This window comes from Zosterops lateralis, assembly GCF_965231275.1.
Source record: "Zosterops lateralis genome assembly, chromosome: 6".
Lineage (NCBI taxonomy): Eukaryota > Metazoa > Chordata > Aves > Passeriformes > Zosteropidae > Zosterops > Zosterops lateralis.
The window spans coordinates 45,145,252-45,256,958 of record NC_139761.1 but is presented as its reverse complement, the minus strand read 5'-3'; the positions used below and the strand labels follow the sequence as shown (position 1 = coordinate 45,256,958).

Genomic DNA, 111,707 nt, shown 5'->3' with positions numbered 1-111,707 from the left:
ACTGAGGGCTGGATGGTTCAGCCATGAACCTACTGAGCTTGACACCAAAACTGAAAGAGCATTAGAAGGTACTGAGTTTATAAGATTTTCTGCTGCTTAGGACACACATATATTTGACAGTGTCACACTGCTGGTTTTTTTTTTAAGGAAAAGAAAATCTGATGGTCCTTAAATTCACTGTTTTCCTCCAAAGGGAGGATCATCCCATGTTTTCAACCTTTAAAGCAAGAGTAGCTTTCACTGGAAAAGGGAGTGGGCTGGCTTTCAGTCACTGGTGCATCAGAATCCCAGCCCAGGGCTGCATCAAAGTTAGCCCACTGTGCTTATCAGTTGGTATTGTTAAAATGAAGAAAACAGCATTCACTGCAATTAAATGTGCGTTCATTTCCTGAACTCCACAGAAATAAACTGTGTGTTCTTAAAGCACCATTTTTCTATACATCTGTGTCTTGGAAATCCACGAGGAGAGTTTGACCCTTGTTCCAGTTTCCAGCTACCTTGAAAGAACTTGGTGACTGGGAAATGTAGAAACCAGCTAGGCAATATGACCATGCCTTTATTCTTCCTGTCTCCCAGTAGGTCTGTAGGTTGAACCCATCCAGAAGTTTGTTTTGAGGGGCTGCAGCTAAGATCCTTCTGCTTGGTTTGCTCATTGAACACCAGTACAGTTCTCATCTTTTCCAGACAGGAGACAGTAGAACAGGAAAATGTCTAAGGGGCTGGAGGGATGCTCAGAGATGAGTGTACTACAGAGCACTTTTAACTCTTTTCTTACAGCAAAGTATTGCATCTCCTGGGAAGGGATGAAGACTGTGAATACATGGTTGCCATCCACTGTTTCTCAACTAGGTGGCACCAAACGAAATAGTCCAGTATCACCTGCAAAACAGCAAAAGTGGGTACTTTTCCCCCCCCACTATACACAGTTCTAATGCTGACTCTTTGCTGTGGGATGTTTGAGGCCAAAATATAAATGTTGTGTTCAGAAAGTGATTGATTAAATTGGTGGGGAAACAAATCCTCTAAAAAGCAAGCAAGTACAGAAAATTGAATCCATTCCCACGTGGAAGGAGCAAGAGATTTGGGGATGCCTTTCTCAGGCAAGAGTTGGATCAGACAGCAGCAACTGAGCATGTGGAGAAACAAAGCAGGCAGAGGAAGCCGATCAGACTCTCTACTTGCTTTCCTTAGAAAAGCAAGATGGCTGCAAATTTTGTTTCTGCTGAAGCCCTGTGGGTAAGAGGAGACCACACCTGCAAGGGTTGGAGGAGGTAACTGTTGCTTGAACCTCTCCTCAGAGCCATGTGGCTGAGCTTCACTCCTGGACTGAGAATTCCAGTGGTGACCCAAAGCAAACCAGGCAGCACTGCAAGGGGGAGACAGGATTTCTACTCTGCACATGTCAAGCTTGAAAACATCTGCTCTGCCCTGTTTTCACTGCGTCTCAGGCTGAGTACACAAAGTGCCATGTGCTGGGTCACCTGGTGGAGCCACATCAGGGGCAGACCCTGTGTGGTCATCAGCTGCTGGGTCGCAGGAGGCCAGGGAAGATAGATTGGGCACAACCCAGAACAGCTTGGTCAGCTGGAAGGTGTTCCTGCCCATGGTGGGTGAGTTGGATCTTTGAAGTCCCTTCCAACCCAAACCACTGTGTGATTCAATAAAGTTGGGCAGGTTTGATTAAACTAACAGGACATGAAAGCTTATGGGATTGTCTGCAGACATTTAGTGAGTGACTTGGGAAAAGAGCAAGATAATATTCATCATCTCTTAGCTGCCAAGCTGTCCTAGGTTTCCATGCTTCTACAACCCTGCCAGCCCTCTGCTTGAAGCAGCAAGGGTAAAGCTTGGAATTTCTAAAAGACTCCTCAAATAGCTTAAGAAATTATTTGAGTTTTCCATCTTAATGCACGAAACATTTTTCCTGATCAAAAGAAGTACCAGAGTGTGGCAGGCCCACTTGTGGGACAGTTCCAAGGCAGCAGCAAGAACTTAAAGCTTTGGGTATGAACAGGATCACACAGTGATCTGAGTAACTCTAGATGTGTCCTAGCCACACTGTCTCTGCCAGGTTCTGCCACAGGCCAGATCTGGTCTTCTGGTGGTGTCCAGCATCACCAGGTTTAGAAACAGCAAATCTGCATGTCCAGAGGAGAGTGGGACTTTTGCAGAGGGTGGCTGCAGCCCTATGGAGTCACCCATCTCTCCCTATCATGTAAAGAAGAGACCTGGCTGATGAGCCTGTCTGGTTAGGCTTCTAATTCTGCTTTGTTGGGCTGATGAGAGAAGATTTAGATTACATTGAGAAGTAGGACAGGAAAGCTGGATGAGGGAGGTAGTAACAGGATAGCCAGGAGAGGACATGAGCTTAGGTATGAATTTTCACCTTCCTGCTTCTTCAGCCACGTCTTCAGAAGATTTTACTTTCTCTGGAAGCAGCAATGGTTCAGGACAAATATTTTAATTTTTTTTCCCTCCAGATTGGATAAGAATTGAAATCCTTGTGGTTCTTAGCATCTCCCCAAGGCCAGAGCTGAGAACAAACATTGTTTGTCATATTGATCATAGCTGCTCCCTCTCAACATTGCAAGTTTCTGTCTCCTGGTGTCTGCACAACCTTCATGTGTTGCAGGAGCATCAGATTGAGTGACAGTCCTGGTGAGGCTTTTATCCTGGTGCATTGGAAAAAGCAAGAAAATACAGTGTCTCTCCCTCAAAAATCCCCACAACAGATGATTTGGTGAGGCTTTCATCCTGATGCATTGAAAGGAGCAAGAACACATGGTGTCTCCCCCTCAAAAGTCCCTTACAAGAGATTATTTCTTTGCAGTCTGGGCAGAGTAAAGAAAATCCTGCTGCTCAAACAGGCTATTTTGTGACAACTGCTGTGCACGAATGATGGCTGGAAGGCAGAGGCAATCACAAATGGATCCATCAGCTTTTTGGGGTCCTAAAATAACATGGCCCTGGAGGGGCTGGCTGCAGCTCTTGGTGAGGTGGCAAGCCTGAGAATTGTGACTCTGAGGTCCAGCTGTCTCACCCATGCCAGGTGTCCTCAGCATCCACTTCACCCTCCATCCTGGCAGCACAGAGTCATCTCACCTTCCTGCTCCCCAAGAAACAGCCATGGAGGCTACTGCCAGTGCAGATTCCTCACAGCAGATTGTCAGCTGCTGAAAGGAGAGATGAACAAATGAGCTGTGCAGGGCAAGGAATACTGTAAAATTCTGGAGCAAACTGCATTCTTTGGCACCCATCTGCACTCTTGGGCCATACATACAGGGGAAAAGAGTGATCAGTGCCCCATAAATCTGATGCCACCTCAGCATGGGAACAGATGCATATGGTGGGATGCTGTTGGTCATTCTCCCCAAGTTCTCAGCAGGGGGGACGCCCTGCTGAAAGGCTCCCAGGGCAATGGGTGGCTGCAGCTGCAGGCTCCCTGCCAACAGCTATGCCCAGAGTGGGATCTGGAGGCCGATCTCACAGCCAAGACAGCGCCATTCATCGGCACTCAATAAACAAAAGTGCTTTGCTGTTCTGTCCGGGAGATAAGCAGGGAGGGCATGAGAGGGCTTTCCCTTGTGCTGTCTGTGCTGAACGTGGGAGCCTGTGTTGGCTGCCAAAGGAGCTGAGGCACTGCTGCTGTGGCACATGCTGCAGACAGGCAGAGAACGGGGCTGCTGGGTGTCAGCAAGCCCCGAGGCTGGAGCCTCACGGGTACAGGGCACTCTGAGATGTTGGTGCTTACTGGAAGCTGCCAGCCCTGCAGAACGTGTTGCAGGAGCTGGGCCACTGTTTAAGCCAGGGTCAACCCAGCTGCTCTAAAAGTCACTTTAAAAGAGGGAGAAAATTCTAGCAGCGTTTATTATTATTTTTTTTTTTACACGCTTGTGTTCTTTGAGCCTCAGGGACTTTATTCCCACTAATTGTTCAGCATTTGAATCAAATAGCTGCTAAGAAGATGTCTGCAGCCTCTTTTCAAGGAATAATAGCCAGAGAGGACAGACAGACCAGGTATACTGGGTTCACCAGTGTGGTGTTGCAGCTTGAGCTTTTGGGGACAACAGAGCTGTGTTTGGGGTTAAGTTGTCCCCTTCTCACACTCTCCAGCTGCATCCACATCCTCTCTCGCTTCTGTAATGTCAAGTATCTGTGCAGAAAATGAAACCAGACCTGCTGGGTCAGTGGTTTCTGGGTGCTTCCTGTCATCCGAGCTGATGGCCAGCTGTGAATCTGTTCATTTTACTCATTCTGTTTAATTATGCCCTGGATGGCTCCCCTAACACCTCTGTGCTTTTACCTTTGGCAACACATCCTGTGGTCTCAATGGAGAACAAGATCAGGCTTGGCTGGGATTGATTTTTCCAGAAAATGATGTTGACTGGTGCTAATTACATTACTGCCTCTTCAATATTTATCAGTTAAATTGTCTCTGAAAATCAGTGCTCTGAAAATCACGCCCAGAATGGCCACCAGCCCATGGGAGCAGTGACCAAACTTGCCCAATTTTACTTTTTTAAGCGTTGGTTTAATAACCACACTCATCAGGCACTTGGGGATTTCACTGGCAGTCCACAATTTATTGAAACAGAAAACAATACAAATGAGGAAGGAAACTGAAAAGCGAAACCTCGTGAAAGCCTCTTTCTTTGCAGCAGACTGAACTCGACCCATGTCCTTGTAGGGCTGATCCAGCCCACGGCCCCTCTGAGAGACAGGCTGAAATCAGTGCAGGATTTTGAGACTCACACAGGACAAGCTTTGTGACGAACCAAGCACAGACCTGGTATCAAGCTCCCCTGCACACCATGATCACAACAATGTTGCCTTGTACAGGAGATCCTGAGCTGTGCTCTTCACCTTGAATCAGACACAGATAGTGCTGCTTTTGAAGCTCCATTTTGTACCAAACAGTTTTAAATCTCTTTTGTGTCTGTCAGGAGAAAAAAATTTATGTCTGAAAGCAGAAGAAACCTTGACAACCTGGCACTCACTGAATGCGAACTTTCTTCCTCTGCTTCCTTTTTTTATCCCCTCTCTTAAAGGCAGCCGGAAGAAACGGGTCCTTTGTGCCATGCAGGTTACAAAGAGCAGTTGTTCTTATGCAGCAGAACCAAAAATAAAAATGTGTGATTGCAGTCCTCCCGAGATGCAGCACAAAGATGGACAGTGTTAACCTCTTCTTTGCCGGGGGATGGTAATGTCCTGCCAGCACATCTATGCTGTGATAAACAGTAACATCTATACCGCAAGCCACCCTGAGTTCAGTTTAGCTTTTGACTGAGAGGGTACAGCACAGTGAAACCCGCCTTTACAAAACAGGGTGGAGTGGGAATATGCCACAACCAAGGAAAGGGGTGGGAAGCAGTTTTGCAGCTGGGGAGTGAGAAAACCACAACTCCCCCACACTGTTTCACAGTTCTTCAAACTGGGAATTCCTGCAGCAGTGCCCACCACAGCAGCCTGCCTGCAACCTAGGCCTTGCTGCCTGTTTTTCCAAGGACTGTGGGGGTTGGATAGACTATTCTGGCATCTCCCTGCCCACTGCACTTGCATTTTTCTCTTGTGCTGGATGCTTATCCAATATACATCATAGCACACGGGTCTCCTTCCTTGGTCTCCTCCATCACCCTTCTGGAGGGAGATTTCCACCTCCTGTGCTGTATCTTCTCATGCTTTCCTCAGCCCAGTGCATGAGAAAAGCTGATCCCCTTTTCACCTATTTCCAACTCATTAGCATTGGCTTCTGATGCTTCACTGGCCTCTGGTTTACATCTTCTCACCTTGGGTTCCAGATCCCTGACTGTGATAACAAGCTCCTCTTCTTTTCAGGTGTGTGAACAACTGTGATGTTTCTGGGCTGTTCATCACGACTCCATATAATTGTCACTTCTCCTGTGTAAACAATGTCCTCATTAGCCCTACACACTCCTGGGAGCATCCTTGTAGGCACTCTTTTCTAGTCACCTCTGATTCATTGCACAGGATAACTGTGCACTGATGCTCTGCCAGCTTCCATGGGCCCTTGGTACAGAGCTGGTAATCCCACAGTCATCTAGGGCCTGGTGTATGTGAGCAATGAGGGAAGCTCTTAGAGGTGTATTCCCCTGGAGATCTTCCCCTCTCTCCCTGGTGGTATCACACCTGTGGATGTCACAGAATCACAGAATGGTTTGGGTTGGAAGAGACTTTAAAGATCATCTCATTCTAACCTCCTCTAGTGGACACCTTTCACTAGACCAGGTTACTCAGAGTCCCATCCAGCCTGGCCTTTAATACTGCTGGGGATGGGGCATCCACAGCTTCTCTGGGTAACCTTTTCCAGTGCCTCACCACCCTCACTCCAAGGAACTTGGTCATCTCAAGAGGCACAGAGATCTGTTTGGCTGCTGCTGTCCTCCTCGCCTTCATGCTTAATTTCCAAGGCCTGATGAAAAGGTCCCTGTGGATGTTTTGTCCCAGCAAGGACTTAGGTCCCATAACACTCCTGAGAACCCCAGGTCCACAGTGGAGTCTGTTAACCCCAAAAATCACTGTCTGCCAGTGGTGTGGTGGCTTTCCTGAGGGGCAGCAGGCAGCACAGCATGGTGGCACAATGGACACAGAGGCCTGGCTGGTACTCTGAAGGGAATGACAGAATCACAGAATGAGCTGAGTCGGAATGGACCCACAAGGATCACCAAATCCAACTGCTGTCCCTGCACAGGACATCCCCTGGTGTCACACCCTGTGCCAGAGAGCAGTGTCCAAACGCTCCTTGTGCTCTGTCAGCCTTGGTGCTGTGACCCCTTCCCTGGGGACCCTGTTCCGGTGCCCAACCACCCTCTGGGCAAAGAGCCTTTTCCTAATGCCCAACCCAAACCTGCCCTGACACACTGCAGGCCGTTCCCCCGGGTGCAGATGACACACTTATCATTTCTCCCCGCTGTCGCTGGCCCGTGTCCCGCCGTGCGCCGCCCCTCAGGATGGCTGTGGGGGCCGGGGGTGCTGGGGCACGGCGGGCAGGCCCGGCACCCCGCTCCCGGCCACCCGGGGGTGCTGGGGCACGGCGGGCAGGCCCGGCACCCCGCTCCCGGCCACCCGGGGAGGCGGCGGCGGTCCCTGGGTTGCCATGGGGACGCCCCGGCGGGGAGGGACCGGCGGTGGTTCCTGCCCGAGCGCGGCCGGAGGGGGCAGAGCTGAGCCGGGCCGGGCCGCGCCGCGCCAGCCGCTCCGCACCCCGCGCCGCACCGTCCCCGGCCCCGGCGGGAGCCGCCGCCGCCCGGTAAGTGCGGGCACGGCCCTTCCCGAGCCCTCCCGAGGGGTCCCGGCACCCCTCCTGCCGCCGGGATGCGGCTCTTTTACCCCGGCCTGGCTCCCGCTCCCCCGGCCCCGGCGGCGCTGCCCCGGCCCCCCATCGCAGGGTGTGCCGGCCGCCCTTCCCGCGCCCCGGGCCCTGCAGGGCCCTCTCCCCGCCCCGGGGGCTGCGGGCTCCCCGTGTGCCCTCCCTCGCCCCTCTCCCCGGAGCCGCGGGATCGCCTTTCCCGCCGCCGCTTCCCCTCCTCATCCTGAGGGATTTCCCGGCCGCTCCCCTCCTCCCCGGGCTGGTCCCTCTGCCCGTGTGGGGCCCGGGCTGATCCCCCCTGCCCTGGTGCGGGGCTTGCCCTTGCCCTGGTGCGGGGCTTGCCCTGGTGCGGGGCTTGCCCTTGCCCTGGCGCGGGGGCTGCGCCTTCCCCTGCCCTGCCCGCGCCGGGAAACCGCGGGTGACACGTGTGCGCCTCCGCCGAGCCCTCCGGTGCCCCGGAGCCGCAGCTTTTTGTATCGAAAGCGATTGCCGAGTTTCTCCGGGCTTCTGATTTCTGGGGCGATTCGTAGGAGGTTCCCTGAGCGCCCCGGTGGCAGCGCAGGTCCCGCATCTAAGCCCCTCTGAGCTCCTTCCAGACTCTCCTAAGCCAGATCCTGCCTCTCTGAGGTAGGTCAAGGTTATTGTGCTCTTCACGCAGTGGATGGGGAAAGTGGGAATGTGGACAGACTGTGGGATTTCCTCAAGGTCACCCTGGGAATTGGACCCCAAGCATCCTCTCTCTTTCTGCACCCTCTGCAGCTGCTGGGTGAGGGTGAAGTTGTAGAAATCGGATTTTCCGGTGACCCAGCCTCTTTCCTGCAAGGCTTCTTAGCTTTTAGTTTATACACCTTGCCAGGTGTCAGCTGGATCCCAGCTGTATTTATTTGGCCTAATGTCTTTTAACTATTAGATATTTACAGTTAAATAGTGAGTGTTTTTACTGTAGTATGTTAATCTCTGAGAGTCTTGCTACTGGTAAGATCTGACTTGGTGGTGCTGCTGCTGCTGCTGTTGGGATGGTATCTGCAGTGATTTTGATCACTGCAAGTAACTGTGGCTTTGCTTCTCAAGAACTCACTTCTTGGCAGTGCCAAGTGAAAGGCAGCTGAACTAGAGTGGCACTGATAACCATGTATCGTGTGGGACTGGGGTGCTGGTTATTTTTTATCCTCCGCTTCTGTCTTGCTTTGCAGGCTGTTATAAACAAAGGAGTAGGCAAGGTTTAATAGGAGGAGTTCCTCTAACCTCTTCCTCTGAAAATAAACACCAGGATTTAATGAGGCTCTACCCCTCTGATTGTCTTGCCTGTAGGATTTTTGACTGCGTGCTACTACTTGTAGTTGTTCATACAGGTGCAGTTTTTCTCCTGGTGCTGGTGCTGTGCCCTTGGGCTGGTCTGTTCACCGAGTGCCTGTCGTAGTAAGGAGCGTTATGTTTTGAGGGTGCTGGCGACCTGTGGCACAGATGGATGGCTGAGATGGAAAAGGGATCAAATGTACGTTGTAAACCGGAGCCCTGCTCTGCTCTGAAGGAAAGTCTGCAGTCCTGTTTGATGCCCAGCAATCTTGTTAATGTCTTACTAGGATGCCAGAGCTGTTGAGCATCTCCCTGCTGCTGTTTTAGGAAGGGGTAATGTGCTGTATTAAGTTACTAGAAGGTAGAAATCACTGACAGCCTGTCAAGGCCATTTGCTCCCCTTTTCCTGACAAGATTTAAATTAGTGGGGCAGATGGGGGAAATACCTAACTGGCTGGCCAAGGTGACAGCAGCATGTCCATGTGGAAGCAGTCCCCTGCTCGCTTGTGCGTCATGTTTTGTCTTATAGGTCTCTGGAAGGGCAAAGGTGTGATGGGAAGAAGGGACAGAGGCACAGTGCCTGGTGGTTGGTGTGCCTTGAAACCTGGGAGCACAGGACTTGGAGCTGTGTTCTGATAAGGGAAATTTGGGGAAAGTCTTGCTTAGAAGCTCTAAGCATTTCATGTGACTATACAGCTGTTCTTGCGTAACTGTTGTCATTCTGAGAATTGTGAAATAGTAGGAGGGAGACATTTCCCAGAGCAGAGTAGTTGTGTTTCCAGGTGAGTAAATGTTGTGCTGTGTTTAGAGTAAAATCTGTGTTTAGAGCCAACATCTCTGACCAGGGGCCCAGTTCTGCAGATTCCCGTGAGAACAGCTTTTCCTTGAAGGTTAAAGGCCAATCTAGGGAACATCATTGTTGCAGAGTGTGTGATGACCATGCAATGCTGTGAAAATAGTTAAATGTCTTTGGCACTTCTTGAGGAATACACCCAGTGTTGATAGCTGGGTGTGCAGCTGCAGCGTGAACTGCAGGTTGTGCCCTGCATGGGGGAAGTGTCAGGAGCCCCAGGAAAGGGGCTGTGACCTGGTGCTGACCCTTTGGACAGCAAAGAGCACAGGGATACAGCAGGAGCTGATGACTCAGCAGGAAGACCCCAGACTGTCTGGGTGCACAAACTGTAAGAGTATAAAAGCCCAGGAATGCTTTTGTTAGGGAACCCTCCCCGGAGGCACCAGGTCAAGCTGGTTTTGTGTCATTGCACTACGATTAAATTGAAGGATCCAGACATCTGAGACTGCTGTGGGAAACGCAGGGCTGAGCCAGTAAGGAAACCCTGTCTGACTGTGTGAGTGTGGGATGTACAGGGAGCCAAAAGGGCCACCCATGGGATCACTGGAGCCATCTGCTGTGAAGGGACTTTGGTCCCAGCAGTGAAAGTCTTGGGAGAGTGTGACTGACAGTGGCTCCTGTGTGGTCAGACAGGAGAGTTTCTTTAACACACTCTGGGTTTTATCTGAATAATCTGCAGTCAGGAGGCTGTAACATGGGTGACTGATGAGTTGTTCCTTCTTCCTCAGCAAGGAGTGCCTACCTGGGTGTAGAGTAAGGATGCATGGTCTCCATCCCTGGTCCTCCAAAGGGTCAGCCCTTGGGTTTGCTGCTGGGCTGGCAGTTACTTGCTCTACAGATGCTGGCAAGCCTCTGGACTCTCAACCCACTGTGGAAATAAAATGCCCCTGGAGGGTAATTTCCAGATTCACAGTAGCTACGGGAAGGTGGGATGTCCTTGTGAAGTCTGAGAGATGAAAGGCTTGTGCAGTGGGAATAAAAGTTTAGCAGCACTGACCATAACTGCAGAAGTCCCCTGGTGCTGGCTAGCAGCAGGTCTTCCTTGTTCCACATGATGCTTGTTTTTGTCACTTGATCCCTGGTCTCATTTGCAGGCTGGGAACTGCAAATATTTTACACTGCCAACTTTCCAGTGCCAGCAAGATGTCTTACACAGGGTGTATCTCTTAATGGGCTGGGTTTATCTGCCTAAAATCACATTGTTCTGTCAGAATGACATAAAAGAGCTTTGAACTAAGCCCTAAGGGGAAAGGAAAAGGGTTTGAAAAATGCAAAATATTTTTGTTCCGTTGTTAGGAGAGCCTGAGCTGGGGAGATGATGTTGAACCAAACCAGGTTTGGAATGGGTGGGACAAATGATCCTGAATGCTGCAGTTCATGTGTGTTAAGATAGGACACTAATGCCCTGTGAAGGAGTTTCTACAGTTTCCCCTTTTCTGGGCTGTTTCAGAACAGAGAGGTATTTCTTCCTAAGCCTGCCTTCTGCCTGGCCTTACTTTTTCATAATGGTTCCCATGTTGTTTTGTTCTGTTGGGTTTTTTTCTTTGTTTTTCTTCAGAATGACATTTCTACACAGCTGATGGCCCAGCAGTGGTGTCCCAGAGCTGAGCACCTTCACACTTTAATGGAGTAAGTTGATACAGCTCTGGCAGACAGTGAAGCAAATTTAGTTTGCACCAGCTGAGTTTGAGCATCATGTTGGAACCCTCAAGCAACAGGAAGAGTCTGGTCCCACAGCCTGTTTAGCCTGTCACTTACAAGTTTGTTAATGTCCTGTTAGGCTTCCAGCTGGACATGTCTTTCTCCCAGCTGCCTCTGCTCTCCTGTTAAAATCTGCAATACTGTTTAGGACACATGTCTGTCCTGCTCCTTCTACAGCAACAGTGCAGGATGGGGAAGAATCTGCCTATTCACAGCATTCTGCCTTTGCTACTGCAGGTACATAAGGACTGGTAATTATTCCTTTTTACATCCATGATGCATTCTCCTAAATCTTTAACTGTGTTTTCAGGAAATGCAAAAGCCTGCTTTAATGCCCATGTTTGCATATTCAGGCTCTCTTAGAAGTGCCCAAATATCTGCACTACTGCAGGTTGGGAGAGATGGAATTGTCAATTACTTATCATGGCAAATGAGCTAGAGATGCTGCCTGTTGTAGGCAGTGCGTTGTTTTTATTTGTTACTCTTGAACATGTTGAACACCATGCCTGTGTTCCATGGTGCATTCCTCATAAATGGCTGCATGGACTCCCGCCTTGCTGGAGACAGTTGTCTTGTCTGTCTACAGTGAGACAGCAGGGATGTGTCTGCAAGTGCCCATTCTCTGCCAGAGGGGTGTCTGAGGTCTGACAGGGCAGTGTGTTTCAGCTTCTCTGGTATTATGATGTAATGAAGCCATCCTCCTTCAGCAAGGCTGAGTGCTCTGGCTGTACCTGCTTGGTTTGAGGGCTGTCACTTGGCCATATCCAGCTAACAGTGGCAGCTTGCTAAAGCTAACACTGTGTTGCTCCAGCTAATCCTAACAGCAGATAAATATTTTTTCCTGTCCTCTTCTGTTTGCCTTCCAGCACAGAGATAGCAGGAAGGAGGAGGTGGATTGAGCTGTCCAATGCCGAACTTGGATGTTGCTTTAACCTTGCAGTGTTGATTGCCTGGTACTTTGAGTTATTGTGAAGATAAAGTAACAGGAGGTACAAAAGCTTTAGAAAACAAGGCAAAATCCCAGACAAACCTAATGAAAAGACTGTGGGTGGTTTGGATTTCTGTCTGGTAGTTTTCTCTTACACATCTGCAAATATAAAAACTTAGAACATTTTCTGCCTTAGGTGGGCTGTCTACATGGAGATTATGTGCTCAGGGAAGGGAGAGACACTCAGGCAGCAATGCTTGTTCTGTAGCAGAAGGAATATGATGGGTTACGTTTATTTAATTTATGGGGTCTCTATTGATCATAATTTAGTACAGCCTGTGGTGAGCTGCTCACAGGAATGCAGTCTTATTCTATTTTTTTAAACCTTTTTGTAACTGGTACTTGTTCTCATTTTGATAGTCCTGTTGTGGGTGGGTGACTGTGTCTTGTCAAACCTTCCTGTGCCCTGCTCCTTCCTTTGGCACTGATGCTGGTGTATGGCATATCAGGAGAGCTGTCTGGATTTTTTTTTTCTTTTCTGTGTCTGAGGCATTTATCCAGAAGCCAGCAGGAGAGAGGCTGGTTTTGACCCAGCTAAGTTTCCCCAAATAGCATGAATTTGAGAAGCTGGAGATGACTAAGTTGCATCAAAGACTGTGCCTGCCCCACCTGAGTTTTGACTCTATCTTTGGAGCTCATACTCTCAACTGGAAAGCTGTCCCAGCTATGAGGGCTTTGTGGACAAGGTGGGGAGAGGGAAGAAGGAAATATTCCCCTCTTATAAATAACAGCAATGCTTCTGGACTGGGTGAGTAACTGGCTTGGAGGAGGTGTTTGGGAAGAGGGTTATGTGCTTTTCTTTTTTATTAGAGCACAAAGATAGGGGACTTTCAGCAAATGATTTTAGTAGGAAAGAGATGCTGCGCAGGTGAGCAATTGGTTTGGATCAAGCCAGAAAGAAGTCAAGTAGCCATGTTCCTTCATTTCTGAATTCAACCACAGCTTTCAGTGAAGTCTTTTTGCTTTGACAAGGGGCTGTGCTGAGTGTGAGAGCTCTGAGCTGGATGAATGCTGGCTCTGGTATGGATAAGTGCCTGCAATGAAGGTGTTGCATGTGGTGTTCTTAGTCTGGGCCAGACCATCTTCATTTCTGCTGCTGCTGCTCCACCTCTGTCCTTGTCACTGTGGTGTCTGACACCTTACTGCCCTTAATGCGTGTGCTGCCTGCACACTTTGACAGAAAAAGGGGAGTTCCCTGTTGCCTGGTGGGTCTGATGAGATGGAAACACCTTCTTCAAGGCCATGTGTGGACTGGGAGCATTTTTGGTGCCTTGTTCAGTGCTGTTCTCTTTACTCTGTGATAAGGATTTATAAAAAAGAAGAAATTGTGTTTTAGGGACAGGCTGTGTGAGGGACTTAATGTGAATTTGGGTCCTACTTTCTCCTATGCTACAGATTTAGAGCATGACCTGGGGTAAGCAATAAGATGTCTGTCTCTGATCCTGTCCCTTACAATCCAGTGGGAACAGCAGCACTCCAGAGTTTGCCACTTTTACATGATGGCCATGGCAACTGTTGCAGAAAGTATGATCTGATCTCGTAAATGGTCTCTTCTGCTAGGTGTTTCATATTTTTTCAGTTTGTGTTGGGTTTCTCAAGGATAGCAGTCCCAGCTTCCTTTTCCATGCCCTGGGCAAGCTGAGCTCTTCTCTGTAAGGCAACAGGAGCACTTGTTTATGAAGGCTAGTTTGTAAATGTTGTAGTTTTTTAAAGAACATAAAACTCATTGTGTTCGCCCAACCCTTTTCTCCTGAGCTATCCCACTTGCTTTATTAGCAGCTAAATGTGTGCATGATCTGAGCAGCTGTTGTCTTTCTGATGCTCTTTTAATTTTTTTTGCAGAAACTTACAATGTAGATTCTCTGGTGCCTCACACTGGTTCTTCAAAACTAATGAAGAGCTTGAAGGAAATAGCTTGGTTACTGAAGTGATAAGCACTGCAGAAATGCCAGACACTATATAAACAACTAAACTCAGCCCCCGGCCCTTCCCAAAAGAGGGATGATTTGCAGAAATACTTCAACAGATGGTCTGAATTTGGCTTTGGAAAGGGGGGAAGAAATGCCAGGTCGCTGCTGAGCGGTGTGTGGGCGTGTGCCCGTGTGCGCCGTGCAGCGTGTTCCCTGCCAGCATGCTCCAGGGAGGCTGAGCACGCTGCTCCCACAGCCTCCTGTGCTCAGGAGGCATCTGCACACCGCTGACTCAGTCTCTGTGGCTCTGCCAGGGAAGCCCCTGTGCGGAGCAAGCTCCCATTTTCCCTGTGGTGAGGTTCAGCTGTGCCCCGCTCATCGGGCTGGTCTGATGGAGGTGAGCCGTGGGCAGTTTGCAGAGCCAGCTCACAGAGTCAGTCTGTGGGAGAGAGGCTGCAGAGCTGCTGTGCACCTTGTGAGATCCTGCTTGGCACACAGCTGAGATTGTAGGAAGGCTGTAGGGTCATCTGACACCGGGTTGTCCCTAGTGTTGGTGCAGTGTCCTGGACCTGTGTGGACAAACTGAGGTGGTGTGGAGCTGGAAACAAATGGATCAGCTGTGGTAAAGGGCATGTGCTGTTTGGACACACCTGTGCATACGTGTGAGCTGGCAAACTTGCTGCAGCTTGGAAGTGCATGGGAGAGGGTTTACATGTCATGGTTGGGAACCCTGATGAACTCTGGCAGAGCTGGCTGCTGTGGCCAGCCTCCCCTCTTTCTCTGCAAGACCAGATTACTGCTCTTGCAGGGGAAGGAGAATGTGTTTTCCCCAGAGTGCTGCATCCCCTCTTGAGTGGGCTCTGCCCTGGGGCAGGCAGGTTCCCATGTCAGTTGTCACAGCTGACTCCAGTTGGTTATGGATTGGATCCCAGAAGTCCTTGTCCATGGACCTCTGGAGCAGAACAGTGTATCTAGTTCCTGTATTGCCAAACTGTTGCTAGTTTTCCAAGGCAAGGTGCCTGTTTCACTGCTCGCTGCCATGACAATTCCTTGTGTCTCCTGCTGCCTGCTGTCCCTGCCATGCACTCTTTGTGAGACAGAGTTGGTAATTAGAGCAGAGTTGGGAGGTGCTCTTCAGGAATGTTTCTCGTTTGGAAACTTTTTGAAAATAGATCTGATTCTTAAGCAATGAAAGATGAATTGCTTCTCTGAGGATGTGTCAGGTAAATTCTTGTGGATACATTTGCCAGGTAGCAGCATTGGACTGCACGTATGGAGTAGCCAGGTGAGACATCTGATGTTCAGAGAATATCTCTCCAAGTTTGATATACTTAATTTTTTCCTCTTTTTCCTTTCTTGTGTTACTCATCTCCCTGCATTCTGTTTAGGTGAGCAGGACTGGATGTGTTTTCATTTGCCTGTAGCCTCCAAAACACATTGTCTTCCAGTTGGGAACACCTTGCCTGCCTTGCAGCCTGCTGATTCACAGCACTCTGGGTGAGCAGGGAGCTGGTGAATGGATTATGCCACAGACTCCTGAGCCATCAGTCAGTGGTTTTATTCCCCTTGACAATTCCTCTGCTTGTCACAGACTGTGTATGAGTTTCCCTGGAGGAGCTCCTAACCTCTTCAAGAAGCAGCATGACCCATGTGGGACTGCTGATGTGCATTTAGCAAGGAATCATTTTGCTGTGATCGGAACAGTTTTGGTGTAAGCAAGACAGTTGAGGTGGGAGCTGAGAAGGGCTGTTGGCAATGCAGGAGTAGAGCAGTTGTGTTCATGTACCCCCAGAGCGAAGGGACTGGCAGCAGCAGTGTCCTGTGGCTGAGAGGTGAGGAATATTGACTAGTGTGACATTTAAGTGGCATTTCTTCCAGTGCACTGGGAGCATTAGTGAAATTTGCCTTTCATGCTGAGTAGTAATGAGATAAGCTTTGTTGCTCAGAGAGGTCTCTACCTGCTGTTGCAAAGTGTTTGGAAGGCTGGGAAATGTCTTTTTGTAATCCTGTCAATTCTCCATGTCTGCTCTCTTGTACGAAAGGCACCTGAAATACAGCCTTGACTCTAGTAGGCAGCTGAGCTTGCAGCCTGTACACCAGTGCTTGCTTACATGGTGGCTTCTGCTTTGTGCTTCTCTGCCACCTTGCTTTAGGTGGAGCCTAGCTTGTGACTCCAAAGGATAATGAAGGAAACATTCCATCCTTTCATGCCCTGAGGTCTTGTTTCATTACCCTGCAATATTTTAGCGTTGGTTCCTGTGCCGGTGGCTGACGCTCTTGGTGCACTGTGGCTTTGCTACAGGGACAGGATGCGCGGTTTGTGGGATGCTTTGCAGTTCCAGCCTGGCTCAGCAGTCCCTCTTTGGGACTCCTGAGTGACAGCTATCAGCTGACATACAGACCCACAGGGCTCTGGGTTACTAGGCCTTTTAAATTATTTTGTTAAGGGCCCAGAAGCCCTTATCTCCCAGGCTTCCCTAGAGGGATTCTTGTTCTATTTTATTGTTTTATATTGGTTTACTTTATCGGTGCACTCAGCAGGCTGCTGCAGGCCGCTGCCAAGAGGAACAACTCTGCTTCCACTCTTGTCTCTCTCCGCTTATGTCAACACAAACATTGGTGTGTTCACAGCTACACGTGACCTGGGAATAGGCCTGGTCCAAAATGAGTTCTTTGAGTTGCTAGGGAAAGGAAGAGCAGTAGTCTCAAGTTATGCTGGATGAGTGGTTGAGTAGTCACAGTCCCTGCTGGGAAAGTAAATCATGTGGCATTTTCCAGGGGCTGAAAGTTCCTGGTGCTGTTCCCTTAATGAAAATCTTTGCACCTTCTCTGCCAACACACTGTCAAGACTGCATTAAGCCTGTACCAGTGCCTCTTTGTGCAGAAAAAATTGTGTTGTGCTACCCTTCCACAGCACTGGCTCTCACCTGGTGCCTGGTTTTAGATTTTCTCTTTTGTGCGGAGAGACAGTATTGTACCTATATAACACTTAAAATTCACATAGCATAGCAGCCAGAGAAAGGTGGTGGCTTTTTGCATCTAGTAGGGGTAGCCCTTTGTACTGCCAGATGCATGCAGTAGGAAGAAGTGGGAAGAGAGAGGGAAAAAACCCAAAAACAACACCTTTGCTTTGCTCCAGCACAGTCCCCTAGTGCTTACAGGAAAAGCACATCCTTCAGAAAGTACTTGGTGAGCGTGTGTCCTTGGAGGTGCCAAGAAATATGACCAATTTCCTCTCCTCTTCGTTTCCTTCCCTTGCACGCCCGGAAGTGGTGACAGTTCCCAGCAGACACCTCAGTGTGAGCACAGCTGATGCTGAGCCTTCCTCTCCAGGGGCGACAGGTTAGGGATCTGCTTACGCTTGGGCTGGAGAGATGGGAGGCTCCTCTCTGAGCATATCTGAACCTTGCTGAAATTTCCTGCTGTCCTATTGCTTCTCCCTGCTGCAGCCTGTTCTGTTCCTGAAGACTCTGTTACCATTGTGGACATGGGAGGTGCAACTGTCCCTTCTGCCTGCCTCCATTGCCAGATAGGTTGGAGAGTGTGTTGGGATTGCCTCACTTGGTTAAGGTTCCACTGCAGACTCTGCATGCTGCCTGTCTGTCGTGGCTGACTTTGGGGATGGGGAGGAGATGGGACTGTATAAGGAGCATCACGTAGCTGGATGATGGGCAACTTGCAGCCCTTGGTGCTGCCCCAGGGCTTGAGGCTGCTGGTGCCATGTGTTACTGTGGGAAGGGGGCTGCCAGCGGGGTCCCAGGCTCACAGTGCCAAAGCACAGGGTGTCATCCCAAGGCTTGTGATGTGCTCTGAGCCACAGCGAAAGGAAGAGACAAACTGGCTGGCCCTTCGAAGAGAGGATCCTGTGTCTATCATTGCACCAAGGGCTGGGTGAATGAGCATGGATTTTGCACATGAACCAGGCAGCAGCTGGGCTGAGTGAGCCGTAGGGTGCCAGCCACAGCGCTCCTGTGCTTCTCCAAAAGCTGTGTCAAGGCAAGTACTCCGCTCTCTCACAGCTATTATGAAAGAGCCTGGGTTTCCTGCACCCTTCTCTCCCTTTGCCCTCAGGGCATGCTGGGCTTGTTTGAATTAATGTAATTAGCACATGCCTTATTAGCTCACTAAGGCACAAAGAACTCATGTATATTTGTAGCCAGGTTAAGCAGCCCCTATTAATTTAATAACCGTGTCCTCCTCAGTGCATGGCAACAGTTAATCACTGGTGGTGACTCAGCCAGTATGGAGGAAATTTGGGTGAGGTGTGTGTGTGTGCGGTTCTCTTTTATTGTGTTGCATTTTTATTAATGAGCAGAGCTGTGAAGGGAATTAGCGGCAGGCGCAGTAGATGGAGGGAACTTTCCGTGATGGTTTACTAAACAACCAGCCCTGCATATTTCCTATGCTCTACTGTCGGTAGAAGAGGATCTGTAGAATGAATCAGCGAAATGTGACACAGACTGGGAGGCGGAAATTTACAGAAATAAACTTTAGCAACCCACGCTTGAACTCTGCTCCAGTCAGGTCATATGCTAGGTACCGATAGTAATTTTGCTTCATTGTCTACCCTATTTTCCCTTGGTGATTTTAGAGGCAGAGGAAGTGGTTAGTGTATTAAGATGCTGCTTGTATTTGAGGTTGCAAAAGAGCAAGGTTCTTGTAAAAGGACAAAAATAGTTGCAAGTAATTTTATTTGCTGCAGCACTCTGGTCCTTGATTCCTTTTACTGTTCTGGGTCATTCTATGCACAGCACTTAGCTAGGTCTCATGAAATGCTGTCAGGATGTTTGCCACCAGGTGTTTGGGGTGGGGTTGTTTTGGTTTTGTTGTTTGGTTTGGGGTTTTTTTGCTTCCTTTTTTCACAGAAGCTGCAGGTTATGGTTTGTGCTCCACTACTCTGAAATGATGCAGTCTGTGAGTCTGGAATGGTGACGTGTATCTCTGTTCCAGTAGTTCTGCATGTGGGATAGTAAATTACTGCACTGATTCTAAAACTAGTGAGTTAAACATTTTGGGGGCTTTTTTCAGCCAATATCACTATGCATGCACAGGGGACTTCCTGCATTTCTTCTCTTCTTCAATAATCACAGGTTGTGCTCTCTGTGGTGAGCATGAGCTGGGAGGAGGAGCAGGAAGAGTGCTGCTGGAAAGCTGTTGATGTGCTTGCAATGTTTTGGTCAGGTTTTCTACAAGTAACAGTGTGAGATGCAGGTGTCCTGCCTGCTCCTACTCCCTCTATTTATTTTACCTGTTTACTGTTTCTGCCTAGTAATCTTGGGCTTGCAAGGCCTGGGCTGTACTTGGCCATCATGAGCCTATGCAGGAGCATCATTGAGAAGATGAAGTTGTTACAATCAAAGGGACAACGAATCCCCCATGAAACAGGACTAAAGTGTGTATGTACTTGTAATAATGTGCCCTCTTGCTGCATCTGGCAGAGGACCAAGTCCCCAGGCTCCAGCAGAGATGGTGAGTTCTTCTAGTTTGCGTCTCTGCTGAGAACCTGGACCTCCTGGTAGGCACAGAAGGAAAACAAGTCTGAGATCTCCATGGGGGGACCAGGGATGCACACAACTTTTTCTGCAGCAGATTGAAACAGATAAATTTTATTTCTACTTTCTTAGAGCCTGTTCTCAGTAGAGCTCAATGTTTTAATGAAGGCTCTGGGAGGGGTGTGTGGGGTGAGGAGATGCAATGGGTAAGGATCTGCAGAGGTGCCGATGCAGTTCCTAACAGGTGTATTGCAGGAGGAAGAAAAAAAACCAAAGAAAGTCTGAGGGAAGATAAATACCTGCTGGGGTACTTCAGATGCTGCCCAGAGATGGTGATTTCACTCCCCTCCTCTTTTTTCCTTTGTTTCAGGAGCAGGAAGGGACATGCTTGGCTCATGCTGGTTCAAAGCTGTGGAATGCTTGGTACACACCAAGACAGGAGGCTTTTTCCAGGACAGCTTTTTTAGCCAGTGTTGTGGCTTTGTCTGGGATAGAGTTAATCTTCCTCCTAGTAGCTGTTACAGTGCTGTGTTTTGAATTTAATGTGAGAACAATGTTGATAACATGCTGATATCTTAGTTTCTGCTAAGTACTGCTCACTCTAAAGCAAAGACTTTTCAGTTTCCCACGCTCTGCCAGCGAGGAGGGGCACAAGAAGCTGTGAGGGAGCGTGGCAGCAGGAAAGCTGTGACATAGGCACCGTCATGAAAACATGGTGAGGTGACTGTTGTGACTGGAGTGCTGCAATGGATGACTACATGCTCTTCAGAAGGGACAGTCAAGGAAGGAGAGGCAGTGACTGTCTATTAGGGAGTGTTTTGGCTGTTCAGTAGCTCAAGGTTGAGTGCCTGTGGGTGAGAACTGGGGGAAGGTAACAAAGCAGACACCCTGGGGGGAAGATGTTACCAACCACCCAATGAGGATGAAGAGACAAATGAATTATTCTATAAGCAACTGCTTTATGATTGCCAGCCCTTGTTCTTGTGGGAGAGTTGCTGAATGTCTGCTGGAAGCTCGACACAGCAGAGAGAAGGCAGCCTAGGAGATTCCTGGACTGTGTGGGAGATAACTTCTGACACAGCTGGTCAGAGAGCCTAGCAGGGGTGCTGCCCCCCAGACCTGCTGTTTACAAACAGAGAAGGGCTGATGGGAGATGTGGTGGTTGGAGGCAGTCTGGGGCACAGTGACCACGAAATTACAGTTTTCAATTCTTGATGAAGTAAGGAAGGAGGTCAGCAAAGTGGGTCCAGGAAGGCTGAACATACGTTAAGAAGGAAATTTTAAAGATGCGGGATGTCCCTGTGTGCCAAAAGATGAGCCAGCGGGAAAGAAGACTGGCCTAAGTAGAACAGGGAGCTTTTGCAGGAACAAAGGGAGGCAAAAAAAGGGTTTGTGACATTTGAAAGAAGGGGCAGGTAACTCAGGAAGTGTATAAGGACATTGTTACCTTGTGTGGAGAGAAAATTAGAAAGGTGAAAGCTCAGCTAGAGTTTCAATCTGGCCAGTGCTGTGAAAGGTAATAAAAAGTGTTTTCATAAATATGCTAACAACAACAACAAAAAAAAGGCCGAAAAGAATCCCCATCCTTTACAGGATGCAAAGGAAACAGCAATAAAGGCTGAGGAAAAGACAGGGGTGCTTAATGCCTTCTTTGTCTCAGTCTTTACTGGTAAAGCTGACTATCCTTAGGGCAACTGGCCCCCTGGGCTGGTAGACAGGGACAGAGAGAGCAGACAAGATCCCCAGCAATCCGGGAGAGCAGACAAGATCCCCAGCAATCCAGGAGGAAGTAGTCAGTGGCAAGGGCATTGATGGAGCTGGCAGAGCAGCTCACCAAGCCATTCTCCAAGCTAGCCCCAGGGCAGGGCTGCCAGGAGTCCACTGTGGGCACAGCAGTGACCTGAGCTGTCCCCCTCTGCAGCCTCTGGTTTGGCCACAGTGAACCAGCACCATCCCAGAATACACACTTTAAAGGCATCCAACAGGAACAGCTCTGTGGTTGGTTGAGTGTTGCTCTGGTGAGGTACTGCTGCAATTTGGCCTGAAAAGATGCCTGTTCCTCCCAGCAGGGTCACTGGCACCCCTTTCTTTCAGCAGAGAAAACCAAGAGCCCTGGATTCATTGCTAGTGGGGAATGAATGATCCCTTTCAGGCCCCAAGGCCTCAGCTCAGTACTCTACCTCATTCCTACTGAGTGAGATAGAATCTGACCCTTAACTTTACCTTGGCCTTCTTGGTTGGTTGTTTTTAATCACCGTTTTGTACATGGTGATTATTTTTAACTGGGAGGGAGGAACTCTTTTCTATTCAGCCTCTTGGCAGAGCACCCAAGAAAAGGATTTGCACCATTTAGTTTCTCCATGGTGTGTCTTTCCAGATCAAAGGGTTGGTCTGTCTGTCACTGTCAGTTGGTTCTGCCTTTTTGTTGACCACCACAGATTATTGAAAAGGAGTACTGTATCTAAGTTCTTATTTGTTCTCCTTGCTCTCTCTCCCATCTGCCAGACTCCCAAAAGCTCAGCAAAGTTGTCTTCTCTCTCCAGCTAATGCCGCATATCACTGAAGCTGTAATTTCATAAAACCTGGTACAGAGAACACATCCAGAGGAAGGTGGATTTGAAAGTATTTAGAATTACATCAGTTCAACATGTGACTACATGATTTCTCAGGTGGCACCTGGAAAGGAGCATTACTGGCAATAAACACCCACATAGGTTTGTCCAGTAACGTCCAAGATGCACTTGCTTGTACCCCAGCATGATCATGTGCAGGCCATTTTACTGTCTGTCAGTTAGCTTGTGCTTCTACTGCTGGCTCTGCAGCTACAGAATAACCTAGCCCATTATAATCTTAATTTAAGTAACCCTTTTCTGTAGAAGTTGCTACACACACACACACACACACACACACACACACACACACACACACATATATATAGTTCCTTGTATTTGCATATAGATTACCTCGTCTGTAGCTTACTTTCTTTTGAATTGGTGGAGGGACTTGCAGGTTTCTACAGACCAAAGATTGGAATCCACCACTATTTTCAAGCAAGTGCTGGGCCTGAATTTTTGCTATGGCCGTGTCCTAGCCTCATATGACCACATCACTGAAGATTTTATGATGAGATGCATGGGAAGGGTTTTCAGCCCTCTGGCACCTACTCCAAGACAGTTCACTTTGAGCATGAGTAGTTGTCCTAAATTTAGAGGCTTGTTACTTGTGTTGTAAGTGTTCAAAGGAGTGACAGGGCAGCAGGGCAGCATGCTTGATGTGGCATTTGTGCAGAGCAGAAGAGCCAGGTCTTTTGAGACTTGACCCAATTGCCTTTTTGAGAACTTTGAGAGGAGGCGGATTGACATGGGAAGAGCGCCAGCAGCTCCCATGGGTTTCCTTTGCTCCTCTCAGTCTTGCCAGGGGTGCTGTGAGCACTTTTAGACCTGTTGTCTCTCTCCTGTAAGGGAAGATACTGCCTTAAGAGTGTTTTAACATGTCCTTCAGTGGAGCAGGACTCTGTATTCTCAATAAGATGACTGCAAGCTCATTTGTCCTGCTGAAACCTTCCCTCTGGTTCCTTCAGCTTAGCATCTTCAATGTCTTTGATATCAAGACTTCCCATGTGAGCCCTGGGTGAGTCACTTCTCCTAAGGGCTGTCCTTACTCATCCCATCTTGCAGCTCATCTGCAAAACCTCCAGGACAGGGACTCTCCTTGGCTGAAGGTCAGAGCAGCCCCTAGAATGACAGATCTGAGGTAGGTGTTGGGAACTTTTGGTGTGCTGCAGTACTGATACCCCTGCCCAGCTTCAAGATGAGTGTTAGTTTTCTGTCTCTTGATCCAGGGCAGCTACCCAAGACATGCGAAGTCAGAGTATATCTGGTGTTTGTTCCAGGCCAGCACAGGCCTGTTCCCCAAGCCTTTTGGTCTTGGCAGATGGCTTGGCATTTCAATGTTAAAGGGATCATGCTGATGCAAGAAGGGGCCTCCATGGGACTCCTTTTGTTAAGCAATAGGGCAGATGGCTTCTGCTCTAATCTAAGTAAATTGCTGGGTTTTTGGCCTGGAGAAGCTCTCCAGGTCAGGAAGGCATTTCTTTTGCTGCTCACAGTGCCTTTTGGAGGCCTTGCTCCAAGCCTTAGCTCTCACAAAGGTAACAGCAGGTGCTTGTTGTCTTCTTCTCTTTATTTACTGCAAAAGGTTTCTCAGCAAAACAGGCGAAGTTACATAATGCTGTACTGGGAGTGGGGGGCCAGCCTATGCTTCCAACAGGCTGGACAGCCCAAAGGGTAGGGAGTAGGAAAACTGGGTGTGTTCCTCCAGCTCTTACTGCCTGGAGGCAGGAAGTTCCCCACCTGCTTCCCTGCTGTTTTGTCCCCTTGCTTTCCAGGATACCTGCTGCTCCACTCACTTTGATCCTTGCTTTGGAGTCAGCAGCTATGCTGGCTTCTCCTAGTGTGGCTGAGACCAGGCAGACAGAGGGGCAGTTGCCAGGAGCAGTCCAGGCTCTGCCTGATGTCTTTGGTAACTCCTTTGCTTTGCAAGGAGGTGACCCTGGTGACTGAGGGCAGCAGGCAAATCTTGACTACAGTGAATCTCCTGTAGTCTCAAGTAAATCCTGGTGGAGAGGATAGTTGCAACAGTGTGCATGTATTATTAGAATATAGGGTATTGCTGTAGTCCCAAGGGCTTGCAGGATTGTCTCCTGTGACACTTCCAACATGGGCCTGCTGTAAATCCTCTTCTGTTGCAATATTATGGGTGACTGCAGTGGTTTGGATGTGGTGAGTAAGTATGTCTGCTAAGATGTTGGACTGTTTTTGCTTGAGGGTTATGTTTTCCTAAGCTGGAATGTTGTCATAGACACAGGGTGTTCCTCAGGCTGCCAACTGTTGTTCAAAATCCTTCTGTAGGTGAAGGGCAAGTCAGTGATGGAGCTGGAATGTGAGCTCAGGAGTCCTCATTGCTAATCAAGACTTTTGTTCCTCTTTTTCCCCTCTGTGGGCATTCAGGTAAATCTATACTGCCACCAGCATAAAAACAGTTGCAAAACCAAACACCTCTACAACATGCTCTCAGCCAGGGAACTTGCCTGTTCCTTTGTGGCATGCAGATGTCTCAAGGCATTCTCTCATCACAAAGTCTCTCAGCATGAAGTTAAGGCTCCCCAGAGCGCAGGGAGAGTGGAGGCTGGATATGGGGGCAAAGTTTGCCTGCAGTTTTGCAAAGGTGCCAGCCTGACTGTTCTCACGGTGATAGGAGGGGGTGGAGCTGTGGGCACCCATCCCGACCAGCCTGAGCTCAGCTGTGGAGGATGGGAAGGGACTGCTGGAGCTGAGAGTCCTTGCAGGGGCTGTTGGGGAGGAGTGCCTTGCCAGCTGAGTGGGCGCTGTGGCACTGAGCTTGTCCCCAGGGGGTGTGAGCAGCCAATGGTGCAGGCGGCTGGCATGGCACCTCCCCGCTGGTACTTTGGCCTTTTATCACCTGGGGGAAGGGGGGAGACTGCCTTCAGCTTGGTGCTTTCACAGCCCAGTGTGGTACGGGTACAGCTGGCTGCTGACCACGAGCCAGGTGAGTCTGCATGTGAACCCCGGGGCTTCTGTCTGGTGGCAGAATTGTGTGAAGGGGCTCTGCTGTCCCCTGTGCAGCTGGAGAGGTGACACTCTGTGATGGTGGGGAGCATTCACCAGCATGTTTGAGAGCTGCTTTGTTTTCTCAAGGACTGATGCCTTGTCAGGTCCTGCAAGGAAATTCATGGCAGTCCCTGCCTTCAAGGGCCTAAAGGCAAGCAGGCAGCAGATTAAACTGCCACATATTTTCTCCAACCCCTCTCTGTCCCAAAACGTTGTGAGCAGGCAAGAGCCAAGTTGACAGCTTCTCCCCAGGTGACATTACCTGGTGCCAGCTCCCTTGTGCACTTTGTGCCTGTCATGAGTCTAGAAAGCAGCTTCTCTCAGGAAATATTTGCAGTTTTATTTTGCACTCCTTAAACCTTATTGTGATGACAGCTTTACTCCAGTCATTAACAAAATTTGGCAGTGTCTGCACCTTCAGATGCATTTATGCAGTGAAGGAAAGTGTGCTGATCCCAGAGGGTTTCTCCTCTCCCAGCAGGTACTCATTGCTGATTGCTTCCCCCTGCCATCCCTGACTGTGGATGGTTGTGTGGCTGTGTCCTCTTACACAGTGGATGCTGGCACAGCTTTGCTTCCGATGCTCACCTTCTGAGTGCTACTTCTTGACATCAGCTTCTCTCACTGGGGCTTTGAGTTTGCTCTCAGGACAAACAGAAATATATGGAAGGGAGTCCTGACTTCCCCTTCTGCTGTTTATTCTTAAGTCAACAACTTAAGGTTGTAGTTTGGAAGTTGGCTTCCAGTGGCAGCTTCAGCATGTGCCAGCCTCCAGTTCTGTCTCATTCCTGTCTGACTGCCCAGCACAAATATTTGTGCTGGCATGAATTCAGGGATGAGAGCACGTTTGGGTGTAGGGAAAAGACAGATTTGCTTTCTTCGGCCACAGCACCAGCTGACATTTGCTAAAGGTTTTCTGTCAAACCGTCAGCCTGTGTGTGCTCGGGTAAATCAGCATGTGCAGCAGTCTGAGCCTGAGAGGATGTGCTCATAGGATCTAGAAAATGGTAGTGCTGGCAGAGGGCAGAAGTGAAGAGCTGGCCTCTGGGAGGGTGGGGAGGTACTGCAGGACTGGGGGAGCTGGTGGACTGGGAGCCTACAGCTGGCTTGGAGGATGCCAGCTGTGGCTGTGGCAGCCTGGCAGGGGAAGAGCAGGAGAAGAAGGATGCTATACTTGTCTCAGACTGGGGCTGGAGCAGTGGCATCTGGGGGTAGAGGTGGCAACCCACATCTATAGGGTAGTGTGGTGGCACTAAATACAGTGAGGAAGGTCAGAGAGGTATGGGTAAGTTTAACCTGTTTCTTGTCCTGTGATGTCCTGGCTTGTGGCGATGTTGGGTGCCTGTATCTCCAATCCAGGCTTGCTGGTGTGATGCATTAATGAGACGTGATGAGGTCTGTGTGCTCCCCTCTGTGCCTTGTGCTGGGCTGTGATTCTCTAGTAAGCACTTTTCCTTACGGTGATAAGGCAAAAACCAAAGGTTGAAAGTTCAGCCCCATGCCCCTTGGGATCAGGAAAGCAGATAAAAAGACTGGCCTTCCTGGAGAAAGCCTCACTGTCTGATTTGTGTGGGAGATGTGTGGCAAGGCAGGGGAGAAAAAGAGCACCACTTCGCCAGTGGCTTAGGCTGTGAGGACCAGATACATCCAGAGCTGTCCAGGATTGCATTCTGGTACTTCTAGTGGGGCTGTTCTGTTCCTGTCTGGAGCTGACTTTTGGGAGGTGAGAAAAGGGAAAGGCTTGATTGCAGAGGCTCCTGGGCTATTTACATGTCAGTGTGAGCTTCGGGCCATTTGCACCACTTCATTTTGGTGTGCGTGTGGCTCTCAACCTAATTTGCCTGATCATTTTAATAAATGTAAAAGGGATGTCCTGGTGTGCAAGTAATGGGGCATTAATCCATGCCTAGCTGTGTTAACAGCACTCTAAGAAGGAAATACTCCCATGTTGTTCTCACTCTCTTACTTATGAGATGTTCAATTTAGGATCCCCTTCCATGAAGGCTGCTCAGCTTCTCTGGCTTTCAGGTGGCTCTCTGGTGAGTCTTGTTTCACCTACTAGCAGTTTACTCCCAGTTCCTCAGCTCCTCATCCATGCAGGTTCCCAGTTCCAGCAGTGCCATTGTCCTGAAGTTTAACAATACAAAGACTTTCTGAGGCACCTTTTTGGTGCTGCTGGCTTGTCTGCTGCCTCAATGCAGGTCCTGATGGGAGATTTCCTAGGAAGATGCAAACCCTGCTCACTGACACTTCTCCCACAGGAAGCCTTGGAGCAGCACCCTACTTGGCTGCAGATGCTTGCCTGCTTTTATGTGCAGTGTTTGGCTCCTGAGAGCACTGTGTTCCTGGGAAGATATACTTAGGTCTTTATTTAATCTCTTTTCTTTCTAGGTTAAATGTATAGTGTTGTTCTGGATTTGTTTTTTAAATATCCTATAAAATTCCCATCATTCTCTTCCCAGCCTGTTTTCCCTATCTTAGACTGCAGAATAGTAGCAGTTATTTTCCTGCCCTGGAGGCAGCTGGGGTCTGGCTCAGCTCAGGAACTCCCTGACCAAGTCACTGGAGGCTTCATCATTCACCCTCTTTTGAGGGACTCAGGGAGCAGAGTGGTCAGATAGAGCTTGGGGTGACTTAGGGTTTGTTTTGCAAATGGTCATCCATTGGAGCTCTGTTTGAACAAACAGAGCTCAAATAAACTTTCCACTTCATTGCATTAAAATCCCTTAATTCATTAAAATCCCCTGGCCACAGACATTCAGCTTCTGCTGTGCCAGGTGCTGTTTAAACAGTTATCAAGTGCTGGTGTCTGCTGTAAAATGATCACATTGTTTGCTTCCCGTCGCTCGTCCGCTAGTTGAGTGGCTTTTGTTAGGGGAGATGATACTAGTCCTGGTATTTGCTGGCTGTACAGCCAGCACCAAGGAAACCTGTAACTTTGCCCAGTTTTAAACCCAGGAAGGTTGTTTTTACCCTGTCTTGCTGTGCAGCTGCAGCAGGAGCATCTGTTCCCTGGTGGGAAGCAGCAGCAGTTTTCCAGCCGGATCAGACAGCTGCAGAGGACTCTGTAGTTACTGGGCAGGTGGGGAGCTGAAGCCAAAAGTCAAAAGAGGCCAGAGAGAACTGAACTCAGCTGTCCCAAGTCCCTCTTGGTGCAGAGGGACTCTGTTGCCCTGCTTGTGTCAGCAGGTAAGAAACAGCCCTGTGATGTATTTGTGTGTCCCTCTTGGTCTCTCACTCTTCTGGCTACTTGGCTGTGGTGAATATTGGCAGCCTTGCTGTCTTTTCTTGCTCTTGCCCTTTGTGGTGGATGCCTGTCCTCCTAAATGTCCTTCTACATGGAAGGGTGCAGCAGAGGCAACAAGGGGGCATTTTTCCAGAGCTTGGAGCAGGCAAGACCACTTAATGCATGTATTTTGTCAGGACTGTCTCAATAAACACAAGTTTATTCAGTGTGTAGACATTATCAAGTGAGTTTTCATGATTCACAGCTTGTTTATGACAGGGTTACAGACTTTCAGCTACTGGTCTTCCTATATTTTTATATTTTTGTCTTATTCTGGTTAATTTGATAGAAAATTAGAATAACCTAAACCAAGCTGCTCTTGTGGACATGCACATGAAAGCACATGTAATGAAGGGTGTAAGTGATTTTCACTTGGAAAGTGCAGACTTGTCTGATCTGGAGCTTTTTAAGGTCTGCAGCCACAGATCAGCTGGAATCAGGTAAACTGTGTGAAGAGGGGTCACAGAAGGTGTAACAGCATAGTGCAGTGGGTGAGGTTTGTGTGCAGTGTTTTGAGGAGGAGTGCCTTTCCTTAGGGAGCTCCATGTGCTGGTGGTCTCTCACAGTTCCAGTTGGACGTGGGGCTGCAGAAAAGGCAGTTTCAATCTCATGTTGTCCAAGAGTGGGGCTGTACAATTGGTTTTATGCTGTCCTATCCTTGGCACTTGATATAATGGGAGGGGGACCTGAACTCCTTCCCATATCTGTTTGCACCATCACTACTAAGTCTTCTCACTTTCAGGGACCTTTTGTTCTCAGGAATGCACTGAGAGCCAGAGGTATTTCCAGAGCAGAAGTGTTGGTCCATAAGCCACTCTGTTGGATGTGAGATTCTATGTGGCTTAGGAGATCTGCAGAAAAGGAGCAAATTTCATTCCAGAGTCAAAGGGCAAAGGTACCTCCTTTGCTTCTGGCTCAGCATCCAGGTGGCAGGTGAAAGGGAAGAGGAAGGAAGTTGGCTGAATACTGCTGAGACCCCTGCAGAGAGCATAGGGCATCTGATTCCCAGGCTGGAGGTGAGGAGATGAAGCCATCTCCAGAAAGCTGAAAGTTGTGGCCACTTCTGAAATTTTCTCTGGTGTCCAGATTTCTTTGTGTGGTGACTTCTAACAGCTCTCATTAAACAGTAACAATTAAGAGTCTTAGAGAGAACTGGTTCCTACAGTCTGGCACTGAGCTGAAAGGAGCAGTCCAAAGAGCAAAGTGGCATCAGTAGCTTGGGGGGGAGAGGCATTGCTTAAAAGACAACAGACACAAGACTGGTTGTCTGTTTAAGCTTGGGAGTACGGGAAGGATAGTAACTTCTAAAAGAGCAGTTTTTTGAAGGCTGTCCTTTGGACACGGCATGTGTTGAAGGGAAGTGCTAGAAGAGTCTTGTGATGACACTTGACTATCTTGGGCTGGCTGGGTGGACCTGCAGAGGGTTGGGGATGCACATGGCATGGTGTGAAATGCTCTCTGAAGCTTGAGAGAAGTGACAGACACGGCTGTCCTGGCTGCTGGGCAGAGCTTGTGCCCTGCCTTGCATGCTGCTAGAACTTGATGACCCTGGCAGCTTTTCCCTCCATATGTCCCTGTGTATTTATATTTACAGACATACATTTATAAGGCTCCCTCTGGAGCTCAGTCTTCTCTTTGAGATCAGGTGCTCCCTTAAGTCACTTGTGCCTCAGCTGTCCTAACCCTACAGCCTGCCTGCCAAGTAGCCCCTGAGCTTTAAGAGTAAGTGTCTCAACTTTGTGCTCTTGGTGTCTTTCTGTCCTTTCCCAGGAAGAAACTGAAGTGAGAAAGAAGTGACTGAAAAAGAACGATTTGAAGGAACAGATTCATTTCTTAACAAGATCAAGCTTGAATTAAATGGCTGATAAACAGATCAGGTAACTTTTAATTTTTTTTTAATTGTGCTTTAGGTTTTTCTTTTAAAATCTTTCAAACTTATTTCCATTTGAGATCCAGCTGGTTGGAGGAAATCACCTGATCATCTCTTCTGGCCTAAAACAGTTCTGATTATTTCTCTTCTCCTTTCTTACCTGCTTTTTTTGGACCTTCTCTTATTTTCTGTCTCTGCCATGTTGTCACATCTCTGCTTTCTTCACTTCTTTTTTTTTCTCATTGCCTTTTTCTTTCTACCTTCTGCTTTCTATCCTGCGTGAGTCTGTTCCTTTTTGTTTCTTCTTTCAAAGTCACCCTGACCTGCTGACTACAGCTGCTGACATCAAGGGAGCAGAGCCAGGTCCTTGACCAGCCAAGGATGCAGTACTTGTAATGGCAAAGTCCACATAGCCTTGTGCAGCCTTGTGCCCTTATTCTAAAGACAGTCAAGGCTTGAGTGATAGCAGGAACATGAAGTTTAACAATGATTAAGGACACTTATGTGCCCAGGGGAAACTTCAGACCATTGGTTCTGGTAAAGGCTGGATTTGAGTCTTCCCAGGAAATAAACTGGGATGCATTTTGGAAAGACACAGTTTGGCCCTTTGCTTCCTAAGAGCTATGCCAGGTGGGTCTGCACATTCCTCCACGTGGGTTTAACTTTTTGCTGCTTGTGAAGTTGCCCCAGCTAGGTGACTCCTACATGCTGTGGGATTCCTGTGGGGTCTCTCATGTTGCTTTTCTAACATCTGCTTTTCCAGGTTACCAGCTCAGGACAGGTGGGGTGAGTGGGTGAATGAAACGTGGTGACAGAGGGACACGACTTGGCAGTGCATGAATGCTGCAGGCAAGAGGGCTGTCCCTTCTTAGTGTTTGCCACGATTAGGATATCTTCCTTTATGCCTGTCCTCTGCAAATATAAACAGTCCTGAGCTGTGCTGATAAAAATCCAGCATTGTGGAGTATTTGTGTGCCTAGATTTGGCTATCTTCCGCTACCCAATTTGGAGAGCACTTGGAACTCTTCCAACACACCCATGAAGGGCATGCTGAGATTCTCCTCCATGGAGCCTGGAAAGCCTATATTCCTGATAACCTCAGCGAAGCAAAATGAGCAGATATCTATGACTGTTTCAAGCTTGGTATTTTGAAGGAAGAAGAGGTGTGTCCTACAAGATGTGCCCTGGCTCTTCCAGTGTGCTCTTGGCAGGGTGAGCAGGAGCTTGCTGGCTACAGGGACTAGTTAAAAGGGCTGAAGAGGAGCACTAAAAGAGGAGAACTGGGATGCCTTTGTATCCCTTCTTGTATTAAACTGAGCAAATGGCTTCATTTGCATGCCAGCCTGTGTTGTCCCCGTTTCACTAAGCCCTGCACATGCAGGTAGTGAGAGGCAGTAGCTGTGCAGAAGCTAAATAGGACAGAGAGACCAGGCACAGTGGATTCTTATCCCTTGAGACAGCAGAAGCACTGGCTTGTGAAGTGGGATGACTCAGTCACAGGGGAAAAAGCTTTTGATTCAGGTGCAGTGGTCTTTGTCTCATGCTCTTCTGCATGCCTCAGATCCCTCATCTCTCCTGCTTTGGTCATCTCTCCAGTTGATGGGACTACATGTCTGCAGTGGTCACAGGCAGCCAAGCCAAGGAAATTTGTTTCTGCCATCCCTTAGTAGAATAAGAGTGATAGCAAAAGACTAAAATCAATAGCAGTGGTTTGCTGCAGGGTGAGATCAAGGGCACTGCATTTCTACAGCAGTGCATATGGAGCTTAATCTCTGTGTCTTGCTGGATACTGTCCCGTAGTCCATCCATACTAGTTTCCCCCTGCAGTGTTCATGGGGAGATCTGGCTGGTTAGACTCAGGTGTGATGGGAGTATTGAGCAAGGATTTCTCCCCCACAGGCAGAGGGAGAGGCTGTTTGCAGCCTCAAATTTTTGTCTTGCCCAGGCATGTCAGACCATTCCCCTTTACTGCTGGGGTCTGGGTTGAAACTGGGGAATCTCTTGCACTTACAGCTGCAGCAGGCAGGACCTTTATGTCTGTGTCTCAGTCCCACCTGATGTAAACCCTGTGATAATTTCACTGTTGGAACAGGTTGAGGAAGGCAAGTGTTTGCCTGTCTCAGGTATTTCAAGGATACTTAGAGAAGCAATGACAGTGCTGAGGCTGGAAGGGGGCACTGGTTGTGCCTCACAATCTGTGACCTGCTAACAGTGAATTCAGAGCTGGATTTGAGGAGGCTATCTTCAAACACCTTTCTTCTCTGTGGTGGCTCCATCTAGGCACACTTTTATCTGGTCTCTAACCTCCACCTTCAGTGTAACTGTGGGTTAAATAAGGAGAGCACAATGACGTGAAACTTACTGTTTGAAATTTTCCCATGTCCTGACCACAAGTTGAGTGTAGGAGTTTGCAGGCAAATCTGTTCCGTTTTCAGACTGTGGCACAAAGATCCCTGAGGCAACAGTCTGGAGCTGGTGAGGTCTAAAAGCCTGGCTCTGCACTGAGGTTGAGTGTAGTGATGCAATCCCCCCACCACCAGCAAGTGTTTCCAAATAGAGAAAGAGTTTCAGTTTACCTTAAGACATATTAGGGAGTTTACCTGGATTTTTCCATACCCTTCTAACAAGGATTGGCTCAGGGCCAGAGAGAAGCATCCATTGGATCTTGTCACCGTTCTTCAAACCCTGTATCTCTCTATTGACTGCAAGCCAAGTTATCCCTCCTGAAACATTTAGTACTTAAGAAAGAGCATAAAAAAAAGTGAAAGTTTTTTGAGATGTCTTAGCAAGGTGTCTGAAGTTTCTCAGGTGCCTGTGCTCAGCTTATTACTTGTTTTCTGCAATGTTTTGTTTACTTTGTTATTTTTTCATTATTAAATCTTTTGATTTACAAAACATCCTTGAAGAGCAGTCTCGCTAATTATTCTAGTCATTTTTCTGCAAGGCTAGACCCTCAGGGTGTAGAGGCAGCCCACACTTGTGCACTGATTTGTGTCTGCCTTCCTCAAGTGCTGTGCTGATTTAATCTCAGTCAGCACTGTCTAGTTTGGAGCTGTAGGCTGAGCTCAGATCTGTCTGCCTGTCCTTGGCACCTTTTCTTCCAGCTGTGCCATCCCTGAGGCTGTGTGTGTGTGTTGTATTGTGCAGGTGTTGAGGAGGAAGGAGCTTTGGGTGCAGGACAGCAGAGGCTGAAAGGAATGTGTCAAGATGTGTCAGTATGTCAGTCCTGAGGTGTCAAGATCATGCTTAGCACCTGTGGACAAAGTCTCTTATGTTTTTTTCCATCCCTTATTTGTCTGCTTTCCTCAGGGACCCTCCAAGTTGAAACCTTGAATCTCCATATCCTGCCTTTTCCTCAAGCATGGCTGCTTGTTGATCCTCTCTGCAATTGCCCCTTGCTACAGAGTGCTCAGGAATGCTCTTGGGGGGAACATATTTGCAGAGCTTCACCCCCCCATGCCTCAACACTGCTGCTTCCAGAGGGTAACGCAGCTTGTCCCCCCATCCAGAGCAGCAAGTCACCATCATGAAAGGCATTGTGCCGGTTCCCCTGGTAGGAGGATAGGCCTTGATTGCTGGTTCCCCTGGTAAGGAGGATAGGCCTTGCAGGTTCACCCAGCTGCAGTCTAGGACTGCTGTCAGACACCAGTTTAATATCTGACACATCCTGTGTTCAGGGAGCCATATCCTGTGCTTTATTGAAGGGAGCTGACTCAAACAGGCTTTCTTTGTCTCTGTGTGCAGTGGTTTATTGAGCATGTAAGTGCAGGACATTTTTCTTAATTGAATTTGCTGGGAACTCATGTTTAGCTGATGTGGCTTTCACTCAGTGCCACTTGCAAGAACTCTCTGTGGGAACACAAAGGGGAGTGGAAAAAGCCCCGTGCTTGGGAAGCACGTGCAGCGAGCCAGGTTTTGATTTCCCCCAGAGGTATGAGCTCACGTCTCTGTGTCTGCGGCCGTGCGGGCTGCAAGCCCCGTGGTTTTGCTTTGTGTGTGTTCCCCTGGCCCTGGACAGGGGCTCTGGAAGCAGTTTCCCGTGGCTGTGGCCATCTGCTGCATGGCTGCCAGCTGGGTGCTTCTGCTGGGCCCATTCCCACATGATGGTAGCAGCTGACATGTCATGAACCTCTCATTAGCTGTGGATATGATTGTGGTGCAGAAAAGCTTCTGTTGGTAAACCTGCTGGCTCGGATGCCAGTGGGCCTTAGCTGAAGGCTGTCCACGTGGTAGATGCTCCAGCACTCAGTCTTTTCTCCTCTAGGGACCACAGAAATCCCTGGGTCCTGGGCAACAGGATTTTTTCCTGCTCCTAGTAATGTGTGGGTTAGGTATTTGGCTCGACTCCACTCGTCAGTGGATTGTCCTGATGGTGTGTGCTGCTTTCTCTGCCTCCCCATATCACAGTGGGAACCAAGCTTTGCTTTGTAGAAGAGCTTCTTTTGTGCTGGGGGAGACAGCCTTGTCTCACAGCACTGCATTAACTCTGGTCACACAAAAGAGCTCAGCTCTCTCCTCTTTCCCTTCCCTTATATTACCCAGTGCTAAGACATCTGTTTCTCTCTATCTCATCCCCTTACAGTTTACCTGCCAAGCTGATCAATGGAGGGATAGCTGGGCTGATCGGGGTCACCTGTGTGTTTCCTATTGACCTGGCAAAAACTCGCCTGCAGAACCAGCAGAATGGCCAACGGATGTACACCAGCCTGTGAGTACTGCCCACAGGGGCATCATCCCTCGGGGCTTTCCACAGAGAGTCCTTCCACTTTGTTACCTCTTTCAAGTGAGCTCAGCATCTCTAGGAACTGGGCTGTCCTCAGGAAAGCCAGGGGACAGTCTGGAGCCAAGCTGTGCTAGAGCAGATAAAGCAAATAGAGCAGCTATGGAGGCTGCTGAGCTGAGCAGAGGAGTCCTCTGCAGGGGGCACATCTGTTTGCATCCCTTGCTTGGGAGCAGTGTGTTCACTACTGCCAGGGCACAGAACCAAAACACAAGGAATCCCGATCACCTGATCCCAAACACAAGGAGTCTGCTGAGCTAGTCTGCCTGAGGGAATTTCTGCCTCTGTTCTGTTTCCATTGCTCTGATATTGGAGATCCTTCCTTTGCTGTGTCAGTTTTTGAAAGAGGAAGCGGTCGCTCATTCCCAGTCTAGAGCATTGCATGTGGACCTTTTGAAGGATCACAGGTTGACATATGCTGTAGTCATACCAGCAGTCCTGTGTCCAAAAAAAACCCGGGTACTGGAGGCTGTAGGAAAAGGTAGCATGAGTGTACCCAGCCCACCAAATTCACCTGGAGTTTGTGTTGGATGCTTAGGGCTGTGTATCTGCTGTGAGAATGTGTACCACACTCAGCACAAGATGCTTTATCCTGGGAACCAGAGACAGGCCTTAGTTTTCCAAAAGAATTGATAGTGTTGAGGGGAAGAAGGGACTGGGACTTGTGAAGTATATCCTGCCCTCCTATAACTTTGTTTAGAGCTAATGTTACCTGCTCCCTGCTCCTCCACGTCATCTTTTTCTCTTTCCTGCACAGGAGAATTTGAGGCAGAGGGGAAATAGGAAGGAAGTGCTCTGTATGTTGATGGCTTTAGTCTCTGTGCCTCCTTGCTCTAGCTGATGACATGAGCTTAGGCTGTAGGCTCTGGTGCTTCCCTTGACAGTTCTTGTGTACTCTGCTTCCTGCGCTGTCCATGTGTCCTGGCTTGTTGGCAGGATATGGCCCCCCATCTTACTTTGCCTCCCCTTTTGTTGTGTCCTGCTCCTGCTGTAGATTGCTTCACCTCCCTGAGGATCACTTATCCTCCTAACCTGACACGTGACAGCAGCAGGGAGTTTGGGCAGGATGAAGAATTTGCAGGCATCCCTTGGGACTGCATGCTAGAATGTCTCATGCCTGGAAGGGACCTCGATAGGAGAGAGACTTTTAACCTCCAGGAATCAAGTGCAAGTCGGCTCCATAGCCAGGAATTGCTGTAAGGTGAGGGGCTGTTAGGAAATACATAAGATTTCCCAGATATTTGAACTGGCTGCTTCTAAGAAAGAAAAGGGCTGAGCTTTCCTAAGAAAATTTCCCCAGTTACAAGGGCTTATTTTTCTGGAAATGTTGTGTGCCCATCAATACTATATTTCCTGATTACACCAATTACCTGTTGTCTGCTGAACACCCAGGAAAGTGGCAAGTTCCTTTAAGATGTTGGCTGTCTTACTTTAAAATAGCCTGCCTGACTTCTGCTTGGCTCAAGAGATCTTTGGCATCAGGGGAGCCTTTCATTTGAAAAAGACAAAAACACTGGGGGACTTTTGAGCACTGGAGAGAGCTTGGCTTTTGGGTTGTGCTGCCCAAGGTATGTTATGTATCATTTTAGTTGGCTGTTGGCTCCTTTTTTCCAGGGAGAGAAGAAAGCTGGGTGTGGCCTTGGCTGCATCTTGTTCTGCTGCAGCTCGAAGGGCTTTAAGTGACATGCAAGCTCTATCCTGATGTAGCAGAGCTGTATGAATATGGTGGGGAGCAGCTCCTCTCACTCCTCTCCCTGCTGCAGCTTGTTCAAAACAGCATCACTGGCTCAGGGAAAATGTGTTGCCTCCAGCATTGCAGTGAAAGAACTTGATGGGTTGGATAGAGGAAAGGTGCACTGAGATTTCTGGGGCTTGCAGATGTGTTGGAGGGGCTGCTCAGAAGACAGAAATTAGTATGTTGCAAGTTGCAGGGGCTGGGGTGGAGTGTGTGAGAAATGAGATGCCAAAGGATTCAGGGAGTCCCAGCAGAGAGGGGAAATTCATTGCCATGGCTGGCAGCAATGCAGGATGGGCTCTTCACAAACAACCCTAGAACAGTCTTGACCAAGGCAGGGCTATAAAGCCCTAAAGGGAGCTCTATTTCCTTCTCTTCCATCTCAGCCCTATTGCAGAGTTGAGAAGTTTACTCCTTGTGTTGCTAAATCTCTTAAAAACATATTCATGTTTTCATCAGCCACACTTCTCTTGTTACTGCTTAAAAGAGCCTTTTGCTCCTTAAATTATGTACACATACATGCCTGTGCACCTCTCCCTTCCCCTATGGCCACAAGAAGTACCTGTCTCTTCCCAAAGACCCTAAAGCCACCTTCACCCAGCATCCAGGCTTCATGCAGCTCTGGTCCAGAGAGGGAAACTCTGCCAGGGAATCCGTGCAGCCTTCCTGAACCGTGCCTTTGGGTTTGCTAGGTGTGTGTGTCTGTGCCTTCAAAAGCCTTTGAGCCATTCCAGTGCTCTGCATGGTTTTCCCATCTGTAGTAAATGTGTTTGCAACGAGGAAGGTGACACTTTTCCCTTTGGAGCACAGTACCCTGCTGTGCTCTCCTCAGGGTAAGAGCCTGAGTGCTTGCTGCCTGCTGTGGGACTTGATGTGTTAAAAGTGCGTGCTCTAATCTGCGTGGGAGGCCACAGATGACTGAGTGTTCAGGTCATCTCGTGTTTGTGTGCCTTGTGTGTCAGATTTCACTGAGTAAGTCAAACAAGTCAGCATGAGGGGGCGGGGGGGTTAGCCCCCTTATTTCCCTTCCAGAGCTGGATTTAAAAATGCGTACATGAGGATCTGCTTGTTAGAACATTGCATGTGCATTCGCCACAGGGGACCGTGGATAAGCAGCCCTTTCAGTGACACTTTTCCCTTTTGTGTGTCTAGAAAGCAGACAGCGTGTGCAGGGTGAGCTGGGGGTTTCAAAGCCCCTGTGAATTAGGGGTTGAAATTGGACTCAGGCCTCAGCAAGGGCACATTCATAGGCTGACGCAGTTCCCATCTCAGCTGAGGGTTTCGCTGACAGAATGTAAATGGAAACCACTCCAAGAAATTTGCTTTGTTTTTCTCTGCACTCCCCCACCTTTGAAGTCCTGTGGTTCATCTCCCTCTGTTCTGTTTGCAGGTCTGACTGCCTCATTAAAACAATTCGGTCGGAAGGCTACTTTGGCATGTACAGAGGTAAGTACAGCTGACTCAGGCACAGCACAGCTTTTGCGTTGGAAGCATTGGTGCATAAGTGGGAGGAAAAGCTCTGTTCTCTGGCATATAAAGCAATAACCTGGCAGTATCCTAGGAGGTTGAACAGTGCAGCTGTTTCCGAAAATAAACTCCTCCATGCAGGTGTCTATTCAGACACTTACCACTGAGGACTTGAGCCCTTCTCATGACTGTTTTGATGTTAAACCTTACCACTTAGTGAAGTTCATCTTTACTAGCAGTTTAAGTGAAGTTGCTGGACTTTGTTTCAGGACTGTATGTTATATTTCCCAGCTTGGGCAGAAGCAAACCAACTCTTGAAGTTCTGTGGTTAATAATTGAATTTATGTCAAAGCTCTCTACCAGTGTGGTCAGGCCTGCTGTCTCAAGCATGCCCAAGTGCCTTGTTCAAGTATTAAGACAAACTTAAAAAATTAAAAATAACCTGCCCTCCAAAAAAACTCCCTTGGGATGGTAAGAAAATCAGAGGTTGGCTCAGGGTGGAGCTTCACCTGTTTGGTTGTTGTGTGCTGACCTCCTAGAAATCTCTTGGCTCCTTGGCTCAGGCTGTCTGTAATAACAGTGAGTTCCTCAGCTGACATTATACCTTTTCCAGTTTAAACATGAAATCCCAGTACATTTTTAAAGGCTTCAAGGAGAGGAGACCAGCAGGCCAAATCCTGACTTTACTTCTAGCGGAAGAAAATGTGGAATACCTCCTTGGCTTGCAGCCCAGTCCAACTGACTTCATTGACACTGAGCTCTGGTTCATTTTGTGTCCTGATAGTCACTTGCCTGCATATGCAGTTTTTATCTGGGGTGCTCAGATAGCATTCTTGCTGGCACTCAGTCACTGATAAAGCCTGATTAAAGTTATACTACTATGATTAAGCTGAGTCCTTGCTCTTTGTTTTTTTCAAACGGAAGTCCAGAGATGCTGGCACCTTGCTCTTGGCACATGTAGTGTCTCTTGTGCTTCTTCCTTGCTCCTAAGGGAACACAGGCATTGTGGCTGTGAGCAGGCACTGGATGTTCAAGCAGTGTCTCTTGCCCAACTTCCTGGTGGGTGTTTCAGGGGAGTGTTGTGGATGGTGGGGATGGATTGGCTGCTTTGCATCAACTTTCCTGGGAGCAGGCAACAAGACAAATAGCCTCGAGGAACCCTGGCAAGCTCCATCTTTGATGCTAGCAGTGACGTGTTCCCCTTTGATTTTTTACAGAAGCTGGCTGCTTTTCTGTTCCTAGCCAGGAATTTGAGCTTTTGTTAACTTTGGCTGTAAATGTGCAATGGCAGGCTGCTTGGTGGGAGGTAGAAGGAAGAAGAAGCTGTTTAGGGAAACTTACAGGGGAGACCAAGAGTTTTTGTGAGAATCAGGACTTTTGGGAAGACAGCTTAGTCCTTTAAAGCATAGAGTGGTAGAGAGGATGTGGATCTCCAGGCCACTTGTCATCCCCTAGCAGAAGGGTGCAAAGGGTTTTGCATGCCTCTTCCCAACCTTTCCCAAGTCTGGTCAGCTTGGTCCATGTTCCTAACTCTGTTCGGGGTGCTGATAGTTGCTTCAAAATCTGACTGTTAAATAGGGAGCAGGCTTGGAGAGGCCTTTTTAGGATAGCTCCAGCTCCCTGCAGAAAATTACAGATACTTCAGCATGGCCAGGGAGCAAATACGAGTACTCCCAAGAGCAGCAGTCCTGGTCTCTGTGCCTCAGTTCTGTGAGCTGACTTCAGTAGCCCTTCCCTCCCTCTCAGGGAGAGGGTTGTCAGGTAAGATACATCCAAGGTCCATGAAGATTGTGTGAGCACTTTTCTGGAAAGAAGATAAAGAGATGTCTGAAGCTTGCAGGCAGAGAAAGATGGAAATCAGGTGATGGGATTGGTTCCTTCTCCCTCCAGCTGTCCTACTTCCCCACCAGAATTTGCTGCATGACTCACAAGCTCTTATTTGCAGGCTTTAAGCTGAAATTGGGAGGATTATATGTTAATGTGCTAAAGTAGCAGCTGCTGCTCCCCATGGAAGAGTCACAAGCACATCAGTTGTCCCTGCAGATCCTTTGACCTCTCTCAGAGAGCAGAAAGGGTCTGTTTGGGCACAGCCATTCCTGCTGTGTGACTTCAGGCTCCTTCATGTGTGAGTCAAATCTCCTCAGTGCAGACAAGGGAGTGGCTTGTGCTTGTAGGATGCTTTTCTGCAAATGACCTCTTAAGGTGTTTGTGTGGGCAAACAGTCTTTGCTTTGTGAGTAGCCCATAGCAAACTGTGATGTATAAGACAATCCCAACGTTTCTCTCAAGTTCTTCCCCAAAAATTACAGGAATTCTTGGATTCGTTTGTGGCAGGAAGAAGAGCAGTTCCCTCATGTTTTTTCCCATATCATCTATATAGCAGCAGTGCCGCGAAGCTGGATGGTGCTGTCTACCCCTGTCTGTGCTCAAGGAATTGATGGTGTGCAGCCTTAAAACATGATGCCAAGTGAATGAATCCCTAGTGCCTGTGGGCTCCTGGTGCCTATGGGCATCAGTGATAGGGGACCTTGGAGAGATGCTCTCTCAGCTTCCCACTGCAGTCCAGCCAAAGCTATCTAAAGATGCCAGCACTTGTTCTGAGCAATCCCAGTGCTGTTTGCAGAACAGCTGTTTGGCCAAGCTGGCAGGAGCCAAAGGCCCAGATCAGGCTGAGGAAGTGCCCTTTGCTGTTGGTGACGTTTGGAGGGTGGCTGCACTTCAGCTGCAGTAGTGTGGCAGCCTTCCCTGGCCTCTGCTAATAATATCTCCTAGTGCTGCACTGGGGATGACTCAATCCTCCTGTTATGTAGGTTGCTGGTGGTGTATAAGGCCTTCTGTGAGAAATGTGTTTTAATGAAAAACCAAGGCTTGGTGAGAAGAGGGTGCCTTCTACAAGTTTTAACTACAAGTTTAGTTGGCAAACAACTGGTTTTGCCTCTTACTGATTTTGTTCTTTGTAGTGCTTCCTTACTTCTTTTTGAAGAGCTTTGTTTTTTAATGATGGCTATTTATTTTTCTATTCTGTTCGAATGTCTTTGCTTGTAGTACATGTAGAATTGCCTGTAGGCCAAGGTTGGCTTTAGTTAGGGAAGTAGTCATTGGTGTGGGCAGAATCAAGGAGATTTTACAAAAAGGAGAAGATGCCTTGGATGCTGTGGAAAGCATACAGCCAGCAGCTGGAATATCTAATTTCTCCTTCTCCAGTAAATTGAAGCTCTTATGGATTATTCAGGACAGGGATTATCCATTCTCTGCTAAGCAGCTTTACTGAAAATATCAAAGATGTAAGAGAAAACCCAGGTTCATTAACTTTTTTCCTGTATATTGCGTGTTTTTACCCTCTGCTTTATTTGCAATTGAAGAGAAACTTCTATGAAAGCCTCTTGGTCCCTGAAGGTTAGCATGTGGAAGTGTACTTCTTGTGTACCTTCCTTGCTTGATAGTTTGGAGTTTGTTTGCTTTCTTTCGGTGAACCCTTTGCACTGGTGTTAAAAGTAGCAGGTTTATGTTTTTCTCTTCTTGTTTTTCCAAGGAAAGGGTTATTCATGCTGTGTATCAGTGTACAGGTGTTATACTTTATAGCCATTAGGAGTGTCTTTGAAGTTGTCTTCAACTTGGTATTTGAGAAAACATTTCACAGGTAGTCACTTCCACTTAAAAATTAGGCTGTGTGGATTTGTTTTGTAGATCCTGATATGATTGGCATTAAAAGGTGGATGTGGAGCATGAGGGTTATTTCTGTGTGACTTCTCTTCATGTATGAGAGCTGTGGCATGGGGACATGATGTGTAGGAAGAATATCAAACTGAAGCAGCACAGTCACTGGTGCCCTTAAAAGTTTGCAAAGGACCAGAAGTGAGAGAGGCCTGCTCTGCTCCCTGCTAGTAAAGGATGATGGCATTTGTGTTTGCTATCATGGCCAGTGTGGAATGAATGCACTGGCTTGGCTTGCTAGGAGGCAGTGTTACTCTGTATTTTCTGCAAAATCTGAAGGTGGCAGTTGAAAGGGGGGAAGATGTGTTGGGCTGCCCAGCCCCGTGCAGCAAAGGCTGTCTTTTCTTGCTGCAGTTTCCTGAAATGCTGGAGGTGTGTCTTCTGAGCAGGTGTTGTAGAGCCAAGGAGTCCTGTGTCCCACTCCCCGTCATAGTGGTCCCAGAAGTCCCACTGTGACTTTGCTTCCTAAAATGAAGAAAGTCCCCCTAAATCTGTGTCTTTCAGTTTTTGAAGGGAGGAGAGTCCATCCTGAAGAATAAAGGATTGAGCTGACTTTTTCTAGATATGTTGAGCCCTTATAAATCTCCTGTCAACTTGGGTTCAAAAGTCCTGAAAATGAACTCCACCAGGTCTTTGAAGCCTCGTGGGGGTACAGGCTTCTCTTGCTGCTTCTCTTTGGAATATGAATCTTTGGGATGAATTGTTTAAATCTCAAAGACAAGCATAAATGCCTGTATTTGTGTTTATTTTTAAAGAGGTATTCTAGGCCGTTAACAAGTCTCAAGTGTAGCTCCTTTGGAGAGCTTGGAGCCCAGTACATTTCAGTGCAGGTAGGGAAAGCTTGAGGCTATCCACTGGAGGACTTTTTGAGCTGTAGGATTTAAGTGGAGGAGAATGTTCTGGAGTGCTAATCTAATGGTGCAAACTCCATTCTGCTGGAAAGGGACTGGCTCTTCCGTCACCCCATTTCCCCCAGGACAGCTTTGAAAGCTGCTCCCAGCCACTGTGTTGCACTAATGTTGCACTAATACCCATGTTCATGGCCCACAGCAGCCAGCCAGGCTGTGCAGGCCTTTCATTGTGACAGGCACAATACAGGGATTTGCTGTTTGTTGCTCCTGACAAAAGGGCACTCCAGCGGGTGGGGGATGCAGGGAGCCCAGGCTTGTTTACAGCCCAGGTCCCCCAGCAAGCCTTGCCATGGAGCTCAGAGGGGAATTTTTGTGTGCTGCAGCTTGTGGTGGGCAAAAAGCCACTTCAGCCGTGGCTGTTCAGGGAGTGACACCCAGTGGTGACACACAGGGGAAGCCACTTTGCTCTGAGGGCTGGTATAGAGATGGTTCTGTGCAGATGAGCCAGGTGACTTCACCCAGCCTCCAGGTCTTTCAGTGGCTCTGCCTTTTCTGAGCTGCTTGGTAATCAAACTGCTCTGGTGTTTTTTGGGGAGGAAGCGGGGAAGGGATCCAGTGAGAAGGCACGGCAGGGGGTCTTTTGCTTCTCAGTATCACAAAATATTTGCACAGGAGTTGGGACTGATTGTTAAACCATCTTGTACTCCTTTTCTGAAAGTTTGATCTGCATCCTTCTGCATTCATAGGAATGCATCCTTGGATGAGAGATGAGGATGCATGTATACATACATAGTGGGAGGTAGTAGTAAAGCTGAAGAAATTACGAAATATATATGGCAAATGGAGTAGAAACACATCTGGGGATGTTTTCACAAACCCAAGGTGTTGGGAGGCAGAAATACTGTTAGTTTTCAGTGGTGTTTTGTATTTCTAACTCCCTTTCATGCACTGGGAGCTTTCCTTCATCTCTCCTTGGTTTTGTGCCAAAGTTACAACACATTCCTGAAAGATCCAGTTAACAATTCTCTTTATTCTTATTATCCAATGGCCTTTTTCTCTTTTCCTTGCCCAGGTGCTGCTGTGAACCTGACTCTAGTGACACCAGAAAAGGCTATCAAATTGGCAGCCAATGACTTCTTCCGGCATCACCTCTCCAAGGACGGGTGAGTAGGGAATTGACCTTCTGCAGTCAACTTAAAAGACGCCGCCTCTTGGAACACGTCTGGTGAGACATCAGGGAAAGGTGGAATGGGATAGTGCAATGACTGAAATATGAGTTGACCTTGAGCAGCTCAGCTGGTGATTACGTTCAGGCTAAGGATGCAATGTCTAAAATGGGAAGCGTGAAGCACTCCACTGGATGGCTGCTCTTTATTCAAGCTTCTAAAAATAGCCCCAGATTTAAGCCAAGGTTAGCAGATCCAGAATGTGTAGTCTAAGTATTCGAGAGGAACCCAATGTCACTGATCATTGCTCAAACAGCTGCTGGGAGGACTCCTGTCCTCAGCATCCTATTGGATCCTCTTATGCTCCTTCTGGCTTGAAAAGGTATCAAGTCAAGTTCTGTAGACCTCAAACTTAGCACCTCTCTTCTCCTTTTTTTACCTTGGAAACAGTTTTAGAGAGGTGGTAAATCTGAATTGACTAAGGGCACTTACAGCAGCTGACCTTCAAATGAATGCTGAAGGAATAAAATTACCTGCTCAGCTTGCAAGTGAGGTTTGGTTCATGTGAATTAAATGTGACTAAAAGGCATAAGCTGGAGCATTCGAGAGGAGCTGGATCCTGAATATTTAATGCTGCTTTCACCAAGATGTTTTCCAAATTGCATGGGAAATGTTTGTGTCTCCCATCAGAGAGAGGCCTTTTCCCAGAGGCAGACAAGGGCATTGTCTCCAGTCCTCAGTGACAGTAGCTAGAACGACAGCCTGCTTGGGATATGATCCCAACAATTCCCATCAACAGTTGTGGAGTGGGGCCTCAGTGAAAATGCAAAGCTCCAGCACAATTACTGGGCTTAACAACTTCCCAAAACACATCACGTCAGTCTTGGCTGCTGCAAATCAACATCCCAGCAACTTCAGTGGAGATTATGGACTGATACAAATTGAGAGTCCATTTTTTCCTGTACCTTTTTTTTTTTCTTTCTTTCTTTTGTTCTGGAGTCCTTTAAAGTAGCAGCTAACATATGTCAGTGTGACTCATCGGCTCACAGCTCGTCGTGATTTTCTGACTCAAGTCTTCAAATAGTCCCTCTTCTGTGCTCTCCTGAGACAGTGGGAGGTAATGATGTCCTCTACCAAGCAGTGTGTCTCATCCCTGCAGCAGACAGCCGAGCACACCTTGGGGTACTGCAGTAAACAGCAGCCCAGCTCTTTGTCACCACCTACAAAACGGGGGCTTAGTAGCTTGTACAGGCCCAACAGGGTGCTAAGCTGCCACACCTCGTACTGCCACTAAGGGAATGGTTCCATGGAAGAAATCAGCATTGGAACATATTTGGCATTCTGGGAGAGCAATCACTGTGCGATGTTTCACCCATTAAAAGGGGACATGCCTGTCAGTTGATGTTCTGCACCATGAGAGGTGTAAAGGCTTCCTCAGAGGACAAGTGTGCATGTCTGTGTGCCTCAGTGAACAGGTCTTTGAGTAAGTGGGATGCAGCCGTTTCCATGGGCAGCTGAGGTTTTCACTCAGACCTTTTCCAGTTTGACTTTGGGGTCACTGGCTGGTGCACACATGACATAGATGATGTGCTGCACTTAATTCAGAATAAAGGAGCTAGAGAATTTTTCCAAGAGCTAGACACCCTGTTCTCCTAAATCTTACATACTGATGGGTTTGGCACTACAGTAAACCTAGAGCAGGAGCATGATGCCACCTATGTAGTGGGAGGTCTTTGTGTCTCAACACAGAGCACTTTTAGTTCCTTTAGAGAAAAGAGAGGTTGGGCCACAGTTAGGTGGCAAGAGCTAGGCAGCATATGGAGTCAGAGTCACTCATCTCATTTAACCACCTGAGCAGCTTAGATGAGTGAAGTCTGGTCAGCTGTGCTCTTGAAGTAGCCAGTGTGAGCTGGCCAGAGAGGCAGAACCTTGATACTGCTGTGGTAGATGATTTAAGGTGTTTCTACCTAGAAATGTCACCCAAAAATACGATGGGAAGAAAAATACCTTGCAGGTTTGCTGTGGTTGGTATAGGCTATGAATGTGGGATCTGGCAGTTTTCTCCCTTGGGATGCTTCTGTCTCATCCTCCCCAGTTGCCTTAGTAAGATGGGCAGGGTTAGCAGTGCTGGAATTTAAAGGCCTCTCCTACCCAGGACCCAACAAGGTGCAATATCTGCTAGCACATCACAAGGCTGGGCCACCTATTTCACAATTCCAGCCAAAGCCTAGTTATGAACAACAAAATAGCTTAGGGTTAGAAAAGTGAAGCCTGGAGCTGCCTGGCACATGAATGTGGTTTCATTTCTTGATATGTAATTGCATCAGTTGAAGTGTTACACTGGGCAGAGGACAGTGAGGGAGTTAGGATCAGTGTAAGGCTAGATCACCAAGATCTTGGTTCAGCTCCACCAAAGACCTTTTTGCACAAGCCAGTCTGTCTGCTGTGTATATTCAATAGATGATGTACCCTTAGGTCAGTATCCCAAAGGATGCTCTGACTCAAAGCTGCAGAAGTTCTCTAGACCTGTTTACACTGAATGCCTTTGTGCTAAGCATGTAGCACTTGCCTTGCTTGAAATATATTGCATGAGTAGTTATCTTTTTCTGATAAAATGTGCATGTTCTACCAGTATTTGCTGATTAAAATATGTGGTATTAAAATAGGCCTCAATGTGCAAGAGGAGGAGGCATATGTGGACCAGAGAGCTGGCAAATCCAGCATGACGCAAAGTAGCCTTAAGTTAAACAACAGCCTTCAGTGTACATTAATGTATTTATTTTTATCTTTTGAAAAACTTAATGTTGAAATTGCTTTTAAACTGCTAGGATAAAAAAGTGGCATAAAGCCTATTTTTGAAAGGCCAGACTGAAAACAGCACCTGTGGTGTAGGAAGCTCCTGACTCAAATTGCTGGAAGGGTATTTTAGGGATGTTATCACTTCAGGCTTATGCTAGACTCCCTTTTCCCTGACTCTGCTCTTGGATACTGCTGGAGGTAAAGCACTGGGGCAGCAGGTCCTCACAAGGGATCTTAGGCCCTTGCTGGTGCAGCTCTCTCCCTGAGTGTGCAGGTGTATGTTCTGGCAGCTCTCTTCACCCTGAGACTAACTCAGGGAGGCACTCCTGCCCCTACCATGCTTTTTCCCTCCTTTTTGTGCAGGGAGCATGTGTGCTTACAGGCTGGGGGACGTAATTTCTGCTTCTTTGCCAGTTTTTATTTCTTTGCCAGTTTCTATTTTGATGTCAAGGCCATTATGATAGCCTACAGCTACAGCTTTTTGTTTTCTCAAGAAACAAAACTGAGCTGGTCCTCCTAAGCTGTCCTGGTCATTTAGGAATGAGGGAGGCCTGACTGAGTTGTGTGAGTGCTAAAAACATGGTTGCTATGCCACGGAGGAGAGGAGGGAGACCAAGATACTGAAAAACTTGAAGGACACCCCATGGCCATGATTGAAAAAGGCAATAAAGGTCAAGTGACTTCCTGTGATGATTTTGACCTAAGAGCCTCAGTAGTTCCCAGGAGAAAAAGGTGACCCACAGAAGAGTCTCTGGGGAGGTCTCTGTTCCTGTGTCATTCTGTGGGGAAGGGTTTTTGCTAGGCTGAGGAAGGCAGAATATGGAGAGAGAGGAAACTTCCAGTCTTCAGGCTGCTGGAAACAGATGGAATTTTTTTTAACTCTGGCTTTTTAAAGCTGCATGTGTTGAGAGACTCAGTTTCATGGCTGCTGTTAAAACAGGAGTAGCTTCATGGTCCAGAACAGAGGGTCTGAGGAAGTCACCAGGGCTAAGTGAAGCACTTGGGTATGAAGCTGAGAAGGCAATTTGGATTGATAGTACATCAGCATTTAAAGTACATCATTGATTATTGGGGGCTCAGTGTGTGAGGCCTCTTTGATTGACTTAAATATTGCCTGCTTTTTATATCCTCTTTGAATCTGGATGTTAAACACTTCATAAAATCAGTTCTTTTAAAGTGTCCTACTAGGTTTCATGTTTATCTCCAAAGTGTGGAGTGCCAGATAGCTGTTTTGTTGGGCATGTGTTTGTCAGGTTTTGTTCATTTTTCAGGTTCTTGGTTAAATATTCTGCCTTGGCTGCAGTAAAAAGTGTCTCATGCCTTCTTACATAAGCAATTGTTGCTCATAAAAACTTTCCAGTGTCCCTGGATGAGTTCCCTGCTACTCTTCTTCAAGGTCTTATTCCCTTACTTATCCTGTCCTCTTTAATCTTGACCTTTATTTTGTTTGCTGTTCTGAAGCAAATGCTGGCAATCTGCTGTCTTAGCAGCTCAGATTCCTAGGAAGACCAGCATGACTGACTTAATTCTGCCTTTGCTGATGCTGGCCAATTTTCTTTCATTCTGCCTCCTGCTGTCTTGTATCTTTGCACTGGGAAGAGAAATAGCCAACTGGTAATCCTGGGACAAGCAAGGTACTCTTCCTTCAGTCTTACACAGATGTGGAGACTGGAGCTTGTTGTCCATTGCCTTCTCAGCTGATGCATCTCCCCAGGGCTCTTTCCTTCATCTGTTCTTCTTTCAGAACTAAAATACTTGGACCATCTCTTCTGTGGCATGAGTTTAAGTTTCAATTGCATGGCCTGGTTGATCCTTGAGCTGCAGAATACTCTTAGTCAGGCTGTCAAGTGAGTCTCTCAGTTTAGGAAGAAGGAGTGCTGCTGCTAGTCCTGGTGCTGAGCTGCTGTATCAGCCTGCACACACTGTACTTGGTCTTTCTTTGGCACTTGTGTGCTGAGGCAGCCTCTCCTGCAGTTATCCACTGGATACTCAGACTTCTTTAATGTAGGTAACCCTCATCCAACTCACTGAGACTTGGAAGTGGGGAAATCTCTCCCTTCCCCTTGAGAAGGAGACAGGAGCTGATAATGTCACTGTGCCAATTCAGGAACAGCTGTTTGGGGAGAGCTCTTTCATTTAGCACACAGAGGCCAGGCAGTTGCAGTGGGTTGAAGCTGTTGACATCAATATTCAGCCAAAAAGTAAATGCACTTTCAACTGTTAATCTGGAGGGAGATAGAGAGGTGCTGTTTAATCACAGAATGCACCCATGGGAGGAGCATTGTCCTTGTCATCATTCCAGGAACATGTCTTGGGATGAAATGTGGGTTGTGTCTGTGTTCAACATGCTCAGTCGTGTTACCCTGTCCATTGTTCACTTTCACAAATGTTCACATTGGAACAAAACACTTGGAATTTCCTGGCAGGGCAAACATGATGCAGGTAGAAAGTCAGCCTCCTCTTGATTTAGTCCAAACACAAAACACAGAGCCCCTGCACATACCTGGAATAATGACTTCCAGATTTAATCTGGCAGTGTTACTTTGAGATGTATCTGTTCCACATCAGTACTTTTTTTGGCTTGTCTGAGGCATTTTTGAGCTGGCAGTAGAAGTGAGAAGGAGCTTGTAGTGGGAACGGTATTGCTTTTACATTTCCAGCATCATAGTTCCAGCTTTTCTGAAGTGCAGTTGCAGTAGCTTGTTGTTCCCCCTTGGAAAATCAGGGGTTGGATTAAAGGGACTGACTGGCAGTTTATGTGCACATCCCCCTGTGACTGTGGCAGACAGGGTGCTCTTCCTTTGAAGGACAACTCCTGTGTGCTGGTCTTCTAATCCATATCAAAGACCCACTATTTAAATTGTTTGAAAGGAACTGGCTCTGACTGCTTTGAAATTCCTGGGGAGTTTTCTACAACCTCTTGGGCTGACAGACAGAGGCAGAGGTTATTTTATCAGTGAGGAAGGTGATGTCCAACCTGGGGACACTAGCCTCTTGGGGAGGAAATAGAAACAGATTGCTTTCTCTGGTTGTTTCTTTAGCTCAGACATTTCCTCTGGAAATGTTGTCATCCTGATTCCAGAATGGCTGGTTCTGGTCTCTGCTCAAACACAGTAAATTCCTGCATGGCCAAGGTTTTTCAGAAACTTGAACAAATCCTACACTGCTCCCACATGACATCAATATACCAATGCTGTCAGAGATCCTGACTTTGAACTGATTGCTCCCCAAAAGCCTTCCATAAACCTCTAGTTCCTGCTTTTTTACTTTATTTTTCAGCTCTAGATTGAAACTCTAATTTAAATCAAGCATGAATCGCCTCCCCTTCCCATTTGGCATTTTTGATTTGTCACAAATTAATAGTATGTCAGTAAAAAATGTTGAACAACTGATTTCTGCCAGTGCAGAATTTGAGGCTATTATGTATATGTTATATTTAACACTCTCTTGCTGTGATAAAAGATGGTTTCTGCATTTGTAGGACCAGATCTTTGCTGGTGTTGCAGCTTTTGAAGTTGGTTGAGATGTGCCAGTTTTTAAACCACTGAGGGTAAGGCCAGTGGTGCCTTAAATATTTAAACCCCTTTGTTGTCTAGAGATGAACAGTTTTCAAACTCCTTTAATGTGCAGACTTGTGAGGTTTTGCAAAGACAGTTTGACCCCTGTATGGCAACTTTTAAACCTTCTGTCAAAAGATTTGCTTATCTTAAGCTACTTTTATTCTTGGACTCTCCCCAGTTCCTGGGATGTGCAAACCAAAAGCTGAAAGCCCTTGTTCTAGATGCTTTTGATGTACCTGTTCGACATCTCTAAAATACACCCACATGTGTAAATCCTTCCTTGGGTCATACTGGCACAGCTCCATGGAGTTCAGTCAAGTCAAGGCTGACTTTGGTTGATTGGAATAGTGGTCTATGATGAATATGTAGGCCAAATCTTCCTGCTCTTTTGAACTGGTTATCAAAGCAGTCTCCCTGGGTGAAAGCCAGAAGACATGTACTCCAGGGATGCTCCAGGGCTCCTGCTAAAGTGGGAGGTGCTATGCTGTGCCAGAGAGATTCTGGCAGGCAGCTCCTTTGGGTGGTTTGCTTTTTCCCACAGCCAGGCTGAGGGATGTGCAGCCTTGCTGCTGACTGAAACTCAACGAGCCACTCAAGAGACTGGTGCTGTGATTCAGGCCACCCAGAAGGCACAAGTTGGCCACCTTCAGGTGGCAGTGGCACTAGGAACCTCTAGATCTGCACACCCTAGTTCCCCCATACCTCCAGGAAAGCTTGCTGTGCACACTTCAGCACCTGTGTGGGTAACTCCATGGGAGGGATTGTTCTTTGCAGCTCCTCATCTATGGGGAAATTTGAAAGGGGAGACTGAAATATTCCTTCTTTCAGCCTCATAGGAGAGCTCTATATTTAGTCCCTGGTAATCTCTGTTGTGGCTCTGTGCCTCTAATCCCCTACTCTCATATCCTCTCTGGAGAAGATGAGAGGTGGAGGAATCGGCCCAGCTTACGTGATGGGCCAGCAGGATTACAGTGCATCTGCCCTCCCTTTCCTGTAGGGTTGGCATTGTAACTGCTTTGCTGGCCCACTGGCCCACAGCTGTGCTCTGTGTGTGCTTGTGAAACCCCTGGCAGGGCAGTGTGCCTGGGCTGTGCAAGGGAGTGGGGAATATCACTGTGAGACTGCTTCTGCCACAGTGTGGGGGTGTGCCTTGAGCAGGTTAAGATGAGGTATTGCTGTAGAGCAGGGCTGGGGGAGGTAAAAATAGTACTTGCATTTAAAACAGAAAAAAAGAGGAGGCTGTATCTCTCTGGCTGTGTGATTTATACATGCTTCTTTTTTAAAACCTTTTAGAAAAGAGTAGGTCAAATGTACTTTTTAATCAACTCAGTGTTTTCTGGTGCCAAGGCATGACGGTTTTTTTGCAAGGCAAAAGCACATCACTTTCTGAAAACTGAAACTTTATAAGGTTTTGCATCCTGAGTTCTTCTTTTTAGTTTTAGCTGGACTTTTTCATAGCTTTGGAATGGAGGGAACAATGAAATGCTGCATTTTGCTGGGTGAGAACATGTTGCTGAGAGTCGCTGCTCTGTAGTGCAGAAAATGCACAAATCTTCATTGCTGGAGATCCATCCTATCCCTTGTCTCTCAGGGAGGACCAGTTTAGTGCAAAGGCTGTTCAGGTTTGGATAACCTGGTAAGATGAAGCAGCTCCTAACCACAGAGGAACTACCACCCTGATTCATATTCACTGTTTATTTACTTTGCTTTTCTCAGAGAACTCCAAAGCAGCAAGTGGAATACTTTCCCTCCTTGCTCTGTGTCCTGTGGTCTGTGTTTGTTGACAATTTTTAAAGGACTAAACTGGCAGGAGGAAAGCTGCTTATCCCCCATAATGCTCAGGTCCTCTGGTGCTCTCTGAAGTGATACCCTTTCTGAAAGCTGTGCCCTGACCAGGGCCACCATCAGGCTGGAAGAGAGCTGCAGTGCTCTAGCTGTGGGATGGAGGGGGCTGTGTGCTCCAGTCTGGGGCTGTTCTGATGGGGCTTGTGGCTTTTCTGAATGTTCTGTTTCTGGGGACAAAAATGAGCCTGTTCTCCAGGTCCGGTGGTGCTGGCAGAGATGCCAGGCCTGGGCTGTGCTGAACTGTCAGGCCTAGCAGGCTTTGCTGCCCCCTTGGCTGCCTTTCCTGTAACCCCCAGGGTCAGAGATGTGCCCCAAGCCTTGTACCCAGCTATTCCAGGCCACCTCCTCTGATGGACTCTCTCTCTCTTTTCCTTGGGCAGGAAAAAGCTGACGCTGCTGAAGGAGATGCTGGCAGGCTGTGGCGCGGGCACCTGCCAGGTGATTGTCACCACTCCCATGGAGATGCTCAAAATCCAGCTGCAGGATGCAGGACGCATTGGTACGTGCACTTTTCTTTCTTGTGCCCTGAGCCGGGAGAGGGGAAGGAGCTGGGACTGGGCTTTTAAGGCAGAGCTGAGAGGATGAGTAGAGAAAACCCTTTTCCCTCCCCCTGCTCTCCCACGTCAGAGATACCACAGATGTAGCACAAGTTTCTCCTCCTCTTCCCAGCTTACTTCCCCCCACACTTTGCTCAGCTGGCTTTGCAGAGGCCCTTGCAGTTACAAAAGGTGGTGGGTTTTTTGCTCAAAGCAATAGGCTTGGCAGGCAAAACAGCAAATGCTGTTGGTGGATGGAGAGACAGTAGAGATGACTAGGTGGTCAGCTTATGAGTGATTCAAACTTGGTAGATCCTGTGCACCCAAGAAGGGATTAGCATCCTGCAGTGCCTTTCCTGTGCTGCTTCCTCCATCTCCCTGTTTTCTGATGTCTATTTTTTCTCTCTTCTAACCCCCTGTAGCACCTCCCTAACTGCTTCCCAAGGGAATGGGTTATTTCCAAATGACTTATCTCCCCTTGTACTCTTTTTTTCTCTCTGACAAAAACAGCACTTCTCTTGGTTGAAACAGTAAATAAAATTCTCCCAGTGCACTGGATTTGAACGAGGTTTGGGATCAGGCTCTTGGGACTGTGGGTGTGAGCTGGCAGGCAGAGACAGGAGGGAGTGTGAGCCTTTTGGCTGAAACACTGTGGAGTGTTTCTGGTGGGAACAGAAACCAGAGTCTGGCATGGAGCCTCTGGGGGAAAGAGCTGCTTGCTCTTTCCTTAGTGTCTTCCAGAGGTCAGTCTGGGCTATGGCCTCGCTTCCCAGGAGCCCTGCATGACACTGTTAGATACCATGTTTATGGCTCTTCCTGGAAAATGGGCCAATTTGCCCTTTAATCTCTCATTTGATGTGGCATTCCTGAATAATCACGGATTTACTTTTTCTTTTCTCTCTTCACTGGTTTTACTGCAGACCTTATCCTCTTTGTGTGTATTATTTTAAAATGTTGGAAGGATTTAGGCCGTGAGGGTTCAGGAGAGGTTTTCGATGCTGTGAACAGCCTGTTCTCTGTGCGGCAGGAGAGCTGTGATGTGCCAGGGATTACTTACAGATTGAAGTGCTCTCCATCTTCTGGCCAAAGGGCGGAAGTGCATCAGTTGGAAAAGTGAAACCAGGATGTGCTTATAAATGTGACTGAGAAACTCCCCAGGTTAATGATTGCTTTCAGGGGAGGGAGGCAAAGAACAGAACTTGGGAAGCTATCTCGTTTGAACATCTTGTTTGTTACACCAGCAGCTCAGGGACATGCCTGGAAGCAGGGACTGTCCCCTCACAGCAGCTCCTATTCTCTGCACTGCAGAGATGGAGCATGACAGGATGTTCCTGCTTGGGCAAACCAGCTGGTGGGAGAGACAGCCAACAGCATTGTGGTGTGGCAGCACTGTCAGAGACTGGGGCAGGCTGAGGGAGATGGGCAGAGTGGGGGGAAAGCTTGCAGGGCACCTGCCTGGCCTTCGTGTGCATGTTGTGTTGCCCCTGTGCACCTGTGTTGAGATGTGCCTGTGGTCGCTTCCGGGCAGCAAGAGGCTGCTCAGGGCACACTGCAGACCGGCCCTGGGGCAGTGGGAGGCTGCTCAGGGCACACTGCAGACCGGCCCTGGGGCAGTGGGAGGCTGCTCAGGGCACACTGCAGACCCGCCCTGGGGCAGTGGGAGGCTGCTCAGGGCACACTGCAGACCGGCCCTGGGGCAGTGGGAGGCTGCTCAGGGCATGCTGCAGACTAGCACTGGTGCTCTGCTCCCCAGAGGCACAGAGGAAGCTGATGGCGGCGCAGGCCCAGATCTCCTCCTCCTCCCCCGAGCCGGCGGCGGAACGGCGCCCCACGGCCACCCAGATAACCCGGGAGCTGCTGCGGAGCAAAGGCATCGCCGGACTCTACAAGGGCCTGGGAGCCACGCTGCTAAGGTAGGATGGCCTGGGCTTGAGCACAGGGCACTGGCCTTCCCAGTCTTGGACCTCAGGCACCACCCGTCCCAGGGATGAGCCTGTAAAGGAGGTGTTGGCTTCAGCGGGTATGGGCTGGGTTTAGTTCTGTTTCCGTGCACAGGTTTTGTACATTAAAGAAGGGAAGGTCAGAGAAGTGAGGGAGGGTATCTTTTTGTTCCTGGAAGATGTAATTCTGCTGCTTTCTGTGAAAGGTTTTTGTCTGCCCCGTGGTCTGTATTTTCACACTGTACAGAAGTCCTTGTGAGCTGGCAAAATAAAACTGTCAGCCTGAGACCCCAGAGTGTGCAATGGGAGCTGGCCCATAAGAGCGTGTTGGATGCAAGGACCAGTGCCTGCTCTGACACTCTTTGCCTGAGCTTTCACAGTGTGAGTCTCCTCTAGCTTTAACAAAGGTAGAACTAAAGCAGCACTCAGGGGGGATGGTGGACAGGATGGAACCTCTCTTAATTAACAGAAGTGGTTAAAACAATTGACCTCTGAATTTGCTGGTGTCTTTGGTTTGAGTGTTGAAAAAAACGGAGAGCCCATTGATCCTTCAGGGCTGCATGCCTCCCACAGGCCTGTTGTCCTTTGTGCAGTCACTTTAGCCCCACTGAGTTTCAGCTCCTGTCTGCATTGCAATCACAGAGCCAGGATATCTGCTTTGCACTCATGGCTGTGCTGCCAGCATGTGATGCTTGCAGCTCTTCTTTGCTCAGTTTGTTGGTGTTCCATGCTGACTTTGCTCATCCTTCTTCTTTCTTCCTTTTTTTCCCGCCTGACTGCAGGGATGTCCCATTCTCCATTGTTTACTTCCCACTGTTTGCAAACCTGAACAAGCTGGGCCAGAAAGACCCCAATGTCAAGGCTCCGTTCTACGTGTCCTTCCTCTCTGGATGTGTGGCTGGCAGCACGGCTGCAGTGGCTGTCAATCCTTGTGATGGTGAGTCCTGAGTAGCCTGTGATGGTGGCCTGGTGCCAAGTGACAGGAGTCAGAGGCCCAGGCTGAGCCAGGTGAGAGGGAGAGTGACTGTACCATCCTTTTTGCAGCATGAGCACACAGAAAGGGACAGCTCTGCTGCCTCCAGCTCTGATGGTGTGAGTTCAGCTGAGCTACAGCTTTGGCCACAGCTTACACAGAGTTTTGCAGTACTTATTAGGTATGTCAGGAAGAGGATGTCATTCATTTTGGTTATTCTTGGCAGGAAAAGCACATTTCCATGTGGAATGGTAATATGCAGACCACTTACAACTATATGGTCTGAGACAAACAGGGGAAGCCTCAGATCTGTGGCCTTTTCTCCTGATGCACAGCATCTGCTTTAAATAACACCTTGGTTTCTCACCTGTGAAAAACACCAGAAAGTAACTGCTCTCTCCCCAGCACTGCACATGCTCCGAGGTGTAAAGAAATGTAGGAGCAGAATTATGTATTTTAGATACATCTTCCTGCAAGAGATGAGCATCTGAAAATAAGTTCCCACTTTGCAGGGAGATATCTGAATTTGGAAAGTCTAAAGCTCAAGTCAGCTTTTGAAACCTCGATCACAGGGAGGGAGGGAGGGATTGGGTTTTGGCTGGCTTTGTGTTTCTTCTACCCATTTGTAAAGGAATGGGTTTGTTTCCCCTGATAAATATATGAAAATGGTCTGTGTTCTTGGTAATTCTGTTTTGACCATTTCAAAGACATTACTCTCAGGGTGGCTCTTGCCTGCTATGCCCCCAGAGCTCACCTCACCCTCAATGTCTCCCCTCTTTCCCTCCCCAGTGATCAAAACACGGCTGCAGTCTTTGCAGAGAGGAGTGAATGAGGACACCTACTCGGGGATCCTGGACTGCACCAAGTAAGACTCCTCATGACAGAGGGACCTCATCAGGTGTTTGCCAGCTGCTGCTGCCTGCTGCCAGGCAGGCAGTGCAGCTTCTGGATCCAACCAGCAGCTGTGCTTCATGTTCCCTCTGAACCTATGCTTTTATCAATCTATCTGTCTACCTGGAGATACATATAGATATCTGAGCATATATATATATATATATATAGTTTTATAAAAGAGAACTTCTTCATATATTGAGCAAGAAAAACATTGCATTTATATTTAAATATTTCTGTCCAAACCCCAGTAGTCATAACACTGAGATTTTTTTTCTGCAAATGCTGTGGTAGTCTCCCCCAAGGCCCCACTGTTGGAAAATACTACAGTATTGAGTCTGATATCCCTCCTGGGACTGCTCTGCACAATGTCTGCAGGAACAGTGCCAGAGTAGGCTGTCCCCAGCTGCATTATCCTCTGATCCTTTGCTAAACTATGGTCTGGCTTCTTCAAAACACAGAGGGACTTCTACTTTTGTATTTCTGTGGTAGCCAGAATCTGTTGCCATCTGGCTCTGTCCCATGCTGAGGGTGGAGCTTTTGAGCAGGGGCACCTCTTGATGCAAGCATGGGGTTGTCTTAGCTGTACTTGCAGACACAGGCAGCCTCTCCTGGGGTGGGATGGGGCATGTTTCCGTGTGGCCACTTGCAGAGCACTTGGGCAGTGCTGGGTTGTTTGCTGTGGAGGCTGTGCCAGGCAACAGCACTTGCCTGTGTTTAGTCTCTGGAGGGAGGCAGAAAGCCAGGGCGTGGCCAGGGGCTCTCCTGGCTCGGTGGAGGGGTGGGATGGACACTTACCCAGTGTCTGTGCCATTTCTCCCCAGGAAGATCTGGCAGAAGGAAGGACCCACGGCTTTCTTCAAGGGGGCCTACTGCCGAGCCCTGGTCATCGCCCCTCTGTTCGGCATCGCACAAGTCGTCTACTTCGTGGGCATCGCGGAGTTCCTGCTGGACATGCTCCCCAAGCGCCAGGCCTAGCCCTGGCCTGGCTGCCCTGCCCTCCTGCCCTCCGCAGCGCTGGATCCATCCCCGTGTTCACCATCCGTGTCGGTTGATGTCACAGCAACAGCACAAAGGGTTCGCGCAGGGACGCGAAGGGACCCGGTGCCCAGACGTGGGGAGGGAGAGAGTCCCTCCTCTGCTGCCGTCTGGGACCTGCCCCCTCCCGCTCCTTCCATGGACAATACTTAATTATGCATCTCTCTCTCTCTCTCTCTCTCTTTTTAATTTCCCGGTTTTTGGTTTTAAATTCTGTCATTCTTAAGGACACTTAAGCACAGACTGAGCTTGCAGACCCAGAAGTCTCCTCTCAGGCTTGGGGAGGAGGAAAGATGGGAAAGAAATAACTTCAACCCTCATCCACCTCAGTTTCTCTTTCTTCCTGGAGCTGCCAGCTGTCCAAGGAGGAGTGGAGGGGCAGCTGTGTCCCCTCAGCACCTCCTTGGTCTGCTGACCTCAGAGTCAAGAGTGAATGTTGCACAAAGGGGGCTTATCTTGTTGCTGCTGGAAGCAGGGGTGGGGGGGATGCTGGATCTGGCAAGTTCCTTGGCCTGGAAACCTTCAGTCCTCCCTTTTCCCTTTTTAAAAACTAGTTGGACTTAAATGAATTCTGATTGTTCCTATTGATTTTGTAATTATTTTTGTTTTAAAGCAAAGGGATGTCCCTCCTAACTAGGTGTCACAGGCACATCTTGGTGAGGTGCAGAAATAAGGTGTCTGCTCTGTAGGGAACATGTCTGTGGGATCACATGAATGTCCAAAGGTGCTTCCCTGCTTGGTTACAGGCATGGAAGAGAGAGGAACTTGGGATCAAGTTATTTTTGTTTTGGGATGGTTTTTTGGGGCTTTTTTTTTGTTGTTGTTTTGTTTGTTTGGGGGGGGGGGGGTGGGTTTGTTTTTTGGTTTTTTTGTTTTGGTGTTTTGTTTTGTGGGGATTTTCTTTAGTTCTGTTTTGGTTCTTTCTTTTGTTTGGGTTGTGTTTTGGTTTTGTTTTGTTTTGTTTTTAATTCGGGGTTGTGGGGAGGGAAAACCAATCAAGAAGCCACTTACATTCCTTCAGCCTGCCCATCCCTAGGGTGATAAAGCTGTGGCTGCAGGTGTAGACCAGCTGATGTGATTTTCTCCCAGCCTGACTTCAGGTGTGCAGAAGGAGGCACTGGCTCCAGTTCTGGCGCTGCCCAACCTCGTGGAGCTGCAGTAGGAAAGCTGCCCCTGTGGGCTCACCCTGCCAGGTGAGAACACAAGGTCTGGTTGTGTTCTGATGTTTGCCTTGGGTGTGGAAGAGGCAGAAGGTTCTCATTCTCTGAGCAAGGAGCTGTTTGTGTGTCCATCACTTGAGGGAGTGAGTCCTCTGCATCACAAGAACATCCTGTTTGCTCCTGAGGTGGGGATTGGTGGCGGGTGGCAAATCCACACCTACAACCTGCTCTGCCAAAGGGACACTGCCCCAGCTAATATCACGTGTCAGATGAATTCCTTATTCAGTACTCTCTTGGGCTGTGTAATTAATTCTAGTTTAAATGATCTTAAATGTGAGATCTACCAACCCAGTGTGATCTTCTCCGTTATTTATTCCATTTGGTGCAATCCACCCAACTTTGGTGTTGAAATTAAACTGGTTGAATTCACTTTTCATTCCTACTTTTTGCTTTATTCTCCAGGCGCCTGCTTGGTGTTTGTGTTTTAAATGTGTATTTAAATTATTTTTTTAAATATCCTTGTTTTTAATGTTTAACCACCTTTGTTTCACCATTCTTGAGTTAGGTTTTTGTGAAACCTGTATGTTGAGGGCCTTCTTCCTTGATGAATCCTTTTTCTCTTTGAAAAAGTTGTTCTGTGGCTGATTTGTTACTTGTCACTTTGCATATGTGAATAATTTTCTTTTTTTTTTCTTTTTTCTTAATGACTTCTTCGTGTATCTGGGAAGGAATCTGTGCAAAGGCAATGATAGATGTCTGTGCTCTGTGTCGTGCTGTGATGCTGCTCTTGCTCTGGATTTCCCTTGGGTGGATTAAAAGAGAAAGGTTTATTTTATTTTTTTCTTTAAGATGCCCCATTCCTTGCTGCTTTTTGATTTACAGGAAGGGTCCACGAAAGAGACCTTGCTGATAAAACTTGTGGAGTTTCAGCTTGCCCTTCTTCCTGCAAGGGTTGTCCCCTGAAACTGGGTGACTGGTGGCTGCAGGGATGTGCATGGGGTGCAGGTTTGTTTGGTAGGGTTAAGTTTGGAGGAAAATTTCATGTAGTGAAGGGCTGAGGTTCAGGGAAAGCTCTCCTTGTCCTTTGGGATGTTTTTAAAAACTTCTTTGTAAAACAGACTCTTCCTCCTGAAATCTTCAGCTCTTTTCCCACTGTGCAGGAGCTGGTGATCTAAAGGAGGCTGATTTTTAGCTTCCTGGACATGTCCCTGAGCCAGCAGGACCTGGGGAGGTGGCAGGGGGCAGCATCTGTAGCTATGCAGGACAGGTACCCTCCTCTCCAGCCAGACAGGATCCTGCTGGCAAAAAGAAAAAGTTTAAAATGGGAGAATTCCCATCGATTTAATTAATCATCTATTAACTGAAACTGCTCCGCATTGATTGCAGCATTGAGGAACAAAAGTAAATAAACACACCTCTGCGCCCTCCCCTCCCTGCAGGTGCTGCTTGTCCCTGGGGCAGGAGCCAGAAGCCAGCACCACTCCTTGTTCTTCCCACCTGTTCCTCTGGCAGAGGATCCTCCATCCGCTCCTGGGCCCTTTCCAGTCTTGTCCATGTGAGCCTTGTCCCTTGCTCCCACCCTGACCTGGCTCTCCTGGCTCCTCTTTGGGTTTCATGGTGTTCACTGCCCCTAAATACATTTTGCTGGATCTGCCAAATGCCCCTGTCCTGGGTGAGCTTTGGCTTGCGAAATTTCGAAATTTCGTGGAACAGAAGGATGTAATTTTCTAAAAAACCTGGGGGGAAATTCCTGCAAACCAAAAGGAAGAATCCTGGCAACTGAGAGGGGAATTCCTGGAACACAAAAGGAAACCATCCTAGAAAGCTAAATATCATGAATAACAAAGGGGAAATTTTCTGTAAGGCAATATAGGAATTTCCATGTGAGAACTAGGAGCAAGTCCTTGAAAACAAAAGAGGGAGTATTCAGGGAATTTCTAGAAAGCAATGGAGGAATTTCCTACAAGGCTATAGGGGGGATACCCTAGAAATAAAAGGAGGAAAATTCCATGAAAACAAGGAGGAAACTGCCTCAAATACATGGGAAATTCCTGAAAAGCAGAAGTGGCATTTTCGAAGAAATTACATGATATTTCCGATAGGGGGAATTTCCCAGAATACAATGGGAGGAATTGGTGGGTAGCAAAAGGGGAATTACCTGAAGGGGATGAATGGTATTTCTTGGGAAATAATTTCTTGCTTCCTGGTGTCAGGAAAATCCACACATGCCAGACCTTTGTGTCCAAAGAAGAGACAGAGGAGTCCTGCAACTTTATTCAAATAAAGGGAGAGAATCCATCAGGGCACACACCTGCAGAGTTTCCACTCTCAAGGTTCCAAAGCGGGCACCCTCCTTTTATCCAAAACTCCCGGCCATGCATTTCCCTCTTCCTTTCCCCATTGGCCGAGGCAGTAGGAAGGTACCGCCTTCCCAAACTCCCCACCACATATTCCCCCCTCGAACCCACTCTTGCACCCCAAAGCTCAGAAACTCGGGCTGTGCAGACCCGTGTCTGTGCCAGGAGCCTACACACCCACACCTCCACCCACCTGATTGTTTGTAAAGACACGAGTTTTCCTCTCAATCCCTCCTCTTCTTTTTTCTCAATCTGTCTTTACAAACCCTAATTATAAACTCAGCCCCTTTTAACAACCTCGAACATTTGAAACACCCCCTCCTGACTTTTCCACCTCTGATCCCTGCACCAGCTGTGGCAAGTAAATGGAGAGAATAAAGCAGATAAGGACAGTGCCTATGGGTCCAGAGGTCCTTGTCTGTGGCTGCTGACAGCCCAGGTCTCCCATCCTTTCCTTCCAGCTGAGAAGTCCAAGTCTCTGGGGCTGTACAGACCTTGACCAGAGTGTGATGGGTGCACCCATGTCCAGCTGTCCTGGCTGCTGTCTCTGCAGGCCTGGCTGGAGGTTATGGACAGTAAAGTCCAAAAGCAGCATCTCTCTGCTAACTGGGCTTCCTGTTCAACTCGAATGACCTCAAGTAACCCCAGATGACCTTAAGTAACCTCTCTCAGGGGCTCAATGATCTCAAGTAACCCCTATGACTTCAAGTAACCCCTAACAGGCCCTGAATGACCTCAAGTAACCTTAACAGGCAGTTGATGACCTCAAGTAACCCCAAATGACCTCAGGTAACCCCTACCAGGGACTCCAATGAGCTCAGGTAAACCCAAATGCTCTAAAGTATCTCCTACCAGAGACTCAATGACCTCAATTAACCCAAAATTACTTTGATTAACCCCCACCAGGGATTCCAATGACCTCAAGTAACCCCAAATGGCCTCAAGTAACCCCTGTGACCTCAACACCCCTGAGGTTCTGCACCCTCAACTCTCAGGGGGGAGCAGCCTGCAGCACCCCACATCAGCTCATCATAACCAGGCTGGCAGGGGCACCTTCCTTCCCTGCTGCTCCCTCTATTCATCTTCTTCTCCAGGAGTTGGCTCCTCAGCAGCAGGATCTGAGCAAGGCAGAGAACTCACCTGGCTCATGGTAGCCCTTCAGTTGTGCCACACACAGTCAGTACAGAGTCTTAAGCTTTATTTTTCTATTGGCCAGCAACTTAAACTGGGTTAAAAAAAAACAAAAGTGATGAATATTGTTACACAGAGAAAAGGTATAAAAACAACTCAGTGGACACAAGCCAACTTACTGTTCATGTCTCATTCTTCCTGGCCTCTCCCAACCCTGAACAATGTGTTTGAAGGGAATGGGCAAAGGCAGCTACGAAGATCATACAAGTGGTAATTCACATCCACACACACATTCCCCATTAGTGGTTGAATAAAATGCACCTGGCTCATCTTTCCCACTTATCAAAAGAACATTTGAACAGTTGTTCCCCCTTTCCAATAAAATTCAAATCAGTCAGAGGAGTTCCTGTGTCTACTAGAAAACACCTCTTGGTTCAGCAATGGCGCCAGTGTGGTGAGCCCCCCGTACAGTAGCACATCCTGACACCCTTAACAATCCGTTACTAATGTTCTTTTTTACAAATGGCACACTGATTTCTTCCCAATTTCTGTCGTGGTGACCGTCCCCTTCCCTTTGGTCCTGGGGCTCCCTGCACTTTTTTCCATTGGGGATTGTAAAAGCTGTGCCATTATCCTTGCCTCTTTACCTTTTCTTCATCCCTTCATATCTTTTATATACCTGAGATAATGGCTCCATAATGGCCCGGGGAGGGGTGCAGGTGCAATACCTCCCTGTTTTTCCTCTCCTGGACACCGGGAATACAAACGACTTGCAGCTGGCCCTGTATTACACTGAAGATTTGGAAGATAAGGCAGAGAACTTCCCAGTCCTTATTGTTCTTTCCTTATCACATAGCCTCACGTTGCTATTTGTCTTGACCATATTTCACCACACCCCCCTTCAACCTTTCCCAAACCAACACCATATTGCCAGCTCTGGGCGTGGGTTGCCAAGTCCCTTTCTTGGTGCATCTTACTGCCCCCTCTGGGCATCCATGTCCTGAACTACCTCTGAGAGAATATGCATACTATCTCAACATTCTCCCAATGGACCCTCCAGAGGTATTTTGGGATCGTCATCCCTCTAGTAGAGACCTTTCTTCAGCTTTCCTTTGTTGCCCACCCTGGGCATCTTGCCATGTTTTACTTCCCAAAGTTGTACTCACCAGTGAGATTTGCCTTCCTGACTTTCCCTTCCTGCCCCTTCCAGGCATCCATGTCCATGGTCCTTTCTTATGGACACTTCACGGACCCCCCAGTCCAGCTCTCATCTGTCTCCTGACAGTCTCGGATCACCCAATCAATCTGGTGCTGGCCAGCACCAAAGGGAGCTGGTACCAGAACTGGGCGAGGCGCCTCCAGCTCCTCCTGCTGCCTGCCGGACCCAGACAGTGGAAGGATCCCAGACTAGTCCCCAGTTATCAGGAAAATTCCACAAATGCCAGAAGTTTCTGCCCAAAGAGGAGACAGAAGAATCCTGCAACTTTATTTGAGTAAAGGGAGAGTGTCCACCAGGGCACACACCTGTAGGGTTTTCTCTCTCAAGGTTCCAGAGCGGGCACCCTCCTTTTATCCTAAATTCCCGGCCATGTGTTTTCCTCTTCCTTTCCCCATTGGCCGAGGCAGTAGGAAGGCACCGCCTTCCCAAACTCCCCACCACATATTCTCCCCTCAAACCCACTATTTCAGCCCAAAGCTCAGAAACTCGGGCTGTGCAGACCCGTGTCTGTGCCAGGAGCCTGCAACAAACCTGCTGCCCAGAGTCAGTGGGGACACTGGGACCCATTTCAAAGGCGTCAACACCCACACCTCCACCCACCTGATTGCTTGTAAAGACACCAGCTTCCCTCTCACGAGGGAGTCATGGGGAAATTTCCCAGGAAAGCAATGGAGATCCTCTAAGCAGAGGGGAAAATCGTAGACAGGAATGGAGGACTCTAGAAAGCAACAAAGACATTTCCCAGGAAAGAAGAAGGAAATAGCCTGCAAAGTGCCTGGGAAATTTCCTGCAGAGCAACGAGGGATTTTTAAGGAAGGAAGTGGGAAATTCCCTGGGAAACAAAAGGCAGTGTCCTGAAAAAACATGCAGAGTGCCCAGTAGGCAGTAGAGAGTTCCTGCAAAGAAGAAAGTTCCTCATATTGGAAAGCACACTGGGGAAAAGGCTGACCCCAACCACCTCTTCCTGGTCCCTGGGTAAGGAAGTGGAAAAACCTCTCGGGCAGTTTGGGCACTTTTTGCTGCTCCCCGCAGAGCTCGGAGGGCTCAGGGAGGAGCCGGGCGGCCGCTGTGGCTGCCCTTGACCCGCCTCCTGCCGTGGCCATGGGCTGGTTCGCCTCCGCTCCGGTGCCGAGCGCTGCCCGCCGCACTTTGGCCTTTACTGCTCTGTCATTTTTGGCACCACGGCCTAAGCGTGCCAGCCAAGGCAGCCGGGAGAAGAAGGATTAAAATAAACATCTGGACGTGGCCCGGGGGTTTCCAGCCCCGGGAAGCCCCGGCTGGAATCGGTGCCCGCCACCCCCTGCGCTCCACGCTCAGCTTTAGGTCCGGTGTTGTAATTTATCATGACATTATTTATTTTAGAATTTATTTAAATTATTGATATTCCGGGGAGGCGGTGCTGGGGCTGCGCAGCGGCATCCCCGGGGCCGGAGCATCCCCGGCCACTCCCGGGAGCGGCGACACTTTCACTTTCGGAAGGGACACGTGATTTCCAGGAAAACGAGAGAGGAGAATAAAGGATCGGGCAGGGCGCGACCGCCTCCCGCGCCCGAGTCCTCGCCCGGCACGGCACGGCACAGGGCTCTGCGGGGCCGGCACCATGGCAGCGCCTGACAAGGAGGGGTAAGGGCGCCCAGACCCCCGGGTCACCCTCTGCGGGTGGCCCCGGCTCCCCCGGTGACGCTCTGGCCCCCGCAGGGAAGCCCAGAAGCTGCGGTTCGGACAGTGGCTGCTGAACGCCATCAACAGCGGGAGGTACCCGGGGCTGCGCTGGATCGACCCTGCCCGCGGCATCTTCCGCGTCCCCTGGAAGCACAACGCCAGGAAGGACATCACCAGCAGCGACGTGGAGGTCTTCCAGGTGGGTGGGATGAGGGTCACCGGCAGCCAGGTGGAGATCCTCAAGGTGGGCGGGGTGGGGGTCGCCAGCAGCGGCCTCAGGGTCTTCAAGCTGTGTGGGATAGGATGACCAGCAGCAAGCTGAGGTCTTCAATGTGGGATCTGGGAAGGTGGGGGAAGACCAGTCATCCCTGGAAACCTCCATGCTGATGGAGCCAGGGACCCCATCTCACCTCCCTGCACCCCCAGGCCTGGGCAAGGATCAGTGGGAGGTATGAGGAAGGCTCTGAGGACCCGGCCAAGTGGAAGACCAACTTCCGCTGTGCCCTGAGGAGCACCCACATGTTCAAGCTGGAAGAGGACAATTCCAAGCATGGTGATGACCCCCACAAGGTCTTCTCTGTTGTCTCAGGTGAGCCTTGCCCCATGGAGGGGCTGTGTTGGGTGCAGTGGGCAATCTCAGGACCTCCCATTCTTGGTGCTCTCCTTTCAGCCAACTTCCACCACAGCAAGGAGGGAGATTCCAGCATCCCAAACCCTGTGGTGGACCAGCAGGCAGCACAACAGCAGCTGCAGGTAGCTGGGTGGGCACAGCAGGCTAGGGGTTTGCCTGTTGCCACTCCACAAGCATTGCTCCCAAGCCGCAGCCCAGCACCTGGCCAAAATGTGGGCTGGGGAAGGCTGCGTGCCTTGGCAACCACAGCAGTAAGATCTCATTCTCCTTCCCTTTCCAGCTGGAGCTCCACCCCCAAGAAATGGCCTCAGCAATTGCTGTCTCAGGTAAGCACTAGTCCTACATTTTTTTGTGGGGGGGGAGGACACCCACTTGGTTCAGCTGGGGCCAATTTTGTGGCTGTGAGACATCCTACCCTGTGCTTTCCCTTAGGAAGCACCGACTCCACACAGCTCAAAATTCTGGAGGAGCTGCTGCAGCAGTGTGACATCTCTCCCGACCTTGGCTCGCTGGACCCATCCTGGGTGCCCGCAGGTGAGACCAGCTCTGCTCATGGGGTGCAGGGTTGGTGACTTGCCTGTGTGAGTGACGCCAGCACCTTCCCACAGGTGGTTTCCCTGCAGGGGACACTCCCCAGCAGGACTCGCTGCTCCAGCCTCAGCAGGACACACTGCACCAGGCTTATGTGGACGCCAGCCAAAACGGCTGCTTCCCTCCCACGACATTTCCAGAGTGGGTGCCCACGGTGGAGCAGCCTCCCTTGGACACCTACCAACCAACGGGCCTCCTGCCACCTGAGGACACAGGTGGGTGCCGTGGGGCAGGATCTGGGAATGCCATAATGGGGTGGGAAGGGGCCAGGGTGGTGCCATAGCAGCCCCCAACCCGCCGTGTCTGGAATGGTGATGCCGATGCCACTTGTGTCCCGCTGCAGGGGCCATGCCAGCGCCGTGCCACCTGATGGAGGGCACGGTCCCCGTGCAGTACGGAGCAGAGGCTGCGCTGTTCGTGCCTGCCCCCAGCCCTGTGCTACAGCCACGGTTGTTGCTGGATAACACAGGTGAGGGTTGTTCATTAGTGATAGCTATAAATTATTATTATTACAATTATTAACAGCAAATCTGCTTGGGGAGTGCTTTGGGGAGGGGGAACATTTCGGTTTGGAGGATGTGGCTGCTGATCACTTCCTGGTGCAGATGGCATCGTCTCCATCCTGGATGTCACCATCTACTACCGGGGGAGGGAGTTCCACCGGGAGGTGGTTGGCAGCAGCTGCTGCCTGCTGACCTACCAGCCCCCCAGTCTGGAGGCCCCGTGCCCCTGGCACGTGGTGCACTTCCCCAGCCCCGCCAGCGTGGCAGACGGCAAGCAGCGGCACATGACCGAGCAGCTGCTGGATGTCGCGGAGCTGCGGCTGGAGCAACGCGCCTACAAGGTCTTTGCCAGCCGCTGGAAGAAGTGCAGGGTCTTCTGGGCCTTGTCCCAGCAGCTCGAGGGGGTTGAGGAGCCCCCACCCAACCTGATCTGCCGGGACCAGGAAACGCCCATCTTTGACTTCAATGAGTTTTGCACAGGTGGGTAGGGGTGTCACATACTTCCCCGTGTGTTGTTTCCTGCCTGGCCTGGTTTGGGGCTCATGGGAGCCAGCCCCAGGATGTTACAGGCATTGAAACCCTCCCAGCCCCTCTGTTCCCCCAGGCTCACCCCAAAACTGAGCCCTGTTTTGCCTCACAGAGCTGAGGGACTTCCGCAACGGCCAAAGGCGGCGATCCCCTGACTTCACCATCTACCTCTGCTTTGGGCAGGCCTTCTCCAAGGACAAGCCTAAGGAGTCCAAGCTCATCCTGGTCAAGGTGCAGTAGCAAAAACCCACTACTATCCCACTGCTGCCCAGGGAAGGGGAGAGATTCATGGAGGCCAGGGGAGTTGGGATTCTGGGTGGCTGAGGAGGGGGATCCTCAAGTCAAGTTGGGTGGGAGATGGAGGGTCTCGGTGCCTGAAGGGGACCTTTGGCTACTGAGGCAGGTGAGATTCTGGGTGCCCAGGGATGGGGACTCCAAGGTGATGGAGAGGTTATGGAGTTTCCTCAGGGACTGGGCAGGGGGAGCCTCAGGGGCCAGGGGAGGTGAGTGCTTGGGTGCCCAAGAAGGGAGGCAGTCAGTGTGCAGTGGAGATGGGAATTTGGGAGCCCTCGGGATCTGGGGCAGATGGACATTTGGATATCTAAGGAGGGAGTACCTTGGGGAGTGAGAGAGGTGGGGGAATTTAGTGACAGGGAGGAGTACCACTGGAGGCATGTGGGGCTCCATGACCAGGGAGGGAACCCTTGGGGACCAGGCAAAACATGGGGTGAGGGTGGGTCAGAGGACACTCAACATCTGGGTGGGATGGTGTGGAAGGCAGCTGCCCAAGGACAGGGTCTCTCAGAGGTTGGGGGAGACAAAGGGTGTCCCAGACATCTCCTTCTTACACTCCAGGAGGACAGGGCCATGCAGGCTGTTGCAGCCATATCAGGCAGCTGCCCCTAACCCCGATGTTTTGTTGCTGCAGCTGGTGCCCAAATTCTGTGAGTACTACTACGAGCAGGTGCTGCAGGAGGGAGCCTCCTCCCTGGACAGCCACTCCATCAGCCTGCAGCTCTCCAACTCCTTTGACCTCATGGAGCTCATTGAGCAGTACAACATGCAGCTGGGCTGACTCCCACCTGCCCTGCTCCTGTGGCCCTGGCACAGACAGCAGGACCACTGGGGATCCCAGGCTCTGCAAACCAGCACCCCCCAACCGAAGCACAGCTTCACTGACCAATCCTGGGGCTCACACATTGCTTTTCGCCTCTGGCAGCTTCTAGTGTATGTTTTAGTGGAGTGGGTAATTTACAGATTTATTTTCTTAATTTTTCCAAGTTAAAATATATATGTAAAGAAATGTAGTTGTGTCTTGCTGCTGTTGCCTGGGTATCTACCTCTGCTATCAGTCTGAAATCTTCACCACCCTCTTCTACCCCCAAAACCACAGGGGTCCATGCCTAACCTTGTCTCAGCAACATCCCTGCTGGCAGGGGCAGGCTGGTATCAGCTTTATCAGTGCCTTCTTCTCCTTAAATTTGAGTAGATGAAATTACTCCCCAGTGTGAAGGGATGCATTTATCAGTGCATTTATTTCCATGCATTAAGGCTACAAACATGACTTACAAGCAGAATGTGTTGAGGACAGCTTGGCTTAGGCTAAACAAAAGTAATTCTTTGTTGAGCACTGGCCCAGAGTTACTCCCTGGAGATGTTCTGGAAAAATAAGGCAGTAACTACAACATGAAACAGCAGACCTCCAGCTCAGAGGTGCGGAGGGGGCGGTACCTCAGGGAGGAGTGTGGAAACCAGAGGGCTGCCTGAAGATGGGGTGTGCCCTCCCCAGGCTGCAAGCAACTGCACCCCCTCATTTCAGGAGCCTGACCATGACTGTTGGTCCCTGGGCAAGGGGAGGCAGCAGTGTCCTTACCTGCCTGGTCACCTGGATGCTGCTCAAAGGTGGCTCAAAGGTGGTGGTCCCATAGCCCATCATGTAATAGTGAGCAGAGGGCTGTGCTGGGGGCTCCTCCAGTGGCCTGGGTACTGTGGGAATGGGACACCCTTAGCATCTCAGCTCCACAAAACTCTCAGCCCTCTTTCCCCTGAGCACAGCTGTGGCACAAACTCGGGACACTGGGCTCACCTTAAGGTAGGAGCGGCTCTGCACCAGAATGGTGCCCACACATCCTGCAGGTTTTAACTTCTTCCTTTATCCTGAGGAGGAAAAAGTCCAGGAAAGAAGGAGCAGGAGCTGCCCTCAGCACTTCCTATGGAATATGATGCAAAGGCAATGGAAGAGGCTTGCTCTTCCCACCCTGACCTGAGGTTAGTGGAACAGTCGCTGCACTCCCAGGTGCCTGAGCACCTTCAGCTCTTCATGAAACAGGGACATGTGGGCAAGAGTCCAGAGGGAACATTATGTGCCTGAGCCTCAGAGTCTCAGCTTCTTCACCTTTTCCTCCATGTTCCAATTTCCCACACCAGTAAGTGCTAACGCCACATGGCACACAAGCTGCTATGATCAGGAGAAGGCACTGTAGTGCCTGGTGAGTTTTGTGACTGATTTCACATGGCTTTAGAAGCTGCCCAGCCACACCAGCATTGCAGCAGTGACTACCCGGGTCCTGCCCTTCCCTGGAGGGCACAGTGTGTATGGACAGGGCAACTTTGCCATCTGTGTCCAGCCAGGGGAACTCCACGGGACAGCCAGATGTTCGGCAGGGAGTCTTCACACACATGCAGCCCTGGCTATTCCTCAGCAAGCTTCTGGATGATGAACACAACTGCCACAAGGAACTCCCAGGCAAACTGGAACCCTTCCAGGCAAAAGGAAAATCTCTTGCTTTCTTACAGCCCCCAGCCACAGCAGCCCAGGAGATTCTGTTGTGACCCATGTATCACTTCCAGCCCACAAACTCAACTGTTAGACAACTCCATTTCTCCAGTTAACCAAACCTCCACAAGGAATTTAATGGTATGTTGGAAGAGCTCCCCAACTTGGGTGGCCCTTTTGCTTGTCACTTGAAGACCCAGCCTTAGACTGTACTCTGCTGGGGCCTTCTGGGGAAGGACAACCCATTTGCTCCATGACAAGAATGAAAACTTGACTTTCCAATTTCATGTGATACCTCTAGAGGAGTCCTGAACAGAGTTGCATGGAGAAAGGGGAAAACCTTTAAGTGGACTGCTGGTGGACCCAGGCCAGACTAGGACATGTGGCAGAGGCTTCTTGGGACACTTCTCATAGGGCTGGAGGTGGCAGGAGCAGAGCTAAGGAGAGACATGGGGTTGGGAGTCATAAAATATGGATCTTACCTGTCCTTGCTGATGGCTTCCTGCAGCAGAGCTCCAGGTAGGTGTAGGCCCTCTGGTTATTCTCTTTGATCAGCAGAGGTTTGCCATTGCATACAAGCAGGCAGGTCACCTTGGCCACTCAGTGAGTGGAATAGAAGGAGCAAGCTTTCACCAGGAATCTGCAAGGAGATTGCCCATGGCTTTCACCACTTTTCTCCTAGCTTATTCCTGATGCTGTGAGAAGGCATGGCACCAGAGGGACTTGAAAATATGAACAAAGTTACAGTAAGAACAGACACCAAATGAGGACCTTCCCCTATTTAAAACTCAAGCAGCAGGAGCAGCCTCTTAAACTAAGAGATCCTTCCAGAGTTGGCCATCTTGTCCTGGTCTTGTCTGGGATGGAGTTAATTTTCTTCCTAGTAGTTGGTACAGTGCCGTGCTTTGGCTTTAGGATGAGAGTGATGTGGATAACAAACTGATGTTTTAGTTGCTGCTGAGAAGGGCTTACATCAAGTCAAGGATTTTTCAGGTTCTCAGGCTGCCCTACCAGTGAAGGGATTGGGAGTGCTGGCAGTGCTGGGAGGGGACAGCCAGGACAGCTGACCCCAAATGACCAAAGGGTTATCCCATACCCAGTGGCATCACGTTCAGCATATAAACCCAGGGGAGAGCTGGTTGGGGGGACCTTTGCTTGGGAACAGGCTGGGCATGAGTTAGTTAGTGCTGAGCAATTGTTTTTTATTTGTACCACCAGTTCCTCTTGGGTTTTATTTCTCTCTTTGCTAATTTCCTTTTCATTACAATATAATTATTGCTATTACTGTTATTATAATTTATTTCAACTATTAAACTGTCTTTATCTCAACCTATGAGTTTTCTCACTTTTCTGATTCTCTCCCCAATACAGCTAGGGGAGTGAACGAGTGGCTCTGTGGTGTCTGGTTGCTGGTTGGGGTTTAACCACAACACCATCAGATAAAACTCTAGACACAAGTCCAGAAAACCAGGATAAGTTCTAAAAACAGTTCCAACACCCATGGAAACTCGAACATTCTAGGGTGAGACTGTGAGACCTCTGCCTGCCTGGATGGGCACCAATTAGCCAAACTCCTCCCAGATGAAAGGTGAACCAGGAGCGTGGCCTTTGCTCACATCCAGGCAGTGAACATCACAAGGGGTTCACCCAGGGCCCCACACCTGTGTGGCACCCTGGCATCTTGACTGCCAGCCTCAGGCCCCAGCAGATACAGTATCCACAGCCAAGGGCTTGCTGAGACTCATCCTGGCACTGGACTGAGCAAATTCAATCCCACAACGTCACTGATGGCCAGAAACCAGTGCTTACCCCTGGAAGAAGCCCTCAGGTATTTCGGGTGAGAAGCAAGCACAGATGTGGAGGTCCTCGGGGTGATCTCCCCACACCTCAGACACTTCCTCTGTCTGGTTCAGATAGGTTGGGAACAAGTACCAGGACTTGTCTTGGCTCCGTGTTGTCTCCCACAGCTTCCCAGGCACAAACTCCCTGGCCTGCAGGTTGGGTGCTTCAGTGTGTTCACCTCCAGGCAGAGCTCAAAGTGCTCCAGGAGGCTGAAGAGCTTCTCTCTCCCTCTGTGAGGCCTGTGTCCCATGATTTCCTCAAAGACATCCCACATGCCTTCTGAACAGAGCTGGTGCCTCACCAAGGCACGCAGAGCCTGGTGGCACAGTGTTGCCTTTGACCTGAAGGTCCACACCCAGCTGGCTCTGGCTCTGATGGTGGCACGTTTCCTGATCAGTGTCTCCATGGAGATGCTCTGGAGCTGCCGGATGAGGTGGTGCTGCACCAGGAGCTGCATGGGAAGGGAAGGAGAGATGAGGCAGCAGTGAGAGGAGCCCAACAAAGCTATAGAACTTGGGTTCTACAGAGATGGTCCTGATCCCCACACTGACCTTGAACATTGTTATTAAAAATGTAGGCTGGGGAAAGATGGTACTTTCCAAGTGCTTGATTTCCTCATACCACACGACGAGCCCGATGCGGTGGAGGTACTGCAGGATGTCCTGGATGCTGGCCAGGTGCTTGCCCTGAAGAATTTGCTGAGTAGGTACTGGAGGTCCATCATACCTAAAGGGAGATGCAGGACCTCAGCATGCATCTGTCAGACACAGCATTCCCAGGCAGATGCTTCAGAGAACCAACAAACACCAGCAGTATCCCACGTCACCAATACCATCCCTGGGGAAGTAGCTGAGAGAAGAGTGATGCTTGGTGACTGTGACCAAAAATGTTCTGCCTCTCCTCAGCTGTCCAGTTTCCACCCTGAAGCTCTCACAGCCCTGCCTTTCTCAGCAGTGGCAACAGCCTGCCAAGACTTTCTGAAAAATGAGGCTAATTCTGTGTGTGTGTGTGTGTGGGTCATTATTATTTGAGGAAGCAGGTTTGTTTCCAGACAGAAAACCTCAGATTGGCAGTTAAACCTCAGACTGTCATTCAGCAATGCAGAGAGACAGGCAACAAAATCTGGCTTATCTCCACATTTGCTCCTCATTGTCTAATCCTACAGTGGCCAGAGATGTCACTGGGAATTGGTGGTGTTCATACCTGCTTTAGGTATATAAGCAAGGAGCTGGAGCTGCCTGCTAGTCACAGGACAGACTGAAAAAGGGTCTAGGGAAGGGTAGGGGCCATTAAATAAAGATAGCAGGATGTAGATTTGAAAACCTGTTGCATTAAAGCTGTGGAGCTCCTTCCTGCAAGATGCTTTTAATTGCTTATACAAGGAAAAAGGGAGAAAGAAAAACATCACTTGGGAAGCAAGAAACCAATGTGGTCTGCTCAGCATTAACACTGCAAGGTCTTCAGCAGTGACCCCACTGCCACACAAACAGGGCCAGAAGATGCAGCAAGCACTGGAGAGCCCATCCCCAATTCAGGAAAGCACTGAGAGAGGCTGTCCCAGGCATGGTACAGAAGCTCCTCTCAGAAAGGCATGGCAGGGTCACAGAGCACTCACCATGGTCTGCCATCTTGTAGGAACATCCGTGGACAGCAGGGAGAAGGAACTCTGCAGACCTGAGATATTCTAGAAACACGTGGTTTTATTGCAAGGGTCGTGGGTAAAGAGGGCCTGTTTTCAGCCACCAGCCTTGGCTAAAGAGATGCCCCAAAGAGAGAGGGAGAGAGAGAGGGTATGAGGTAAGAGAGGTAAAAGAGCTAAGAGGGGTAAGAGGGGTAAGAGAGGAAAGAGCAAGAGAGAGAGGTAAGAGTGTGAGGATCTTGTTACAATACATTATATCTCCTTTTGTGTTGAATATTCTAATTTACAGTGATCAACCGGTGCAAGATACAAAACCTACAGACTTTGCATGCAGCCTATGAGAACTACTATATTACCATATCATCCTATATTCTAAACTCTAAAGACTACTTTTCTTATCTACTTTTTCCCTGATGCCTTGGCAGGGTGGAGAGGGGCCGCATTCTTGGGTCCTTTTGTTTTATGTCCTTCAACCTATCTCCAGCTAATCACTGTCTTCCTGCCTGCCATGGTCACATCTCAAAGCTGGCCTTCATTTCTATTTCACTCACAGGTTTTACATCCCCAGTATTTCTTACCAGGCAATCATATCTGCAAGCCCTTCCTGTCCCATATTACCCAACACCATCTCTGTGCAATACCTGTGCAATATCCACGATGCCTGTAAACAGGCAGCAGCACTTGGACAACCTCAGGGGAGAGCTCCTCAGTCTTCACATGCTTCAAAATAGTGGCCTTGAGCTTTTTGATGTCACGGTGATCCGTGCAGTTGACACCAACAAAGTTTAAGGTCTGGAAAAGAGGAAACACACACCTGACAAAAACATATCCAGAGGAGTTTTCTAGCCTGTGAGGTAAAGCAAGGACCTACTGCCCATGAGGTCACCCAGGCTAAGACACACCACTGGCTTAGCTTCAGAGGGCATTCCTTCACACCTCTGTTCTGTGGCAGCTCCTGAAAATCACTTGCTGATGGTAAATGATCCCTCACAGTCCTCCTCAAGCATTTGCTACAAGCCACAGGAGGAGATGTCCATCACCCACCAGGGACAAGGCCCTTGGAGGTCACAGCCAGGGGTTGCCATGTCCACCCCAGCCTGGAGAGGGGCTGCAGTAGTGGCCTGATGCATTAGCACCAGGTCACACTGGGCTGCCAGAGACAGCAGGGTGACCTCAGCCAGCCAGAACCCATGATAATCTCAGTCCTATGGTTAATGGGCAGCTCTCCATCTCTTTCAGTGTCTCCCACTGGTCCACATAAAGCCTGGGCTCCTCACTGCCCTCCAGGTTGTTGATGAAGTGAACGAGGTTGCTTTTTCTCTGCCAGCATAGCTGTGATCCTGGCCATGATGTCATGTGTCTTTCTGCTCCCTCCTGCTCCTGGCAGCAGTCCACATGGGTTCCCACAGAAAGCACCACCAAGTTCAGGACTCACATGAACAAGTTGTTGATCCAGAAACCAAAGTGCTCCTTGAAAGTTTTGTTGTTAGTTTGGTACCTGGGACGGAGAAAAAGAAAATCCCCAATTCACATCTCACCGTCTGGCTCTCCAGCCAGCTTCACCAGTACAGGCCTAACCACACACTCTGTGCTGCCCCAGGAGCTCACTGGACAAGAGCCCAGATCTCAGAAGCTGATGTGGGCTGTATTCAAGCTCATCCTTCAGCTCCCCATCCTTAAGCTATGAGGTGTAGCAGAGTCATACCCAGCTGTGGATAAGAGCTTCCCTCTGTAGCACCAAACCCAAGCCTGATGCTCCCTTCATGTTCAGGGAACACCACAGGATACAGGAGGGATCTCAGGGATTTGCTTCTTGCAGAAATCAAGTCCATTTAGATGGGGTTCTGTTGTCATGTAGGGAGTTGATGCTTATTCAACCGTCCCAAATAGAGGCCTTTGGCAAGGCGATGACAGAGCTGGTGGATTAAAAGGTTGATCTGCAAAACAGGGGAGAGCTGGTATGCCAATGGTGAGAAGACCAGTCCTCAAGGTCCAATGGAAATGGTGGAATTTGTGCACTGCAAAGTTTCCTGAGCTCCTTTTTAGTTTCCTCACTGTACCGGTAATACAAATCAACTCAATACTCACATGTGAAGATGGATGACAAGTGCTAGTGGGGTGATGAACACACAGTGAGTCATGTAGTATTCCAGCAGGCCAGCAAAGTCCCAGAAGAGAAATGTGAAGTCCTTAATCCAGAACTCACTGATCTTTGTCCCAGCTGTTTGCTCTTCCTTGGGCACCAGCTTGGATTGCCCTTGCTTCAGGCTTCTGCAGATGGTGGACTACCCCACCAGTGAGGCCCCAGGAACATGGCCTTGACCCTCTTGTCCTCCTGCCCCAAACCATGCTGAAGTTGGTTGAAGTAATTCTGGATCTGCTGAATGCCACCAGCACACATTTCACTGGGTGGCTGGTGAAGGGCATTAATCTGCACACAGAACTCCATTAAGTGTGCCAGCTGCAGGACAGGCTGCACAGGTTGAACAGGTTGTTGGAGATGTTGAGGTACTGGAGGCTGTGTCAACAAGCTGGCAGGTCCCTGGGGAGGGCACAGACATGGTTGTTGTTCAGCCACAGGTGTTTAAGCCTGAGGAGATGGAAGAAAACCCTCTCTGGGATGATCCAGATTTGATTCTGATTTAGCTCAAGCCTCTCCAGAACAGACCAAGCTCTGGATTTCATTGGGAAAGTCCATAAACTTATTCTTGCACAGTATCAGCTTATTGAGGTTGCAAAGCTTAGAAATGTCAGTGATGCTCCTGAGCTTGTTCCTGTCAAGGTCAAGGCTCTCCAGCATGGAACTGCTCAGGACTGTGGGAAGGAACACATGCAGCCTCTGGGTGGAGAGATTCACTTCATGCATTCTGTCCTGCTCCTGAGCTGGACACACAGGACAGAGAAGATGGCTACAAGAGACTTTGACCCTTTGGAATTGCAGACCTTTTTTTTTTTTTTTTTTTTAAATGACTTCGGGATAATTTTGGCCAGCATGGAAAGGCAGACGAGCTGGTTGAACAGTACAACCACAAATACTGTTTGAGGATCAAACAGCGCCTGTGTCCTCTGCAGAGAGAACTGAAGCTGAGGATCTTGGCTGGGACTGAAGATGCAGGAACAGTTCTCATCAGACGTTGACCTGTGCCCAAGTGTCACATCAACAGATTTGCTCTCATGCTTTGAGCCGTGCAAGAGCTCCAGACACAGATGCATCTACCCCAAAACTGGGAGTTTCCTAACCCCAGCAGTGGGCTGCAGGGGCAGAGCTGATGTCAGGACAGCTGCTCCCCAAATAACTCGGCCAGCCCACACGCAGCTCTTGACCACAGCCAGGGGGGTGCACTGAGGCCAGGGCCAGTGAGTTCAGACACTTCCTCTTTCACATCCTCCCCCACCAGATGAAGCTGTGATTCCCTGCAGGGATGCTCCCAGCCCTGGGAGACTGGGGAAAGAACACAGGCACGGTGGGGTTCTCCAAAGGACAGGGCATGCAGGCAGGGCCTCAGTGATGGCTGAGAACCTCCCCAAACAGAGGGTGTTTAGAGAAGATAGATTTGCAGGTGAGGAGAGCATCAGCAGGATGGGAATCACACGATACCAGAGCAAAACATGGTTAAATTTGCTCTCCTCTCCCTTGTTTCACTTCCTCTCGTGATGCCAAGCACGGCATCCCCTTATGCAATGGACTCTGCTCAGGACTGACTCATCATTTCCCAGCATCACCATGGAAATGTGGGACATGCTCCAAATGCCCAGCCTCGCCCTCAGGAACAAGTCAAAGAACTCCCACTACCATTGAGCCAGAGCAGTGAAGAGCCAGGGCAGCTACTCCCAGGCTCTGGGCTGGGCCATGACCCTGCAGCCTGGCAGCAGCTGGATCCTCCAGGCGCTCACCTCCCCCTTTCGTTTCCTCCTCTTGTGTGGCTCCCGCCTCCTCGTCCTCTGCCAGGGAGCCCCATCCTCTCTTTCTCCATTCAACCTCAGAGCAACTCTCAAGAACCTGAGCCCCTCTGGCCAGATGGCAGGGCCAGGGTTATCTCCCAAAAGCAGTATTGGAGGTCACCCATGAGACAAACATGGTGGCAGAGTAGGTCCTGAGTCAAATTCCTGGTGCAGCATCCCTCCCTGCCAGTGCTGAATGAGTTTTGGCATCACCAGTCTTGCACAGGAATGAAAGGCCACTAAAAAGAGGTTATACTGTTACCAAACTACAGCATGTATTGAGTAAGTAAAATTTCTTTCCTTAAACAGGTAGCAGTATCTGATCTGAGAGGGTAAACCAGAAAGGGGAAAAAAAGTAAGCAAGTAGTATACATAGTATACTAGAAAAACTGTTTTCTGGAACATGCCAGCAGAGGCATTTTTAGGTATGTTTCTCATTGCCTTTCCAAGGAGGCAGCTTACAATTTGATAATTAAATTTCAATGGCAGACAGAATGAAAGAACCAGTATTCTTGCTCATGTAAATTCAGCAGAAAGCACATGCAGAAATCATAGTTTTCAGTCTCTGCACTCCTCAGGCAATGGCAAGTGCAGAGGTAACAAATTTAAAAGGCCTTACAGTGCAGGCATCTCTAATACACCCTGCAACAGGCTCTTATCTTTATTGCCAGTTCAAGGGTAACATTAAGCAAGAATTTAAAGCAGTGGAACAGCCTAAGGAATGGAACAGACTGATGCTGTCTTCCTGGTAAACAATGTAGTTGCGTCTATTATTTGGTCAAGCCTTTTTTTTTTCCACACTATCTACCCTTTTTCACTCTGTATACAGACAGGTTGTGGCAGAATTGCTCCTCTGAGCTATTTAGAGGTGTCCAATTTCCAGCCTAAGTGTATGCACTAGATCACATTCTCTCATTCTTGTGCCAATAGTGCCATTAAAATTCCTGAATTTTTAGTTTGTCGAGAAGTCTATCAGCAGTGTCTGTATTTACAACGCCACACCCATATTCCACAAATGTATTCTAGCTCCAAGTTTAGCTGGAAAATGATACCTTCTCTGCCAACGGCTCTCCTGCATTCAGTACTGTGTCTTCTCCAAAAATCTGCAAAGCAACTCCAAAGTTATCAGTTCCTTATCACCCATCTAGGCTGCACTTCCATAGAGGAAGCATACAGAACCAAGGAAGATTAACTCCAGAATGCTCAGGATTCATCCATAAACACTCATCTAGCACAGTGAGTGATGGGAGTGAAGCATTGTATCATTCCATACACTAGTGGTAATATAGGCTTGTTTTGTTTAAATACTGAAAACAAAAAACATCTCTCTAAACCAGTTCCCATGAAGGGAAAGCCAGTGTCTGAGTTGTAACTTACTGGTTTTCTCTTCAATTTCTCTGTGAAACATCTCCTCCTTGGCAGCATTTGATGAGGAATGATTCCAGTCAAATGATATCCAGCACCCTTGAACCTAAGAGCCTGTATTTCAGATGGTCACTTAAAAGACCAGTTGCTCTGCAGCACCTGCAGGCAAGGAGTTTTGCTAAAGCAATCGAGAAGAAGTCAGAACATGTGCTGGACTCCTTTGATTCTTCATAGGAAGACCAGTTCTCCTGCAGAGCAGGAAGGACACTCACTAATCCAACCCAAACCACCTTCCACACAGAGTATTCCTTGTGCAAGAGCCAAGTGTGCAGGTTTACACGGAACAGCCAGGCCACGGGGGAGATGCAAGACAAACAAATGACACCTGCTGTAGGACAAAAACCATTCAAAATAACTTTATAAACTCTGTCACATTTCTGCTTTGTACATCAGTTCAACCTTATCCTTTGGGCTTGTTACGGAAAATTGACAATGCTTGCTTTTTGTTTTGCTTTTTCCTGAAAGGCAGACACAAAATCAGCCATCAGTGCATTATTTACACAAGTGCAACACAATCTCCCACCCCAAAATTAAATTCTTTCACTAACCAAGTACTTCCAACAGAATGTAAATGAACACCACAGCTTGAGCAGTGTTTCTGAAGTCAGTTTGTAAAGGTTAGCTCATTTCTGCAATCCCCAAATGCCAGAGCGAGTAAAGCTTCGCTCACCATCCAACGGGCTAAAAATACAACATTTCAAGTATTAAATCAAATTTCTACAGACAATCCGTATTTCCATAAATAAACACAAGGGAAACAGTATACAGCTCTCAATATACTGTATGAAAAGTGGTGTCCAGTTTCAAACTTTAGCAAGACAAGTGCACAGCCCAAAAATGTGATCAAAGTAACCCTGAAAACTGCAGCAATCCAGGAGTTTCAAACATTAATCTCTTCTGTGTTTCCCCTTGAATTACTCTGCTGGTCTGAGGCATTTGCTTGTTATTTTGTTCTACAGCTGTAGGTAATCCAAAAAAGTCCTAATTTCATTCCCATATGGAAACAATTCAAGAGAAGGTTCCATAGATGAAGTCTACTATCATCTTATTTCTCTGCACTCTGCTTACAATGGGATGCAACTGCAAGTCTGTTATTCCCATAGTATCCACAGCTAGGACAAGCTCAGTCCAAGTCATGCTGGCTGTGGCTTGCTCTCAGTTTTCCACTTCACGTATATCTTCACCATCAGTTTTCTTATGTTTCCTCATATGTTTGTATTTTTCCACATACGCCTTCACCAGGTTAGCCACCTTCATAGGGTTGATCTCTCCACTTTTGCTGTGGCAGATCTGCAGAGGATCAGAAAGGGCACTTGGTCAGTGACAGCAGCTCAGGCAAGTGGCAGAGAGGCCCTAGGCTGTTTGGGAAGCCAATTCCTGCACAGAGCCCCAAGGCTCATAGCAGGGTACATAAAGCAGAGAACAAAGACAAGAGCAGTATTTTCTTTCAAGCATTCCAGAAATGGCCCAGAGATTATCTACAGAGTACTAACTGAATGCAGAGGCATCTCAAAGCAAAACTACTAATTTTTACTACAGGCTTTTCCACCCACCTATCCAGTTTTACACAACATGTAGTAACCAAGGAAGTGTTGATATCCCATTTTTGGGATGCTTTTGAGGAAGCAATGCTCAGATTAAAAGAATTTGGCAGTTTTGAGAACTCCTTTTGAGACAGGGGAGAAAGCACAGACTCTATCTCTCTTCAGAGAAGAGCTCACAGTGATTTTCACAGTAGCAACTGGCACTGCTCAGCTCTCCTGCAAACACTTACAGTTCATATGGGTCACACAGAAGACATGAAATTGCAGCCATTACCTTGGGAATTTTTATTTATGATGGAATTTCTCAGTGATAGCAAGATTGGAGAGCAGGGAGAAAATACAGTTCTCTGAGGTCAGTTAACTGCCTTGACCACAGGAGCATTACTTCCCCTTACGAGGCAACATTTACTTGCTGTTTATGTCTTTCGTAGCCATGATCTACTCAGCACTAAGATTTGAGACAAAAGTCTGTATCAGTGAAATTACAAGGCCCTCTTCCAAGGTTCAGGGACACCACAGATACTCAAGGACTTAAATGTACAAAGAATTTTCTCACTTTATCAGAAACAGCTAGAATTCTGGCTGAAGGCCTTAGTGAGGGGGATTTGACAATTCTCACCCAGGGCAGATACCATGTAACATTTCAGCTCAGGCAACTGAAGCTTGGCTATGCTCTTGTCCACTAAAAACATGACCTGGTAACAGGAACAGACTGACAGCTCTCTTTAATGACACCTATCAGTCTTGCTTAAAGCAACTACTGTTTCACTACAGGGCTGCAGAGTATCAGTCAGGGTCCAAAGACCTGCTAGCCCAGTTACGGCATGTAATTGCTGAAAGGGCAAGTGCAATCGAAAGTACTGCCACGTATGTAACGACCTGCCCAGCTCCTCCTCTCCACTTCCTTTCACTGGGCCCTCACCTTCTGCACTGCTTTCCGAAGGATGCTCTTGTACTCCTCCTTTGTAATCTCCCTCTTCTGGTAGAAAGGTTTGATGGCAAGTTTCACTTCTTCCACAGCCCTTTCTTGCATGTGAAGCTTCTTCATGTACTGCACAGGAAAAAGAACTCCATTACCTTGTGCTGCCTTGGGAATGGTTTCTGAATCTGTTTTTCTTAGAAATGCTCAAACAACGAAAGTTCCCATTTCACAGTTTCAGAAACCCAAGTAATCACCTCAAAGTGATTTCCTTTACTGTCAATTACTGTCTTGAAACAAATTTCAGTTTGCACTGTGAGGAGCCCTTGCTTTACATAACATTTATTCTGTGTCTTAAAGAATGTGTTTTAAGCAAGTGACTGCAACGTGGGCTTCCTGGTTTTTATCTGCTTCTCTTCCAACAGCTCTGAAGTAAACACACGTCCAACAAAAGGCATCAATCAGATTCTAAAAGCAGCAAACCACAACTGCAAATATAAAGCTTCAGACAGCTCTAAAGACAATCTGAAAATTGCAGAGTTGCCTACGAAGTAATGATTACAGCTGCCACCAAAACAAGTTCATAAAAACTGTTGCTCATAAATGGAGGCTCAGTGGGAAATGCATCTTACTGTTTTGTTTTATGGTACAAAGCAAAATAATGGGCTAAGAAGTTTTTGTTCTTGTATTAGCACCCACTGTACCTAGAGCAGATAGTCTGTGCAGCAAACCCAAAACTCATCAGCAAGGGACTTGCACTGAAAGATCTCCAAAGTATTTTACCATCCCTGCATTTTCAGTGCTGATAAGCAACAAGATACAGTCCTACCTCTCTAAAGGACTGTTATGAGAATTGACATTAATGTCAAAGCTAGGAAAAGAGAAAGGGGAAACGAGAAAACCAGATGTTTAGAGAAACTTGGACATGGTGGTTTCTGGAAATTCCCTTCCAAATATTCATGCAAGAAAGTTTCAGAACTTTAACAATGTAGATGTTTTAATCACTCTCTGTCCTATTGTGATTAACCAACAGAAACCAATCAATTTCCTCTAATGGAGTAAATCCCAAATGAATTCAAAAAGAGAATTGCCTGCTGCTCCTGGGTTAGCACAGTCAGTCACCAAAACCAGCAGGGCTGGGAAAATAGAATACAGAAAGTTTAAAAATCCCCCAAATGAAAAAGTTCAAATAAACAGCTCATTAATTTTATGCATTCACTCACTTCCTCGTTTTTTGTTTTATCCATTGAAGGTTTGGGTGTTTTGATCTTTTCCTCTGCACTTCCAACAGAAGCAGCCTGGATTCCTGGCTCAGATGCTGTAGCCAGGCTGCCTGGCTCTGGGGTGAGGCTCTGTCCTGCCACGCAGCCAAGAGCTGGAAGACTGCCCTGCATGATGAACTGAACCGTGGGCTGGCTCACCGGGGCGTAGGGGGGCAGGCTGGAGGGCAGAGCTGGTGCCAGAGGGATGTTCTGACAGTACACCTGTGAAACAGACACCACTCCATAAATGCTGGTGCTGACAAGACACAATATCAGAGAAGGATTTTCTGAGCACCTTTTATCCACCAAACCCAATCCCCTTTAAGTGGTGGACAGCACAGACTGATGGCTCAGACCAAGGCTACCAAGCCAACATTTACAGCCTGATCACAGTCAGGAAGAAGCTCACAGCTTCTAAGGCAGCATCACCATTCTGCAAGCTACTGCTGAATGCAGAAGCTGCATGTACAGAGCAGAATTAAAAGATAATACATTTCTTCAATTGTAGGGAACACCTGAGAGATTAAATGATTGAAGGATTGCTGAGGTGTATGGGCCACATGAAATGTACCACACGCAGAGGAAGGCAAACTGCCATGAGAGGAGGGTGTTGCACAACGAGGGCACAGATGAGATGGGATGCCTTCCACGACACCGGGGTGCTGGAATAGGAACCAACCTGAGAGGAATCTAGATCAGGAAACATAGGCTCAGGAATCATATAATTGGTTGGAGGAGGCTCATTTAACTGCACCTGATTTAATGTTTGGTTCAAGTCCTCTGCTTTCCAGGCCCCTTCTTTTGCTCGCTGAAGTTTGTAAAACGGCATCCCTAGGTGTCCCAAGGAAAAGAAAACATCTTAAGAACAAAACTGTCAAAGATTCAAACCCAATTCTATTTTAAAAATTAAAAGCATCTAACAACAAAACTAGCTATAGAAGGATTTTTTTAGCAGTCATTTGTATTTTAAAGCTTCTCATAAGAGAGCTTCTCATCCCCTTGAGCAACTTCTTTCTACCAGATTTATCTGTTCAGAGTAACCAACAAGAACAACACAGGTAACTCTGTCAACACAAATAGCACAGGTTCCCCAGCCAAACTGCTTCTGGCAGCTTTGGTTTAGCAGCATTCACAGAAGTGAGCTACAGAGACTTGTCACGCTCCTTGGTTTTGAGAAACATTTATAAATTCTGAAGGCAAGGCAACCATTCTAGTTAAGTGCAGAAAGGGTGGGACATGGGGTGCCAGTGCAGAGATGGGGCTGTTGCATGCGCTTCACGAGTGAACAAGCTGCCACTGGCTGAGCTGTGCTGACAGCACGTCCTCTCCAATTCGTTAACACAACTCACCTCATGATTTCAACCAGTGCAAAACGCTCTCAGGATTGCAAACCACAGCATCATCTCAGCTCACATGACAGAGCTCCTACTCTACAACCAGGTTTGGCCAGGCACCAAAACCCTAAGCCTTATACACCCTGTTTCAACTGCTGTTTGTTTTCCAAAAGAGACTTACTTGGAGCTTTTCCAGCAGATAACACGCCACTTTCCTCCTCTTGAAGATTCCAGGTAACTCTTTTCACTGGTGCTTTTGATTTCAAGGCAGGACCCTGAGGTACCACTTCCAGCTCAGGCTTAGTGAAATTACTTGTATTTTCATTTGAGACAAGGCACTCCTCCTTAACCTCCCTCACACAGTCCACGACTTTGCTTTTGGATGAGCTTTGAATCGGTGCAGCCTCAGCTGGAACATGCATGATAACCTCCTTCTTTGGAGGTTGTTCCATCAGAGATGGACATAATGCAGTATTTTCTATTTTAACTGTAATCTCTAGGTTTGTATTGCTACAGCTACTGAGCACTGCTGCATCAGTACTATTCATTAAGTCCGTTTCAGCAAATGAATCCACATCGCCAATTGGGACACAAATGTTTTTGTTCTCTGGTGCAGGGAATGCAGTTTCACTGCTCGCTTCCTGACAGATGGACTCTACCTTTAAAGTTTCTTGGACCTCTCTCATCTGAACTGGGGTTTCAGCCTGTATTTCCTCAAGTTTGACATTTGGTTGGATGGTTATGGAAAGCCCTTCTAGTACTAGCTCCTCTTTCGGCTCTTGTTTCACAGAATGGGGTTGCTCCAGACATCTGGTCACATTTTCAGCTGGAGGCTTTTGATCCTTTTCTGGTGCAGGAGGAGGCAAGGTCTCTTTTGATCTATGTTTCCTTTCTTTGGAACGTGATCGGGATCGCAGTCTTTTCTCCTTTGATTTGCTGCTTTTGTGCTCCCGAGAGCGAGATGCAGACCGAGAGCGAGATCTCCACTTTCTCCTCTCCCGAGATCTGGACCTCGATCTCTTTCTGTCCCTTGACTTCAAACTAGTTTCTTTATCATACCTCTCGTAGCTTTTGTCCCTCCTGTGCTTCCGCCTCTTAGTCCTCTCAGCGCTGTTTGACCGGGAGCGGTCCCTCCGCCTTGATCTTGACCGAGACCGTCTTTTCTTTTTCCTATTTTCATAAAAATCAGAAGTACTGCCAGGACTACCTGAACGTGACCTAGATTTCCTTCTGTCCCTAGACCAAGAAGTTTTTGCCTTTTTTTCCTTGGTTTTATCCTTTGTTTTCTTTTTTTTAGATCGTTCATGACTGCTAGAACGGTCAGTAGAAGACCTCCTGCTCTTGGATTTTAAGGTGTGTGCTTTGCTGTGCTCTTCCCCACCTGAACAAGAGGTAGATCTGGAGCTTCGGTCCCTTGAATGTGCTCGGTCTCTTGACCCTGAACGTGATCTCTTTTGCTCTTTGACAAGTGCTTTTTTCCTTTTCATCTTCTTCTTGCTTCGGGAGCTGGAGTTTGAACGGGATCTGGAACGTGATCGCCTCTCTACTTGTTCTACCTTTTGGACCTGCTGCCCGTCACTCTTTGAGGGACTATCTGGTTCTATTTTCACATTAATACTAGGTCTAATCAATTCTTCAGCATTAAAGAATACATTAGGTCCTTCTGTGCTTTCCTCCTTTAAACACTTTGTATTAGAAATTTCCTTAACAGCAGACGAAGTGCAAGGACTGCTTAGCACATCTGCCTCATCCACATTGTCTCGTTCCTCTGTATCAGAGATCTGTTCTACAATCCTGCTTGCTACTGTTACATCATCACGAGACTCTGTGTTACTAGATGGCAGGTCAGAGTCCGTCCCAGACTCAAATATATTTTCTACCCTATAAGGGGTGAAACGACGGACAGTTTGAAATGTTTGAACTTTTGGATTTTCAATGGAAATAGTCCTGGTGATATTAGTTAGTGGGATCCCTGAGCCAAGCCTTTCAGGACTGCTGTTTGCTGAACTTGAGTCTGATCCTGTTGGCTCAAAGGGATCATAGATTTCACTTTTGACCTGCTTTTTCTTTACAGAGAAAAGAGGCAAAGGACTCTCCTTCTGCTGCACTTCATCATCCACAGGGCGGAAGGTATTACAAAATCCTGGGCTAGCCAGCCTGCTGGAATGTCCTGTGTTCCCAGGAATATTGATTTTAAAACTCTCAAAAGAGCCTGGGCCTTTTCCCCTCGAAGTGCCCAGCAGCGATGAACCACTATAGCTGCCGGGATGGGTGGAGAAAGACACCCCGCTTGGACGTGTCTGCTGCTGCGGTTCCTTGGAATTTGACTTCTGACTTTCCACCCTGCTACCCTTTCCTGGCTGATTAGTGCTCTCTTTGCCAGTCAGCTGGGTTATACAGGAGCTGGGGATATTACAGCTTTGGCTTCCTGCAGGTTCCGGCACCACCTGCTTGCTGCTGGTTTCTTTTTTAATCTTTGGTATCCTGGGAAGCTCAAAGATGTCAATTCTCTGGGAAGGTGGTTTTACTGGTGGCCTCACAGTTACAGCTTTTGAGCCAGAATTCAAGTTACAGCTCAGGGGCTTTGAAGATGAATCAGTGGGTACAAAGTTTTTAGATTTTCCATTAAATCTGGGCATTTCATCCAACTTTGAGCCATGCCTGCTCAAAGTGGCTGTATTCTGAGTCTGGACAGACCTGGGTGTCATTGAATATTCTGATTTTACAGTTGTCTTTTCCAGTGCAGTCTGTGCAGGGCTTGCTGCAGACTCGCTCCTGCTCAGTGAGGGTGGAGGCAAGGGGAACAAGCCTGAGGAGCAGGGTCTGGAGCGAGTACTCAGGCCTGAGGAAAGGGAAGGTCCGGCCATGGAGCTGCTTGCTGTGGTCCCTGAGAGCGCTGTACTCGGGTGGGTGCTGTGCCCTGAACCATCCTCCACTCTCGAGTCACTCGCTGGTTTTCTGTGAAATGGAGCTATGGCACAAAAACAGACAATTCAGCTTTTCAGGACATATCCTGAACTTTTCTGCCAATGTTAACCAAAGTACTGAGCTAATTATTTTAAGTTCCACTGTGGTTTGCAGACATGCCACACAGTAATAAGGAAGTCCAGTAGTTCTTTTGGTCAGATACTCACAGTTTAGTGCCAGACAACCCATCTGAAGCAAATACTAACATTTAGGAAATACACGATTCTGTTCTGTAGGTATCACCTGATTAGTGCTTATTATCCTGTACTTGCTGATTGACAGAAGTGACTAACAGAGGCTGTTAGAGGCACTTATTTTAAGACTAAAGCTCTGAGTTTCAATTTTAATAGATTATTTTAAGGTTATGCCATGTCAAGGGAAGACATAGCTGGAGATGATAGCACATATTTAGAGCTCTGCTTTTGCAAAGAGATTTCTTGCCAAGGTCCTTCACCTTGCTCTTCAAACTGAAGTACAGATCACAGGCATGGCAGCAATGCATGACACATGCCAGAAAAACTGTGTACTAAGATAACTCTGGTCTATCCAGTCCTACATTTTTTATAACAAAGCAAAGCATGAAACCACTGTGCAACTCATTTGAAAGAAGAAAGTTACGTATTAAAACTAAAATCCTCCAGTAACATCTCAGGTCTGCATTTAAACACAGACGAGCGACACTACTTCAGAACATCCCTCTTATAAAACAGATTACTGTTGGCAGCTACCACTATATCCTACATATTCCACTGCTCAGTAAGAGCATCCCTAAGCTTAAAGCTATACAGCCTGTAGGATCAGGGCAGATGTGATGAAACAAAGAGGCAAATAGCACTGTGAGGTGCCAAGTCTTTACCTTCCTTCTTTGCTGTCAGCGAACCATCTCTGTTGATGACCACATCTGAACTGCTCATCATGAGAAGGCTCTGTCCAGACAGGATACTTCCCAACAGATCAGGCACAGGAGCAGCTTCTGCTTCTTGATCAGGACTCAAGGCAGGCACACTGCTTCTGCATGTTTCAGAGGGGTTACATTTCCTTTACTCTTACAGCACTTGTTCTATACACACACATTACATTAAAAAGAAACCAAAGTCAAGGGCATAAACAGAGGTCAGCCAGGGAAGTTCACTTGTAGTTTTGGCTTCACTAGAGTCATTCACTCCCCACCTTTCTCTGACAAACAGAAGGTGAAGTCTTTATTGACTTCTCACAGGAATAACACAAAATAAGAAAGTAATCATTATCTGAGACTTTTGGTTAGCAAATGCTGGTGCTCACTGTGTTGTACATCATAACTTTCCAGTGCATTTAAAATGCATTTTTGTAGGATAAACCACCAATTATCACTTCAGAGATATTTCTATCCTAGCTGCTTCTCTTGCCCCCACTAAATCACAAACACAAATGTATTCCTCAGTCCTACACTTCCATCTAAAAAAAACCTGACAGAGCTTGAACCAGTGTTTAACCACAAGGTGCCACTGGTAGGGGTAGCTAAGAGCATGGCATACAGAAATTACACTGAAAAACAACTGTAATGCTCCCACACATGGGACAGCACAAACACTCCCCTTCATGCTTTGCTCAATTGTATGAAGATAGTTTAAGTTCTCAGTTCTTGAAATAAGGTGTTTCTGGTGTTTGAGGTTTTAGTTTTTCATTCTTTGCTTTTGAGTTGATGGGATTTGAGGGGTTGTTCCCTTTGAATTTGCTAAAAAACAAACTTCCAAAGGGACCCAGCTCTTTGAGGGAGCTACATTTAATTTCTGCATGACAACAAAACAAACCTCATTCACATAATGTACACTAAAACACCTGTAATAACATACAACAGAGAGACAAAATGGGATTCCTAAAGGAATCAGCTGCTAAGGCTAGACCAGGAAACTCAGTGTAGCCCAGGCCAATGGAGCTTTTAGAAGAGCTGAGTATCACCTAAACAGCTCTATCTTCTAACCAATATGTTACTCAAATAACTCTGAAGACAGGGAAAGCTTCCTGAAAGAGTCCTTTCAGGACTGAAATGGGAAAGGTAGACAAATAATCTAAGTCATCATAGAAATAAGACTACCTTAATGCTGAGAAACCAACCTTCATAAGTCAGATGCATTAGAACACAGCTATGCAAAGCTTTCACACCTTTAACCACTTAAGCTGAGCTCCCTTCATGTCTCTTCAGCTCTGTTAGCCTTGCAGTTTTCTGGGACTCTGTTGGTACCTGCCTCAGTGACTTCCCTCACGCCTTTTCTTCTCATCATGCTCCTGATTCCCTGTGTCCTACCCTTCAATCCTGAAAATTCACTGTGGCTGCCAGTGGGGGGCAGCCAGGGCTCCCTAGCCTTGGCAGGCTTGCAACACACAGACAGCAAAGCAACTGTTAAACTGCAGGATCAAACAAAGCTTTTCCTCAATTTTCTGAGCTCAAACAAACAGCAGCAGAACTGGGTAAGATGGGTACAGCCCTCATCTCCTCAGGATGTGCAATTGGATTCCCCAGCCTTCTCGAAGAAGCAAGTGTTTTTTTACAGGTTAATGAGACGGGGATTTAAAACATACTAATGGGGTTACTAAATAGTCACAAAACAAAGTAAGAAGAGTCAGATTAGGGGAAAAAAATACTGATTTTAAATTTCAACAGAAATGTTAAAGGTATGATGAAAGAGTATGTGTTCAACACAAAAAAAGAATTCTTGCACAAATTGTTGTGGTTATTGCACAAATTGTTGTGGTTATTTATCTACACTTGTGCAGGTATGCATGTATGCACACATGTACTTTTTAGAAGACAGAGTAAGAGAAGGGTTAAACAAGGATGATCACTAGGTTGACTCTTTTGTTAGGGTCATTAGACAACTAAGAATAATAAATAACAATGAACTTTTACCCAGGAAGTCCCACAGAAACAGGTCTAGCTACAGGACGGTGAGACCTCAGCGCTGACTGGGAGAGAACTCTCCTTTTGGCACTCACTGGCGAATCTGGATTTGCTGGAACCTCTTCATTACTGTCATAAAACACACACATGAATCCTGAAATTGTCTGAAATGTTTTTCACATCAAAAAGATGATATACTGCTATGACAGATGTGGTTAGAGAGCACTGTATGTTTTATTATGATATACTAAAAAATATTTGTGCAATATACTTATTTTCTGTTCTGCTTAAATAGAGCAACTTGATTCAAATGTATATTAAAATAATCTAAAATGTTAAATGGATCCTTTCGTCTTCTACGAAAGGATTAAAAAGAAATATTCAATGGAAAACTAAATTTCACCAACAATAATTGCAGACGCCCCCTCCCCAAAAAGTCAAAGTTTATGAGTGACATGAACTAAGGCATAGTAAGATTTCTCCTGAATTTGAAGTGTCTGGAAAAGTGAAGGTAAGAAAAGGAGAACATGGAAGATTCCAGAGGTTCATTTAATTTTGTGTTTACTGTATACCAAATAGCTGCCTTCACTTAAAATAAACAACAGCAATGGACCAGACTCCTTCAGATTCTAAGCTTTCAAGAGCCTCATAGATCTTACTGAAAGTTTTCTTTTAAATAATCAGAGGCTGATTATTTCAGAAAAACACTAGAGGAGGCTGATTCCTTACAAGTTTAGCAACTCTGCCCAGAAGGAAAGAAAGAACAGGCCATTATGTGTTATCATAGGCTGTGTACCCAAAGCTGCCCTCAGATGTGAGATTCACACTCTGCATGGAGCTGTATGTACAAACAACCCAACACCTGTTAAATTACCAGGTCCCTGATCACAATCCAGACATCTCTCACCTTTCATAAGGATCTAACTCATATGGATCTCCAAACACAGAGAGAGACGCTGCACCAATATCTGCTCTCATCAGCCCAAGCGAGGGCTCCATTGGTTTGGATATGGAAGGAAGTGAGGCCCCACGCACAGGTTTACTGAGCCCAAGGGTTCTTGCAATACGGGAACGAGTAGTAACCTCCTTCTTCCCCTGCACAGACAAAGAGATCAGGTTATTTGTATGTTAGGGCAGGTAAATTTGTGTTTGAAGCCCCAGATTCTTCATTTAGGCTGTGTAAAGTCATCAGGTTACTACCATCAGCAGCATAAGTGGCATGCATTTATTGCCTATGTTTGTTTTGAAGCATTTATGAAACTTGTAACTATGGCCTATATGTCACTTCAAACAGAGACTGCATGTATCAGATATGTGACCAGATAAATTAAGCTTCTAAAAATCTTTAATAATTCAAAATTGTTGGTTCCTTATTAAATGCTAGAGTTCTAGCTCTAAGATGTAGACTCTAGTTAAAGTAGCTGATAAAAAGAATCAAGTTGGTACAGAGTATTCTGCAGAGTCATTTACAAGAGAACACTACTTACAACTGAAAGGAATTTTGAGAGCTCTTACAGATAAGCTGGGTTTGCAACAACACAGCCACAAACATCCACAACCTATTAAAAAGTATAGGTGCTGGCAATTTTAACTGAGTTTGCATCAGTAGCAAGTAAACAATACAGCTGAATGGCACGGCAAGACGTAAAGCCTGCAGGACATGCTTTACAACCTGATCCCTACAGTCCCTACAGGAATTGTCAGCAAAGCCAGCAAGCCTGTCTGGAAGTTGCAATTCACTTTCACATACAACATCTTTCTGGAGTACTCTAGACACATTCTGAACAGACTCCCACCAGAAAGAAATGTGCCTGCTATGATTGTAAGGTGGCATTTCTTCCAACTGAATCCCATGTTATAGTGCTTTTACAGAGGACTGCAAATGGCAGATACTGACTGGCAGAAACTCACTCACATGTGATCTTACTCTCGTCTTTTTTCCCCTTCTCTTCTTTGTCAGACGCTTGCGCCTCTTCAGCTGTGCCCCTGAACTCTTCTTCCCACCAGCAGATTTTGTCTGGGTTCTTTTTTTGCCTCCTACTTTCTTCCGCCTTCCTGATGGGACAAAAACCAATGATCTTAGTTCTGGCACTAAGTGTTGGCACTATATTTCACACTGTACTCCCCTTTTTGTCCTCCCATGACACACAAAGCAGATCAAAGAGACATACAGAGCGCCACTAATGGCGGAGCACAAAAAGTTACAAGGATTCATTTAAAAACCATTTTCACAGCACTTTTGGGCAGAGGTGGTATAGGGAAAGAAGCAATGCGTGGGGGATACCTCCACAGCTGAGCAGGTGTGGCAGCACACAGCTGATGTACAGTATTTTGTAGGATTCAGGCTCCCCTGGGGTGCCTGATGCCCTTACCAGTTTTCCTCTTCTGCCTGGTAGGAGCACGTGGTGTCAGAGGACGCTGGTAGACAGCTGTGTTCAGGCCTGCTACAACTGCCTCAATTGTTTCATCCAGAAGAGAGGACATGAGGTACCCCGGCACATGCTGTGGGGAGGATCAGAAGTTACATGATACAGGTACCTAAAGCTCAGCAACATTTACTTATAAAAGCATCTGATAAAGAAATAGATTTGAGATTCAAATGAAGAAACCCCTCACATCACCAAGCTGCCAGTTAAGCAATTATGCCACTTTTTTAATCTACTGACTGGCATATTAAGGACCTTGTTCTTCAGTCTTCCTCAGAGTTACATGCACACTCCCAGCTTCTCACCGCTCTTGGAGGACAACAGTTTACACTCCCTCGACCAGTGGAATTATGCTTCAGTCAACTCAGGGTATGAGCCAAAATAAGATGCACTTTTGTTCAGAGACAAAGACAATAAATAACACTGCCTTTCTAGATATAGCTTGTAATCATCCCTGCACATTGAGAAGTGGAGCTAGGAACAGCTTCTTGAATGGGAAGTGCTGGGTTCCCAGGATTACACTACCATGGAATAGTAAAGTACCCAGGCACCATTCCTCTCACCCACAGGTGTTTTAAAAATCCACACGATTTTTAAAACAACAAATAAGAAAAGAAAGAAAAATAACAAGTTACCTTGCAGAGTCTTTCATTTCAAACAACACTCTCCTCTCCTTATTTTTTTTTCAACATATAGCTCTGACTACTCAGTTGTAATTGATTAACAGCAATGCATCAAATAATTAATCAACCTTTTCTATTTTACTAATTCTTCTAAAGTTAAAATTGAAACATCTGGGTTTGGAGACAGTGGGGTTTGACAGTCAAAATCTTCTCCATTATGGAGGACATAATGAATTTAACAACTACTAAAGCATTCTGGGAAGTCCTTAAATCAAAGGAAAATGTGATAAAGCTTAAGGTGAGCTGGATCTTCGTTCATGGCAGCTATCTCAAACTATACTTAATACAGTAAGAGATGGATCCTGTGTATTTGGGATACTCTCCTGCATAGATTCTCTAGTACTGTTAATGTGTTTGAACTCATGTGGCCACATTATTGAGGACACTAACATCTGGTTCTTTCCTCTTCCAACAAGAGACTGATTTTCACAAACACAGAAACCTTGAATTTTTTTCTCTTCAGCTGGGCTGAGGGCAGTCAGTCAACATGTTCTACTGCTATGGGCAAGGAGGTAAGAGGACAAAGGAAAAAAGAAACAACTGTCAAATAAACATGCTAAAAAATGAGAAGTGGTGAATAAACTTTGTATTAATAGCCACTAGGAATAAAAATACAATTTTGCTCACACCAGGGATGATAAAAATGCAGGCTAAGAGAGGAAGTTGCTGCAGCATTTCAAATAGAGCACCTTGGTCATGTTCAGTACTCCATTTACACATGTTGTACATCTCAGATTAAAAGAGCTCCTCAACTACTAACCACTGTGCCATGGACAGTCAACACAGACAGCTGAGCTACTGAAATGGGGACTTATTTGAGTAAGTCCTGCCCAGGGCTGTGCAGAGGCTCCCTCAGAAACCCCGTGGATACCCGGATTTGCTGTGCCGTTGTTATGCGGTTCCTGTTCACCGTGGCGCGGACGCGCTCGCTCTGCCGAGTCCTGGCTATGGCGCGGGTTCGGACGTGAGGGCGGAGCCTACTGGTGGTGGGGACAACATCGGCCATCAGGGCGGCCACCTCTTCCTCACTGACATGATCTGCATCTTGAAAGAGAACAGCCTGAGGTTACTTGTCTTTCTACAGGTGAAATAATTTAAAGAATTTCAGACAAAAAAAAGCCAGCATTCCCTTTCTTAAACCAATCACCTCTGCAGGCAGCCATTACCCTCTGGACAGGAAATGAGCAGAGACACCACTGCTTCAGTCACACAGTATAACGCTGTTCTAGGTAACAGAAATTGCTGCTACCTTCGCAATCTGAGGTCAGGACACTAATAAATTCTTTCCAATGTAACACAGTGCAGTCTGTGGGGTGCTGGGATTGCCTTGGAAAGGTTAAAGGATGCTTACAAGAAGCAACTCCACAGGTTGTAACTGCAGATGAAAATCTTCATAAACAAGATCCTCTCATCAGTCAAGAGTTCAAGTCTAATCTTAAGGTTCAAGAGAGAATGCTTATCAAAACAATTATTTGAAACAGATAAAACCAGGAGGTTAAGCACATCTTCAGAATACCACATGATTCACATTATCTAACTCGGGAGAAAAATATTTACTTTGACTGGCTACTACAAAATCCTTACCTGCAGCACCATTGGCACCCATGGGGGCACAGGCGGGGCAGAACCATTCATCTACAGGGACTTCACTCAGAGGAGGATTAAGGCATTCCATGTGATACCTTGAGAAAAAAAAAAAAAAAAAAAAATCAAACAATATGCTCCTGACCAAAGGAAGACAGCATTTTACCTCTATGCAATGCTACATAAGGCAGACTCATTTTCTTAAGCCTGAGACGATGGTTTACGCATCCACTTCTACCAAACTGCAGAGAAACAATGTTACCTGATAGTTATTCAAGGATCTTCAGTTCTAGATGGTATTTTCATCACTTAAGGCTCAAAAAAACCTCAGAAAACTGAGCATTTCCCCTCATGCTGTGGTGAATCACCTGCCATTTGAACCCAAGCTGCAAGAAATGTGCAGAGCCAAAACTGATAGTGGCAGGAGAAGTACAGAGGTGCTGGAGAGAGGCAATCAGGAAACAACATCGGCTTCCTGAGAACCAACACAATATTAACAGCACTCGTACTTATAAGCAGTTGAAGCAAGCTATTCTACACTTTTCTAGAGTTAATCTCACCCATGGAGAGCTAGTAAAGATGGCAAGTTCTTTTTCCAAGATGTGCTTCTGGAAGTGCTAACTCTAGAAATCAAGTATATATAAAGAACTTACTTCAGGAAAAGAAGACAAAAATCAAATACCTGTATCAAACTAGAAATAACAATATATTTTAAAAAATTATAGTAATGTTGGGAGATCACAAAGTAAAATCTGAAGCAATACCCTAGCTGAGACAGGTTTATGGAAATTCAGAAAGAACTTAAAGATGAGATCTATGAAACACTGTTTTGGCTTAATATTTTAAACTCAGTGTTCTGATGATACTCTTAACAACCTTTAGTGTTCCTGATTTTGTCTTTTTCCCAGAAGATGAATCAGTGTATATGCGTGTATGGACAGTGTATATGGACACAGAACACAAAGGAAAAACTAGAATTACCAGATGTCTAGTTAGCTTGCTAGAAGTAATTTTTGAAAGCTTATTTTACATACTCATTGCTAGCATCTCTCTTTGTTCAATGGGTAACTTTTGACATCTTCAAACTGACAATGCTAGAAGACTGATTAAGCAGCCCAAGGGCTTTAAATTCTAGCAGAAAACTGTAGGGCTAAAGTTGTGTTCAAATATATTCATGACTCTACTTAAACATTTGTTTTATTAATCAAGGAGGGGGTAGAGACAGAAGTAAGCAAGAGTAAGAGAGCTGTGACTGTAAAGAAAATCCTCAACATTTCACAAAATTGTGAATCTTAAGCATTCTCTTGCACAGCAGTAATGCCCAGTCACTTGGGACAAGTCATGCATGCTCTCCTCAAGGAGACATAAAGGATGTAAGGTTCTACCCCTCACACACCCAGATGTTGCATGGATGAGCACAAACACCTTCATCACTTGAAGGCACAGTCATCTGTTTCGTGGCCTGCAGCCTTGATGTGTGCAGGACTCTCCACACATACATTGCTAAATGACCACAAAAAGATCCATCACATCATGGGGATGCAAGTCTGCACTACAACACATGGGTACACGGCTGGCCACATGACGAGCCTGAAGAGAGCAGCAAGGGGCAGCCTGCAAACCAGACAGTGCCTGTGGAGCAAACTCCAGCCATGTGCAACCATGCAGGTGCTGTGTTCATTTCAGCCTCTCACCCTGCATCACAGCCATCGCAGAGCAGCAGGCGATCCTCACGGTCACTCCTGCCACACACCTCACAGAACGTTGGATCATCCTCTCCATCAGTACCCTGAGTTTTCGTGTTCTCAACTGGAACCTAAACAGAACAGGGATTCACAGTTTATGCAGAATGTGGCACTTTTTAAAATCCATCATCACACTAACAGTAGTACCTGCAGCAAAATCTAGAAGTGAACGAACCAAAATGGCTGTTACACACCAGAACCTTCACTTAGTTCATTCAGTACATCTAGGGCATGATGAAATGCCTGACAACATCTATTTAAGTTGTCTACAGACACCAATGACTATACAGAACTGCATTTTAAGAATAGGCAAAACAAAAATTAAAAAACCAAACTAAAAATAAGATCAAAAGTAGTCAACTAAAAAAAAGATGCCAAAAACGAGACTACAAAAGAGAGCAAACATTGCTGACCCCTGTATTACTTCAGTGTTAATTCTCACTTCTGTTAAAATGCAAACAGTAATAAACCATCAGTTTATGAAAAGAAAGCATCAAACCCCTAAATGTCCCCTGGAAACCATCATCTTTCTGATAGCAATTAAGAGCAATGACAACTCTTCGATGTCCTTTTGTGAGCAACTACCAGCACACTCAAGCAGTGCCTTTCAGGGTTCTCCTACTGCCTTGTGTCTCCCCTTACAAACCCAACTGCTACACAGCATTCCTAAGAAGAGATCATGGATAATCTAGATTATTCCTATTCATCCTATAACAGCAGCTGAAGCATGCAGGGCACTTTCCACATGTGGACAGGCTTATCCATGCAGAACAGTTTTCAGTCAAATGTTCATTATACAAAACAGGCAGTTATGAAAAACGTTCTTTTTTCTACCCCCACAAAGACACCACAACACAATATTGCAGGAAATAAGATTAAGGAAGAAAAATTGTCACAGCCCCTTAAAAGGCAATTTCGAAATAGAAAAGAAGTCATTCATTCAGATATCAAGTATTACATAAACACCCTAGAAGGGTAAACTTTTGAATAACAATTTTGTGCCAAATGGCCTGGTTGCTTGCTCCAGTAAAAGGCTTACCTTTTTTAAGATTTTACCACCAAAATGTGCCCGAATGTTAATGTAATTAAAGAGGATTCGATCCACTGGACAGGAATTTGCATTCTAGGAAAAAAAAAATTCCCAATGCAGTTAATAAGTGCATCACTTTATTCAATTTTTAAAAAGAAATCTTAAATTATTAATGTAATAAGCATTAAATTAATGTAGCAGTCATTTTAACAGCTATTGATCTTGACATTTTAAATACTTAAAACTGACTTATCTGGTTTACAAACAACATGTTCTATCAGAGAAACCACGCATTTGTAGAGAAGCATTTATTTTACTGAAGCAATTTAATTATTATTCAATTGCCAAAGCAACATTAAAGTTCTTCCAAACACTGCCTTGAAATAGTGCTCATGTTTTAAGGCATTTACTTTCCTTTGGACAAATGAGCAACTAGAAACAGTTTACAAATATATTCACAAGAGCAATTTATTTGCTTTTTAAGAAATTTAATCACCATTGCTACTGCTGCCTGCGCTGTAAATTTTGTTTTAACTCTCACCCTAGATTATGACTATGGGAGCTACACAGGTAGCAAGAAACTCTGAATGAAAACTGAATTCAGAGCAAGCTGCTGATTGGCAGTATTCTTTTACATCTTTTCTATGCTTAGATGTTCAGGCTTGAGGCAACAGATCCCAGTCCAATGATCACAATATAGAATTCAAGAAAAGATAAAGACAGATCTATAGATAAACATATATAATATATATATGCATCCAAGCATAGAGAAAAATCAATGTCTCAAATTTAAAAGCCAAAAGAACAAACACACTTGCTTTTGACCTTACAACGTGCAGAAAATAGAGAAAATCAGGATAGGTACAAGAAAAACAGATCCAAACTTCCAACATGAATCCTGCAAACAGAGCAGTAACCCAAGTCTGTTTAAAAAAGCTTAAGAAAGCAAATATCAATATTACAGTGTTTTGTTCTCGTTACAGCACAACAGCATGATCACAGATAGATCAGAGCAGAGCACACCAGAAGGCCACAGGACATCACAGACAAAACACTCACCTTAGACCACTCCACAATGCAGTCCAAGCAGAAGTAATGGGAGCAGTTCTCAGGGGTCCCAACAGCCTGATCCCTAAATGTGTTGAGGCAAATGGGGCAGTTCTCACTATCCTCATCGGAGGAGAGGCTCACTCCATTCAAGTGTGGCTCTGATTTCAAAGAATCAGTCATTCCTTCCACCATGGCCTCACTTTCTTCCTCCTCTTCCTCTTCTTCATCATCATCTTCGCAATCTTAAGAAGTGAGAGATAAAAACCAGCTTGTGTGTGCTGCAGGGCTTCAGCAATGAGGGCAGAGGGGGTGGGCAGGATAGAGCTCCAGTTCACAGAAAATTCCAAGTAAGCTTATTTTATGAGGCTGCAGGGCTCAAGCACAGCCTGCCCAGTTGAAGGCAATAATTTTTGCTGTTTTCTTGCTTTCTAAATCCCTTCACTAAAAAGCAATGGATTACTCTGGTGAAAAATAAAGCCTGATAATGTGTGTAGTCTTGCAAAGCACAGACATCAGAAAAGCAAAAGATTATCTAAACAAGACAGTTAAGATATATCAGGCTATCGCTGAACAATGAAGTTAAAAAATAAAGTTAGCATGTACCCAACTTTTGTTTTTCTAAGAGAAATTCCAGAGGAAAAGCAGCAGCAACACACTCTACTGCAGAACAGCAAATGAAAGATTTCACCGGTAAAATATGATTTTGTGAGCCAAGGGATCTCAGGGCCTTAGAGACTGCTTAAAGAAGCTTGGTTTTGAGTAACATTAAACACTCAGCACATATTGTTGAAAGGTATTGTTATTTTTAGACCAAAATACAAAGATATGTTAGTCTTTCCCTAAAACCTGTGAATGAAGCTGATATTTTCAAGAAGCAACAAAAAGTACCTAAAACCCTACTCACTTTGAGGGAGGACTGGAGGTGGTTGTCGTTGGGCTGCTTTTTTTTTTTTTCTTAAATGAGAATGGGGCCCTTTTCTTTTCTACTGAATTCTCCTGTCTGGACATAACAAAGTATACTCTGAAGGATGCATTAAAAAAGCTTTTTGGCACCTAGCATCAATTTTTTAGTCTGTGTTCAAATCAGTTTGACTAGTAACTTGGAAAATTGTGCTCTTGCCTTCTCAACAAGCTTTGGATCTGATAAAAATCTATTTTTGTCTGTCCAAATATTAACTGGAGCATAGCAGTTTCAGAAGAATATGTATCTCCAGAGTATGTTTTCAGTAAAATTAAAAAATTCAAATAACATCCACACACCTTTTTCAAAGAAAAATTAATCTTCCATCCTCCCTAGGTATTAGAGCAGTAACAACTTATTTCCAGAATTCCCCATTACAACATTCACTTTAGAGCCCCATGCCAAAGCAAACTAACAAACATGCTTTTCATAAATGAAAAAACAGCATAAGCCATTGCTGCAACTTTGACTTTTTCCTCCTCATGCTGGGGCAGAGCTCACTCCTGCTGACTACAACTCCACTGCTTTGATTAGCAGATAGTCTTCAAACATGCAAATGCTTTAAAAGCTTAGAAATTGGGCACTGTTACTTGTTTATTACTGTAGGGTTTTGGCATCAGTCTGAAATAGCAGGATTTACATTTCACTGTTAGTTTCTGGAGGAACAGCTTTCATCTTGCTCTTCCTCAGTTATTAAAAAATGCCTGTTAAGGCACATGAACAGACCTTACCTTCTAATTCTTCATCTTCACTTTCTTCCTTGTCCTCCTCACCTCCCTCTTCCTCAGTGTCATTATCTTCCTCTTCACTACCAGTATCATCTTCTGAATCCCAGCTATTTCCACCATTGCTTTCTTAAAAAAAAGAAGAGTAGAGGAAATAGCTATTTGATGCAGACAGGCAGAACAGGTACCAGAGCCCCTAATCATGCCATTATGGATGAAATGAACTCCCAAATTTCCACAGTGGTATCAAGCTGCCCATCTGGAGAAACTCCAGGGAAGCATGCCAGCAGTCTGATACACACAAGCTATGAAGCAAAGTGAAACAAAAATAGTCAGGAAAAAGGTGACAAATAGCCACAAACACCTCTTTACCAGCCTTTTAAGGGTAAATGAATAGGTTCTGCAACCTCAAAGCAGAAAGGTGCCCGTGCAGAGAGGCTGCCCTTACCTGTTTCGCTGAGGAGGGCGAGACATTGCCTTTTGCCCTTTCCCAGAGCAGCGTTCTTGTTGATCAGCTCATCCTGGCTGTCCTCATCCATGGCGGGACATGGGAATCCCTGCAGGGCAACACGGCTCAGGGAGGCACCTACAGCAGCAGGGCAGGCACCAGGCTGGCACAGGGCATCCCACACATCTGCAGAGACCTGAGTGGGAGAAGGGACACTGCTGTCCTACACATTGCTCTCTGAGTAGGTTTCCCAGTCCCAGTTCAGAGGTGGTTACAGCTGTGAGGTTTCACAGCCCTGCTGAGCTGGATGAAACCAGCTGCTTGTGAAAATCACTGCAGGTGAGAGATTCAGCTTTGTCTTGGGCTCCTGGATGGCAGCAAAAGGTATAACCAGAACTCCCCACTGACAATAGCAATAGAAAGCCTACAAACACTAAAACCATCCCATGGACCAGCAATTCACTGCAAAACTGAAGGGACCAGAGGCCCTTTGAACAAAGCCTAACAGGATGACAACATGTGTTTTAAATCAAAATACTCCATCTTGCCTGATTGAAAAGAAGAATAAAGATTATGTAGTTTAGGTCCTTTATTGCAGGAGAAAAAAAAAAAAAAAAAAAAAAAAGCCTTTGCACAGCTCAGTCATGAAATAGAGAAGTTGAAGACCCCCCAACCAGACCCCCCAACCATTATTCCGTGGAAGAGATAAGACCTGATTTAGTGCATATTAATGCAATCACATTAATTGCTGTGCATCAGCACAGACTGGCAGTAAAACTGACAGATACTGGGAGATGTTGCATGATCCAAATTCATAATGACAATTAAATCAGAGCTTTTAACACATAATGCTACAAAGCATTAAGGCAGACAGACCCCTGGCAAGCTTCTATAAGCAAGTAATGAAAATATATAATTAACAGACACTTAAAGCTAGGTGTCATGTCTCAAAATGAAAAAAAAAATCTTTTATAAATGTGGTAAAGAAGTTTCAATCAGGTGCTCTTCTCCCACTCTCCCTGTTCCCCATTACATATCTTGCATATTAAGAGATTTTTTGGAACAAAACATTATGTTTTATTCAAGTGCTCTTGATCTGTACCTTTGCTTGCACACTCCCTCTTTAAGCCACATAGCCCAGCTCTGCACCAGGGAGCCTTAAAAACATAGGTTCTACTAAACTAGACCAAATTACAAATGGAGTCTTCAGTGCTCAGGGAAAAAAACCCCAACAAACTAAATAGAAATAAGATTGAGCTTCAACACAATTAAGTTTTTGTAAAGATTTTTCCTAACTTCAGTAAGAATCTTGCCTAAAGAGAGGTTGATATCTTTAGCTAAATTTGTGCCTGTTAACAGGAGTGTTTAAAAAACTGTTTAAAAACAATTCATGTTGGCTGAAAATACACAGACTCCTCAAAAGCCAGTCACTCTATGATGCAACTGAAAAAATACAAAGGAACACCCGGAATTTTTCAAGTTTCAGCAGTGCGTATGTATGAATTATTCACACTGAAACTCAATTATATAATATCCTCCCAAAAAGCTCAGTTAGCTACAGCAGTGCAAAATCTGTGGTGACGTGACAGGCAGGACACACAAAGGGAAGGACTGGCAGCACCAGTTCCCCAGCAGGGCAGGGGCAGGCACGTGTTCCATCCGTGTATTTGGATGCTGTGCAGAACCTGAGTTACTTCTCCATGGGCACCTTGTGGGATTGGAGCGGGTTCCTGCTGACCTGTCACTGCCACACCCAGCCAGCCACAGCCCTCCTGAGCCACCGAGGATGATGGAGGCCAACCAAAACCACGGCAAGTAAAAACCAGGGAGAAGCCTCCACTTCATTGTGGCCATTACCTTCGTTTCCCTGCTCTCCAGTCTTCCTTAAAACAAAGCAATAAGCACAGGGTGGAAAAGATCTTTGTTTCAAAAAGTGATTCCTACAAGCCACAGTTCTGACCAACAAACACTCAGCTACATTTCCAAACAGCATGCATTTCTTCACTGTAGTGAATAAAACAACTACCCGTGATATTTTTGCCTTGCTACCCCATGGAAAGCTATCCTTTAGGCACAGAGGCGAACAAATCAGCACTTGTGACTTGACAATCTAAACTGACATATTTATGCTGCAAATGCAAGCTTGTACTTTGCTCAGAGGCAAAAATCCAAGTTAAAGAAGATCTGGTATTGCAGCAAACAATCAAGTCTCCAAATCCTGTCAGAAAAAAAAGTCTGCTTTGTGGATAGCTGGAAACTGACAAGGAGAAACCAAGCAGTGAAGAGATGAATTGAATTTGAGATTTCTAAGCACATCACAAGTACTACTTTACAAACAACCTTTTCCAAATCAGGCAGCTGCTCTTAAGAAAAAAAGAGGGAAACCATGGTTGACTATACACCTAGTGAGAGAGGCTCCTTCTATTTTTTAAGAACAATAAGCAGCATTTCCAAGTTGTTGGTTTTTTTTTTTTTTTTATGGGAGGCATTTCAAACAAATTGCCACTGTGAAACACAAACACATTCACGATACATTTCAGAGAGTTCACCCACCTGTGCAAAGCCCCATTTTCTCCAGCACTTACAACATCAGAATTTTCCTAAACCCCTGAGCCAGAACTAGCAAATACAAAATAGATGGAAAGCATTTTTATTATATTAACCAAGAAGTTTGGTTAAGGAGGGGATGGCAATCTTTCCTTCAGGGCAAACCTTTACACTTCTGTAACACAAAAGGCCAGATTGCTAAAAAGCAACCGTTATCCCTGAAGGCCATTTGACTCAGGCAACTACAGCTGCTCTTAATTTTGGGGGTGTGAAGGACATGTCCTCGTGGCTGTACCCAACCCCTCGCTGCTTGGTCACTTGGAAAATCCCATGGTGTGCACTACTCTCCATACAGCCCTTCAGCTGCAAGCAGCTCTCACATGCACCAATCCTCCCTGCTGCATCCCACTTTGTAAGTTTATTCAGAGGAATTTAGGATGGAACACAGATGCAGGGTAATCTGGCCAGAGATCCCTTGTCTTGTACTCTTCCACTCACAGCACTGATGCTTATTGCAAACCCCACTCCAGCTCCTTGGGCAGGTGCATCATCCACCCGCACAGCACATCTATCCCGTGTCCGGATTACAGCCTGCACACAGGGCTGGTTGCAGACAGGCACTGTCCTCCTCCTTAACACCCCTCTGTTTTCAAATTCTCATTTAGAATACCCCAAACAAACATTAAACCACAGAAGCAACGGGTGCATGGCAGGTGTTTGATCACTCTACTCGCACCAGTGCTTTCCTTCCCCAAGACACAACCTCAGTGAGGCCAAATCGGGTTTGCTCACAGAGCTGTGTCCTTAAGCCCAAGCTCTGCTATTAAGACAGATTACCTTTTTACACAGAGATGCCTCAAGTCATTTTAACAGTACAATCAAAGAGCAATTACAAATGCTTTCTTCAAGCTCTACTAGCAACAGGGTTTTTTGTTGGCTTCAACAACAGAGAAGATTAAGTGCTTCCTCCAGAACAAGTGTTTATCAAACAAGCACTTCAGCAAACATTTAGCTTTTTTAACTCAAGTCCTTATGCATTACCAACAATCAGTATTTTAACATCCTTTGAGTATGTTCCAGTGAGAAGGCAAGCACAGGAGGCACCGGAGCTTCATCTCACCTGACACGAAGCCCACAGAGCTGCTACAACAGCGAGTGCCTCTCCCAGCCACGGGCACTTTCCCTCCTGGCACCAGCCCAGCTCCTCCTCCACCAACTTCATATGTAGCTTCTACATTTTTTAGAAACAGAAGGGCTACTACAGAAGGCATTTACTTTCATCTGCTTGGGTAACACTCAGGATTATTCACAGGCAAAGAAAGGTTTCTCACAGAATTTTCTCACAGGGTGGTTTTGAATGCTGATCTAATTTCATGGGCCACTACTGAGACATCATGTTCTAAGGACCCTTATAACTAGATTTAAACTTACTAAATTTTCAAACATATGGGCTTTCAGGTCTCATTGGCACATCTGCTTCACTGGGGGGAAGGGATTTTGGTTGTGGATTTTTCTTGGTTTTGTTTTTTTCCCCAAACCAACTAAAAAATTTAGTTCTCTCCAGAAAAGCAATGTCACACATCAGAAATAATTTAACTTTGTTTCCAATTTCATATCTTACAGTCAACAAAAAGAAAATAAAAGTTGTCAAAATCATTGTTGTACCCAGTTGGAAAAAATCCGGTTATGGTGTGACTACTATCAGCCATCACCACATTCCAAAGGTAAATTAAGACAACTTGGCAGGGAAATAATTCAGATTAACAAGACACTCCTACAGCCCAGAGTCCTGCACTGCCAAACTAGCATGCACAGGGAGGTTTAAAAAAGTCCCCTAAATCTAAATTTAGATCCTTGTTTAAGTTACCAAAAAAAATTTAACTCTTAAATACCACTATCAGAACTGCCTATGCAATAATTTAAGTGGAAGCACCTGAGAACTTAATAGATAAGTCACAGAAAATTAACCCTGGGGTAGGTAAGCAAATGCTTATCTGCCACCCAACCTAGCCCTGCCCTAAATTCAGCCACCCTGAATTCCAGGATGAAAACTGTCCACCAAAGCTTCCTCAGGAGCTGACACTGCACTCTTTGGGGAACTTGTAATGCAAACAAAGCAACACAGAGTCTTTGCAAAAGCACTTCTAAAGTACAGCATCTTACCCAGAGGGGCAGCTGAGCATTTTGTACCTCTGTATTCAAAGCAGCAGCAATGCTCTGTGGAATTCCCAGCCTCCAATTCCTTGCCACTGGTTCTGCTTCCAGCTGCCAATTAACTACTCTCCAACTCTGCACATCCTCCTCTTTCTTAACAGGCCTCTTTTCCTAGGAAGAGTCACCCTTACTGGCGAGTTCCCTTTCAGCATCAGTCTTTCACACCAGTCCCATTTTTAGCTACAGCTTCCCCTGCTGTTTATGGGCATGACTGTGGGAGAAGAAAAAAACCACAACAAAAACCGACAAACCCAAACAAACAAGAAAACTCCAATAAAAAGCTCACACCCTTTTACATTCTGTGCACAGCCCTATGGAGGGAGGCCCACCGACCTACAGGAAAGGAAATAACACAGCAGACATCCCTGAAACAAACCAGCAACACACTACATGACAACAACCTGCAGGGAAATCAGCAAACAAAACCACAGAAGTCCCCCCCACCCCACTGTCCCCAAACGTGGGGCACCAGAGACACAACTGGGAACCTCCTCGTAAGTATAGGTCACTCAAGGCAAAGTTTTTAAGCCTAAACGTGGCCTTGTGATAAGATAATACACGATTAAATTGGAAAAAAAAAAAGGCCAAAAAAAAAAAAAAAAAAAAAAAAAAAAAAAAAAAAAAAAGCTGAAATAGCTGATAACTTCTCCAAGACCCGTGTGTGCACCACAAACAGCGGGAATGGGAATGGGTGGGAAGAGGGAGGGGGGAAAAGGGAAAGGCGCGGACACAACACGCTGGAAACGTTTAGGGTTTTGTTTAGTACCCTTACTATATTTATACACCTAGTTAGTACATTTATTTAGGTCTTTGCCTCAGCAAAGGCAGCGGGATGGCTCCCCAGCCCGCTCGGCCCTTTGCATCCCGCGGGATCCAACACGGGAATCCCAGGAGCCCCCGGGGACTGCCCGACTCGGGGCCGCCCCCCCGCCGGAAAACAACCCAATAAACACGCTGTCGTCGTTGTTGTTTATAGGAACGACACTAAAGCACCGGGGCAGCCCGCCGGGCGGGAGGCGGCCGCTCCGCCAACTCCCAGGGCCCGGCTCCCACCAGCCCGCCCTCGCGGGGCCCCTCCACCTCCTGCTCGCCCCGGGCACTCACCGAGGAGCAGCCCCGGCGCTCACATCCCGGCCAGGAGCCGCCCGGCGCTGGCTCAGACCCGGGACCCCGCGGCCGCCGCTCCCCCGGAAGCGCTGTGGAAACACTGGCGGGTCACGGGCCGGCAGCGGGCGGAACCACTGCGCGTGCGGCGGGGGGGGAATGGGGCGGGACGAACCATTCGGGTGACGGGAGGGGGAGGAAATCGGCCGCGGGGATGAACCATTGCGGAGGGGACGCGCGGGCTGTACCACTGCGGGGCCGCGGGAGGACAGGGCAGCGCCGCGCTGTTCCCGCTCCTGCCGCTCCGAGGAAAAGGGCTTGGCAGGGGTGGCCGGCATCCCTCCGCCGCTGTCTCCAAGCTCTATGGGGGGAAAGCGGGGCGCAAAGGCCGCCGAGGCCAGCGCGGGGCCGCGCTCGCGGGACGCTCCATTCCGCTCCGTCGGGCGCCGTCTCTCGGGGCCGGGAGCATCCTGGCACAGCCCGGTCCGGCCCGTGAGGACACGGATCAGGGCCAAATAATCTCTCGCAGACCGCCGCGGGTTTTTTTTCGCCTCTAAGTGCTGGAGGCTGGGCCCGACCCAAGTGTTCCCGTGGCGCTGGGTGAGCGCAGGCACGTAGAGGAGGAAGGGCCGGATTCGCGCTGTTCCCTCAGCCGTGGGGCTCTGTCCGCCGGCACGGGGGGCGCAGCCCGGCTCTGATTGCGGGCGGACGTGACCCACAGCTAACGGCGTGTCCTCGCAGACACTCGGGGCATTGTCAGGAATCAGTCAGGGGCCGGCGAGAAAACAAGCTCCTTTTCCAGAGAACACAGAGCGGAGCGAAGCCAGCCTTGCTGCTGCCTGCCCGCTCGGGGCCTGGAAGAGGGGCGAGGCAGGAGGGATCAGGGCGGGAAATCCCTGGCGCTGCCTCAGCCGGCGAGCACGCACTGCCTCGTCTTGGAGAGGGCAAGGTCTGCGCGCAGAGACAACTTCTTACTTGCCAGTCAGTTCATGCGGGGTGTGCCAGCCTGCAGGGATAGGACTGGGGGCATGTTTCCCCGTTGGGATTCCTCCCGAGTCCAGAGCGGCCCTGGCACCGCACGGAGGCGGCACGCAGGGCAGCGCTCCCCTGTCACTGCACACATCGGGCTCCGGCACCGCCGCGGGGAATGAAAGCCAGCTGGGAACAAAGGGAAGAGCTGCAGGGCTGGGATAAGCGGGAGCTCTCCCTGGGACAGCACCGGCCGTGTCAGCAGGACATTTCATCCCAGAGATTAAAGGCTGAGCCACGGACTTGTTTGGAGCTGGAGGGGGAGCGGGGGCTGAGGGCAAACCCACCAGCGCTGCAGTGAGGCCCGTGGGCCCAGGACCTTGCCAGGGCAATAGTAACCATCGTGTGAGCCTCGCTGTGCTCTCGCTGTTCCTTTAAAGATCTGGACGATGGCACCTGCAGAGTGAGGGCCCCTGTGCCCTTTGCTCGGGGTGCAGGAGAGCTTTGCCCACCACAGCAGCGCACCCATCCCCATCCTCCGCCTGCCTGCGCCCGGCTGGCTCCGCACAGGCCCTGCTCCAGGCCGGATGGCAGGGGGGTCCCAGCAACATCCAGAGCTTGGCTGTGCCAGCACCGCTTCAAAACACACTCCTTCCCAGTGTGCTTACAGTCAAGAGAAGGATTGAATTATATATATATATATATATATTCTTTTTTTTTAGTTAAACCTGGAATGTATAGTAGTGTCTGGAAGAAGAGGGACTTGGTGGAGCACAGGAGCCAACAGCACGTGTAGCCTGTACCCTATAGAGTAGCTGGCAGAAGCAGCAGTGCTGGCAAGGAGGTGTCAGGGCAGTACCCAGCCATGTTACTTCCCACAAAAATACCTATTTTTAAAAAAAGAGTATTTTCCATGGCCGTGCCTTCTTTTGCGTTGGCTCACACCCGGAGGGTGGAGAGGTCAGTGTGCTCTGTGGACGATTTCTCTCCAATCCAGACACCAGCCCTGTGCTGGGGAAGATGTAAAATACGTGACTTTTCCCCTACGGCTGCTGTGTAAAAACAACCCCCCCGCACACAGCATGCACACAAAATGACAACAGAGACAGCCTGTCATTGTGCGGGCTGTCACGCAGAAGAGGGGCTGTTCCCCCATCCCCCTCCACACAGGCAGTGGGAGAGCAGAGCCACGGATGAGTGTTAAAGGATGAGTGTTAGAGCACTCCAGCAGAACGCGTAAGGAAATCCTTTCCATGGGGAATTAGCACCAGCTATCAGGGAGCCCACGCTGGGTTTTGCTTCCGAATCTTGCTCCAGATTGCAAAACACCCTTCGGAGCCGGGACAGCTGATGCCGAAGAAATTTTCACAAGGGATGCAGAGCTGATGCCTTTTGCTGGACAGCGTGCCTCATCAGTTCACCAGGGATGGGGTGTGTGCCTGCTGTTTGGTCAGTGGCCACATCTGCACCTGAAGTGTTCTTTCTTGCCCAACAGCAGTACCAATGAACCGAGGGGGTCACAACAAATGTGCCCGGTCCCCCAGACGCGCTCTGGTTTCCGATCTATCCGAGGAGGCCGTGTGTGTGACTTCAGGCGGATGGGAGCCAGCCTGCAGACTCGACGCCTGGCTCTCTGAGTCTCCAAACGAGGCTTTTCCCACTACGGGACAGCGCTGTGCCCATCCATAAAGCTCTGTCTCTGGTGCTTGGCAGATTTTCCTTGAGGTGCACTAAAATTTTCAGTAATCCAGCCGTTTGCTTGGCTGCGGCTTGCAGGATGATGGGCGGGAGCTCGCTCGCCCCATGAGAAGGTGAGCGCTGTCAGTACTGAGGTTGTACAGAAAACCTCCAACTGCACGTCCCTTTTTTGGGGGGAAGTTGCTGGAAGCAGACCCCGGGACCACCTCCGCCCCCGGCACTGCGAGGGGCGCTCGGGTTCGCCACACGCCCAACCCGGCACAGAACAACGGAGAGGGGAAAACACGCAAAAAACGACTGTGGCACCGTGACATTTGATGCAGCGGCGGGAGAGGGGCAGCGGCGGGGGCGGCCGGGGACACCCCGACTCTCCCCCCGCCCCTGGCCCCGTCCCTCCCGCACCGCCTACGTGCGCCCCGACACTGCCCTGATGGCACGGCCCCGGCGGGCCGTACCATGGGCCGGGCTCCGGCGGGGGCGGAAAGGGGATGGAGGGGAGAGGGGGGGACGGCTGCCGGGGCCACGGGGGTCCGGTGGGGAAGGGGCTCCTCGCGGGCGGCGGCGGCAGGGCAGGGGGGCGCCGCCGGCGGCCGCCGGCCCGAGCGGGGCGGCGAGGGCGGGGAGGGCGGGGGTCGGCGGGGCGGGGTGAGCGGGAGGCGGCTCAACAGGTACAAATGGTTCCTCCCCGCAGCAGCAGCGACGTGCAGAAGCGAACGCGCCGCGCCCGCCGCTGTCACCGCCGGGGGGGCGGGGGGGCCGCCCGCCCGCCAGGCCCCGCCCCCCCGCGCCCGTCGGCGGGCGGTGGCGGAGCCGCCATTGGCTGGAGCGGCGCGGGGGCGGGGCCGGCGCTCGGGCGCGCGGGGCCGCTATTGGCCGGAGCGGCGCGGGGGGCGGGGCGAGGGGCCGCGGCGCGCGGCGTGGGCCGGGCCGGGGCAGAGCGAGAAGTTGGCGGCGGCGGCGGCGGCGGGAGCGCAGGTGAGGAGCGGCGGCCGCGCCGGGGAGGGATCCCCCGTCCCGGAGCTGCGGGGCGCCGCCGGCCCCGGGGCCGCACGGGCCGGCCCGTCCCGGGGGTGGGAGCGCGGAGCCGCAGCCCCACGCGCCGCGGAGCCCGGGCTGCCCCCTCCCGCGCCCCATCCTTCGCGCTGCCCGGCGTCTCCTGTGCCGCAGGCGGGCCCCGCCGCCCCCCCGTCACCCTCCAGGAGCAGGTGAGCCACTGACTAACGCACATTGTGCTCTCGGCGACTCCACTGTGCGTGTGACAGCGGCTAACCTGCTCCTCGGACATCGCTGTGCGGCCGCCTCGCCTCCCGGACCCGCGCCTCGAAGCCTCGACGCCCTCCCGCCCTCTCGGCAGCCAGGTGAGGGACTCCGGCGTGCCCTGGAGCCGGCTCCCCTGTCCTGTGCGTCGCCCCTGTCCTGCCTCCAGCGGTGCCCCATCCTCGGCTCGGCGGACCCCGATGCGCCTCCGGGAGCGCCCCGGGACCGGCCGCACTTGCACGGGGAGCGCGAACAGATGGAGCGCGTCCTGCAGCGGGGCTCGGTGTGACCGGCGGGAGCGGAGATGGGCTGCTGGCGTGCGGGTGCCAGTAGTTGGTGGTAAAGTTGTTCGGGAGGGATGGCGTGCCCCCTCTCTGCTCTCTTGCTCTTCTCCGGAGTAAAGGAGTGCTAGCGGACTCTGTACCAAGTTAGAGGCGCAGCATCCCGGCCGGTGACGTCTTGATACCCGGTCAGTGACTAACTGAACTGCTATTGCCAAGGGTGTGTTAAGAGAAGAAACTCTGCCTAGTATTGCCCTGGATGAGTCACATTTAAAGAGAGACTCTCTAGTCTGTTAAAGGAAAAGCAGAAATAAGCCTCACTTTCCTTTTTTGTTGATGTTTTCTTTTTCTATCCCACCCCTCACCTTTGCTCTCTGTTTTCTTCTTCTTGTGCCAGGGCTCTATGGGTGCCCTGGCTGGGCATTTGCAGAGCTGCCTTGCCCGGTGTGCTGTGATGTCACGCAGGGGACTCTGACTTCATGGCCCCAAGGAACAGGAAGGCGAGCCAGGCAGGGACTTTTCCAGCCACTCAGGGGTGGCTGTCACTAAAAACTGAGGAAGTGACGAGGCAGATGGCTTCTCCTACAAAGTTCTCTCTTGCGATTTTTTGGCTGGTGAAGAAGCTGTGTAGTTAGAAAGCATATTTTCTGAAGAGCAGCACTTCTTCATTGTCAGCTGAAGCACCTAATAACTAGCTGAGATTCACCACAGCTGCTGAGGTTCCCTGAAGGGGCTCAGGTTTTCCCCCCTACTCCTGGGGCTGCTCTCATGTAGCCCCGGGCTGTTGGAAAGGTTTGATTTGAAGGAATTGGCAGTACTCTGGTCAGAGCTAATTGCACAGAAGGCAGAGCAAGGTCCACTGTTGGTAAAGTGTCTCTCTGAGAAGTTTTGTCTGTCCCCATCTCTCATTCATGCTCTTGTAATTTCTGTCTCTGGGTCCCAGAGGAGCATCTGCTTTTCACAAGAAAGCTCAGCTCTCTCTGTGCTCTGTGTTTCCTTAGCGCTCAAACACCCTGGGAAGATGGGAA

At 48.0% G+C, this 111,707-nt stretch overlaps 3 protein-coding genes and 1 pseudogene across 9 annotated transcripts; 2 read left to right on the top strand and 2 right to left on the bottom strand.

Annotated features, from left to right (window-relative positions):
* Positions 1 to 7,210: 7,210 nt before the first annotated feature.
* On the top strand, positions 7,211 to 59,642 carry SLC25A22 (solute carrier family 25 member 22). Of its 5 annotated transcripts, none has more exons than XM_083863232.1 (10): positions 7,211 to 7,267; positions 30,254 to 30,360; positions 34,936 to 35,061; positions 38,259 to 38,314; positions 43,972 to 44,062; positions 52,650 to 52,768; positions 54,559 to 54,718; positions 55,528 to 55,682; positions 56,508 to 56,583; positions 57,434 to 59,642. In XM_083863232.1, exons 2-10 carry the CDS (start codon positions 30,341 to 30,343, stop codon positions 57,585 to 57,587), a joined length of 957 nt encoding a protein of 318 aa, XP_083719358.1. In that variant the 5' UTR covers positions 7,211 to 7,267; positions 30,254 to 30,340; the 3' UTR covers positions 57,588 to 59,642. The 5 variants fall into 5 exon arrangements, with proteins under 5 accessions (XP_083719358.1, XP_083719356.1, XP_083719357.1 ...); XM_083863230.1 differs by lacking the exon at positions 7,211 to 7,267 and adding an exon at positions 24,856 to 25,135; XM_083863231.1 differs by lacking the exon at positions 7,211 to 7,267 and adding an exon at positions 26,737 to 26,920.
* A 5,433-nt stretch (positions 59,643 to 65,075) lies between these two features.
* On the top strand, positions 65,076 to 68,820 carry IRF7 (interferon regulatory factor 7). 2 transcript variants are annotated; one of them, XM_083862667.1, is made up of 11 exons: positions 65,076 to 65,137; positions 65,213 to 65,375; positions 65,603 to 65,765; positions 65,847 to 65,929; positions 66,088 to 66,133; positions 66,240 to 66,341; positions 66,416 to 66,613; positions 66,742 to 66,867; positions 67,004 to 67,381; positions 67,542 to 67,660; positions 68,358 to 68,817. In XM_083862667.1, exons 1-11 carry the CDS (start codon positions 65,115 to 65,117, stop codon positions 68,502 to 68,504), a joined length of 1,548 nt encoding a protein of 515 aa, XP_083718793.1. In that variant the 5' UTR covers positions 65,076 to 65,114; the 3' UTR covers positions 68,505 to 68,817. The 2 variants fall into 2 exon arrangements, with proteins under 2 accessions (XP_083718793.1, XP_083718792.1); XM_083862666.1 differs by having other exon boundaries at positions 65,603 to 65,929; positions 68,358 to 68,820.
* A 406-nt stretch (positions 68,821 to 69,226) lies between these two features.
* On the bottom strand, positions 69,227 to 76,684 carry LOC310910218 (malignant fibrous histiocytoma-amplified sequence 1 homolog; annotated as a pseudogene). Its single transcript has 9 exons — positions 75,775 to 76,684; positions 74,896 to 75,184; positions 74,328 to 74,478; positions 72,599 to 72,804; positions 72,015 to 72,498; positions 70,688 to 70,845; positions 70,031 to 70,188; positions 69,516 to 69,586; positions 69,227 to 69,415 (listed from the first exon to the last, which is right to left on the bottom strand). The product of its transcript is annotated as a malignant fibrous histiocytoma-amplified sequence 1 homolog (transcript).
* A 2,698-nt stretch (positions 76,685 to 79,382) lies between these two features.
* Positions 79,383 to 106,553, bottom strand: PHRF1 (PHD and ring finger domains 1). Its single transcript, XM_083864342.1, has 18 exons — positions 106,475 to 106,553; positions 100,610 to 100,805; positions 100,168 to 100,290; positions 98,485 to 98,717; positions 97,435 to 97,518; positions 96,345 to 96,466; positions 94,651 to 94,748; positions 93,938 to 94,110; positions 92,330 to 92,459; positions 91,873 to 92,012; positions 90,865 to 91,052; positions 89,967 to 90,086; positions 87,936 to 88,090; positions 84,294 to 87,083; positions 83,533 to 83,609; positions 82,740 to 83,000; positions 81,520 to 81,648; positions 79,383 to 80,343 (listed from the first exon to the last, which is right to left on the bottom strand). Exons 2-18 carry the CDS (start codon positions 100,698 to 100,700, stop codon positions 80,209 to 80,211), a joined length of 5,049 nt encoding a protein of 1,682 aa, XP_083720468.1. The 5' UTR covers positions 100,701 to 100,805; positions 106,475 to 106,553; the 3' UTR covers positions 79,383 to 80,208.
* Between the last annotated feature and the right edge of the window lie 5,154 nt (positions 106,554 to 111,707).

What these genes read in the sequence shown, in the direction of transcription:
- PHRF1 (XM_083864342.1), bottom strand. Translation starts at nt 100,700, where the DNA reads ATGGATGAGGACAGCCAGGATGAGCTGATCAACAAGAACGCTGCTCTG. An exon ending in GCATTGTGGAGTGGTCTAAG is followed by an intron (nt 97,519 to 98,484) that starts GTGAGTGTTTTG and finishes TTTTTTTCCTAG; the next exon opens with AATGCAAATTCCTGTCCAGT. An exon ending in AGACGAGAGTAAGATCACAT is followed by an intron (nt 91,053 to 91,872) that starts GTGAGTGAGTTT and finishes TTGTCTGTGCAG; the next exon opens with GGGAAGAAGGAGGTTACTAC.
- SLC25A22 (XM_083863232.1), top strand. Translation starts at nt 30,341, where the DNA reads ATGGCTGATAAACAGATCAG. An exon ending in GGCTGTCAATCCTTGTGATG is followed by an intron (nt 55,683 to 56,507) that starts GTGAGTCCTGAG and finishes TTCCCTCCCCAG; the next exon opens with TGATCAAAACACGGCTGCAG. An exon ending in GGGATCCTGGACTGCACCAA is followed by an intron (nt 56,584 to 57,433) that starts GTAAGACTCCTC and finishes ATTTCTCCCCAG; the next exon opens with GAAGATCTGGCAGAAGGAAG.
- IRF7 (XM_083862666.1), top strand. Translation starts at nt 65,115, where the DNA reads ATGGCAGCGCCTGACAAGGAGGG. An exon ending in GCAGCGCCTGACAAGGAGGG is followed by an intron (nt 65,138 to 65,212) that starts GTAAGGGCGCCC and finishes TGGCCCCCGCAG; the next exon opens with GGAAGCCCAGAAGCTGCGGT. An exon ending in CCCATCCTGGGTGCCCGCAG is followed by an intron (nt 66,342 to 66,415) that starts GTGAGACCAGCT and finishes ACCTTCCCACAG; the next exon opens with GTGGTTTCCCTGCAGGGGAC.